At 53.6% G+C, this 137,391-nt stretch overlaps 7 protein-coding genes and 3 long non-coding RNA genes across 22 annotated transcripts; 5 read left to right on the top strand and 5 right to left on the bottom strand.

Moving 5' to 3' along the window:
- Positions 1-321: 321 nt before the first annotated feature.
- On the bottom strand, positions 322-28,530 carry CHRDL2 (chordin like 2). Its single transcript, XM_080376103.1, has 11 exons — positions 28,365-28,530; positions 19,944-20,056; positions 19,422-19,515; positions 18,457-18,599; positions 14,646-14,739; positions 13,510-13,565; positions 11,963-12,131; positions 10,838-11,032; positions 7,982-8,164; positions 3,136-3,228; positions 322-1,389 (listed from the first exon to the last, which is right to left on the bottom strand). Exons 1-11 carry the CDS (start codon positions 28,444-28,446, stop codon positions 1,310-1,312), a joined length of 1,302 nt encoding a protein of 433 aa, XP_080232229.1. The 5' UTR covers positions 28,447-28,530; the 3' UTR covers positions 322-1,309.
- A 14,134-nt stretch (positions 28,531-42,664) lies between these two features.
- RNF169 (ring finger protein 169) lies at positions 42,665-72,030 on the top strand. 3 transcript variants are annotated; one of them, XM_080376093.1, is made up of 6 exons: positions 42,665-43,223; positions 55,206-55,282; positions 62,197-62,343; positions 63,268-63,380; positions 64,082-64,181; positions 66,301-72,030. In XM_080376093.1, the coding sequence occupies exons 1-6, from the start codon at positions 42,821-42,823 to the stop codon at positions 67,510-67,512; spliced, it is 2,052 nt and encodes a 683-aa protein (XP_080232219.1). In that variant the 5' UTR covers positions 42,665-42,820; the 3' UTR covers positions 67,513-72,030. The 3 variants fall into 3 exon arrangements, with proteins under 3 accessions (XP_080232219.1, XP_080232220.1, XP_080232221.1); XM_080376094.1 differs by having other exon boundaries at positions 43,083-55,042; XM_080376095.1 differs by lacking the exon at positions 42,665-43,223 and adding an exon at positions 54,570-54,724.
- Positions 69,357-88,466, bottom strand: XRRA1 (X-ray radiation resistance associated 1). The gene is given in 14 exon segments (XM_080376073.1): positions 69,357-74,483; positions 74,487-74,513; positions 75,036-75,207; positions 75,337-75,527; positions 76,009-76,317; positions 76,770-76,901; positions 80,484-80,659; positions 80,662-80,831; positions 81,829-81,999; positions 82,621-82,754; positions 84,250-84,347; positions 85,027-85,096; positions 85,834-85,905; positions 87,403-88,466. Coding segments are annotated over 14 exon segments (2,271 nt in total). The 5' UTR covers positions 87,694-88,466; the 3' UTR covers positions 69,357-74,225.
- Positions 88,467-92,924: 4,458 nt separating this feature from the next.
- Positions 92,925-101,675, top strand: LOC308058958. Of its 2 annotated transcripts, none has more exons than XR_013926068.1 (3): positions 92,925-93,947; positions 97,767-97,884; positions 100,655-101,675. It is a non-coding gene; the product is annotated as an uncharacterized lncRNA (long non-coding RNA). The 2 variants fall into 2 exon arrangements; XR_013926069.1 differs by lacking the exon at positions 92,925-93,947 and adding an exon at positions 94,040-94,990 and having other exon boundaries at positions 99,194-101,675.
- Positions 98,681-100,235, bottom strand: LOC308058947 (uncharacterized protein; the record flags this gene model as incomplete). Of its 2 annotated transcripts, none has more annotated exons than XM_080375583.1 (3): positions 98,681-99,447; positions 99,578-100,047; positions 100,129-100,235. In XM_080375583.1, 2 exons carry the CDS (start codon positions 100,045-100,047, stop codon positions 98,730-98,732), a joined length of 1,188 nt encoding a protein of 395 aa, XP_080231709.1. In that variant the 3' UTR covers positions 98,681-98,729. The 2 variants fall into 2 exon arrangements, with proteins under 2 accessions (XP_080231709.1, XP_080231710.1); XM_080375584.1 differs by lacking the exon at positions 100,129-100,235 and having other exon boundaries at positions 98,683-99,447; positions 99,578-99,735; positions 99,829-100,047.
- An 8,448-nt stretch (positions 101,676-110,123) lies between the features above and the next one.
- Positions 110,124-111,390, bottom strand: LOC308058961. The gene is made up of 2 exons (XR_013926073.1): positions 111,136-111,390; positions 110,124-110,627 (listed from the first exon to the last, which is right to left on the bottom strand). It is a non-coding gene; the product is annotated as an uncharacterized lncRNA (long non-coding RNA).
- A 509-nt stretch (positions 111,391-111,899) lies between these two features.
- On the top strand, positions 111,900-122,193 carry SPCS2 (signal peptidase complex subunit 2). The gene is made up of 5 exons (XM_080375596.1): positions 111,900-112,112; positions 119,010-119,093; positions 119,438-119,602; positions 121,093-121,223; positions 121,934-122,193. The coding sequence occupies exons 1-5, from the start codon at positions 111,915-111,917 to the stop codon at positions 122,118-122,120; spliced, it is 765 nt and encodes a 254-aa protein (XP_080231722.1). The 5' UTR covers positions 111,900-111,914; the 3' UTR covers positions 122,121-122,193.
- Positions 122,194-123,089: 896 nt separating this feature from the next.
- Positions 123,090-126,073, top strand: NEU3 (neuraminidase 3). 5 transcript variants are annotated; one of them, XM_080375581.1, is made up of 4 exons: positions 123,090-123,122; positions 123,975-124,030; positions 124,131-124,370; positions 124,499-126,073. In XM_080375581.1, exons 2-4 carry the CDS (start codon positions 124,004-124,006, stop codon positions 125,456-125,458), a joined length of 1,227 nt encoding a protein of 408 aa, XP_080231707.1. In that variant the 5' UTR covers positions 123,090-123,122; positions 123,975-124,003; the 3' UTR covers positions 125,459-126,073. The 5 variants fall into 5 exon arrangements, 4 of the variants coding, with proteins under 4 accessions (XP_080231707.1, XP_080231708.1, XP_080231706.1 ...); XM_080375582.1 differs by having other exon boundaries at positions 123,104-123,122; positions 124,134-124,370; XR_013926063.1 differs by lacking the exon at positions 123,090-123,122 and having other exon boundaries at positions 123,800-124,030; positions 124,499-125,817; positions 125,900-126,073.
- Positions 125,579-127,683, bottom strand: LOC308058962. Its single transcript, XR_013926074.1, has 2 exons — positions 126,286-127,683; positions 125,579-126,194 (listed from the first exon to the last, which is right to left on the bottom strand). It is a non-coding gene; the product is annotated as an uncharacterized lncRNA (long non-coding RNA).
- A 355-nt stretch (positions 127,684-128,038) lies between these two features.
- P4HA3 (prolyl 4-hydroxylase subunit alpha 3) lies at positions 128,039-136,583 on the top strand. 5 transcript variants are annotated; one of them, XR_013926061.1, is made up of 13 exons: positions 128,045-128,330; positions 128,821-128,963; positions 129,232-129,452; positions 130,285-130,434; positions 130,528-130,579; positions 130,772-130,929; positions 131,015-131,191; positions 131,630-131,694; positions 131,877-132,036; positions 132,528-132,585; positions 132,871-132,939; positions 133,484-133,580; positions 133,753-133,796. XR_013926061.1 is itself a non-coding variant. In XM_080375570.1 (13 exons), the coding sequence occupies exons 1-13, from the start codon at positions 128,125-128,127 to the stop codon at positions 133,821-133,823; spliced, it is 1,656 nt and encodes a 551-aa protein (XP_080231696.1). In that variant the 5' UTR covers positions 128,046-128,124; the 3' UTR covers positions 133,824-136,583. The 5 variants fall into 5 exon arrangements, 3 of the variants coding, with proteins under 3 accessions (XP_080231695.1, XP_080231696.1, XP_080231694.1); XM_080375570.1 differs by having other exon boundaries at positions 128,046-128,330; positions 131,877-132,065; positions 133,753-136,583; XM_080375568.1 differs by having other exon boundaries at positions 128,047-128,330; positions 132,523-132,585; positions 133,753-136,583.
- Positions 136,584-137,391: the final 808 nt, after the last annotated feature.

The raw sequence follows: 137,391 nt of genomic DNA, 5'->3' as shown, positions 1-137,391 counted from the left end.
TGATCCTTTTATAGCCCCATGTGAGCAGCTGCCTGTCCAAGAGAGAGCACCTGCACCCACTTAGCAGCTTGCTTGGGCACCCATCCAGCTTGCCAGGACCTCTGATTTCCTGGCCTGGGTTTGCCCCCAGCCTTCACCTGAGCCCTGTGCCCACTGCCAGCCCCAAGCTCTGTTTTCAGCCCCAAACCAGCTGCAGACCATAAGCAAGTGGGGAGGGATGATCCCCTGATGATGAGCGAAGCATCCGTGGGATGTTCTCTGCATGCCTTGGTCCCGCATCCCAACCCTGGATTGGTCCCACTGGACCCCCCGGGTTGTAACATGGACCCTATGGGGCAAGGAGAGCCAACACAGGAGGCTGAATCAAGAAGACGCTTTAATCAGATTTATCAGACAGATCTGGATCTCCAAATAAATAGATTTATCAAAACAGAATAAAACAAGAAACCAGGGATAAATACATGTACCAAAACAACCTGAAAATCCCCCAAAGCTGTTTCCAGACAGGGGGAGGGCAATGCTGCTGCACACCCTCCTCCCCACGCTGCAGAAATGGTCCTGTTCGCCCTTTGGGAGATGCCCCTCCTGTGAATACAGCTCAGTAGATATTATGTAGGATATATATAAATATATAGCATAATAACATGCTTAGTAGAGACCTTAGTGCAGCGTTTGAGGTCTCAGGCCTCAACAAGTCAACAAGTGGGTCCCCCCCAAAACTGCATCTTCAAGTGACCTGCAAAGAAGGGAAAAGAATCCTCCCAGCTGACACAGAGGAGAAGAGACCCAAGATTTTCCAAGAAATACCCTTTGGAGGGTATTCGGCCGGAGAAACCCTTGGCAGATCACAGGGGCTCCAAGGAAAGAAATAAGGATGGTTTTTCTTTCTTTGCAGGTCATCTTTATGCCGACGGTTGGTAAAAAGCACGGGCACGTTCTGCTTTATTACTAGCTCCTGATGCTCTTCAGAAACACTGGCGTGTCAGGGATGTATCCCACCTCCTCACACCGCACCAGGTCTCAGGTCTCCGCCATCTCCCCCTCCTCCCTCTGCACACCCGGCGCCTCCCGCAGCAGGAGCTGCCGGCCGCCTCTTGCGCTCTCCGGCTGGAGAGAGGCACCTCCACCGCTGTGGCTTCAACGTGGTGCAGTTTGGTTGGTTTGCTGGAGTTTTTGTAATTTACACTAGTGTATCCTTTTATTGCTGTGCCAGTCTATTTAATAATGCAACTTTGTTTCTCATATATATGTGTATGTGTGTGTGTGTGTGTGTGTGTTTAGATAATAGCTAGGTTAAAGGTTTTTTTCTTTACAAGTTCTTTGTTTCTTTCTCTGGGCTCTCTGTCATCCTCAGCTCTGACGTCTGGGCTCGGAAGATGTTCCAGTGACCTGGATGAGCAGAGATGGACACTCATTAGCAACAACCCCTGGAGCAGGAAAAAACACAATTTACCCCTTGTGTAGCACCCTCCACGCTGGAGTACCCACAAGGACCAGGCTGGGAGAGAGGTGGGGAGAGAGGTCCACCCACAACGCTGGCCGTGGCCAGAGCAGTTCATCAGCAGTCCCACAATCCAGTCCTAGGCTTTTCCATCTTCCCATTAAAATGGTATTTGAGGTCAAGAGGGGCCCTATATACCTCCTGCAACGCAATTAACAGCACAGCCAATGGCACTTCCAATGCTTTCCCTGGAAACCACCTACACGCTCTTAAAAGCCTTTTGCTTGCCCTCTGACTCATAATCAGAAAGCCAAAATCCACGTTTCGTGGGCCATGGGCAGGTATGCTTCTCTCCTCCCTTCTGTCACCCCATTTCTTTGGGGTGGGTTGCTCAAAACCCCCACGTGTACATTTTTTCCTGCTGCTGCCTCAGCCTCGGCTCTTCATGCAGAGCTTTGGAACCACCTGAAGGAAGGGAAGATCCTGCTGCAGAAGGAGAAGAAACCCCCGCCTAGACCCCCTGACAGCCCCACCGGTGAGCTGCAGACTCCCTGCAAAGCAACTGCATCAGTGGGAGCTGGGAAAGACCCCCAGAATTAGCACAAAGTGTCCTAATCCCTCTCCTTGCTCCTCCCAAGCATCAGCAAGCCCCTACGTGCAGGAGGTGGTGGCTGGAGGTGCTTTCCCTCTAGGTGGTCGCTTCCCCTGTAATCCCAGCAAGGATTATGCAACCCTAATGTCGTCATCCCCAGGGGGGGCATATTTTCCAGCTGAATTAACCTCCTGTTGTGAAGAAATCACCGGCCAATGCTTCCCTAGAACTTGCAGCAATGGCAGAGAGATGGTTTCACAACAGGTTTATTTGTCAGGGGAAACTGAGGCAAGAAGAAGGGGGCACGTGCCAGAGACCCCGTTGGGGTGCAAAGCCCAACCTGGCAGCAGGGACTTGAAAATCGCCCAGAGTTTGGTCAAGAGATGTTGTGTCAAACGGACTGGAGGTGAAAACAAATCTCCACCCTTGCTGGGGCACTGGGTGTGCTGGTATGCACTGGGCAGCAGCGCCGCTGCCGGCTGACCCGATGACCTGTGGGTGCTGGACAATATGGGAATGGCTCTGATCCGAACCTAACCCATTAAACTCTAACCCAGCCCAGGCAAAGAGGCAGCCAGCAGGAAATAGCACGGCAGTTTTGCTCCGCACAGGCACTCTCGGCATGTGCACTGGCATTCCTGCATTTTGTAACATTTACGCACATCCAAGAACATTAAAAATGATTTTTAAAAATATTTCAAGAGTTTATTTTTTTCAAATCCCTTGCATCACTGTTTTTTTTCTTCCCCCCGTAACACCAGATGGATTAGATATAAAAATCAAACAGTTTTACAGGCTTTGGAGAGACAAAGCCTTTGGATTTCACAAGCGTGCATCCACTTTTAGAAAGCTGGCTGCCCTTTCTGATACCATAAAGTGAAAATGTGACTGCTAACCAGGAGTGTTGCATATGCGTGTGAAGAGAGGTCAGCCCCAAGCCGGCTCTGTTTGCACAAGCCTTCTCCCAACGGTTCAGCTCCCCACACCATGCCAGGATTTACGCAGCCTTTGCAGAACGGCCAGAGCACAGCAGCAAAACACAGGGGTTGTTTGGGGCAGGGTCTGCTGAAGGAGTGGGGAAACGGGATTTCTCTGTCCCTACCTTCATTCGTCCTGGTGATCAGTCTGAAGTTCTGTGCTTCTTGCTTGAATTCTTGTTTGCTGATCTTCTTGGTCTGTATCAGATGAAATATTCCTGCAGAGGGAAACACAGAGCATCAGGCTCCGCAACACTCAGTTTAAGGCTCAGATAGGTTTGGATGCACACCACTCTGTCCCCTCCTGAGATGCAAAAGGGATGCTGCCTGCACGGGATGCCTAGGGGTCCTGGTTTGGTGCAGGACCTGCTGCCGAAGCCTGCTGGGAGGTTGGGAGTGAAGCCAGGGCTGGCCGAAGACCAGGAGAGTTCTCATTTGAAAACAGTAACTCCTCGTTAAATCAGAACGCAGCAGGGACAACGCTGCAAAGCAGGTGAAAGCAATAAGAATTTGTTGCTCTGAAAAGCATCTCGCACTGGAGGAGGTCTGATCTCCCCTAAAACTGTAAGAGAAATAAAGGTGAGACCAGCGGGAACCTGGGATCCCTGTCCTCTCTGCCCACTCTGGACCACCTATCTTCCCCAACTGCAGAGACCTCTCCATCCTCGGATGTTTTCCTTTCCTGGAAGCAGCTGGGGACCAAAGTTTTCCATCTCTCTGCCCCCAGCCCTGAAACTCCTCCAGGACAGAAAAAAAACCCAAATGACCTCAGCAGAGGTTGATATTTCTGCCTGTGCCAACACCGTCCCGTTAGCGGAGGTGCCTGACTCAGATGTTTGACCCAAGAAAACCAGAACCTGCATTTAGCAATGGAAGTGACCTTTCTGTGGGATTAGGGGTTACGATATTCATATTCGCCTGCGAAGCGTGACAAACCAGGCAGGTATGCCTGGCACATCCTTCCCTACCTCTCGCCCAGGCTCCCCGTGCCTCCAGCCTCTCGCTGCCAGCAGATGTGAGAGGCAACGTGGTCCCCCTTATTTGGTTAAGAGATGTTCCCCAATTCCCAGCAGCAATTACACATAAAAAGAGTATGTAAGGAAAGGGAACCGACTAGCAATCCGTATAAATGAGATGTGATGGACTGTGGAAAATTAATACAGGAAGTCAAAGACATCCGGAGAAATATGTGGATATTTGGACTATTAATAAGTCTTTTAAGTGGGTCAGGAGAAGAAGTCCTACCAGTAACAAAAGAAGATACTGGATGGAGATAATAAAACTGTTAATGACGCAAGAAAGGCACAAGTGTTCAATAAATCCTTCTGGTCTATACTTAGAAAGGAGCAGGAGAGTGTGCTTATAGTCCCCATGGCTGATGAAGCACTTTCCAGTACATTAGTAACCAAGAGGATATTTTAAACAAGGGCTACAAGAGATAAACATCTTTTAATCAACCGACCTAGATAATGCTCACCCAAGAGCCCTCGGAGAGCTGGCTGAGACCTTTGGTCCCGTGGACGGTCATTTCTGACAGATGCCAGGCACGGGGGAGCAGTGGAGGAATGCAGACGATGCTCCAGCACGCACAAGGAGAGCTCGAGGTGGCGTAGATAAGAATAGCCCACTGCGCCTGCCGTCCGCCAAAGAGGCATCGCGGGATAGAGCTGGCGAAGGGTGATGCCATTTCCCGGCGAGCAGATACCGTCCAACAGACAGGATCACTCTTTGCAAAGTTTAGGATGAGATGGAGGGAGGTCATGGAGCCGTTGGGCACTTAACACCTTTCTTTTCAGGGGAGGTTTAGATTAGGTATTAGGAAAAATCTCTCCACTGACAGGGTTGTCCAGCGTGGGAACAGGCTGCCCAGGGATGTGGTGGAGTCACCGTCCCTAGAAGTGTTCAAAAAAACATGCAGATGTGGCACATAGAGGCATGGTTTAGTGGTGGCCTTGGCAGTCCCGGGTTAATGGTTGAACTTGATCTTCAAGGTCTTTTCCAACCTAAATGATTCTGTGATTCTTGGTGCTTTAGAAGCAGCTTATAAGAAAGCTGGGGACAGACTTTTTATATAGTGTCTCTAACTACAGGGCAAGGGGAGGTGGTTTTGAACTAAAAGAGGGGGGATTCGAACTAGATAGAAGGAAGAATTTTTTTACAATGAGGTGGCGAGGCGCTGGCCCAGGCTGCCCAGAGCAGCTGTGGGTGCCCCATCCCTGGCAGGGCTCAAGGCCAGGCTGGACGGGGCTGGGAGCAGCCTGGGCTGGGGGGAGGGGGCCCTGCCCATGGCAGGGGGGTGGGACTGGCTGGTCTTGAAGGTCCCAGGTCCCTTCCAACCCAGACCACTCTGTGATTCTATGATTCTATGCTTTCAGCACTGCCTCAGGACCAAAAAACAAGCAGAGTCCAGTAGAGCACAAGGAAAGAATTAAGGACCAGTCCCACCTCCAAGGGAGAAAATTCATCTTTCCTAATTTTGGGGAGACAAGGGAGAGCCAGGGTCTTCTGCAGTGCCATTCTGCCTATCCTAAAATGGGTGCAGAGGACACAGAACTGCTTCTCTCTGCTGACGATGGGGGGAACCAACATGACACTTTAAAGCAAGTCTGGTTCAAGAGACTGGTCTCAGGACTTGTTAAGTCATCTGCAGAACAAAACCTTGGTGAGTGGATGGGGATGGGACTATGGGTATACGTGGGTGTATGAGACCCACCCCAGCGGGACATCAATTTTAGCTGGAGCCCCACACGCTGTTTTGGGCTCTTCATTTCAAGAAAGACACAGAGAGAGTCCAGAGCAGAGCTATGAGAAGGACCAGAAATGTCTAACACCAAGGAAAGACTGAAAGTAACTGCTTCGGCTGTCTAGGAGAGGACAGAGGTGGGAGCTGATGGCATCTTCAGAGGAAAGGAGTCTGCTCTTCAAACCCACAGTGGAGAGGACACGTAGGCATGAGCTTGAGCTGCTGGGAGGTTGCACGCTGGGACAAGTCTTCCCTTAGGAAGGGGTTTGTGGCTCTGGAAGAGATTAGATGGGCCGTAGAGTCTCTGTGGCAGGAGATCTTCAAGTAAATGCCAGAAGACATGGGGATGGCTGGTCCAGACTGCACAGGTCTTTTCTAGCCCAGGTGTGAGGATGTACAAGCATGATCAAACACTGGCGACCAATGAAGGTCCCAGGACCGTGCCTCCAATACAGCCCAGGCTCCCGGTGAGGCAGGGTGAAGGAGTCAATGACAGAGCCTCCAAACTGTGCCGGTCCCTTTCTGATCCTGCCTGTTCCTTTGGTGCCCTCACTCCCCATGATAATTCCTGCTCTAAAAACATTGGAAAGTCACTTCTCAAAACTCCTGAGGTGTGCAGACCCCTCAAAACACAGGGAAGCCTGCACTGAAACTCATCTGGGGGCTGGTTGTGCACCACGAGCAAGCTGGGTAAAGCTTTCAGCTGGGTGTCGGCGCCGGTTTCTCCTCTCAACTCCTGCCTCGTGGAGGAAACTGTCCCGGCACAGAAATAGATGAGGCCACGTAGGTATCATAAGCCCATACAAAGGCAGATGGACAGGCTCCAGGCGTGACTTGCAGCCTCTTTTCTCCACACATGCTGCTCTGTTGGTAGAGTGATGGACCATGGAGAGGTGGAATCCATATGTGACTGAGCTCATGCTCTTTCCCAATAGTAACACTTTGCTCTGCCAAGCAAAAGAGCTGTGTTGGCCTCGGGGACAAGGGCCTCCCCTGTCCTTGGCTGGCAGGGCTCAGGAGCTCCGTGCAGACGTGAAGCTTTTGGCCTCAGAACATGGCAAGAAGGTTTGGGTGGCGACCTCTGCCAAGGAGCGAGGAAACAGCGGGGCCCAGACAGTGCAGGCTCAGAGCTGTCCTCCAGCTACAAGGTGCCATTGTGAAGGAGGCTTTGCTGAGGCAGGGGGGAGGACGGGGAGAGGGGCACCGCAGAGGATGGAGGATGGCAGGGGGAGGATGGAAACATGGTGGCAGCCAGGGCTCCATCTCTAGAGTTAATTTCTCCAGCTACCATCCACATGTGCCCACCCTTGGCAGCTGGGAAGAGCCGGTCACAGGGGGGGCTGAGGTCTCCTTAGGGAGTGAGGTGAGACATGAATGTACCCAAGAGACCAGAATATCTGCCTACACGTGTCCAGAAGACACGGGCAGAGGGTTGCTGTATCCCTCGGTAGGGTACGACCAACCTCAAGTGCTCAAGGCACAAGTTTTTGCAAGGGATAGAGTATGTCCAACAGAGACTTGGAGTTGGGGCACTGTGATGCTTTCCTGGTCCCAAGAGAAACACAACACGGCTATCTACTGGGTCAAGTGTCCCTAGTAGAGGTAAGCACCTCTGGTCCATAAGAGTGTTGCAAAGCTAAAGGTATGGAGAGAGAGCAAGAGATTGGAGTAATTTTGCCAGTGTCTTTGCCATGCTTCAACCTCTGGAGGACACACCAACAGGAGCATCCAAACCCATCTGTCCAAAAAAATGGGCTGGGGAACAACTCATCCCCTCTGTGTGCACCTTTGCAGCAGCTCTGCAAGCTTTGCTCCCAGTAGCGGGTGGACCACAGTAAAAAAAAGAGCAAAAGCAAAAATATAGAGTGACCAGAACATTTTTGTTTGTTTGTTTTCCGTGTGCATTTGGCATGAAAGCAGGCAGGTTTGGAGGAGCAGCTCCATAGTTCTTGCCTTGTTTGCCCACGTGCTGTGCCTCTGGATGGTGTTGCAGCTTGTGGTGGGGTATGCTGGGGCCAAAAGTGGTTTCCAGCCCCTGGTCTGTGTGCAACTGCAGCAAAAGAGCGTGAAAGGGGGGAGTCACAAAAGCCAGCCTGCTGTCAGCAGGTCTTGACTCACCCAACAAGGTCTGGAGCACTACTAGAAAAGCCTGAAAAATTGAACAAAGCTTGGAAAGCACCAGGTTTCCACACATACCTCCTCCATTGCTGGCTGGTTTTGTTACTCACCTTTAATCAGCTTCCAGTTGTAGATTTCCACCTCTTCGGCGGGCTCCTTCTCGATTGCGATCGTCCTGAGGATCTCCTTGGAGGTCTCTGAGCTCGGCGGCACAAACATGTACACCAGGATGCGGTTGGGGTTCTTGCCACACCGGGTGGTGACTATTTCATCAGTGGGTTTGACTCTTGTTTCTGGGCAAAAACAAGGACAGAGTTCACTAAATAGGAGCAGGAAGGAGCTTGGTGGAGCCATCTCAGCACCCAAGTCAAGGGAAGGGCATCTCACTGGGTTTGATGCCATGTGGCACAGCTGCATCACTGCATGGGTCCTTGGCTCCCAGGGTCCGATCCCCAGTGCCAAGATGAGCTGCAAAGGGCGATGCTGGTAAAGGATCTGTGGGCCTGCTCATCCCTGTATTTTCCATTTCTCTTGACTCTGGCAGCCTCTGTGCCCGCAGGGATGGGGAAGGGGGATTTTCTCTACCTGGATCCCCCCCACCCACTGCAGAGAGCTTGGTGCCATCATCACCACAAAGCTGTGGGTGGACTCCCTGCTTCCCGTCTTGCTCCCGCTGCCGTCGCGGAGGAGCAACGTCAGCGAAGTGAAGGGATGAGCCCGCAGCACAGGAGCCAGCGCTGTGGCTGGGCTGTCTGGGCAGCACGCCCGGCTCAGCCCCACGGGTGGGCTCAGCCCCGGCATCAGCCCCCTCCCCACACGGGGTGCAATGGTGGGGAGACCCACACCAGGGCCACCCACCGGTGGGACGCTATGTGACGTTTTCAACATCCTTGGTAAAGGAGAACCACTAATTTTTACGTTTTTTTAATGTATCTGGAGTAATTAAGAATCCCCCATGGTTTTGGAAGGAGATTTATTGCCTTTGGTTGTGGTCCTTGGAACGCAGAGGAGCCCAGCTCTGCTGAATTTAGCCTTGTTCTCCCAGTCATTTTGGATGCTGAAGCTTTTTACACTACTCGAAAGTTTGGCTATAAATAGACACGTGGGGTTTATTTTAGTAGGACAGTTATTTTAGGCCTGATTCTGCTCTTGCTCGTGCTTTCTGGGCGGTCCTGGGCTACTCTTCTCAGAGTGGGGATGGAAATCCCAATTTAAAAGGATGCAAAGCAGAGCTTTTTCAGGAATGGGAAGACAAGCGTTCAGCTCTGCAGGCTTGGTGTCACGCAAAGGGGGACAACCACAGCCCACCCCCCTCATGCCTGCCATCGCAGGGCCCAGGAAAACCTCTGTCCCAGACCACTAAACTTCACCCACTCCAGGGCTGCTCTTTGCATCGAGTGAGGAAGCCCCACTTTCACGACAGGGGAGGAACCACACTTCCTCGCAGGTACAACAGGTATTTAACAACCTCGGAGCTTCGCGCTGGAGCCACTCAATGGCCAACAGCGTCGGGGAGGAGGAGGAGGGAGCCAGGGGTCCCGGCCACCGGCTCTGCACCCAGCGGCCACCATGGTCTCCCCATCCAACCATTGCATCACAGCGATTCCCCTTCGACTGGGATCCCTTTTGCAAACAGAAATCACTCGGCATTTCTCTCCAAGCTACCGGGTACAAAGAAGAGGAGGACAGTCACGGAGACTGCCTGGGAAAGAAAATGGGCAAAACCTCTGTGCAGTGAAGCAAAGGACAAGCATGGAACTTGGCTGAACGATGTGTGTGTGTGTGTGTGTGTGTGTGATTGCTATCTATGAATACTGGAAAGCCAGAAGAAAATAATTTTGGCTGGGTCAGAGTGTTTAACTGGAAATAAATGAAGACGGAACAGCAGACAAGAGATCCCAGCAGAGAAAGTTGTAGACTTTAAACCAGAAAGACCCACTATAATAGGAAGGCAAGACTGGAAGGGCTGTGCTCAGTCATCACATCCCATTCCCACCAGGCACCACGTCATAAATCCTGCTCATAAACATATCAGAAACCTTATTAAAGCAAGCTGAGCTTCTGCCCTTCACTCCCCCGAGGAGGCCATTCCAGAACTTCACTGCTCGGAGGTGGAAAACCTTAAAAATCCCAGCTGAAATTATTTTGCAGCCTGTTTGCCCCATTCTTAAATGTGGCAATGCCCCTTGCTTGCTCTCCCTGGTAAGACCCCTCCACAAGACCACCTTGAAGATGCACATCAGAGGAGATCACCCAGAAACTGCTGCATCTGCACATCAGGCTCAAAGACACTCAGGCATCTTTAGTCTCTCTAGGGAAGCAGTGCGTGGTCTGTGGTTTAAGGTAAACAGCTTTCCAAAGACCAAGAAGCAGATGAGAGACCCAAACCCCAGTGAGCATGTGAAAAAGAGGTCCTCTCCACTATGTCCCAGCCCTAGCACCAGCCCAGGTCTACCCTGCCCGCCCCAGTAGTTGTGGGCCTAACCCTCCACTTCCAGGGAGAGGGACGTCAACTCAAATTCAAACCATGATCGCCACGGATAACCCTGCACCTGGAAAGTGCCCTGATTTCAAACTTACATTTCAGCTGCCACAATTTAACCCCGTGACTTCTTGTCCCAGCTGGAGGTCTGGAGAACAGACCATGCCCTTTCTCCAGAAAGCATCTTCTGTCTGTCTGAAGACTTTTAGCATGTTCCTCCTTGGGCATCTTTCTCCAGACTCTACACCCACCCACCAGATGCAACTTTTTGGGATCAGTGCATCTTCCTCACTGTTGGGTCATTCCTGCTGCCCTCGGAGACAGGCCCACCCTTACATCAGTGCTTGCCCTGCTGAACTCACCCGGTGTCATTCCATGTCACCAGCAATGCGAACTCCTACACATCTGTCTGCCTGGGGCTTTAAACCAAGGCTAAAGGAAGGAACTGGAAGGCAGCTGCAGGAGCAGGTGGGATCCCACCTACCTGGACATATTTTACAGCATTTCCCATCTACTTTCTCTGGATAGTCACATGGATACTCCTTGGGGCACGTGATCTTCTGGCAGTCCTGGACACCGTCCCTGCAAGTGCAGAGGATGCAGGGCAGGAGGCCGTAGAGCCGGAAGACGGGGTGCCACACTTCCCCGTGGGAGTAGGTCTTCCCGTTGTAAACACAGGCTGGAGGAGAGAGAGAAAAGGGTTGCTGGTGGAAATAAATCCTCCTCCTCTTTGTACACCCAAAGCCTGGTGGAGCTCAACGCATTTCACCACCTTAGAAGCAGGTGGCCCTGCTGTCTTGAGGAGCATGGTCCTCTGGCAGCACATCTGGCAGCAGTGGACGCTGGGATGTTGCAGCCACCCCAGCCAGGAGGTGCCATGGGGCAGGGGGACCAGGCTGCAGAAGATGGTGGCTGCGGGGGGCAACCGCCCTGGTGCGGTGAGTGGTAAGTGTGGGCAGGACCTCACCTGCCTCCAAGCCTCTGCAAGCCCAGGGTCCCTCCGAGGCTGTCGCAGGCATGAAGCACAGTGAAGAGTGCCACCTGCTGACTCCTCCACGAAAATTTTTGGAGGTCCCAAGATTTCCTCCAGGACTTCATCTCCAAGAACTGGGAAAAGCCCTTCTGGAGACACAGCGGTGGTAGAGCCCCCAAGAGGAGAAGGAACCTGTCTTTCCCCCCTTGGCTCCATGGAGTTGCCTCCTCATCTCACTTTCCTACTTCCTCCTGCAGGAGGAAGACCACAGCACTGGGACAGACCCAGCACATGGTAGGTAGATGCAAGGAGGAAAGTCTGGTCCCTCTGTGGCACTGTCCGGGAAGGACCACGTGGAGTCTTCCAGCTGAGGACCTCCCTTCCCAGGTCCCAGCTCTCCAAAACATCCCCAGGACCAATCTTCTTCCAATCCTCTTTGGAAAGTGGTAGATTTATGCACTCCAGAGGCTGTGGGCCACAAGGGCTGAAATAGCTGGATGAGGCTGGCAGTGGAGGAGTGAGAAGTAGGACTTGGTGGTGGAAACCTACTGCTGAAACAGATTCCCTGGAGAATTCAAAGTCCTGGAAAAGTCACCTTAGGCCACATACAGACTACCTGGCCCCTCCATCCCTTACCTTTCTTGTGCTTCTCTTTCAAGACAATCTTCACAGTCGTGCCACCTCCTCCCTTGGGTTTGAAGCTCCTGGGAATGAATTCCAGGGAAGAACTGAGAACAGTGGACACGGTGGCTCCGGGTGACTTCCTGCCCATCGCATCCCCCAAGCACTGGTCTTGCGAGTGCCTCTGTGAGCAGTCAGAAAAAAGAAGGGGACTGAGACCCAGGCGCTTGGATTGTTCTCACTCCAGAGCACACTGGGCAAGGCCCTGCACACTCTCCAACAGAAGCGGAAAACCCAAAGACCACAGGGATGAGTAATGACCCAGGAGCCATCTTGATGCCTGCCGGTGCCTAAAAGGTGCTGAGCAGTTTGTGTCAATGCCCCACACTGGTGTCCTGCCTATGCTGCATGTGGGTCACCCTCGTTGGGGCAGCACCCTTCTCTTCCCACACTCAACCCCATGCCCTCAGAGAAGCACGTGAGGTCCTACATCACTAACACAGGCAGGGAAATGGGCTGGTCTTTGCTAGATGTCCACCAGGAAAGTGAGGTCTGGCATCCGTGTGACCTAAAGAGCATCAGGGGTCCTGATCCTGTCCAAGGATCGAGACCTTGGACGACTTGTCCAAAGATGGGCCACATCCTGCCCTCTCACCTGGCGGGCACCAGGAGGGTTGGTGTAGGGCTGCCATCCAGCAGGACTGAAATCCCAGGAACATCCCGGGCTTCCAAGAGCAAACTGCTGGGACAAGACACGCAGTACAAAGGGTCCCCTTGTGTCTATTTTGGAGGTTTTATAGGTGGTGGAGGTGTGATGCTGGCATTTCACCCAGCAGTATGGAAAAGGGCAGGGCCAGGAGCTGTAAGTGACCTAATCCCACAGACCTGGCATAGGCTGCCCGGCTCTGAAATGTCACCGTGAATGAACCCTCGGCAGCCAGGGAGTCACTTTTTCCTTGCTGGGGCTGCCGATACAAACAGCCTGGGGAAAGCACTCTGGTGGCCAGCTCCAGAGCTGGCTGCTCTGTGGGAGTTACAACTGGAGGCAGGACAATTTTGAGCCCCAGGTGGAGAGGAGACACCATCTCCTGAAGCAAAAGCCCCCCCAGGAGAGATTTGGGCCATGCACTCTACGGCTAAGGGTCATGCCTAGCTGTCGGTCACCTCTGAGTTCCTCAGCTGTTTTAACCTACTGGCCAACCTCAGCCAGGTTGTCCAACCAGGAGGAGAAGCGCCCAAGATTTCCAGTTCCTGCAGGTGTTATGCTCTTCCAAAGACATCAGAGATGCTTCAGAGGAAGAGGATAAGAGTCTTTTCCCTGGTGGTCTGACGTCCCGGCCTATGCTGATAGCCCTCACCTAGAGTCAATTTCAAGACACAATTCATCTGCAAAGCAGGTGACTCTGGTTTTGATGTCCAAGCAACCTACTGCCCTCCTAGAGCTGCTGTGGGTCATTTCTTTGTAGGAGACCGCGGCCGAGGGCAAATAACTATCTTTGAGCTGTTTAATGGGACTGTGCTAGAAGCAATGATCTGAATTCTAAAATGCAAACATCACGTACAACACCTCTGTTTAACTGCAGGGGTTCCTCTTCTGTGGACTTCTCATATGAGCCATCTGCAAGGCAAAAACATGGTCCTGTGAAATGCTGCGGGGTTGGACGAAGATTTGCTCTCTCTGACGGAAAGCAGCTCTCCTCAGGGTGCTGGCCCACCTGCGAGGTCTGGAGGGAGGAGTTTTGGATATGCAGTTCACATCAGCCAGAGCAAAGGGAGCCATACCCCAAACCTCTTTTTATCCCCCCTATTAACAAGCGCTCAGCTCCAAGAAGGGCATGGCCTTGTAGCTTCTGAAGTTAGGTGGCATGAAAACACCCCAGAGGCAGAGTGTTAGGTGATGGGGGGGATGGTTAAAAAGAAATCCAAAGACATTTCTCACTGAGTCAATGACATGCCCCAGCTGCACCAAAGGAAACTAGGAGAGAGGAGCAGGAATTGCAGAAGGGGAGAGCTTGGAGGAGGCACCTGGAGGAGGTCAATCTGTGTCCATGGCCAGGAAACCACTATGGCCTTCCAGCTCCATAAATATTTCTCGTATTAAAGAGTCATTTTATGCTGTGACTTCCTTGGCAGCAGGGTGTGAACTTGGCCATTTGCTCTCGAGTCTGTCTCACCTGAATACAGGGAGCTTGAGTCTCTCCTCACTCTCCCAGGGGTGAGTCAGGCGAAACAGCAGCAAATTCAGGAGTTTCTCCCCCACGGAGAGCTGTGGGAGTGAAACGCAGCCATGCTGTACTGGGGTGGGAGGGGGATTTCCCTGACTGTCCTGGAAACTTCCCTGGAGCAGCAGCAGCATGGACCACCTTTACATGGTCCATACAACCGTTTCCATCCTGGTGGGTGAGTGGTCTGAAAGACTTTGTCCTCCACGCAGGTTACATCTCTTGCACAATGCACCAGTGGCAGGGCAAAGAGCTCAAGCCCTAGCCAGCGCATGGGCTGCAGGGAAGCAGGACACAACCAGGTGTGGGAGGAAAAGCATGTGAGAAAAGAAGTGAGCCCTCATCTTTTGTTTCTTGGTGCAACAAAGACATCCAAAATCCTGCTAAACTGGCTTGAAATGTCTCCTGCCAGGTGGTGGCAACCAGCTGGGGGATCCCAGCCCTCACTCAGGAGCAGCTCCTGGGCCCTTCATTACCTTTGCAGACCTGGCAGCAGGAATCCGGCACGGTTAGGGGAGAGGAACACAACAGCTCTGGGCAGGTCACCAAGCCACAGTAAATCTGGCCTTCCTAGGGGGGAAGGAGAAAAAAAAACAACCAACATTGTCAGCATTACAACGATCTGAACAGAGCTGTGTGTCCCCCGTGTTGGGATTGCAGATCTAGCATAAATCAGAAGCCCCCCCAGTAGCCCATCCTCAAATATCGCCAATCATCTGGCAACTAATGAAAGCTTAAAATCTCCCCCTGTCACACTCTCCATCCTGTGGGATATAGCATGGTGGGTGGTGTCCTCTCCTGGCATGGTTGGTCCATCACTTGCCAGTCTACGTGCTCATGAGTGGAGTGGCCTTCCCCAAAAAGGGGCAGGCAGTGCCTTCCTCTCAGGCATCATTAGTGCTACCAGATCTGAAATAGGCACCACACACCTGTAAACTCTGCATAACGCCCACCAATTTGAAGTGGCATGAGAACCTTTTCTCTGACATTTCCCAGGACAAGGACCTGGAGGAGACAGGTAGCAAGGGGAAGATGATGCTGAACCCAGTCCCAGGTCATCACCACTGCTCTGCCCTCCCTCTGTCTTGGGTTATCTGATAACATCAGAGCCAAGCACACAAAGACTGGGTCAAGAGCTGTGGATGGACGTTCAGGTGTAGACCTCCTTCCCCTAGCTTGGTGGTTAGCTTGGAAAACATCGTCACTGTAATGATTCAAGCTGAAAACCACAGGTCAAGGCCAGTCTTGACGTTAGTGCATCCCAGTCCTACTTCAGTCAATGGATTTGCACTTGTTTGCTGCAGGGCTAAGTTCTTGCTGCTTTGCAGAAGGGAAAGCCAGGATGTTCCACTGCCCAGCAGCAGCCAGAACTCAACAGCAAGGTCTTCTTCTCCATGCAGCAATTTCCTCTGGGGTATCCACAAGCTCCCAGTCAACCAAACCCAAGAGGTTAACCAAGGACACCTCTTTAGAAAACCAAACGACAGCAGCTTCTTCTACCATCAGGAAGCCAAGCCACGGTGCAGGGGACATGAAGAGGAGGAGGAAAGTTTGGTAAGCGAGAGGATCTGGTGGAGGTCACTGCAAACCAAACCCTGCTCTCGGCTTCAGGGACCTCCATGGGGTCCGGACCTGCAGGGAGTGGTGTTTGGCCATGCAGCCTCCTCTTTCTTCTTCTGACCAGCAGCTCATGGCAAAGACCTGCCTCAGGCGGGGAAGAGCAAATGTCAAAAAAAGCAGGATTTATCCTGGAGGCTCTGGTCTCAGGGCAGTTTTCAAAAAGGTTTAGACCAGCTGTTCACGCAGCTGTTCTAGCAGCTGACAACATGAGACACAGCCCGGCGAGACCCCGCCGCTGCAAGGCTCCACAGCCACCCTTTTATTTTCCCCTTTGTATCCAAGGCATTATCCTGCTGGATAAACAGAGCCTGAGCGAGAGCCAGTGCCTCTGGGAGGGACACGGAGCTCCACAGGCTCCTGGGGATGGTGGCCGACGGGGTGGGAAAGCAGGGCCAGGTGGGCACATACAGTTGGATTTGAGGGCTCCTTCCCAGCATTTGTCCCCAGCCTGGTGGGCTGGCCTCCAGTTGGGGTCCATCAGAGAGGAACCACCCTCAAAAGCTGTGTAATTTCTACATCTAAGCTACCTCTCTTGCCACCTAGCTCCAAGCCACCTAGCTCTGAGATGTGTGCAATCATCAAAGGCTCAGATCAGCTCTCCTGGTACCACAGATACTTCACCATCAAGCATCAGCTGATGGTAACCACCGTGTGTGTGCTCTTGGCATGAGGGAGGGAGGTGGTCTGGGCTATCTCACCCCTTTTCCTTTTCTGGCCAGGCTTAGTCCAATTATTTGCTGCAAGCAAAGCACAGGCCAGTGGAGCCTGGCCCCATCGCAGGGCTCAGTACAGTGGGTGGTGAAAGCGATGTCTGCAGCCCTCTTCTTTTATATGGCAGAAGCTGAGCTGGTATAAGCAGTTCCCCACAGTGTCCAAGTCCAGAGTCAGCGCTTTCAATCCCCCTTCCTCACTCCCTGTCAAGGAGGAGGAGCTGCTCCGTTTATCTCCTGACACTCAGCTCCTGGCACACACAGCCCCACGCTTCGTACACCTTCCCCATCACTGCTGGCCAGGCTGCCTCGCGCCTCCTGAGCAAAGAGTCAGGACTTGGGTTTTGATGTTTTTTCACAGGATCCCAGCCTGTGGGAGAGGGCTGGACAGAGAGGAGCCAAGCTCTGTCTCAGTGCATTGCTGGAGGCTCACGGAGAAGGAACATCCCTCCGTTACTGGCAATGCATGGTGAGCGGGCAACCCATCACGATGATGCACACTGAGGACCGCACAGCATCCTGGCCACCATCACAGCCCTCAGGTAGGGCAGTCAGACCCATCAAGGAAGATGGGCTGGCAACGGTCCTGCAAAGGTTCTTGCAACTCAGCGTGAAAGGCAGATGCTTCCCGCAAATGCTTTTTGTAGACAGCCTGGAAAGCACACGCACAGCCCCTCTCCAGGGCACAGCTCCACACGCAGTGTGCAGGAGTTTCCAGTTGAGACCAGCTCCTGGTGCTCAAGCACATCTCAGTGCTGGGTTCAGCTTTGACTTAAATCCAAGCAAGGGGGATGAAGATCGCTAGATGCCTGCCCATAGCCACCTCTGACTGCTAGGCTCCGCTGCCCCTGTCTCTGCTGTCACCTCCTGGCTGCGCTGAGGGGTGAGCCCCAGCCATGCAGGGCAGGAGCTGGCTGCTGGAAGCACCATGAGACCCAGGCGCCCAGCAGCAGTTGGGAGCCACCAAATCCTTTCTGGAGCTCAGGTCAATCTCACCAGCTCAAGACCAGGCTCGACGTCCCAAGAACTCCTAAAGCCCAAAAGCTGGCACCTCGTGCCTGCATTGCCTTGCAGGCACGCTGAGCTCCCCAGGTTCCCTGGCTACAAACCCCACCTGCTCTGCAGCAATCACACACGTGGAAAGGCTCTCGGTTATCCTCTCCACCAGCCATCTGCTGTACGATGCCTCAGTGGGGCAGGTGGGGTAGCTGGGTGCTGCTGGGACAGTCCCAGAGCACTAGTCCTTGCAGCAGGCAAACGCACCAGCTGGTGTGCTCAGTGGGGACAGGGCTGTCCCCCTGCCTACCCCAAGCAGCCTCAGTGAGGTCTACCCAGAGCTGGCTCGTGGCGTCTCCAGTGACTAACCCGCCCCTGGAGCAGCTTGTTTGTGCTGTTCCCACCTTGCAGGAGACGCAGGCGGGTGCTTTGTGCTCTGACCCCAGACCCAGAGGACATTTGCAGCACATCCTGCTTGGGCTCAAGGCCAGATAACATGCCTGGGCAGAGGGGGAAGCACCCAGCTCTGTGGTGGTCCTTAGTCCTTAGATATGAGGAGGAAACCCTTCCCCGTGAGGGCGGCGAGGCGCTGGCCCAGGCTGCCCAGAGCAGCTGTGGGTGCCCCATCCCTGGCAGGGCTCAAGGCCAGGCTGGACGGGGCTGGGAGCAGCCTGGGCTGGGGGAGGGGGCCCTGCCCCTGGCGGGGGGTGGGACTGGATAATTGTTAAGGTCCCTTCCAATCCAAACCCTTTAATCCAAAGCCAAAGCCAAAGCCAAAGCCAGATTAGTCACTGAGTGGTGAGGACCCAGCACCATTTCAGAGGAACCTGATCCTGATGATAAACCATCCCATCGTGGGCTGGTACTACCCAATGGTCCTCATGAGGTTTTTGACACGGTGGGACACTGTTGGGGTGCAGGAGCAGACTCTGAGCCCTCCCTGCCTCCCGTGGTAGCTTACAGAGCAGCTGCACTGCACACACTGATTCGGCTGGCGGCTGGGAAACAGCTCGCTGGTGGTAAACATCTCCCCTTGCTGGTAGGTCGTCCCGTTGTACTGGCAGGACTTGATGGGTGCCCGGAGACCAGAAGGGGAATGCGGCTCTGGAAAAGAAGATGAGAAAGCAATGGGATGAGAACCAGCCCTTGCCTGGCCCCAGTGCGGCATGGATGCTCAGCAGATTCCCCACCAACCCAGCCCAAAAGGACAAGGAGTCCTTTACATACCGCAGTTATCATGAGGAAGTGGTTGGGGCATAGCATGGCCCGTGGAGATTTATGTGCCCAAAAGCTTTTGGAGAATGGGGCTGCCCTGACTGCGCTGAGCTCATCGCAGAGGTAAAACCTGGAAGTCTGACCTCCCGTGATCTTGTCCTCTGCTGTGTCAGAGCAGTGGCAAAGCTAGTCAAAAACCAGTTTTCAAGTGATTTGAGAAATTAAAAAAAAAAAATAGAAAAAATACCCTAATTTTAATTTCTAGCTCATCACCCATGATAGAAGCCCTTTTTATCTGACTCCATCTGATGCTGAAGGTCATCCAGAGGAGGGAAAAATCCAATAATTTTGCTGAAAATCTTCAAGATTTTTTTTTTCTGTATCCAACACATTTTGCTGGCAAATGATCTGAATAAAGTACCAGCTTCTGGTTTGCCCCTGAACTGTGAACTGACATTTTGTCTCTACGAGGCTCTCAGGATGGGGGGAAGTTAGAGGAAGTGGTCTGGTAGAGAGCCCTTTTCCATCAAAATATCATTTTTATGGAAAAAGGCAACATGAGTAGCCCGAGCTGCCATGACTCCATGAGCAGGGCCAGAGCCAGCATCACTGCGCTGCCCTGGGTGAGAACACCCAAGTGACTGCAGTTGAGGTATGCCCTGCAGGGCCATGGCCACCTTATCACCCCCTCCCTGTGGGATGTCTACCTACCGAGACATCGTGGGCAGCATTGCTGGGGGTCCGTGACGGGGCTGGCGCACTGCAGAGCTGGGCACTGGATCCGGTAGCACCTGATGTTGGCATTCTGGGGAGAGACAGAGAAAGAGCGTTCACTCAGCTACACATTCACCTCTGCAAGAGGAATATGTTGATGATGGCCTCATTATCACAACAGATTGTGCTGGTGTAGCTCACCCAGCCAAGGGTGTCTCCATCCCAGTCTCAAACCCAGCCATCTCATGGTCTGATCTCTCGTTATCAGAGTACCCGTGGCACCCCAGCAGCCCTGAGCCACCTCCACCCACAGCCCACCAACGCTACTGAGACAGCTCCCTCGCAAGGTCAAGCCAACACCCCAGGAGGACAGGGGGCTTTTTCAAAAGAGATTAATCCAACATCCCTACGGGACTGGAAAGGATTTCTCTGGTCAAATTAAACACCAGAACCAATCTGCTTGAAAGCTGCCAGAGCAGTGCCCCAACACAGCAGTATCCCCACCACCTCCCGCAGCACCTCAGAGCAGCTGCAGCGGATGCAGTACATCAGTCCCTGCGGCTCCAGGTAGGGATGCCAGCTCTCGCCTGGGCTGTACTTCTTGCCGTTGAAGTCGCAGAACATATCCGGCCCTGAAATTCAACCAGGAGAAGCTACATGAAAGGGACACTCCTTGGGAGACCTCCTCTCCTCCCCCCATGATGAGAAGAGCAATGACAGCTCTTCATGCCATTTCCCATGACTAGCTGATGGCCACATCCCATCCACCTAACCCCAGATGGAATATATTCCCCAAAAGCCTTGGGGTTTTTTTTGGTCCTGATTTGTTTCATTAGGCTCGGGCCTATCTGACCCAAACAGCAACCTTTCCAGGCAAGCTGGACACCCTTTGCAAGCAAGGAACAGCATGGGTGTTTTTGAGGCAAAAGTTAGAGTTGTCACTCTTAAAAAAAGTTGGTAGAGTGCTCATGGGAAGATGGACAGGTGATTTCAGGGCGATGCTACAGGACTGAATTTCCTCCAGACAGACCAGAAGGGCTGGAAGTGGTGGGGGAGACAGGAGAGCCTGAATGTAGGAGGTATTTTCACCGTTATCCAAAAAAAAATAAAAAGGAAACAAAAAGACATTTTGGGGTAGAAACACATCCTGAAGAAAAACCTTTTGATCCCCCTAAGAGCTTCAGCTCATTCTCTCAAGGATCCCTTGACAAGCACTATAAGCACACAGGCAGCTGAGCATCAGCCCTAAGGAACAGGACCGTGCTGGCTTGCCCCATCCCACCAGGCTCAGCACCTTAGCTTTACCGGGCTCGAGGCGGCACTGGTCTGGCTGGGGTGGGTTGAACCATGCTCTTCATTTATGGGGCTGTCCATGGGAACAGCAAGTCCCCCTCATCTACTTTTTGCCCCAAGAAGCATAAAAACATGAACTTTTCTCATCCTCTTTGATCCTATCATCCTAAGAAGAGCCAGTTTCCAGCCATGCTCCTAAACTTGAGGTGTCTGTCCCAGAAACGATCCAGCCCTGCTTACACTGGCATGGGTTTAACCTTGCCACAGCACAGGGAGAGGGATGAGAGAGTGCCCAGCACAACTGGTAAAGGAGATCCCCTTTGGAGATCTTCCCTCTCCCTGGATTTAGCATGTGCCTATCAACCCCCTCCACCTCCAAGCCCTTGGCTACACACCAACCCCTTAGCAGGATGAGGACAGCCTGCAGCAGGACCTGTGGGACCATAGCCATAATCACCACGAAACCCGAGAAAGCCTAGTTCAGTCATCCTTAATGTTCACATCAAAAGGCATTACCTGGTCCTGCAGGACCGAGCTCTGACCCTGGTTGGACCTGCAGGAACCTGGACCCTGTATCTCCCACCGCAGTCCAGCAGCTGCTCCCACTTTCCCATAGCGTGTCCCCAAGCCCCAACCAGCCAGCGGGAGATGCTGGGGCTTGAGCTCTTTCGTGAATAAGTACATGCCTTGCCCACGTGTGTTATTAGTGGTTTAAGTGCTTAGAGCCCCACTAAAAACTGAAGGTGATTTAAAAGGTTATGTCATCGAAGGGATTTGAGGTAGTTTGGGCGATTACGTTGCTCAAAGGCAGCAGAGACATTTATGCTCCCTGAAGCATTTATGAGTCTTTTAAAACCTTGCAGTGCCCTGGGGATGCAGGGAGAGGGGAGAGGGCTGTTTTCCAAGGCATGGTGCCCAGCTCCCACCGCCCACTGCATGAAGTCGGGCAAACTAGCGGGTGCTGACCCTCCTACGCTGCTGGAAGGACTCCGTGATGAACAGCAGAGGGTCCCCAAAATCAGCTCAGTGGTGTTCATCACCCCAATATTGCTAAAAGGCATCCCACACTCTTGCTCTGTCACCTGGGGCAAAGCAATGGTTTAGAGAGCTCGGCTGGCGTTGTCCCACCTTGCCAAAGCTGGAGATGCCACCTGCTTAATGCGTTTCTCCCACCAACCAGGCAAAACTCATACAAATATACTGTTGGTGGGCTGCCGTCCCTCCTCCAGCTCCTGACCATCCTCAGGATGAACTCAAGTGATGCTCCACCATGGCCAGACCCTGTGGCCATCAGGGAGGGCAGCCCTATGGGTCTATGATGATCCTTATGGGTCCCTTCCAACTCAAGTCCTACAGGTCTGCCAGAAGGCCTGAGCTCCTCATTGAACTGACGGCTTCAAGCACATGATTCTCCAAGTTGTACCTTCAAAGGAGGTGACCACCAGCTCTGCACATCACCTGGCCCAAGCACAGCAGTGTGGGGCAAGTGTTGCATCTGCAGAAGAGATTTGCAATAATATTGGGGTGGATGCCATCAGAGAGACAGGCAGGGACATTTCCCTTCCTTTTCCACACAAGGAAAATTTTGACAAGTCAGCAAACCCATATTCGTCGCCATGCAGGACATGAGTTTACAGCAAAACACACAAGAATGGGGAGCACATGGCTGGAAACTGCAGAAACCCAGAAGGGGGGAGGGGAGGGGTGGGGGAAGTCCACAAAACTAAAAAAAAAAAACAAAAAACAAAACACCCAACACATTTTGCAAAAGGGTGAGAAAGTGACTTCATTTTTCCCTGCTTGCAGCATCTTCGTGAATTACGCTGAGGGTGAAGAAATCAAGTTGCCTTCATGTGACGTGGCCCTGCTCAGCTTGCAGACTCCCATGCCAGTTGGCTGCTTCGTTCAAACATTTAATCACAAGTGGAGCCCTGGTTTGGGTCCAGCCCTCGAAAGCAGCCTGATTCATGTCTGCACAGGGCCCGCTGGTAAAATTAAAGCCGACTGGCAGTGCTGGGCAGTAGCAGACACTTGTCCGCATCTCAGTAGCACTATGCCGCGTGTTTGGCAAGAGGCGTCAGCATGTTTGGTTAAAAGCAAGCTGGGGATGGATGGAAGGAGGAGGCTTAAAAGCTGGAGGCTCTGGATCATTTTTTCCCATGCCAGGTTAATAATTTCATTTTCAGAGGTCAAACTTTGGATATCTTCCCAATTCACTCGGAGTGAAAAGCCATTTGTGGCAGTAAATTGCTCCCGTGCCGTTCAGTCTCCTTATTTATTACGTCTTCAGCAACAGCATGCTCACAAAAGTCACGTTGTTTTACTTCTCATTTTCCAGAGAGGGCTCTTGAGCTGTGGAGTCTTTTCAAGGCTGCTATACCAAAATCCAGATGAAGCCATCAGCTTTTTTCCCTTCCCGAGGACTATGCCATCCCTGGGCAGAAGACAGTGGGCCAGCCTGATCCACACCACCTTGGAGACATGACCAGAGCTTGCTGATTGCAAGCCAGAGGCTCCACGCTTGGAGGTGGCCCTATGGGACCTGGAAGTAGGAGCAGAGGTGGAAAGGGGCAAGTTCCCCATAGCAAACACCTCCAAAAACAAGTCCCATCTAACCAGTTTCTTCTCCAGTACAGAAAGCCCGTGATACAAGCCCCTGCTCTTCAGCGTAACTGTTACGGGTTGTATGAACCAGAAAAAACAACTGAAAGCCTTGTAAATGATTCCTTTGCCTCCCAGCAGCAAGTTTTGTGGCCTCATGCCCAGAGGAAGAGTGGGAAATGATGTGGAGACCGACTCTTCCACGTGGGAGCTGCTCTGTCTTGCCCACCCCAAAGGGCTCTTCCGGGGAAATCATGGAGGAGGAAGGTTTCTCCCTCCATCCCCACCCAACAGTCATTTTCTGCTGTGGCCCCAGTGTTCTCTTGAGGACCACCTGGCTACATCCAGATCATTGAATACCCCAGGCCAGGGTCTGGGGCCAGTAGTCTGGCCCTGCTCATGTCCGTACCCACCTGCTGGAACCACCTTGGCCCAGCTGTCCCCAGGGATTTGTCAAAAGTCCAAGTTGGCACCAGCCACACCATGCTGGTGAGTCTACCTGCAGCAAGGGTCAGATCATCCCCAATCAATGCTTGAGGCTATGCCCAGGCCCTGGTTTACTTGATTATTATTAATTGTCATTAATTATGATTAATTGCATTCTGGACAGCAAGGAGGGTATGTAATACAAGATGGAAAATATGACGGAGAGGGCAAGGCAAAAGAGGGCTGTTAGCAAGAAAAGGGTGATCCCTGGCCATGGCAGGGACAAAAAGAAGCAATCAGCCTAGGGCAAAGCCTGGAAGATTTAGGAGAGGTATTGCAGGGAGCTTTCCAGCTATCAGGAGACTGAAACCCCAGAAGAGACCACCATGGAGGTTCTGAGACACTCTATGAACCTGCTGGAGCAGCATCTTCATGAGATGGTCAAGAGACATCAGTCCAGGGTGACAAACTGAACGGCATGGAGAAACCTGCCCTGTGCTGCGTTCGGTGACTGCTGACATCTCTCTCACACCACAAGAATGGCCCCAGCGTCTCTTTAGGATGTGTCTCAACAGCTTCGTACACCACCCACCAATGAGATGCCATCCCATGCCTTCACGACCTGCTCTACATTTAGTGAGAGACCATGAAACGAGGGTAGACAAGCAAGACTCCACAATCTCCTTGTTGACCCATCAAACCGGTCAATGTTGGTCAGACCACCCCCAGACATCTCCTGACCTCGGAGGCATAAAAGTTCCCTCAAGCCAACATGTTCATGAGACCTGTACCTTGAAGCTCCCCCACCTGCTGGCACAGCCCATTTGAGCACCGCTCCACATTCACAGTGGACAAGGATATCCCTATGGGTTTCCCAGCGTGGTGTGACTCGTTCCACTGCCTGGGCACCTTGACCATGGCTGAACCAGGGGCCCGAACAGGTCATATGGTCAACCGCACTGATCCCAAGCATGGCAGCAGGAGCTGAGATGAGCTATTGAAGTTGCACGCCTGATGGTTACCGAAATACCATGTTCTGCTGCCAAATCCTCCTTCGGCTCGGGCTCAGCCATGCTCACTTCACCTCCCTCATAGGGACTGATGCTCAACAAAGTCAAGCCACAAACACACACGCATGTGCAGGACCCTGCCCCCACATCCCCTGCTCCCACGCTGGGATTTTCCAGACCTGAGCAGAGGGTCCTGAACAGTCATGGTTGGTTTTAAATTGCTTTTACATCACTGCACCCACCAGCCTGGGGAACGGCTCCCACCTGCACACCCACTACCCAGCTGGGTCTCTGCCCATGTAAGATCACCGTGCATCAGTCCTGGCTGCCACTGGAGCTCCTCTATGCTACAGGACACTGAGGAGTCCCCAGAGTGTGTCCCTGCTGCAGGTAAAGCCTTGACCCGTGGCTAGAGAGGGGCTCATCCACCTGCATAAGACCCCAAAGCACAAAAAATGAAGGCAACAGCCTCTCCCAATTTGTGTACTGCAGAAAGCCTCCACCAGCCCTGTGCCTCAGTTTCCCTAGCAGCGACTTTCATTCCAGGTACCCAAGTGGCTCCAACAAGGATTCTACTGAAACATCCCACAGGTCTCACCCTGCTTTCATCCCATGGCGCAGGGGGTTTCCTCCATCTCTGCATCCCCAGAGGGTCCCCCCGCAGCTCTCCCCCGAGCAGGGCACATCTGAGCTGCCCTCCCGGCCCCTACAGCTTTTTCAGAGGTCACGCACCTGCCAGACAGCACCGTGCCGGGCATGCGGGCGTGTGTTTATGCAAACCAGTTTGCAAGTTTTAAGAGTGGCCATAAATAAAGCGTAAAAAGCACTGTCTGGTACAGAAAGTCCAGGCGCTCCTATGACAGCCCTGTATTTATGAAGGGCTTAAAATGCAACTTAGCTGAGAAGGCACTAGTTAAAACACACCGGGCCCTTGACATGTGGCATCCTAACGACTCCATTCAACATCCACATCATTTCCCATGCGCTCGCCTCACTCAGTCCTGGGCTGGGAATTTCTTCTTGGGACTTCGAGAACCTGGAAAATTCTGCAGCTCTGCAAATGCAGCCTCATGAAGCATCCCCAGACTCCCCAGGGTGGAGAAGCCAAGCAAAGTCGCACACTCAGAGCACCCCCATGGGCTCTGCAAGCAGAAGATGGGGCCTCGTTTCCCCCCGCTCCTTCCCAAGGGAATGCTTGGTTGTTTAAAGTGGGGCATGCTGCCCTCGCCTCTCCTTCACCGTGGCCGCAAGTAGGATTTGCTTTTCATCCTGATCCTTTCCATGTTGGACCACTCAGTCCCTCATCCCACTGGATCAGAACTCCTAGGACAGATGGATCCCACGAACCCCCTTTTCTCCAGGAACCATGTTAAAAAAAAAAATAAACAGCAATTTCCAAGATTCTAGGGAAAACTACCGCCCCATGCTCTCCAGAAATGCTGGTGTTTAAACGCCTCCAGCCAAAATATTGCGTTCGACTATTGCCGCTGAATTACTCATAACGGCCGGCCTGTAGCACATTCGGCCCAGTAACCTGTGCCTCTGATATTTTTTCAGCTGAGAGTGTAAATCCCCTAAAATAGCCTGTTTCTGTGGGCAAATTCTTCTTTTCTGACTTGCCTTCAAGCCCAAGCATTTCTGCTTCTCACCTATTTTTAGCCATGACACTGTAGGTCTCTTGGCTGATGAGCCTGCTCGTAAGTAATTTATTCCTGTCTTCATTCTCCCCGAGCGCTCGGCCCCAAGAAAAATGTGAGGCAGCGAGCTGCAGAGGTGGACAGTGGAGAAAAGTCCACAATTTGATGAGGATCTTGTCACCAAGACCCCACTGCCCTTGGCCATGGGGCACCTGGAGCCCCAGACAAGCCCCCTGCACTGCAGGATGTGCCCCGCAGCAGAGCCAAGTGATGCAGAGCCAAGTGATGGGTGATCCCAGACCTCCCTGCTCCAATCCTGCCCCTCTTCCACAGTCTCCAGCCCTTTATCACCATTTTAAGCCCTGCAAACAGACCCCAGCGCTTCTTCCCAAAGTAGACAAACCCCTACTGCTCCCATTCATCATGGTTTATCCCCAGTTTATGGGCTCTGCTACCATCAGCAGGTACCTCTGAAGAGAAAACAGCTCCCCTAGCATCTGTTTCACCTTCTGGAGATAAAATCACAGAAGGGTTTGGGCTGGAAGGGACCTTCAAGACCAGCCAGTCCCACCCCCCGCCAGGGGCAGGGCCCCCTCCCCCCAGCCCAGGCTGCTCCCAGCCCCGTCCAGCCTGGCCTTGAGCCCTGCCAGGGATGGGGCACCCACAGCTGCTCTGGGCAGCCTGGGCCAGAGCCTCGCCGCCCTCACGGGGAAGGGTTTCTTCCTCACGTCCAACCTAAATCTCCCCTCTCTCAATTAAAAAGTCTCTGTCCTCCTCCTAATCTGGGTACCATGGCTAACACAGCCCTGGCAGAGGCAGGGAGTCAGACCCACATCCCTCGTGCAAGCAACTGATGCGGTGGTCTGAGCTCAACGACTTTCGGTGAACCCAGGGAAGGGCAAGTAGTTAAACTCACCCAGATTTTGCTCTCCAGGGCTCTGCACAGCCCCATCCATCTGCTTGCCTTCCACCCCCCAGCACACGCCACTGTCAGGACAAGCAATCCAGTGCTCACATTTTGGGTCAGCGCTCCAGGAGAACGATTATACGCCGAGCGCCTAATGCACTGCTGGCAGTGGGCGAGTCATAAATCACCCTAATGCAGCCACCGACAGACTCTGCTGGGATTTTGGGAGATTAAAGGGGAGAATAAATGTAGGAACACAATGGGTCCTGCTCTGGTTTCCTTGGTGCTCAGGTGGCTTTGCGATGTTGTAGGGTGCCCAGCACCCACTAGTGGGGTCCAATACTTTGCCCAAGCCAAACCCACCTCCTGGCCCCAAAGAATTCCTCCAGCACCTTCCAAGCTGCTTACACAGCCCTGGCCAAGTCCTTCAAGCCTTTTTGTACAAGGAGATGCTGAGTCTCCCTTCCCCGTTCCGAATCTTATCTGCCTCGGTCAGTCAGCTGGGAGCAGAAGCAGGAGAGAACAAGGGATGGATGTGGAGATGGACAAGGCACGGACATGGAGAAAGGCCCCCAGCTTTGGTTTTTGGGGGGTCATTTCCCCAAATCATCCATGTCCCTGTCCACCCACCGAGGGGACATGTGCCTATGCAGGGGAAGGGCTGCAATTCGACCCCCTGCCCTGCGTGATTTCTTAGCCCATGGGAGGGGGGTCCCAGCCTTTCAGCCCATCCCTGTCAGCCCACGAAACCCCCCAGCCCCTCACCAGCACGCAGCAATGTGCTCGGCGGTGTGCGCTCCTGCAAAGCAGCAGCTGGGGACAGCAGTGGGTGGAAGGGGACACAGCTGTGTCCCCAGCAGTGCTGGAGGGGGGACTCAACTTGCTGCACGGCCTGGGACATCCCAGCCACGGGAGGACAGGCACCTGCCATGGCGAGGAGCCTCCCCGTGTCGCTAGCCATGCCCGCAAAGCCCTCCCCCGTCAAGTTCTTGGGGACTCCGGCGATGGGGAAACTGAGGCACGGAGGGACCCCAGTGCAGCGGGGAGGGGAGCGGGGAGGACTTACGAGCCCGGACTCGGCTTTGGGAGGCGAAGAGGAGCAGCAGGCACCGCAGGAGGAAGCCGAGGGGACCCGCCGCGGGAAGCATCGCAGCCCGGCGATCGGCGCCCGGGGGTTTCGGTCCCGGTGCCCGGGGGTGCCGCGGTCCCGGTGCCCGGGAGGTGCCGCTGCCCGATGTCCCGGTGCCCGGGAAGTGCCGCTGCCCGATGTCCCGGTGCTGGTCCCGGTGCTGGCTCAGTCCCGGTGCCGCGGGGGGCTTCGCTGGCGCCGCCTGTGCCCGGTGGTGCGGCGCGCTCGGTCCCGCTGCCGGGTGCCTCGGGGCCGGTGCCCGGGGGGTGCCGAGATGCCGGTGCCCGGGGTGCCGGTTCCCAGGGGTGTTGCGGTGCCGGTGCCCGGGGCTGCCGGCGCCCGGGGGTGTCGCGGTGCCGGTGCCCGGGGCTGCCGGTTCCCAGGGGTGTCGCGGTGCCGGTGCCCGGGGGTGCCGGTGCCGCGGTGCCGGTGCCCGGCGGGGCTCGTCTCGCTCCGATCAAAGGCTCCTCCTTTAGGGAGAGCCGAGGAGTTTGTTTGTTGGTATTAAAGGCGGGGGGGGGGGGGAGTGAGATCCGCAGGGTGGGTGTTGTTTTTTTTTTTTAATTATTATTATTTTCCCACTTTTTTTGGGTGTTTTAGGAAATTCCTCGGCGGCTGGAGGGCGGAGGGAGGGCGGGCGGGGAGGGGGTGCGGGAGCCGCAGGTTTAACCCCTGCCTGCCCGCAGCCCGGCCGGGGCTCCGCGGCACAGTCCGGAGGGGGGCTGGAAGGGCTTGCGGGGCTGGACGAGGCGGGCGCTGATCTATCACCCCCAGACAGGGCCCGGCTGCATCCCTTCTCCCTGTTAAACCCCACTGGACACCCGGATCTGAGATGCTCAATCCCCACCCCCACCCCGGGAGAGGTTTAAACCCCCACGCTGGGGCTGAGCCCCCGCAGACGCATCTACCCCATCCCGGGGTGCAGCTGGCCCTGGCACAGCCCCGAGCATCCCACGCTCCCAGCAGGACAAAGCAGAACACCGGGCTGCAGCCTCTGCTCCTAGGGCTCTGCTCCACCACCCAGGTTCCCCGGTGCCCTGACTTCCTTCCCAGTAAAGCCCAGTTCCCTTTCCAGTGCCACCGATGGGCTCCTTCCCACCCGAGGCAGTGGGGTGCAGCTATCCCACCCATACCCACAGCACGCAGGGGCAGAGATTCCAGCGGGACAAAGTGGTCAAGCCCGCTCTCCTCACCAGCTGCTTTATGTTCCTCCAGCTGCATAAAGCCATCCCAAATGACCAGCATAGCCCCTGCCTGCAGGAACTCCCCTTGCCCCAAGCCACCACCCCAAATCTTCCTCCTGCCACCCCAGCAGAGCAGAGAGCAGCACTCACACCTCGGCTTGCCCTTCTTCTCCACGGCACAGAGCTGCCAGGCATGGAATGCCATCGGATGGAAAGCCACCGGTCCTGGAGAAGCCACCTCGCCACCCCACATGTTGCTCCTGTTCCTGCTGCTCCCCAAATCCTGCATGAAGTTGTCCAGCTCTGGCTGCCAGCCCTGCCATGCCTGCCTGGGGGCTCAGCTTTCTGCTCTCCAGGACCTTCGTGGAGAAGCTGGGAAGCGCTGGATCCTCCCTGAGCAGCTGTGTCCACTCAGCAGCACAGCTTCCCACAGCCAAAATAACTCAGGGCCACCAGTTTATTGTGGAGATGATGGGTTTCTGCAGCTTCCTTAGACCCCCGAGGCCCATTTTTCATACTACTTCCAGGGGTGATTAGAGCAAGATGCTTTATTAAGCACAAGAAATACCAGCTTTAGCACAGTGCTGAACACCTTCATGCCCATGTTCCCCCATGGGGCAGGCTTGGACAGAGGTCCCAGATCTTGCAGGAGCCCTGGGCTCCTCCTTTGCAAATGCCTTCATCGCTACACCATGGGAATGCTCTCTTCTCATCTCCTTCAGCTTCCTCGCACCACTGGCAGGGGAGAGACTGGCATCATCTGCGATCCCTCTGGCACCAGGTGACCAGGGATCTCCTCCATCAGCCAAGTTATTTATTTTCCTCCATCAATTCAAGCTTGGGATTGGGCTTTCCAGGGTGTGAGATCTTTGTGCCCGCTGCCAACCCACTTGAGAATGGCACCAAGCCATCAGTCTGCCAACAGCTCCAAGGTGTCCCCAAACCCCTAATCCTGGCCACACCAGCCATGTGCCCCATTTGGCTCAGAAAGGAAAGCAGTCAAGGGGAATTCCTACAGCAAAAACTCTTCTTTCCACCCATTTCTTCTTCCCCTCTGTCTCTAGCCCTGCCCCAGGAGCCAAACACATCCCCCTTTACTAAACTATGTCTGCAGGTGCCTGTTCCTGGAGCTGGATACAAGGGAAATCTCCTTTGTAATAAGAAACCTGATTCAATAGGACTTTAAATCATCAGCTTTATTTTCTCTTTAAGCTGCTGAGCATAAGAAAGAAGTGAAGATGGATTTCTGCACACACATGGGCTGGATGCATCTTTTAGGAAGAAGGTGGCAATCATCTAACCACAGCTAGCAAATGCAGGTTAAGTCCTCATCCCACCTTGGCTCTCCCATACAGGAATGTCTGTGATCCTTGAAGAGCACAGCCCTGCACACAGAGCACGAGACTGTTGCCCCTGGTTGGGTTGTCTGCAGGGATTGTCACAGGTCTACTTATTTACAAGCTCTAAAAATAATTTTACCACTTGGTGCCCTCCCCTGCGAATTGCAGGCATGATTCTGCTGAAGGACCAAGTCACTCCAGGGGAACATAGATAACGCCGGGCTGCTCTGCACATCATCTGGCACCTACTACCTATGAAAAGCACAAGCAGTGCCATTGCTGTTGCATTTCAGGGCTAACTGGAGCAATCCTGACGTGACCACACACCTTCAAGACGAACTACAAAGCTGTTATTTAGAGAAGGCAGCAACATGCCTTGTGCATTACAGCATCTGATGTGTCAGAGCAATTCAAAGCCCGGGCTGGTCCATGCTGCCTACTGCTCCTCTGAGTGATGGGTCGGCAGCCCTGAAGCCTCTGTGTAGGTCTGGAAAGGGGGTGTCCCATGCTGTGGTTGGAGGAACTGTATTTTTTTCCCCATCTTACTGTCCCAGCTGCATTATCTGTGCACTGAGAGCTCCGTGCAGTACAAATTCACACCGACCAGGTTCAACTCACCTGGTGGTCCTGGCTTCTCACCATCTAACCCAGCTTCCCTTGTTTCACTGCTCCACTCATTCCAGCTCCCTGCAAATTTTGCTAGCAATGCCCCTCTATTTTCTTCTCATGCCTCGATAAAGATGTTAAAGGGGTTTGGCTAAACAGCGGGGTCCTTCCAGCTCCCACCAGGAACAGCCGGTCCTTCCTCTCCCAGCTCTTCCCTTGCACAGGACGGACTTGAAAAGCCCATTTGTAGTGTAGGTCTGTGGGGAAGTTATGAAAGTGCTTAGAAAAATGGGGATGTGAAGCCCAAGTCAATGAAGTTATTTTGCGTCTCTGCTGTAACAGCAACAGCTGAATTCAGAACTGTAGATCGTGGCCCCGCATCTGGGCTAAAACTTATGGGAAAGTTCAGCCATGTCCTAAGTGCAGACCCAGGAAATAAAGGCCAGCCTTGTCAGGAGCAAGGTGCTGTGTTACATCTCTCTTGCATCTCATAAAGAATACATTCACTCTTTGGCAAAAATGAGGCTCTTTATCTTCATCTCCAAATTAATCCGTCTGACAGTTTCATACTGCCAACATCAATCCATCTGCAATCATGAATCAGGCTTCAAAAACCATGGGATTGGCTTGCATATAATAAAACTTGGGTCCTTTTTATTTGCCTTCTGGTTCCTGAGCCTCCAGGTCAAACTCGCTCCATGTTTTCTGGGCAATCAAGAAGACGAGATGATTCCTTTTTTTTTTTTTTTTTTTTTTTTTTCCCCCAAATGAAAACTGAGATTCCTCTACAAGCTACTGAATAAACAGCATGGGCTCCAATAACATCCCCCACCACCAAGCCTTGTGGCAGGATCGTGAGCTGGCTGGACCGTGGGCTGGAGGAGCTGGCTGCACACCGTACCTTTCCCTGGAAGTTTGTAGCCCAGCGTCCCAATGTTTGATCTGGTGCATGTCTGCGGGCAAGGAGAAACGCTCATGCAAGGGCTGTCAGATGCAGGCGATGGAGCTGGAAACCTGCAGGACCATGAACCATTGCAAGCTGGACTAAAGAAATCTGGCTGCAGGAGTAAGTCCTGCCCCAGGGATGGAGGAGCTCCTGCCTCACTTGACATATGGCTGCGAAAACATGTAGCCTGATGTGGTTTCTTCTGCCTGGGCATGAAGGCTGCCCATCCTGGGGACTGCAGAAGTAAATCCCAATTATCAGTCATCCCACAGCAAAAACCACAGTCCCTGTTCAAGCCTTGCAGCCAGCCCACCCCACTGACCCTCAGCCAACTAAACAACCCAGGCTGGCACCAACCTCCTTTCATCAAGCGGGGAAAATCACCTCCCATGAGTGTTTTCTGGTGTTTTTTTTTTTAAACACAGGCTGTGGCATGAAACCCTGAGCAAAACCATCACAGCCTTGTGGGAACTGTGGCCCGTGGGAGGGCAGATATGCTGTCACATAAATTTGGGGTTGGCCAAAGCTGAGGCAGGATTCCTGCTGTAGCTCCACAGCCTTCCTCCATACTTGTTGACGACTAGCAACCATGTCTTGGCATGCCTTCAAGGAGTCAATGCATCCCACATCAGCATGCCAGAGGTCCAAGCTAGAGTCAATGGAGACAGCCAAAAATGGGATGAAGCTTCTGCCATATTCTGCAGGGTATGGTAAATTGAGCAAAATCCATATTTTCTTCATGCCACAACTTCACAAAACTCCCATCCTACACCGGGAGCCTTGTGGGTTTCCTCTCCTCACCTGAGGATATGAAAGCTTGTTCATGCCACTTCTGGAGGGACACACAAGCTCACAGTACCTCCTCAAGACCCCAGCTCCAGCCCAGCCTTCCAGGAGAGCAAGAGTCCTATCTTCAGAGACCCCCCCAAGACCAGAAGATATACCACCAACACTGGCAGCCCAGCCTTAGCCTTGCTGCAGATTTCAAACACAGCTGAGGCACAGCCCCGACTGATCCCCTCCATCTGCTTTCCCACACCACCTTGTTTTGGTGGGTTTTATCCCTCCCTCTTGCTGCCTCCTCATGGAGGGGTCTTGTCACTTTTGTCACCTCTACGTTGCACTGCCATTGTACTCTCTCTACAGAAGGATGTTGTCATGCTCGGAGAGCATCAGCTGTGATCTGGATACCCTGGAAAGGCTTCCTATCAGCCTTTTTCCTCTTTGTCCCCTTTTTTGGCCTTTCCAGCAGGCAGCCGCTGTGAATTCTCCTCCATTTCCAAGAGCAGCCACCACAAAGAAGTCTGTCTCCTCCACCTCTCAAAGCCTTGAGCCCGCACACGGGTTGGGCAGGAATATAAGACTCCAAGGAACTCCTGGCCGATCTCAACAGCCCTCCTTCACCTTAGGCACAGAAGCCACCAGGAGGTAAAAAGACACATTTGGATAATTGGGGCTGATGGCTTAGGTGGCTCTGTTCCCCACTGGTCCCTCAAGGCACCATGCAGAGATGGACAGCTGGATGGGGAGGTAAAACATCTCTCTCTGAGCTGTGGAGTCAGTCTTGCCTTCCTGCATGATGTCCAGGAAGCTCCTCTAACTGCTGGCTCCTCAGCTCCGACCGGAATAGGAAGAGGAAAACCGGCAAGGATCCTTCGGGCTGAACCTTGTCCTGTTTTCATGCTGTTCCTTCTCATGCGTTAAACCACCAGTGGAGTAACGCTGTAATTCACAGCAGTGAAACCACGGGAGAGGAGCTACCTCCTTCCCATGACTGATGGTATAACCCTTGAACTCCTTGACAGGCTCATTGCAGCCACCTCTGCAGCCTGACCCACGGCCTGGCTTTGGTTCAGTGATGGCTGGAGGTGTGCCTCCAAGCTAGAAGTCAGCACTGAAGGTCTCCTGGAGCTGCAAGGAGACACCTTGCCTGCAAGCAGTCAGCACCTCCCTGTGACGCAGCAGCTTGGGGAAGCTGCCTCTGGCTGCAGTTCTAATACAGACATCACTTTATCCAGCATCCAGTTTCCAGCTCCCGTCCTGACAAGCAATGAATGCCCATGAGAGCTCCTCCTGAAGGTCTCTTGAAGGCAACTGTGTCTGGGGGACATTCAAGCAGAGCGCTCACTGTGGAGCAGTCCCAAAGCTTGCTGTGCCCAATGGACCACATGTGAAGCAGCCTCGCTCGGGAGCTTTGGTGTGTCTTGTACCACACCTGGAGCTACAAAGGCTGTCTACAGAGGGCATCACCCTACTTGACTCCTGCTCCAGGGAAAAGGAGAAACAGCTTTTACATGTCACACTACAGTGATCTAACAACATGCACAACTGGTGCTGGAGGCACCATAATTTGTTACAGCACCTTAAATGCAAAGGGAGTTCCCAAGGGCTTTGTGGAGTTGCAGCAGGATTCGGTCAAACTCTACAAGAGCACATGCCAGCTCTGGGTGGCCAGCGTCTGAGAATGTCTGCTCCCCACACCAACAGCCGTAACTACCGCAGGCAGTGGTTATTTTTGCATGAATCTGAGTGCTGGAGGACTTCCAAGAGCTCTAAGGCTGCACCTTCGTGGCGTTTAAGGCAGTCAGTCACCGGTGAGGCTTAGAAAGATAATTCACCAGTGGGACCACGTAGCCCAACCTGGAATGGGAAATCTGGTAATTGTTTTAGTGCCTGAGCGTGTTGCCAAGCACAAGACCAGCACACAGCAAATATTCTATAACTAGGGCAAACCAGCGATACAGAGAGGACAGTAAGAGATCCCTTCCAGGGATGGAGATCAGCAACAAAATAAGAGAGAGAGGGGTGACGAGAGGCTCAGCAAAGCAAGCGGGAAGGACAGAGAGGAAGAACGGGGGAGCACAGCGCCATGGGGCTGCCCATTATCTCCTGCGACACATCCCCAGCTGCGCCCCATGACAAGTGTCTGGCCAGGGCCAGCATCATCGCTGGGAGATCCACAAAGAGAAACGATGGTGGTAACACCCTGCCAGCTCCTCAGGAGAGGTGAGAAGCAAAGAAATGTTCCCCGGCAGCCTGGCAAGGCAGAAGTTTTGGCTTGGGGTGGCGGGATGCGTGGCTGGAGCCTTGCATGGGCTTAGGATACCCTCTGCAGGCCAGCGGTGAGCTCCGCACGTCCTGAATTGAGTCACAGAAGGGTTTGGGTCGGAAGGGACCTCACAGACCACCCGGTCCCACCCCCCGCCAGGGGCAGGGCCCCCTCCCCCCAGCCCAGGCTGCTCCCAGCCCCGTCCAGCCTGGCCTTGAGCCCTGCCAGGGATGGGGCACCCACAGCTGCTCTGGGCAGCCTGGGCCAGCGCCTCGCCGCCCTCACGGGGAAGGGTTTCTTCCTCACGTCCAACCTAAATCTCCCCTCTCTCAGTTTAAAACTGTTGCCCCTTGCAGGGGTTGAGTTGGAAGACAAGCTGGAGACAGAAACCAAGTTCTGTCCAGGGTGGGCTGGATGTGCAGAAGTAATTTGGGAGAATATCTGGCAGAGATCTCTTTCCAAATCCACTGTCACTAGGATCTCTGCAGAGAGCTGAAGCTCTGCATGGCAGCTTGTCCCATGAGTGACTTTGCTGGGGAACTGTCTCCTCTTCCCATGTTCTCTGTCCCTCCCCAAGGGCTCCCTAGCTCAGGCTCATCCTGGGGAGCGGACGTCTTATTTGGTGTCCGCAGGAATAACATGCCCCATCTGATTCCATCCAGTAGCAGCATCTACAGGACAAGCACCCGAGTTGCTGGACTAAGTCCAGTCGCAGCACCAAACCGCTGCCTCTTTCACATCATCATTTGTCTTAATAAAGTCACTACAATTTTTTTTTGTTTCCTGTAAATCAACTTTTTTGTCAACCAGCATTTTGTGGATCCCCACAACAGCGAGGATCAATGCACTGATATCCTTTTAGTCATTTGACAGCTAAACTAGAGACCACTAAAGATAGAAGCGTGGGTGACATAGCAAGTAAAGAACCCCTGGCAAGCTCTTGGCACTCATTTAGAGGCTGTTTCTTGGGCATGGATCTTCCCTTCCTCTCTCCAACTGTGGCTCTGTCAAGGAGGCCCAAAAGCATAGGGCTTCACATCTGCCTCTGCAGCCACGTTTTTCTCTGCTGCCAACCCAATGTCTAGGGCAGCTGAGAGGCTTCCTCAGACAGGGATCTGACTCTAAAATATGGTGATAAGACAGACTGTTTTGGTGCCCCAGTAAGTAGATGAGAAGCAAAAGAGAAGCACAAGAAATTTCTGTAGCAACCAGTGCAGAGGCTCTGCCTCCTCTGATCTTCTCTGATCCACCTCCCCTGCACACAGAAAAGCCAGGGGTGCTGGTGAGACCACTGACCTAGCTGGAGAGGGACCACCTTTAAAGGAGGTGCGGCAAACACGCACCATGTAGCTGGGTGGACAGAAATCCCTGCACCAGCTCCTTTGCCAAAGGAAGCACCAAGTTCCTCTGGAGGGGGATTCTAAGGCTTGCTTAAAAATGCCAAAAAACCCACTCCAAAACAAAACGGTTTTTCAAGCCGATTCAGGCTCCCGAATGCAGAAACCTGCAGTGCCAAGGCACACTCTCAGAGCCCGAGTACAAATGCTATCAGGGTGACATCCAGCCCAAGCACTACTAAGTCTGCATTTCAGCCAATACGCAGAAAGGTGAGAGCTCTGTCTGACTTTGTAAAATAAAGCCACACACAGGCTCGATGCACCTTTGGTCTTCCCAGGAAAAACAAAAAACGAAACATAAAGTCACCTTGGCCAAGCTGAGGGCTAAGAAATAGGTTCTTGCACACTCGAAGATGAACCTGGTAGAAAACAGTGTCCTGGGATGAGCTGCTGAAGCAGCCAGGCTGGAGAGCAGAAGGAGTTGGAGGGGTAGCAACCAGGGGCACCAAAGCAGGACCATGGCTGGGGCAGCCCTGTGAGAAGAAGTATGTCTTCTGAGCTGCACTGCAATTTGAGATTTCTTCCTCCACTTGCCATAGAGATATGTAATACAAAGACTCGTCCAGTCAGGATGGCAGGTAGGGGCAGACATCCCAGTGGGACTGGACAAATCCCTGGCTTAAATTTCAATAAGAGAAATTCAGGCAAAAGAGTGAGATACTACAAGATCGGGACTGGTCATTTGGGAATGCTTCAGGGTCCCCACTTCTTTGTGAAGAGGTTGAATGCACCTGTCAGCGACAACATATGTACTGACATTGTTTCCTGTAAATCAACTTTTTTGTCAACCAGCATTTTGTGGATCCCCACAACAGCGAGGATCAATGCACTGATATCCTTTTAGTCATTTGACAGCTAAACTAGAGACCACTAAAGATAGAAGCGTGGGTGACATAGCAAGTAAAGAACCCCTGGCAAGCTCTTGGCACTCATTTAGAGGCTGTTTCTTGGACCGAAGCGTAGCAGCCATCTGGATCGCCATGTCCAGCCCTCTGACTGAAGGCTGCCATGCAGCAGAGGTGTAGTTCTCATGGTCAACTGGGCGTCCACACCACCCACCTCCCAACACCCCACCTAACGAAGACATTAACACACCAGGGGAGCGCCTCTGAGCTCAAAGACCTCCTGCCCCTACAGCACTGAAGCGGGGAGCATGGGTAAAACCAGTCCAGCACCCCTGGTTGTCTGGACAGGGGTGAACTTCCCTTAAACACATTTACTGCTGCTTGTTAAGGGCGTTAGGCTTGGAAAACAGGATGTGCAAACTCAAGGCATGGCTTCTCTGTGCTCTGTCCTGCTCAGCACATGGCTTTGCAAGAAAAAAACCCAAATAACTCACTCCCTAATCAGATGCCCCAAAAACACGCCCATGAGCTGATGGTTTGGTGGCCTTTACTGCTACCTCATGCATGTCCCATCCATACCCTCTGCCCTGCCCCTCCATGATGGCTTCCAGAAGCCTCTGAACATCCTTGCACGAGCAGTTGTCTCTCCTACTATCACTGTCTCAGCAATGTAAGGTCCCTGAAGGCTTCCACTACCCTTGATGCAAAACCTGAGAGCTCTGCTCAGCTATGGATAAATGAACTCCAACTATATGACAGCAATGAGGAAGTGCTGGAGGTATCAGAAGGATGGAGAGGCACCAAAGAGATCTGGTGGCCACAGTGACCTAAAACTAAGAGGGAACAAATCTCCTGAAAAAACTGTTATACCCATCTTCCCCTCATTCCCAGGGTGCATGAGATCGATCAAACTTGTGGCAGGTGACTGACAAAGTCCCGATTGCCCCACATCCCCCCTTCCCTAGTCTGGCAGAAGAAACAACCCCTCCTGCTTTCCGTGTGAGTCCCAATACCCCAACCTCAGCTCCCACAGCTGGTGCAGGAATGAGCAAACTCAGCCCAGGAGAAGTTTCAGAGAAATGTGACCAGGATGGTTCATCCCCCTCTTCCTTCCCTGCTAACTCATCTCCCAGGACGCTGAGATGTTACCAAGTATCCCGTGCGCTTGGTGCTGCCCCAATATTGAAGCAGAGCTCCAGGATCAACATAAAGCAGAGAGACAAGATGCCTTCTTGATGCAGCACACGCGATAACCTGGGAAGCAAGAAGAGCTGGGGAGATGGCCAGGCCTCCTGCCTGCACGGGGACTGTGCATCCCCCACTCCTCACATTTAACACCCTGACAAGCTGTGGCCCAACCTCACAAGCCTGCATGCAGCCTCACTCATGGCAGGCCAGCTCGGAGGCCTGCTGGTGGGCTTTCCAAGCAGATATCCCTCTCAAACTCATCGCGGGGAACCCAGATTTTGCAGCAGTTCAGGTGTCTGAAGATAGGCACCCGGTGGGATTTTGACAGCACGGAGGCGGTGGCAGCAAGGTGCTGCCAAGGTAGTGTGGCCACCCTCACCCACCTGCCCACTCCCACATCTTCCCAAGGTGCCACACCGGTTGTGGTACATGTCACAGCAATTTGTGGCTCCACAGATGGACCCTGTAGCTGCTAACAAATGAAATAGTCCTTATCCAGGCTAAAGCCACACTATTAAGTGCTTTCTTTCTTCCCAAACAGGGCAGCCACATCTGAACTACTTTTGAAGAACAGCCTGTTGCCCCAGTAACCCCAAAACCATGCCTGGCAATGAGCTGGGTTAGGATGGGGCTATAGTTGTTTGAGGCCAAAACTGTGCCAAGGACCTTTCCAACAATTCACTGGGGATGCATCCCGATACTGATTGCTTGTCTAGTACAGATGTGGCCTTAAAGAGCGGGATGGCAGAGGGCAGGCCTGACGGGTTAGAAGGGACAGGGAAGCTGTTCCCCCACCCCCCGCTCCTAGTTTCAGATGTGGGAAAGGAGAAGGAAAACCAAGCTTTGGGATGTAACACAAGCCCCTTTCCTTTTCCGAGATCTGGACTCACCTCCCAACCCCAGCACTTCAATTCAGGGAGCAGCTGCACCAAGGTAGCTCATAGTCTTAAGGCTCCATTACTTCCCTGAGGCAGGAGGAAGGGACGTGGGTTAACAGGGCCAGCAAGGACACCAGGACAAGAATTATGCGAGATCTATGTTTGACAATGGAAAAAAATCCAACTTTTCTTATGACAGGGGTAGGCTCAGCTCATTGCACAGGGGGCAGGCAGGCTGCCAGCAGCGGAGGTCTTTAAGAACAGGATGAATAAGCATTGCTCAGGAGTGACTCGGGCTGAGTTGATCCCACTGCAGGGATAAGGGGTGACTGAACAGCCCCTCAGGGACCTTGAGAGCTCGATTTTCCATGAGTCCTGCACCCCCCTGGGCAATGCTGGGGCGTGACATCACAAAGATCTCAAACTTCACATAGCATTTGTCTTTAATAACCAGCCAGTGAGCTTTGTCCCCCCCTCACCAGCAACATGGCAGGGAGATTTCAATTCCCCCAGTTCCCAAGGAAAGCACATACATTTAGATGCCACAGCTCCTCTCCTCATCCCTTCCCTCCTGGAACAGTATCCCTCTGCAAACCCTGCCTGGAGGGGGAAAGGGAAAAGTGGAGCCACCATGAAACAGATCCCAAGAATCAGCTCCTCAGGCAGCTGATGACACCAGAGGAGGGAGCTGGGGTTTGCTGTATGCACCGAGCTCATCCTGCCGGCAGCTCATGCCTTGCTGTTGCTCCTGAGCAATGCTTATTCATCCTGTTCTTAAAGACCTCCACTGCTGGCAGCCTGCCTGCCCCCTGTGCAATGAGCTGAGCCTTACCCCTGTCATAAGAAAAGTTGGATTTTTTTCCATTGTCAAACATAGATCTTGCATAATTCTTGTCCTGGTGTCCTTGCTGGCCCTGTTAACCCACGTCCCTTCCTCCTGCCTCAGGGAAGTAATGGGGCCTTAAGACTATGAGCTGCCCCTTGCTCATGCCCATGCCTTGCTGTCTTGCTTGTTTTCAAAGCCTGTTTGCTGCCTCTTTTTCCTTGCCTACTCTGCTCTGGATGCACATCCCCTCTATGCCAGCTCTGCTTTGCAACCTCTTTCCCACACTCTTCCTTCCCCCAAAGCAACCCCAGGACGATTACATGTGATTTTGCATCTCTTCCTCTGAGGCTCTCCCATAGGATACAGCACCTCTCAGGAAGAAAATAGTTCAAAGCCTTTCTCTCTCAATAAAAGCTGTTTGTTAAATCATCAGTCTGTTCCACGAATGCTGAAGCTCTCCTCCTCATTTGCTAAATCGTTTAACACTGCAGGCCAAGCGTTGTCAGTCTTCCTTCAGAAATGACTGCTCCTCATATTAAGCCCCTGAGGACTATTTGTTAAATGTTGTTAATGAAAATAATCAACACCGCATCATTAAACCTTCAAACGCTGACAGCAGTGGCTGTACAGCAATGCTGCTCCTGCAGCACCCATAGGTAGGAGCACAGTTTTGTAAGGTTTTTAGCCTAATTTCTTAGCTTGGACTGAGGAGGCCTTACAGGACTAAGCACTGCCTAACCAGCTGGCCCTTTCAACTAGCCTGACGGAAAGACACACACCTCAAAGATATTGCACATCAAAATATCCTGCGCAAACAGGAACCGGGTATAAGAAATGTAAATGAATGTTCTGTACTAAATGGGACGCATTACTAAATACCGCAGAATCCACAAAGAACAGAGTTTCGTGGGCTCTGTCTGCAAGCACATCATTTCAATGAGATGATTTCCTAAACCTCCTGCCCCTTACACCTTAAATTAGGCAAGAGTAGGACCTGTCCCACCACTCCTTTTACCCCTCTGTCATGGGATGGACCACATTCCATCTCCAGGTCTCTGTTAGCAATGCCGAGACAATATCGTGTTCTCTTTAGACCGACTTTTACACCCCTCTCAGAGAGTTATTTAGCAGACGTTGGAGACTCGTGATGGATTTTAAGCCCCTGTTTCAAGGGGCAATAGAAAAACAGGTTAGGAGTGACCAGAAATTTTGGGGATGTGGGCGCAGGGCTGGGAGGAAGGGGTTAGCCTGAGGCTACAGGTTGGGGATTTGGGTTCCTCCACATCAAGTGGAGCTGAGCACTTCGGTCACTGAGTAAAAGCGCCAGCTGGATACCTACAAGCAGGTTCTTACCCAGAAAGGTTAAACCAAAGGGTTGGTGTGGTACTGGCCTCCGTGCTCTGCTGGCTTGTCACCTGCTGACCCCATCCCCGGAGCTGCCCCACTGCTACAGCCAGCCAGGAGAGCCCAAGATGCAAGTAACAGCAAATCAAAAGAGAAAAGCACACGGGGGCTTTGTGGTGTCTTGTTAGAAGATGTCCACACACACACCGATCTTTTTGGAATAGGGCCAGCGGCAGCTGGAGGGCCCTGGCTTGCCCCACAGGCAGGCTGCGGGGCTGCCAAGAGCCCCCATCCAAGAGGATCTGAAGCTCTGAGAAATCACAGCGAGTTGAAGCAGGTCCACAAAAGACAAGCCAGTGGGAACGACCCGAGATCCCATCCTTCACCAAAGCATCCCAGGCTGCAATAAAAGACAGCCCCCCTCCCCCGCCCCCAGCCAAGCGTGGAGGGTCTCCCCTGCAGCAGGCCACGGCCTGGAGAACAGCCATTTGCTGAGGGAACACGCAGCCACCAAGCCCGAGGGCTGGGGGGCACCTGCCTCCCTCAAGGGCCAGGACCAGGACCCCTTCGCGGGGAGCCCCCCGCAGCGGGCCAGGCTACCCCGGGGGACGGACAGCAGCCTACGCCACCCTCGACCGCACAACTACTGAGAAAAGGCGGTGGCGGCCCCTCCTTATATAACCGGGGTACATGAATATTCATCGAAAAGGCGCGGCCAACGAGGAGGCGGGGCCGTGCAGAACTACGCGCCGCCGTGTTCGTGAATATTAAGCGAGGGGCGTGTCCCCTCATGAATTATGTGGGTCGTGGGCGGGGCCGCGCGCCCCAACGTTCTGTCCCTTCAAAGTGTGAGAAGATGGCGGCGGCGGGGCTCGGCGGCCGGGCCGCGGTGCCGGCGCGGCGGGGGCGGCGGCGGCGGGGGCGGGCCGGGGCGGCGGCGGCGGAGGATGAGGTGGTGTTGGCGGTGGCGGAGTGCCCGGTGTGCCGCCAGGCGCTGGTGGAAGCGGTGACGCCGCCCTGCCGCCACTCTTTCTGTCTCGCCTGCTTCCAGCGCTGCCTGCAGGGCCCGGGCCTGTGCTGCCCGCTCTGCCGCAGCCGCCTCTCCACCTGGGCCCGCCGCCAGCAGGCCCGCACCGAGCCCGCCGCGACGACGGCCGCCGGAGGAGGCGGGGAGCAGCGGCCGCCGGACCAAGGTGCGGCGGCGGCGGCGGCGGCGGCGGGCACCTGCCCCCCCCACCCCTCCTCCGGTGGGGGGGGGCGCGGGGGGCGGGAGGGGGGCCCGGCCCGGCCCGGCCTGGCTGCCCGGAGGGTGCGCTGAGTTTGCGGGGGCTCAGCCCCGTCCGAGCTGAGGGGGGGCCTGGGGGGCGCCACCCCCCTTTGCCGTGGTGGGAGATGGGCCTCGGAGGCGCAGCTGGGGGGTGGGGGGCGCTTCCCCGCCGCGCCGTGCCTGGGCCAGCGCTGCGGAGTGCGCTGCACCGAGTGCGCCGGGGCTCAGCCGCCCCCCGCCTGGGGTATCAGCAGGGGGGGCTCCCGCTGCCCCCCGGCGCCGCGCTGGGGTGCGAGGGCTGGGCCGCAGCCGGCATCGCGCCCCTCCGCAGCCCCGCCTGGGGCAGCCCTGGCCCCTGTGCCCAGCGCTTCGCTCGAGGCCCCGAACGGCCGGTTATTTTTAGAATAACGTTGCCCAAAAAGTGAACGGTTGCGGCGGTGCTGCCCGTCAGAAGGGCTGGAAAAAGTCGGGCGGGTTTCTGCCTCGCCGAGAGAGGCAAGCTTTCGCACCGTGGGAAGTCCTGGTCCCTTGTTGACATAAAAAAAAAAAAAAAAGTCCATCGTTTCTGAGTTCATGGCTTTTTGTCACGCGTTTCCTCCCAGTCTCGAAAGCCGGCAGCCTTCCCCAACTCCTAGAAAACAGTTCCCTGCATTTCCTTTAAAATAAATCCTCATTTGAGCCAGCAGCGTTGCTCTTTCCCGGTGAGAGCCGAGGTGCTGCGGAAGATGCCCACCTTGCCACTGTCAAAACTCCCGGTGTGCCAGGATCTTCTGCCGGCACTGCGGTGCTTGTTGGTTGGAGAGGTGATGCGGCAGTGCTGGCAGAGATCGGCCGCCTACGCCGCACCTACATGCGTGCTTCACCGACGTAGCGGTGGTGGGAGACCTGTAGAGCAAACGAGGCTTTAAGCTATGGATAAACGTCCTTTTAGCTGTCCAGCCGTGCCCTAGCCGTTCCTTTTCGAGCGCGTTACTGGTCTCCTGGTTCATGCTTGTGTCAGCACCCTCTAATTTGCTGCAGGGAAAATTGGCAGGATGAATTTAAACAGTTTAAATTGGTGGTTTGAACTAACCCTGCTAACCTTTGCTGGAAGCGAAGTGGGAAGCGTTCACGCAGAAGGATTTGCTGAATCAATGAACAGACGGGCTGTCCGGAGGGAGCTGAGCCAAACGGCTGGGAGCAGTTCCTCCTCCCCGGCCCAGCCCAAGGAGGGACGACAGAAACTCCCTGGGTCAAGTCTTTCCTCTAAGGCAGTGGTGTCAGTCATGCTTAAATAGATTCAGCTTGGTCCAGCCTAGCTTGAATGAGAATATCCAGCCATGCTGCAGGAATGCTTATGCAGTGCCTTGGTTGGTTTGGGGTTTTTATTAAGAAAAATTAATTTAAATTCTCTGTTTGTCTTGTCTGAGATGTTTGTATTTTGCAGCAAGGCATGCGGTTGTCATGTTGGTTGTCATTTTCTGCCCGCCCAAACTTCCTAAAGCTCTGGAAGCGTCTTAGAGAGAATCATGGAGGGTCTTAGCCCTGAGAAACGTGGGGGGTGCACCCCAAAAGTGGAAGGACACGTGCAGCTGAGTGTCACCTTGTACACCGTGAGCATGGCTTTGTCATGGGCGCTCTAAACTGGGCTAGACTAACCCCTACTCGTGCTGTACTCTGACTGCCTTTCATACCGTAGACCTGCCCACCGTAAAATTGTACTTCAGGTTGTAGAGTGGTTGAGTTAACAGCCGATGAGGTGGGCTAAAACGAGCTGTAATCTTGAACGGCATTTCTGCTGCTTTTCTAGCCTAGGCTCAAGCTTGTCTTGAAGCAGCTTTGTCGGGCTAAGAGCTGTGAGGGTAATGGGCCACTTACGTTGTCAGTTGGGCTAATAGTGTGGCAATCAAAGGTAGCTGATCCATTGCAAATGGTGATCTGCTGCATGCGGAAGGAGGGCGGTGGACGTGCTTTATCTTGACGTTAGTGAGGCTTATTGGAGAATCACAGCATGGCTGAGGTTGGCCGGGACCTCTGGAGACCCAACCCCTGCTCATAAGCGGGGTCACCAGGAGCAGGTTGCCCAGGACTGTGTCCAGTTGGGTTTTGACTGTCTCCAAGGTTGCAGACTCTGCCTGTACCAGTGCTTGACCACCCTGACAGTAAAAAAGTTATTTCCTATGTGAAATGGACTTCTTGTATTTCAATTTGTGCCCATTTCCTCTTGCCCTGTCGCTGGTCACCACTGAGAAGAGCCTGGCTCTGTCTTCTCTATTGTCTTCTACCAGGTATTTAAACACATTGGTAGGATCACCCCAAACCACCTCTTCTCGAGGCCAAACAGTATCAGCTGTCTCAGCCACCTCTTGTATGTCAGATACTCTGGCCCCTTAATGATCTTCATGGCCCTTCACTGATCAAGATAAGAAACATCACTGCTCTCCACTCATCCACTGAGCCAGTCAGATGTTTTCTTCAAGACCCCATTCGCTTTCTTCCAGACTTCAAGACCCTCTCCTGATCACCTCTGTACCTGCTCTAGCTGTACAGACTGAGGAAAAGAGGCATTGAACATCTCAGCCTTTTCCATGTCCTTTAGCATCAGGCCCCCTGCCCCACTTGGCAGCAGACCCACATTTTCCTTTTGCTGCTGATTTGAGCCTTTCTTGCTGCCCATCACCTGTTTGCTTTTCACCCTTTTGACTCTTGTCTCCCATAAATCTGCACTGACACAGCGGTGGAGACCTGGAGGGACCTTATCGATGTATCTAGATATCTGAGAGAAGGCAGTAAAGGCAGCAGAGCCAGGCTTTTCTCAGTGGTGCCCAGCGACAGGACAGGAGGCAGCGGGCACAAACTGAAACACAAGAGGTTCCACTCAACATAAGAAAAAAACCCTTTCACTGTGAGGGTGACCAAGCACTGGCACAGGTTGCCCGGGGAGGTTGTGGAGTCTCCATCCTCGGAGAGACTCCAAACCCAAGTGGCATGGACCTGGCCAGCCTGCTCCTGCTGACCCTGCTTGAGCAGAGGGGTCTTTGTCTCTGTGGGTCTTTGCCAACCTCAGATATTATGTGATTCTGTTACCAGACACTGAATAATTTGATTAATTTAATTGAATCACATAAAATCTGCAAAATTTTAAAAACCACGTGGTATGACCTCTTGACATTACTTGATTGTTCCAGCTTAAGTTGGCTAATTAATCACAGTTTCAAGTCTCAGGTTTTGTCATTCACTTTGGGATTCGTACGTAATAGTGGATTTAATGAGCTCTCAGACCTTGGCGGAGTCTGGGGACTCTGCATTAGGTGCTGTACAAATACATATGAAGACAAAGTCCTTGTCATGACACTTGTCAAACAAACCTGGATAGACGTAAGCGGAGACAATGCGTACTCGCTGCCTGTGTTGTGTCTTGGCGTGGGCTGGGTTTGCTTGCTTGCTTGCTCCTGGGCATCTGATGCCGTTTGAGCTGCCCTGCTGCCTTCAGCCTGGCCTCCAGCTGCTGCTCCAGAAGGGTGTGGGTGGCCCATAGGTCCCACGTCCTCTCTGCCTGCTCTGTGGGCATCTCTAAGTACCATACAGCACCTAGAAAGGCACCCTAGATCCTGGTATAAAACTAAATTTTGAGCTAAAGATGCAGTACTGGCTGCAATACTTTGCTGAGGAAGGTTTCTTATATTAAAACAGTTGCCTGGTGAAAGTCTTGGAAGGCAGATAGGTGCAGCAGATGGGAGGCTTGGAGACTGCGGGTATGTGTTTGAGGATTCAGCTAGCCAAGAAGAAGAAAGAACATAACATGTTCACGGCAAGGTGCTCAGCCTGATTTGTGAGAAAATAAGTACATTCACATTTCTCCCAAGGAAGATGGAATACACTGTGAATCAAGACAAAAGAAAAGGATCTTGTGAAAGAGGATGAACAGATGAGATCATGGCTTTATCTTCTCAGAGACACACGGCCCACCTTCAGTATCAGATACTCACCCACATGGATAGATTTTTGCCTGTCAATCCTGACGTTACTGCACCAGATTATAAATTACTTCAGGGAGCTTGGAAAATTGCTGAAGGACGAGTGTTCTCTCCTGAACTGTGAATCAGAAATTCAGTTTTCCAAAGAACGGGCTTGTTAAGCTAATCAAGAGCTTCAAACTCCTAACATAGAATCATAGAATCATTCAGGTTGGAAAAGACCTTTAAGATCATTAAGTCCAACTGCTAACCCAGGACTGCTAAGCCCACCACTAAACCATGTCCCTGAACCCCACATCTATGCGTTTTTTAAACACCTCCAGGGATGGTGACTTCACCACGTCCATGGGCCGCCTATTCCAATGCTTGACCACCCTGTCGGGGAAGAATTTTTTTTCCCAATATCCAATCTAAACCTCCCCTGGTGCAACTTGAGGCCATTTCTTGAGAACAGAGATAGTCTGGGAGGGAAAGAATAAATGACTGATGATACAATAGATTCCCAGATGTTTTGGGAAGGGATAGGGGAAATATGCTCCCCTGTGCCGAGGCGGGATCGAGTGTACCTAAACCATTCCTCGTAGACATCCGCGTTGTCCGTTTGTACACAGGTGGCAAAAGGGGATCCCACGGCCACCTTTGTTTCAGTCTCTGAACACTTGGAAGATTTTGCCTAATATCTAATCAAAATCTCCTTTGTTATAAACACAGCTGAGTTCTTTTGTTTCTCTTCTCCCCAGTAGCTATGCACAACAATTAATAACTGATGCTCTTATAAGAGGGGAGGGGTGGGGTGTTTTTGCCAGACTTCTAACACGACTTCCCCCTCCTTCCTCCAAGTCTTTTTTTGGCTGTGGTTTCCCTCTTTCCCCGCTGGACCAGACCAGTCTAGTTCTTGAGCATTTCCTGGTGATTCCTTAATTTCCCGTTGTTTCTGTTGGTCTGTAGCCTGTCACCGTTTTTTTTGTCTCAAGACCACAGCGCTAAGAGTTCAGAAACGGCAATCCCGATGAAGCCTTTCCCTGCTACATGAAAAGCAGCGATTTGCTCTCCATGTCAAAGTGATTCAAGTTGACAGCACCTCTTTTTTTTTCCCCCCCTCCTTGTCGCAGGGTTAGTGTTGTATGGCTGTTTGATGGGATGGGTTAAATGTAAGATTGCCCAAGGAAAGAAATAAGGCAGGGGTGCCTCTTCAGGGAGAGTAGCAACTGTGGCGTGAGACCTGAGACTGTCAGAGTGCTTGCACCTCTCTCTCATCCCTTGCTGTACTCTCTCCACTCATCAACGATAGTTTAAATTATTTCTAATCTACTATTTATTAATGAAGAGAGTGATTAGGACCAGACCCAGAGCTAGCCCCAGTGGCCAATGTGAGAGGCTGCCCTGGCATGGCAGTGGATCATTAACTCTTGGAAAATGATTTTTCAGTTAGTTGCACATCCCTCAGAACAGTGTTTATACCTAGACTAGGTTGTTGGGTTTTTTCCCTCACTGTGCTTCTAAGAATTTTTTTTATGAGCTTCCAAATCAAAAAGACAAAATATTTTTGACATGGTGTAACTCAGGGTGTGGAGGATGGGATTATCCTGCAAAACAGGGGTATTTCCAGATAATATGGGAACTAGAGGGTGAGCTGGGAATTGGCATGCAAGGAAACCTCATGGAATGAGCCTGCGTCTGCTGGAATTTCAGCTCCATCTTGGGAGCAGCCCTGCTGTACCCAGCCTGGCAGCTCTGCAGGGCTGCATGCGCGCCTCTGGCAGCTCCAGGAGAGCACACAAGGGTTTGTGTTTGTGCAGTGCTGTGCCTGAGCTGAGATGGTCTCCATGAGTCCAAAGGGTGTTGGCATTAAACCATATCTAACCACATTTCTTAACCCGTCTACAGGAGGTTAAGAGCTCTCGCTCCTTGCCCCACTCCCACTCCTTACAGCTTCTCCATCTAGGACTCTGGGCTTCTTCCCTCCGATGCCTTCATACCACACTGCTACCTCCCCAGCCAGCTCTTCTCCTCCTTTCACCCTCAGGGGCCTAAAGGGCAGGATTTTGAGCTCCTTTGCAGTGGTTCCTCCTCTTCTATTTTCATGTTTTATTTCCTTACGCATTTCTGTCCAGAGCAAGTTTTGGACAGTGCAGGAGGCAGTGCCTGCATGGGCTGCTCAACGGTACGTGGGTGACTCCTAACACGGCACATCCTGCTAGTCCTTAACTTTCTCTCTAAAGAAAAATTGTAGGTATTGTGGTCTCTACAGCAGGTAAAATACCTTTTCACCCCGCCAAGAGATGAACTCATATTGCGGCTTGGTTTCCCCTCATCCCCTCAATTACGCCATCAAAGATGGACAGTGGATTGAACTAATGCAAGTCGTTCTTACAGAGTTGCTATTAGTTTGTCGTCTGCCTGTTTCCTTCTAGATACTTGCTAATGAGCAAACAACTGGCTGTAGTACTCATTTGCATATTGAAACTAAGCCTGCTGCTTTACCGTTTTCAAGTAGCTGCTTCCCCTCTTGCTCCCCTACTTCTCCATGGCCTTTAAGAAAACCCCTTTGCTCCAGGAAGCCTTGAAGACAACCATAAACAGTTAGAACTTACCAAGGGGGGATTTCACCAGCTTTCTAAAGCCACCTCTTCTCTCTCTCTCTCTCTGTCGCATCCCCAGACAGCGTCTCTTCTTTTATTCAAAGCTGCTTCCTGGGGTTTGCTACTAGCAGGAGCACATCTTTGGGATTTATACCCAATATGGCTCGAACAACTCCCATCTTCGCTGAGACTGGCTCTCAGCACATCAGGCAGAGGCATCAACCAGTTCTTGGCCACGTCCCTGGAGAGGTCCTTCATTTGCAGGCTATTGTATTCTTGAACGTGGTACATTCCTTTTAGTTTAAAAGGCCTTTCATCTACTTATACCACTAGAGAACACAAATTTTATAAATCCTACCGTAAGACCTATTTACTGTACGTGAATCATGTGAAACCTGCAGGCTGGCATTCGCTGTCAGCTGTCCAGAGAAACCAGGCGAGACAGATCATTCGTATGGATGAGAAACAGTATTCAAGAGAGTTCTTCTGAATACCTTTCCTTTGCACTTTTTGTGCCATCTTTACTTCTTGCTTCTGCGCTCCTGTTTCTTAAAGTACCTGATCACAGTTAATTTTTGGTAAACACCAAAGCATCACTCTTCTGAACACTTAAACTTTCACTGTACAACTATTTTTCTGCCCTCTTCCCATTAACTGATGGACTTTTTTGCTTTCTGTCTTCCTTTTAATGCATGTATTGATCCACTTTTTGGTGGCTTTGTGTGCGTTTTCCTGGCTCCCTGAGCCAAGCTTTTGAGAATGCAGAAACGGAACAAGAGGCAGTAATGCTTTCTGTTCTCCAGCATCAGTGCTTGGGGAGCTGGATTGCTCCATTTGGAACATAAATCCAGCAAAATTAGGAAATTCTCCACTTTTACGGTGCTCTGGTGAGACACCCCTCCAGTGCTGCATCCAGCTCAGGGGTCCTCAGCATCAGAAGGACACGGACCTGTTGGAGCGGGCCCGTCGGAGGCCACGGAGCTGGTCAGAGGGCTGGAGCCCCTCTGCTGTGGGGACAGGCTGGGAGAGCTGGGGCTGTGCAGCCTGGGGAGGAGAAGGCTCCGGGGAGACCTTAGAGCAGCTCCCAGTGCCTGGAGGGGCCGACAGGAAAGCTGGGGAGGGGCTTTGGGCAAGGGCAGGGAGCGGTGGGACAGGGGGCAACAGTTCTAAATTGAAAGAGAGTAGGCTTAGACTGGACATAAGGAAGACATTTTTTAGGGTGACGAGACACTGGCAGAGGTTTCCCAGAGAAGTTGTGGGTCCCCCGTTGCTGGAAGTGTTCAAGATCAGGTTGGATGAGGCTTTGAGCAACCTGGTCTAGTGGAAGATGTCATAGCAGGGGGGCTAAACTCTATGATCTTTGAGGGTCCCTTCCAACCCAAACTATTCTGTGATTCTATGAAAATCTGTTGGAAAGACTTACCTTGGGAAGATTATTGAAATTATTGGAACTAGCCTATTTAGGATGAAGCAAGTGGGGAAGAAATGACAGTATGTTAACAGCCATCCACCACATTAATATTTTTTAGTGTCATCTTTTGCTTCAGCCGAAACTCCAGGCTCAAATCTAGATTAAACCTATTTTTGTCCCATTTGCCTCTGCTTGAGAACTGGTATGGAGCCTGTCACATTATGGGAGCTGCTTTGGGATGAAAAAAACCCCAACTTTTTGGCGAGTTGCATTTTTTTTTTTCAGTAGATCAGTCTTAGCTTGCCCTAGTTCCCATCTCTGGTTTGCTGGACCACAGATGCCCACAGCAGGGCAGGAAAGTGGGGCCAGCGATGCTGCATGTTGTCATACTGGTATGTGAAACCCCAAAGTCTTCCTACAGCTCCTACCTTATTGATTCTTCCACTTAAGAAGAAGTTGCAGATTTGTGGCCAAAATATTCTGAGTTTTAATTTTTTGTTTACAAATATGCCCTAGTGCACCGGTGCTGAAGTGTGTGTGTATGTCTATATACATATATGAAGTATGCCTTCATATCTTCATGTAGTTTAGTTAACATCCTTTCAAAAGAACTGGAGTAACTACTCTTGTTGGAAAACTGTTTCCAAACCTCTCCCTCTTCAGAAAACTTCTACATTCTTGTTTTGTGTTTTGAAAACATTAAGATGTCATCTTCATCTGCAAGTATAAACACTTAACAGCTGGAAATTAAAAGGAAAACCAGTGAAAACCTCAAGGTTTTGGTTAGCCCTGCCTGGAATAAAGGGGAGGAGGAAGCTACGAAGACGTGGAAGCTGGGGCTGAGGGGGATTCGCTGCCACTGGTGGCAGAGCTTTGACTTGCCGGATGGCATCAATTTGGCAAAACCCAGGAGCCTCTGAACGACAGACAGTGGACTGAAACTTTTCTGAATCAAGTTCAACTTATTTTTATTCAACCCTTGTTGCTGAATTCACCAGATGGATCTTTCTGACTCTGTTGCCAGTAAATATAAAATCCGCTGGTCGGGAGTACAGATTAATGGTGACGGTGTGTAATGCACACTTCTGTGCTAACGTCGAAAGGATGGAGTCATTCAAGGGGATTGAGGCTGCAAGTCAAATGCCTCTTACAAAGAGAACCAGCGTTAAATAATTAGAAAATCTTTTGTCCTCTCAAATAGTGCAGAAATCAATTGTTTTTTCCAAGATTGAGCACAATAGGATGAAACTCTTGTCTGCCAGCGTGAAAGAGCAGGATGCCAGTTTTGATCCTGCCACTGCGACTGGTTTGCTGCTATCACCATGCTCGGAAGGAGCATCCCAGTGCCAGTCTTCCCAACAGCCCTTCAGAGTCAGCTCCATTCAGGAACTGTTACTGATCACCCACAGATCACTTGAAAGGAAGAGCAAGAAGGAGTTTTGCTGCCAAATCAAGTAGAAGGCCTTTTCTTCCATCACCCTACCCATTTCATTGTTCTCCTAGGCTGTACCACCCATCAGACCAGCTGAGCAGCCTTGTCCTGGACCTGAACGTCCAGAATTAGTACGGGGAGGTGTGCTGGAGAAACAGATGCGATGCTCTGGTCATCTCGCCTTCCTCCCCGGCTGCATCCCAGTGCAAGGACTGGTCTAGTTCAATTTGCAGTGGTTCTGTGCTGACAGAAGCATCCTTGTCTGCGGGTAGCCACCATGCAGCATCAGTTTACCCCAGAAAATATAATGGAGTGTTGTAATCATAGGTACACAGTTGTGCATACATTTTTGCTTTCATCTTTTACAGAGAATTAGAAATTTAGGGTCTCATCTCTTTTGACCCATCTGTAAAAACACACAAGTTGGGGCATAAAGATACTACAGGTAAAATTGCCTCTGCCTGGTGCTGGACCACTTTAGCTAAACCAGCACAACTTTATAGATAAACGTTGTTCCATTATTTAAAATCTCTTCTGGCTTGCTAAACCCATGTAACCAATGAAACAGTTGATGTGGCTTGTCCTTACTGCTGCCTGTTTCCCGCAGGTTAGCTCATACGCTTTTATTATTTTTATTTTATTCCCCTGGAGGGAAAAAAATATACCTTTTTAGCTATGAAGATAAGGTCTGAGACAAGCCTTAAACATTCAGAAGTAATTGAAGCTTGCTGCGGGCATGTTACAGATTGCTGCTGCTCTTGGGACTGTCTCAGTGGAAATTCAGCTTGATAAAATTCACAAAGAACTGGAACTGCTCAAAGACACAATTGAAAAAAACGTTTTGAGAAGCCGGTGGAAAGTTTCCAGTGCAGCCGGCTGCAGGCGCGGAAGCAGGAGCAAGGAATGCAGCCTGGCCTTCTCAGCATCGCCACCACTCAGGATTTTTATCACACATGTTGGGACATTTTGGATGTTTTCCTTTAAAAACAAGCCTAGCTCGCGCAGGCGTGCAAGTAAGAGGGAATAGCAGCTTGTTGTTTCGGTTTTTTTTTTAAAAAAAACCAAACATATGATCAATATGCTTAATATTTGATGACAAGAGACTTTCTTCCTCAATTTTAAAGCAACTGTTAAAGAAATGCTTTGTGATTTGTTCAGCTCTGGTGTTGGCAGCATTCCCTCTCCAGAGCTACTCGAGCAGGAAACTCCGGAGTTTGCACTCACACTCACCGGTGGGGAGGGACTGATATGGGGCTTTCCTCTGCTTTTAAAAGTAAACCAGTGGAAAGCAGGATAGGTGAAAACAGGATTTAATCGGATTTTAAATTGCATGTTTCGGCACCAGGGCTGTGACTTGTTCCCAGGGAGGAGGCAATGGTGGCTGTGAACCAGAGGATGCCTGCCGGGGCAGTCAGCTGCCAGGCGTTTGATTTACTTACCCCACCATGAACCTTTCATTTTGGGCCAATGTGCTTGAGGAATAAAAATGCTTCCTAAATAAAACATGCGGTGGAGCTGCTGGTTTATATCCCTCGGTTTTAGCAAGCTGGGAAAAGGAAATGCCACTGATGTTTCCTCCTTACTCGTACCCATTTCATCCTGATCATAGCACATCGGGATGGTGAGCTGGGCTGCACCCTGCCTGGAGTACTGATACAGGCTGAGCCAGAGCGGTTGTTTAGGGCTTGTTGTTTTATTCCAGTTGTTCCCTTTCCCATCCAAGTTCCTCTGACTGTAGTGTAACTTGCCCAGACTTGCGCTGCGCAGAAGCGGGAGGGAGCTTTGAAGCCGACATTAAGAAGGGAGTCATTTGGGGAGTAACAAACTCCAGGGATGGATGTTAAACTGTAACCGCGTGCCAGTGTGCTTTTGGTTCCTGAATTCCCAAGGGGGAAGGGAGGAAGCTGGAGCAAGGGGGAATTCCTGCCAGACGGAGCAGCCTGCCCGACCAGCTTCAAAATATTGACCTCAGGGAGTGCACTGCAAGTGGAATAAAAGCTGTGCTTGCTCCGGACCAGCAGGACAGCACTGCAAACGCCTGTGAAGGTGAAGGGGACATGGAGAAGTAAAAACACCATTTATACAGAAAATAGAGAGTATTCCTGATGTGTCCGTGTAAATGGCAGAAGGGCATGAGTGTGAATTGGGGGTGTTGTGCTGCTGCTGTCAACCTGTGTTTCCTGGGTGTCTGGCTGGAGCAGATGTTTAAAGCCTGCTTTTATACCTAGGACTCAGATTCCCCTGTGACATGTCAGGGTTGTTACTTAACCTCTGTGTTTACATCCTCCTAATACTCCCCTGATCGCTTAACCACTTGTCAAGAACTCTTGAGAATCTCAAAAGCAACTATGGAAGTGCAAAATGGTATGTTAAACAGAGCTTTGATAGCAGGGTCATAATATAAACATACGTGGTTGAAAAAATGCTGCAGAACCTCTTGTGCAGTCTGTGCAGAGCTTACCCTTTTTGGGAAATAATGGACATCGTGCACTAAAAAGTGTTTCCTTTTTTTTCCTTCTTTTTCCAGACTTTATATTCAGAGCACCCATTAAGTTAAGCAAACCAGGGGAACTCCGAGAAGAATATGAAAGCCAGCTAAGGAAGGTACAGTATTCTGTGTAATTGCAGTTTTTCTGTTGGAATAACGTGGAATTCCTGCAGGAATGCCATCCTGCCTATAAGGAAACTTGAAGGGCTTTTTATTCGTGCTCTGTAACAAAGGTCATTTATTCCCTTTATGCTGTTCAGCTAGTTCAGGAGAATGTTGGCAGTAGTTGAGCATGGAGAAGCCAGATTTTGCTGTTAGGCTGCCTTCCAGAACATGGAAATGTACCTTCCTTGGTGGACCTGGAGTGACTGTTGGGTTGTACAGGGTTTATTAGAGCATCAGTATTTGTGGATGTAATTCCGTAAAGGTTTTTGCAGGGTAAGGCATCTCCTGCAGTAACATCCTTCTCAGAAACAACCTGTTCCAAACTGGAGCTTTCTCTCTGTTTTTAGGCAAGCATAAAATGTCATTTAAAGACAAAAAGACTGAGAAGGGAAGAAAAACTTTTCAGCTGTGTTAAACTCTGGTAAAATATTTTCTACATTTGAAAAGGGATTTTAGTTTTTTAAATTAAATCATTGAAACATCTCCAGTGGCTAGTCATTTATGGAAATTGGCTGCTTTTTAAGTGAGAAACATTACTGTGAAAGCAGTGAGCGGATAATGATTTCCATTGCAACCCCTCTCCTGAGAGTCGCCTGTAACTTGCTAAAACATTTGCGTTGCCGCTCGTAGCTTCTGCTTCTGTCATCCCTTCCGCTGCCGGGACCTGCCTGCCGTCCTGCCAAAACAATGTGGACTCTGCCCTGCTGCTGCTGTCTCATCTCTGTCAATAGATTTAATCGCTGTTTCGGGGCCTTGATCTCTGTGACGGTGTTTTGCCTTGAGATGGGTCCAGCCTCTGGCTGGTTAGTTTACCTGCTGGGGAAAAGGAATGGCGTTTTTCCTCATGGAAGAATTTTCTTTGGGTTTTCGCTTGAAGATCTCAACAAGGGTTGGGAAGCTGATGTGTAGTCAGAATAACAGCCTGGTCCACTGAGTGATGCTAAGTAGGAAAATACTGTTTAGATATTTAAGGTAAATAACAAGCCTGGGAAATGCATATGTGTGAGGAGACAATTAAAAAATGTGGAAGGGTCTTCTCTCCTTCCTGCTTCTCCATGTGTGGCATTAGCAGTGACACTGATGGGCAGTGTCACTACAGGTTACTAGGATAACTTTGGCTGACCTTTCGTTAACTCATCCTAAGGAATGCAGACTCTTCTTTCATCCAGATAACTTTCGCTAGGTAGGTAAGCATGCTTTGAAAGGAAAGTCTTGTGACTTGCAGCACTTGTAGCAAAGGTAAGACACTGTGCTGAGAAACAGTTGATTTAGTCAGCAGCTTAAGTGCACAGAAATCTTACATTAAAATCTAGTTTATTAACTAACTTAAACACGTATCACTGTATTTGGCAATTTAATTTTTTTTTCACTGTAACCTTTAGGTTGAGTATACTCAGGGTATCTTTGGCTTAAAGGAGAAATAAAGCTTTTTGTATAGGTATTAATTGTAAACCTCGCTAGGATTTTATAAATCTCTCCCTAATAGTGAGTGTGAGACTTTCTGTGATGGTATTGGAGCTAACTCATCACTGATCCTGCCAGACTTGTTGGTTGATGTCTTCTGTCCAGCTGCAAGGCCAGAATTTCCCAGTTGTCCAGAGAAGCAGGAGCCACCTGAGGTCACTGAGGCAGATCTTAGCTCTGCAGTTCTTCCCAGTGCCTCCAGACTAATGCATATCTGGATCTTCTGGAAGGATTAAACCATTCTCTCTCCCATGGTCCATAAAACCCCCATAGGAGCATTGTACCAGTGCAGGACAAAGCAGGTACTTTGTTACCGCTTGTTAATCCCAGTCGACTCCGTTACCGACTTTAAATGTTATCTATAAAGTCCAAGTAATCCCATCTGAACCCTAGGCAGACTGCAGCTGAAGAGGTTTTTGCATCTACTGCTTAACTTCAGCAAAAAGCTACCACGTGCAGTCCAGTGCCAGCACTTCTCACTTTGCCACCAGTCAAAAGGAAATACTTTAACATGTTTTCTGGCGTTTGGGGCATGTTTTTGTCTTGTTCCTGTTCAGCCTGTTGCCTTCCCCTTTTGGTCGCTAGCAGAAGGGGGATAGGTTCCTTTCCTCTGCTGACTTAAACTCGCTTTTTATGAACCTTGTCTGAAAGAGCTGGTGTGGAGGGGGAGATTTTCTGAATCATCATCAAAGAGGAAAGGGCAATGTAATTTTGCTGACAAAATGGCAACTGATGATGCACTCACGCTTTTTCCTTATTCCAGGCAAAATTGTGACTGTTGCCACTTAGCGAGAGTTTCTTGGTGTCTCTGAACTTGTAAGTTAGGCAGTAGGAGATGAGAATTTTGTCCCAGTTTGGGAATTGAAGCCTGTGTATAACTGGCCTTCCCTCTGTGTGTCAGAGCAAGGGGTTTCATCCCGGCTTTCCTGCCCATGAAACCGGGATAACCCGTGCTGGCTTTCCTCCTGAGGAAGGGAGAGGAGTGTTCAAAAGCTTTTACATCTCCCAGATGTGAGTTGTTTTATAAATTCTAGCTCTTGACCTGCTTCCCAGTCTTTTGCAGTTGAAAACAAAGTAGTTAGCATAATTATGTACTGAAGAATTTTTATTAGAAGTGGATAATCTCATAGGGTAATTTTCTCAACTGACTTTCAAAATGAGATTAAATGTTTGCCGTCTGTGCAGTATAGTGAGATTATTTTTTTTTCTCTTTTACACAGCGCACTTGGTGCTCTTGTATTTTATATTTTTCCAAAGGAGGATATTGTTTCTGTGTACTAAAAACCTAACTCATCCTGTTAAACTGTCTATCACAAGCAGTCTATTGCTTGTAATCACACGCCATCAGGAGGGAAACTCCTACCTGAGGCATGTGCTGACATGCAGCTTTCCAGCAGCAGGGGTAGATGGAGCAGGCTCAAGGAGTGAGCAAGCAAACCCGGACAGTTTATGGAGTGAAGAGAAGATGTCAAACGTGAGTTTGCAAAACTTTTGGAAATGAATGTTAGCATTGAGAATGATGGTCCTGAAATTATCATTTCTTGGGCAATTTTTGAGAAAAAAATTATCGATTGCTTATACAGCATGTTTTTTTCCTGCAGTTCCAGTATCCAGAAGGGCTACAGACAGGTTAAAATGTGTTTTTTGATAACCGTACTGCTAATAGCAGCTGATGGTCCTGCATCCAGTACTTCAAAGATGCTACTCAGATAAGATATTCCTCCCAGTATAGGTGTTTCACGCCAGCTTGTTTCAGTTTCTACGCCTCATGTCCTGGCACAGCATTGCCATGTTTGTCAGTAAATTCTCTGGGAGACAATTTACATTAGGTTACTTAAAATTACGTTTTTTAATTAGTACCAATTTTATCATTAGAGTTTTCTTTTGTTTGCAACCTGAATTCTGGACCCAAATTCATTTCTTTATCCCATTAATCAGCATTAGGATCCTGTTGTTGCTGTTCTCACTGTCAGCAGAGCTTGTGCTTGCACCTCACATTAATTGTGCCATGAGTTTGCCCAGAATCCTTAAATATTCCTGTATGTTGTTACATGCATGCTTGTGGCTTTAGATTTTGGAATTGAGTATAATTGTATAAGTGAGACAAAAAAAAGTGAACATTTCCATACAGCTTTCTTCCATGACGGAAGGGACACAACTGTTGGGTAGTATTTCAGCTGGCCAAAAATGTCATCTTCATGATAAATCTTGATCTGAACTTGTTTTTCAGATACTTAAAAAAGGCTCCTGAAAGTGCAGAAATATTGTTCATGAAACATACGGCAGACTATTCATCACGTCTGCATCATGCGGCCGTAATCTGTATTAGTCAGACATTGTGTTGTAGTTATTGCTTGAGATTATTAATAGACCAGGAATTTAAAGATACATCTTAAAAAACTAAATGAGAAGTCAAACCAATCTTTGAAAACATTTGCTAAACACCCACAATCAGCCAGACTTGGGGGGCTGGGGCGGGGGGGGGGAGGGGATGTCCTGGTTTCTGCCTTCTCTCCTCCTGCCTCTCTTCCTTGTCTCTGGGGGTTCGTGGTCAGTAGGGTTTGGGTCCTTCCCAATCTGAAAATCATAACGAGCCTTTTGAGTAATGCATCGTGAACTGTATTTTCTTTGTCATCCACACGTCCATGCTTTTTTTTCCGCTCCCCTTCAGCAGGGAAGAAAAATACTAAGTATTTTTGGAAGAATGAGGAGTTGTTGCAGTGTCGCCCACTGCCTTTATGTGCAGTGCTGGCGCTGCCTGTGGGTGCCTCGAGCTTTACTGGAGGGCATAAGGTCCTGCAGCACGGCTCTCCTGGGAAGCCAGGGGGAAATTGTGGCGGTGTGAGAAGATCAGAGGAAACATAATGGGGCAGCTTCTTAAGATCTGAGATGCCTACACTCATGTGAGGAGTAATCGAGTGTTTGAATTCCTAGCCTTTAGCCATAGCTGTGACTCATTGGGATGATGGAGGCCTGTCAACCAAAGATCGGGCTTCTTGTCCCAAGCGAGGGTAACATGCACAGAGCTTGGTGGAGGAAGGAGGGAGGACCTGGTATATATACATATACATGTAGACTGTTCATGGCCTATGTGTATGTCTGAAGCTGAGGAAGAGGTGAGACACAAGCTGGGTGAATGGCTGGGTAATTAATGAGTGAGAAGGGAGATGGGTCACGTTGTGCTGGGCAGGGACAATGGGATGGTGTTATCCAAAGTGTGCACTGCAGAGCTTTTTTCATCAGGAAAAGGTGGTGGAAAGGAGGGGAAAAGGGGGTCTGTTGGTTTTGAGTAGCAAGTGTGCAGAAAAGAGGTCCTGGCAGAAATGGGGAGTTTGATTCCTTAGGTAAAGGAAGAGCAAAATAATGCGGCAGGACAGGTGGAGTTGTGCTGGGGATAATCCTTTGGTTCAGGAAGAAAGAAATCTCTGCAGGAACAGCCTGGCCGGGAGGAGCTTGTGGACACTGAAGTCAGCCTTGGTTGGTTAAAAGGGATCTCTAAGCGATGGATTGTGCTCGCCAGAGGGAATGAAGGAAAGTGTGTGTGTGTACTTCTCTGCAATCCACTTTTCTTATAACTGAATGTCATGGTTTAACCCCAGCCGGCAACCCAGCCCCATGCAGCCGCTTGCTCTCTCCCCCTCACCCAGAGGGATGGGGAGGAGGATCAGAAAGGAATGTAAAACTCAAGGGTTGAGATAAGAACAATTTAATAGGTAAAGCAAAAGCCGCACACACAAGCAAAGCAAAGCAAGGGATTCATTCACCGCTTCCCATGGGCAGGCAGGCGCTCAGCCATCCCCAGGGCAGCGGGGCTCCATCACACCTAACGAGTACTCGGGAAGACAAGCGCCATGATGCCAAATGTGCCCCCCTTCCTCCTCCTTCCCCCAGTTTATATACTCAGGATGATGCCATACGGTATGGAACATCCCTTTGGCTAGCTTGGGTCCTGGCCGTGTCCCCTCCCAGTCCCTTGTGCCCCTCCAGCCCTCTGGCTGGCAGGGCCCAAGGAACTGAAAAGTCCTTGACTTAGTATAAACATCACCCAGCAGCAACCAAACATATCAGTGCGCTATCAACATTGTTCGCCCATCAGAGCCAAAACACAGCACTGTACTAACTACTAAGAAGAAAATTAACTCCATCCCACTGAAACCAGGACACTGAACTTCCACAAGCTGAAGAACGGGTAGGGGATCTGGGAGTAGATGGGACTGGCAGTTAATGGAAGTTAATGGAAGAGGCAGGCGTTAGAAGGCACAGCAAAGAAGCCTTCAGTGCAGAAAAAGGATGGGAAGTGCAGTAAGGTGCAGTGTAGAGCTGCCCTGGCAGTTCGGTCAGATTCCTTCGGCAGCCTTCAGGTTTGTGAAGTGTAGTCGCACAGCACACGTGGATAAAATAATGTTGTGTCGTAGCCCTTTTGAATTGCCAGGGTGGTAAAAAGTAGCAACATCTGAGAATGCATTAGAATTAGAGAAAACTGCAAGGAAATACAGAGGAAGTACTCCTCAGAGGAGGTGATACCAAAAAGGCTGAAAGTGCTTGGTGCCTTCTTTGGATCAGGCTTCTTAAGCTTCAGGAATGTATTAAAATAGCAAGGAGCTTTCGATAAGCGGTTAACTACGCAGGGCGGAGTAGGAAGCCAGGAGGTAAAAGCCAGTCTGTCCGGCGTGGTGCGCAGGCAGCGGCTGTTCCAACATGCAGCAGGCGGGATCCTGTGGATCCATGTACCTTGTGGACTAGATTCTGGTGTTCACTTGAACTTATCTCCATTTGCACTTCAGCTGATAACCTAAATAATCTTCGGGCCTCCAGCTGGCCATCGGAAGGTTAGGTAATCTTTCTGGATCTTCCCCATCCCAGCACGTCAGTGAAACAATAGGATTTCATCTAGCATGTAGGTTTCAACATGGGAATTGCTGTGCCTAACCAGTTTTAATTTAGGTGATGCTGTCTATACATCTGCTAAATTGTCTGTACTGTGTTGCAGGCCATTTGAAGACTAAAAAAGAAATGTCATAGCTGCCATGAAGCTACTGGTTTGCACATTTTTATTTGCAGTATGCTTAACTACAAGTAGACAAAAGCTTTTGTCTCTCTTATTTTAGAAAATAGTGTGGCAGAGAAGTCTCTGTCAGACCCTGGACCTAACAGTGCCTTTGCCGTTTTGCAAAGATAATAGCTGTGATATTTCCGTAGAGTGCATGAACGTGAAAGCATTGTAGAAACAAACCAGTCTTCACGTTATTGCAAGGGAGAGGCAGTGGCTGTACTCCAGAGCAGGGGAATGAGACACAAAATTAAATGATGTGCCCAGACTCTTGGAAAATCGTTTGTTGGCAATGAGATGTGGGACTTCAAAACATTTTAAATACACCGTCTCTTTTGGCTTTGTTTCCAGCTGAGAGAAGAAAAGCTACAAGAAGATAAAGCTTCTGAGGATCTGATTCACAAGTTCATTCTGGATGACATGGATGTAGGGAAAAAAAAAATGGAAGAACAGCAGAAAAAAGATGAATCTTTAGTGCTTAAAGTGAACGAAGAGTGTGTAAGTAAGCTTGTGCTTCTCTTTCCTATCCACATCACGGACACTGACGGGTAGGTGAAATGCTGCTAAAATTCAGTCCTAGAACAAGAACCATTTTATTTAAGACCTTGACTAGCTGAGTGTCTCCTGTCGCTCCCTGTTGAAACAGGGAGCTTTCATCCTTTGACACGGGGAGCTTTCCAGGATTATTTGATTGACTTCTTTGTAGCCCTTGAAGGCTATGAGCTAACAGATTCTAAACATCCGTGTTTGTGAGAACTGTCTTCTAAGGTTTCTTATGACTACAGATGTTCTTCTAGTGGTTTCAATCCCCACTTTTACCCACTGTACTCATGACTGAAGGTGCAGCTCTTCCAAACAGAGCAGATAAATCTGTAGAGGTAAATGCTCTGCTTTGCGTATCCTTGGTCTTCAAGCATATATGCATTTCCACGAACATTTCTCCGTGCATCGTCTACAGTGTAGGCGTACGATACTGTAGTCCAACAGATTCTTCATGCTGAGTTCTGCCCATTTCTCATTTCAGTTGTGAGATTCCACAGGAAATGCTCTTAAGATTTAAAGACTGATAGGCTGATATGTGGGTACTGAATAACGTCCTGTTAGTACCTTTCTTGCAGGTTTACCTCACTTTTTCTCGATGATTAAATTAACTTTCTTCAATGATTGACAGCTATACTTAGTTGCTGTGTGCTTATTTTGCATTATTTATGCTTTTGGTGGCCAGCCTTGGAGCTGTTACAGCTCCAGTGAAGAGAGCTGCGCAAGCACGTGTATCTGCTGGCAGGTTGCATTCCCCAGGTGTAATCAGAATGGGGGGGGGGGGGGGGGGGGATCTTTACTGTCCTTGCAAGAGCGAGCTTTATTTTCCAAGTGATTCTTTTTGTTGTACATGTCAGCTAACTTTTCCTTGATTGACTTCAGTTTCCTGAACGGCTCTCGGATTCGGAGAACGAAGAACCATTCCAGGGCAAGCAAACACATCGGTCAGCTTTTGTTTCCAAGACCAGTGCCTACTCCTTTGCTTTCCTTTCAGGGTAAGATGCTGAGACTTTATTCAAGCCAATTGATGTCCGTTACAGATGTTCTTTTGACCGTTGTTCTAAACATACCTGAGATGCTTTAGATTCAATTAAAATGATTGTTCCAATCCAAAAGAAGGAATTTTTTTTCTGGAATTTTAGAACAAACTAATTGGTAGAATATAGCGCCTGTCTGATTACCCTCTGCCTGTCATAAAATCCTGGGGGTTAACAAAGTTAGGGTTCATCCCATAAAGCAGAAAAATCATTGCCTGTAGGTTTAAATGACAGAAATCTTTGAAGTACAAAATTCTGTGTGATGAACTCAAGGGTGCTGGATCCTTCTCCAGCACAGATATTAAGAGGTAGCATCACCCCCAGATAGCTTATCAGTGAAAGCTGTTGCATGATGCAGTGGAAGCGGCTGAGAAACTGTTTTCACATGAGAGGCACAGGGGTTTCCGTAGCATCATCATTAGCTCAGACCTCAATGAGTTACAAGCCCTCGGTGGAGGGCTCAGGTGGAGGTGTCAGTGCATTTAGTGTGGAGCCCTTTAGCACAGACCAGGACTCTGCGGCAGATCCCAGATTCCTGGATCCCTTTACCCTGAGGGCAAAGCTGATGCCTCCTCCACAGGTAGCTGCTGCCAGGGCTGTTGGGCTGGTTGTTCTTAAGGTCACGAACAATCTCCTGTTTTCACCCATCTGCTTTTCAGGAACCTAACCGCCAAGGTGGAAAGGAGTCGGAGCTGCAACGACACCTTTCAGGAGAGATCAAAGAGCAGGCAGAGATCAGCCCCAGCCAACAAAACAAAGGTACGGGCTGCGTCTGGAAGCATAGGTTTTCTGTGTGTAAAATGTTTTTACCTGAGGTTACGCAGCATCAGTAGTCTGGAGATAAAAAATCCTGTGTTTGTGGTGCTGCCAGCGCTGTGTTATCACCATGGGGCAAATCACTTCCTCGCAGCTCACAGTGAAAACCTGTTAGGTTAGAAATTAGTTATCAAAAAAGTAGACAGCTTGCAGAGTAGTTTGTTAGTATTGCAGGATAATTGGAATTTGGAAGAGTACTCATCATGCTTTTGATTTGTAATTAATTTTCTTTTCAAGGCTGAATTCCCAGCCAATTAAAGAAAAATCTTTTAGAAGTTTAGAGAAAAGTCCTCTCTTGCTCCTCCTTTCTCTCCTGTTCTTCCCAAAGCTGTTTAAACAGAGCAAAACTCATTGCTCTGCTGATGTGAGGATACTTTCTTTTGCATTTCCAGGCAACGGGAAGAGCTGGCCTAGAGCTGGCCTGGTCTTGCTTCCCCTTGCTTCCAGCAGCCCAAATAAATTAACGGTATCTGTTACCCTGTGCAATAGGGCTGGCTTTTCAGCGCACTGCGGTGCTTCAAAATGAGCAGTGATCGTGAAGCACCAATGAAAATCTGAGCCGGAGGTTTTCCAGGCTCTTCCAGCCGCAGTCAGCGGGTTCCCTTCACTCATTGGAGATGACCTTTGCAAACACCTTTCCTTGCACAGTGCCTGGCAGCACCGCTGACCCCTCTGTTTTGCCAGCAGAAGGAAATTTTGCACACTTGTTCTTGTACTAATCTCTGTCTCTGGGGCCATACTCTGCCTTCTTTCCAATGTGCCTCTGTGGCCCCTGGGATCCTGGTAGCTGCAACAGCAGCTTAAATGATGAAAACTGTGAGTTCTCAGACAGGAACACCTCCAGCGCTGCTCCGCCAGAGCCGCTTGCTAGGATGTTCCACCTCCCCGTGCTGCCACCCCTCCTTCCTGCGCTCAGTTTCTTCCCAGATGGAGATGGAGAAGGTTCAATTCCAGAGTTCCCATAAGGAACAAAAGCCTCTGCAATCCTTTGGAAGGTCAGTTTGGTTAGTGCATATTGCTTGGAAAAGGGTGAAATCTCCATTGGGCACACTAAGCTGACCCCGGTGATCACCTAGCTTGACATCCCTGAGGTTATGGGCGTGCGCCATAGTGAGAGAATCTGTATTTAAAAACCTGGTCCAGTTCCCATGTAGGCCGACAGGAGCTGGACTGAGCTCAAAGCAAGAATCTTTAACTGACCTTTAACATGGACTTGACCAATTCAGAGTTGCACTACAAGAGTGTTCCACAAACTTATTTTGACTTCAGAATAAGCTAGCAGAAACAACTGTCTTTTGGGCTAAGCAGGGAAAGGCTATAGTTGTTCCAGCCCAGCTAGCTGCTGGACAAAATCATTTCATCTTAGAGTTAAGAATAATACCATCTGCAGGTGTGTATGTGCAGTGTTTATTTCTAATTTATTTGAGGCTGCATTCTGCCACATTCCAGATGTAGCGGCATTAGGGGATGGTGTTGGAGATGCCAAGAAGTGTTGCTCTGAAGCTCTGCTAGAGGCTGCCTCAGGCAGAGACCTGTGGTGGCCAAGGTGTGGTCTGGGACCACTCATCAAGGTTATTCCACCGATCTGCCTCAGGCATTTAAACACCTTTTTCTCGTGACGTTTTGCAGCGCAGTGTGTTAAACCTGGGCCGAGTCTTTTATTCTTTCTATCCTACAGCTTAGTAGGGGGCCAAAAATCCTTTGGAGATTATTTCCCTTGAAGAGCATGGCTTCCTTCAGCCAGGGTGGCGCAGTGCTTCTTAGCTTCTCCTTGTCTTGCCTTGCTTCAGCATTTTGCTGTTGGAGTGGTTGCCACTTGTGGCAAGAACAGCTCTCACACTGAAATGAATTTAGGTCGTGCTGGACCCTGGTGTCCCCTGCTGATGTTGATTATCGGCCGTGAAAGGTGCCGTGACCAGCAGGGGCTGCCGGGGCTGTTCCAGAGAGCTCTCCAGCTGTCCTGCTGCAGGAGCTGAGCGCGGTAGCCTCACGTTCTCCTGTTCTCCTCTCACGCGCTTGTTCGTCTTCTTCTCTTGCTGAGCTGTTGTGCCTTGCCTTGCAGGTGCCACCCATCACCAGCACGTCGACACCACTGGTTGGAGTTTTGTCATCCACCCAAAACAACCGCTGCCTCTCTGCCCCAGACCTGACGGCAGAGAAGCGCCTGGTTCTCAACCCCGTTTCGTCCCTCTCTGCCCTGCACAAGCCAGAGCGATCCATCAGCCCCGAGAGCAACGACAGCATTTCAGAAGAGCTCAACCACTTCAAGCCTATCGTCTGCTCCCCGTGTACTCCTCCGAAGAGGCTTCCTGACGGCAGAGTCCTGAGCCCTCTCATTATCAAGTCGACTCCGAGAAACCTGAACCGGAGCCTGCAGAAGCCGACCACCTACGAGGCCAGTCCTAGAATACTGAAAAAATGGGAGCAGATATTTCAGGAGCGCCAGATCAAAAAGACTCTTTCTAAAGCTACCCTTACGTCCTTGGCTTCAGAGCCTGGGGAAGACGTCGTAGTTTCTGACACGACCAACTCCAGCACTTGCACTAAAGAGCAGCCGCAAGTGCAGGATGATCACCTTCCACCTGACACGACAGGAGAGCCTCACCCCGAGCTGGATTTCTTCCCTTCCATCAGTGAAACGAAGCTGGGAAAAGCAAATGAGAAGAACAGAGATTCACAGCCCTTAACAACAGACGACACCGCTGCTGAACCAGATGCACGATCAAATGTAACCTCCCTAAACGCACGGGTGGCCGAAGTCCCTGACCTAAAAGTGAATGCGTTCATGGACAAATCCTGTCTTAGTCTTGGCCCGAAAATGCTAAGCAGAAGACTTATGGGCGTCAGCGCATCCCTGCCTGACAACAGCACACTAGGAATTCCCGTTAAGACATCAGGGAAAAAGCAGCTGAAATGCCTGAACAACAGCGAATTGATCAACGTACAGAACAGCACCTGCAATTCCGTTGAGAACATCATCGGGGAACAGCCCCCGTCGCTGAGACGGGGCCGGAAGAGACGCTGCAAAACGAAGCACTTGGAGCACAATGGCTCTGTCAAAAGACTGAGGCACACGGCGGGGGAGGTGGGCTTGCCTCCGGAGGATTGCTTGGTGCGGGAGATGGAGCAGAAGCTCCAGCAAGAGGAGGAGGACAGGAGGTTGGCCCTGCATCTGCAGCGGATTTTTGACAGCGAGAACAGGACAGTGGATAGGCGGAAAGTCAGAGTCGATCGGTATCTGCTGCGGTCGAAGAGCACTCTGGGTGCTAAGTAGCACTGGTGGACAATGTGGCCTTTCTAGAGGACAATGAGGTTTATCAGATTATCTTAGAGGAAAACTATTTTTTGTCATAGTTCCACCCACACAATTGTTTTTTCATTTTGGTGGTAAGACATTTGTAGGTCCAGTTCAGAGAGAAGCCAGAGTCCTTTCAGATTAGCAAAAGAGAAAGAGAGAATGAGAAAAAAAATCCTCCAGCCTTTCTGGTCCATTGGTCTGAGAGAAGTGTCCATCATCCCTGTGAATACACTGCAATGCCTGTACGTGCAGTCAGTGGCATTTGGGTTCCCCAGCTAGGAGGGCTGTGTGAGCAACACGTGGGGTACGGGATAAGGACTTGATCTGTTCCTTGCCTTGCCACTTCAATATGCCAAGAGAAAGCAGAGCGGTACTCATGGGAAGTAGGCTTTTTCTGTCCTAGAAACAGTCTTCTCCCCTCTACCTACCTTCTTTCCTTCCTTACGCTGCAGCTGGCTGTGGTGGTCAGACTGTCACCGATGTCAGCGTGTTCAAATGACGTGACTCGAGGGCTGCTGGGGAGGGAGGCTGAGCCACGTTTCTGCTAGGAAGTACCAATAGATCCACCCGTAGTACTTAGAAATGAATGTATCTCACTGTCTGCACCAGCAGTACAGGTTGTAGATTATTTTCTCTTAAGCAGAAAGCCAAATGCAGTGAAGAAAAACATAAAATAGGGATTTTACTGAAGAGCCTTATAGGAACTTGTACATTCATGTTAGTGACACAGCAGAGAGCTCAGGTAGAGCAGCTGGGTGCTGTGATGTGGGGAGCAAATGCAGCTTTTCTCCCAGTCCCTGCCTCTTCCAAGGGAAGGGGGTTTCATGTTCTTCCCACGAACATCAGAATCTAGAAAGGGAAATGCTGTCTGGGTGAGTTAGGCAAGGACGTTCTCCCTGCTGACACCGTGCAGGATCTTGCTCAGTTAAGAGATCTCTCAGCACACCTAAGACCTGTCCTTACACGTCCAAGCGCAGCCTGAGGAGGCATCCCGAGGTATCTGACGCATCGCGGTCATCTCCCAGTCATCTCCCAGGCGCCTGATGGGTTGGCAGTAGAGCGGGGACAGGAACCCAGCCCTCCCAGCCTGCAGGCACGCGGATGTGGGCGCTCAGGGCCATGCACGCCTGCCCTGCCCCTGCTCTGAGCTAGCTGTCTTCAGGCTCAAACCACTAAGAAAGCTCAGGTGAGCGATGCACTTAAAAATTTCCACTTAAAGGCATGAAGTTGGGTACAGCAGCCTGGACCAGAGCTATCTCAGAGCCTGTGCTTGGGTGGAGCGTGTGTTGTCTGCCCAGATGTGGCCTTCAGTGGCAGCCCACCCTCTGGGCTCTTCGTGTTTCTAACAATCTTCCCCATCACCCATTAACAGCACAATAATTTCGTTGATTATTTCTCGACATCAGACTCAAACATCAGCTCTAAACGTGCTATTGGAAGCTGCCTTGCAGAGTATTCACTGGGGACCCTCGGTGCCCACGGGGACCTTCGTCCAGGGCAGAGGCTGTGGCATGAATAACCTTGCTGACCCGTGTGCCAGGTGACAAGCGGTATTTTCAGGCTGTAACTGAAGCACAATGCTGGGGCAAGCTTACCGTGACCTGTGGCATGAAGGGAAGGGAGGACAGCTGATGCGTTTAAACAGATGGATTTGACCTAAGAGAATGGTCGTTGCCCAATTTCTTCTGTCTGAAAAATGGTTGAATTTCTCCCTCCATGTTAAATGCTTAAAAAGAAAACGGGAACTGGTTTTCTTTTTCTCTCCCAGCATACCTGCATAACTGCAAGGACCCTGGTGCTTTTTTCCTAATTGAACTGGATTTTTAAAAAAAAAAAAAAAAAAAGAAATCTTATATTTTAATGGATAAAATTTATATATTTTAAATACTATATTTCAACAGATTGACACTTTCATTTTGAGAAATCTTATAGCAATGATTCCGTAATATATATCTATCTATCTATCTTTGTATCTCCTTAACACACAAACTACTGGATGTTTAAAGTCGTACCTAGGGCCGGCTAGAGCTGCCCTGCTCTGCCTGCCCTCTGTGGCTCATGGGCGATGGCTTTCCATGCCCTCTCATGCACCGCAGCCTCGTTAGGTGCTGACTGAAGCAGGCGCTTTGACCCAAACTGAAGCCAGCTCCAGTACCCAGCTGTGAACTGGAAGGAAATTAAGTAATTGGAGCCTTGACCGGACCTGGAAGAGCAGTGCAGAGAGAAGTAGCGATGGCCTGGATCTGCCCTTTAACAGTGAAGTAAGCTCAGGAGGGAAACCCACAGCTTTTACTCAGAATTCACGCCATTTTTTCCCAACATTTTGAGCTAAAGCGTGCACTTCCCAGGTGCACTTAGATTAATAATTATTTTTACAGGCCCCCTTCTCCCTGCCCCTTCCCCGCAGTTAACCCCTTGTGCCCAAATCAGCCTTCCCTGAAGAGTTTCCTTCTTTCTTGCGGCACTTGTGTGGGTTCCATCCAGGCTTGGGCTGCTGGGTGCTCTCTGAGCAAGCCCACTCCACAAACAACTAGATTTACACACTGAATGTATCCTTTCTTCCCCCTCTTAAAATAGATTTTGCAGTCCAGTGCACCAGGCCAGTGTCTTAAATATCTTCCTTTTAAAAGATTACATAAATATTTAGATTTTTGTGTGTTAATTTCCTCTTTCTAAATCCGAGCTGGGCAGAAGCGCGGGAGGCAACGCCTGAGCTGGAGCTTGTCCCCAGCCAAAAATACTTAGTGGGACCCCTCGTGCTCCCAGCTTCCCAGACCTCGCCTTCGCTGGGCAGCTGGCTCCCCCCACAACGGAGAGCCCGTGGCCCAGCAGCGCCGCTCGGCTCCCCGAGCATCCCGCATGGCCCGTTGCATCCGCATTGAAGGAGACCTTTAGATGTGGCGCCGCAGCCGTGGCGCGGAGGGGTTGCAGTCGCAGCAGCTTTCAGGGAAGCATTGAAGTGGGATCGATCTTTTCTTGTGAGGTGGTGTGCCCACAGGTTTTTAGTCTGATGAAGCTGCTGGCTGCATTTCTACACTCGCTTCTCCATCTAGTTGCTTAAGGACTGGGGAAAACACGGGCCGTTTTCCAGCCAGCTCACCCAGACCCTCTCGCCGCCTTCCAGAGCCAGCGAGAGCGCGACTGCCCTCGGCTGAAGTCCGCCCGAGGTGGTGTCAGGTTTGAGACTTGAGGCAATGTGAAGCTAGGATGAATGTTTTATTAATTTAACACTCTTAAGTGTATGTAAGCTTGCACAAAAAAAAAAAATATATAATTACACTTAAAAGAGCAGGAATTCCCAGCCTCTATCCTTTAAAGGTCAGGTGTGATGCTACCTTTGCCACAAATAACGCCAGCTGAGAAGTAAAATACCTCTTGCTGAACGGTGGATGCAGCACAAGATCTGCAGAGGCCCTAAGTTGAAACGAAGTATTTATTTACACTTACATGAAAGTCGTATTTCTAACCCTCCTCCTTTCTGCAGCCACCTTCTCTCCAGGATGAAGGCAATCCTTGCCGGCTGTGGGACAGCGCGGGTGTGTGAGCAGCCTCCCAAAATGTGCAGCTGTCTTCTCTTGCGAGAAAAAAAGCAGGTCAAGAGATTGCACTGCCAGTAACACTGGAGGGGCTGGGGTCGGTTTGACAACAGAAGTGTCTGCCAAAGATGCCACTGACTCTGGAAAGTTGCTTTCTGACCCTCCGGAGCTCTCTACCCAGGAAGAGCCGTATGGAAAGGTCCGTGTATGGAGTCAGATCAGATAAATGAAGGAAAAGTGCCAAAAGAAGGGATCATGCCAGATGATTGTATAATGTTGTTCTATATTGTCAGTATTTTTCTTCAAATGCTATTGTACATGCAGTGCACAGTAATCATGAAGTGTCGCTTGAACAAGTGCTTCTTTGTATTTTCTCAATGAAAGAAAGGGGAAGGTTGAAGCCTTAAAGACTATCACTGATGTTAAAACCAAGCCTTTAGCAGTGCTCCGAGGACAGACCCCAGGGCCCCGTCTGGACACTCCAACAGCCTTGTCCCGTCTCCCAGGCAAAAGGTCGTCAAGGAGCTTATCCCCTGCACAGGGGGAAGTGCTTCATGAAAACCCAGCCCCTCTCACCCGCTGGGGGACAAAAATTAACAACTGTTAATTGTGAGACCCCAACGGTCTCGCATGGCACCGTGATGGAGACCTGTGGGCTGTCCCCACGGATGGCAGCTGGGTGGAACTGGGACATGATGCCGGTTTGAACTACAGCACAGAAGCTGGGATGATCCCCACGTGTCACATGCATCTGACACAAACCTTTCTCTTCCCCGTGTCTGTAAAACACCACGAAGCATCAGCTCTAGGATTAGCTCTTCACTATGCAAACAGGAAAACCTTCAGGTGGTGACAAAGGGGGGTTGTGTATGCCTGGTTTCCTTGGTATTTACTGTCAAACTGTTCAAAACAAATCTAGATGTTGCTACACTTTTTTTCCAATAATGCTTTAAATCGTTGTGCTTTCGTGTTCTTTTCAGCTTGCCAGCAGAGCACTGGGGTAGTAGAAGACTTAACGGTCGTTTTGGGTCTCAGCTGAACCACCGTGGCTTCATCCAAATGTTTTTAAAACCAATGGAAGTTACTGAAGGACTTGCATGTGTAAAAATGTGTGGGTAAAATGACATGCAGGCGTCTGTCATGTTGTGGCTTCTGTTATTTGGAACAGAGTAAATCCTGCTTGCGAAAAAATTGTCACAAACCAGAAATATGCCAACTGTGTACAAATAACATGTACATTTTAACAGCAACGAGGACTTTTAACTGCAGGACAAAGGCCGAGGTTAAAACAGAATAAAACCAGGTTCTGACAGTAAACTACCTGTTTCTGCTCAAGTTGCTGCGCTTGGAAACAAGCAGGATCTTACTTCTGCCTGTCCCCATTGGGTTACAGTTTCCCCTGGCTGAATGAGGTTGTTGAGTAATGCTTGGTTTGGGTTTTGGGGTTGGGTTTGGTTGTTTTTTTTTTTTTTGGGGGGGGGGGAGATAAAAAAAAGAAAAAAAAAAGGTAAGGTGAGTATAATGCTGTGTTTTCCATGTAGGTGAGCAGCCAGTGGGAAGTGAGCATCCTCCATCACTCCCCACCACTCATCCCAACCCTTCTGGTTGCATTGATGCAGCTCTTTTTAGAGGTGCCAGGCTGGGGGATGAATTTGGGGTTTTTAATCACAATTTTGTGCCCAGCTTGGCTCCTGCGCACACTCGTGTCCTGCAGTGGGATGAAGCTCCATGCTCAGAGCTGCCACAGCAGCGCTGCTCCGGCGTGAGATGGATTGTCCCCAGCACTTGGCTGTGGGACAGACCGGCGCTGGACCAGTTAAGGGTCACGGTGTTGCTGCTCACCCACAAGCCCTCCTTGTACAACCGGTGGGTCAGCACAGGCAGAGCCCCGTGGTGAGCTGTGCTCATCGTGGGACAGGCGGTGACGGAGCTCTGCCCTGTTCATTGCTGGTCAAAACCTGCCTGCACTGCCTAGAGGGTGCAGTAGTTTTTCTTACAAGTTAGTTTTTGCACAGGGATGGATGAGGACACACCTTATTTTCTAGGAACTGCAGAGCACAACGAGCAGATACGGTTTTCATGTGCTGTCATTGCAGCGTTGTGCCTGGATCGGTGCTTTCAAGCTGGAATTCACTGCCTGAAAGCCTGAGATGAATCTTCTCACTGCACTGGATTTTCCAACCTCAAAAGGGGGAAAGCGGCTCCAAACAAGTTAAAAACATTTTGTCCAAGAGGACCAAGGTGTGGGATGCTTTATTCAACCCCTGGCTATACTGCCAACTAACCTTTGGGCACCTTCTTGGCCATTCTCTTCCCTGGCAGCTGCAGCTGTCGGGGGCACACCTGCTTGGATGTTGCCTCTACAGGAAGGGCTTTTACCACCTGCACCTCATCTGCTGCTTGGCCATCTCTTCCCCTGCTTCCGGGAGGATCTCAGACACCTCCTGGAATTCCTCCATCGGCCTCCGTTAGGGTATGCCCTGGGGCTGGATTTCCTCTTTTGCAAAACAGAGGCTGGGAAAGGCCAGGGCTGTGAGCAGAGCGATGAGAAAGCTCCTTGGCTGCGATACTTGACCTTCCCCCCCATCCCTCCGCTCACCAGCGGCCCCAGCGCTCTCGATCCCTGCACCGCAGGGACACAAAGGCAGCTGCTGGGATCCAGCTCTAGCCTGACACGCGTACAAAACACGGGAGCCCCAAAAGCAAATGCACTGGCAGTCTTGAGCAACCCAAGAGCAAAGACAGATGTGCTGGGTTTAAGCCTGGCCAGTGGCTCTTACTGTAGCCTGCAAAAAGTGCCTGAATTTCTTGCCTCTCTTTCCTCCTGTCTTGCGTCGCCGGTGCAGGGAAAAGGGACAGCACCGGGGGGTCACCGGGCCCTGCTTGCACTAGCAGTTCAGGATCGTACCACTGTCAGGGCTGGGATGGAGATCAAGCGTGGCCGGTGCTCGGAGACCCGAGTCCTGCTTCATCTTGGGGGGCAAACCCACTTTCACTCCAAGGCGTTCTCCCAGCAGCTGCGTTTGGGGTGGGATTAATCCAGCTGTGGATCCAGGGGACCCCCGCGATGCCTGTGTTGCATCTACCCTGCTGTTAACTGTTAACCAGCAGCCAGAGCTCGGGGTCCAGCCTCGTGGGGTGGGCTGAGGGCGTTCAGCAGACGAAGCCCTCGTCCTCTCTGCAGGGACATGGCGGGAGGCTGCTGCAATGGGGGGGGACCCTCCGTTCCCACCTCAGCCACACCCTGGGGCCCCAGCAGCTCAAGGACACCTTTACGTTCAGATCCTGCCCCTGTGGTACCACCAACCGGAGAGACTGGGATTGTGGGAACATACCCAAGGGGACTTCAGTAATGGTCAAGGTGTTTCTCGTGGCCACAAGGATTTCTTCCCGGACTTCTGCTTTTGCCTTTCAGGCAGGAAGGCTGGGCATCCTCCCACGCTGCAAGGAAGACCAGGAGGCTGCAGTGTGCCTCCCCTCCACCCTCCAGGCTCATAATCCTCCACCTCCTTTTCCTGCCCCCTCTCCCAAACGCAGGCCCACGCTTCTGCAGGAGATAGGTGAGATGGTCTTTTTTTTTTTTTTTTTTTTTTTTTTTTTTTTTACCAAGCTGGTCCAGTTTAGACATCAACTAAAGATTATTGAGCACCATTGGATCAGCTTTCTACAACTCCAGCACAGTGCAGTGATTCACAGAGTAACTACTGCAGCCCGCCCCGCAGACCCAGCTCAGAGGCCGTTTCCTCCATCTCCCTTGGGCTAGGGCTGGCTTTCTCCAGGGCGCTGGTGACAAGCCCATGCTGCCCGGGGGCTAGCGCAGCTCTTTGCCATTTACCAGCCCCAGTGTGCCGAGCTGTCCCATCCCTGCAGGTCAGTTCCCGTGGGGGCTGCATGCACCATGCCATGAGGGAGAGAGAACAGCAAGGCACTGGGACCAGGAGCGGGCCAAGCCCACGCTCAGGCTCTCAGCATCCATCCAAACACGTGGGTTGATCCAGATACAGACGCAACCAGTCTCACTTCAGAGCTTCGGCTCGTTATCTCTTCCTGAGGCATGTAGGGCGCTTGCACACCATCCAGTTGTGGCTTGGCATCCCAGTAAAGCAGGGGGTGTTTCAAGATGTACAGTGTTCTTCTGTATCCCTATGAACCAGAGGGAGAACAGGACAACAAAATTCTTCGCTGCTTCTTTCTTGGTCAGCAGACCATACTGCTCATCAACCTTCCAAGGCTTTTCTAAGCAGGAGCCCTCAGCTATCTTCACTCACCAACTGGCTCTACAAAATCTGCATCTGTGCCTCCACTGAGCAGCTCCTTGTAGGCTTTGTATTGCTCTGGAACCACCTGGGAGCTTCCCTCCCCCCTCTGCTCACTCTTCTCCAGTCTGTCCTCTGCCACAGGTCTCAGCAGGGGTCTGGACACATCCTCCACCTCAGAGCAGCAAAATAAAGGAATTCACAGCAGTCCTTTCTTACCAGTCAAGCTGATGGAGTCAGCCAGAGCCTGTCCCGCTGCGGCCAAGGTCTCTCCCGGTGGCACCAAGCCACACAGCCTCATCCCATCTCTGCTCGGCAGGACTGGGCACAGGAGAGAGAGGCCACCTCCATCCTGGTGCAGACTTTTTTTTCCCCTGATAATCCCAAGATTTTCAGGGAAATCAAGTCAAAATGCTGCCATGGTGAGCTCTAGGAGGGAGCCTTCCAGCAGACACTGCAGGGACAACGCTGGACTGATGAGTCCCTGCAGCTGGGCTACCCACCAAGCCAGTACAACCCCCTGCCACCCTGTAAAATAGGCCACCGTTTTTTGCTCTTGGTGACAATGCCATATGTATGCTTCTTGCTAGTGCTTCCTTCCTTAAATTCCTTGCAATCAGAGGAGGGTTATAACCACTGGTACCCGCAGCACATGCACACAGTTCATTCACTTAGGAAATGAGTGGACTATTTCTAGACAAGCCCTGCAGTCCTGGACACTTAAAGCCCAGCCTCACCTGCATCATGAAGAGGGATGCAACATCTTCCTCGGCTGAGCCAGGAGGAGGCCTGGAGTCGCTTTCCCCTTCCCCCAGCACTAGCTGCTGGCTGCTGGCTGGGGTCACAGAGCTGATGGGGGTCAGTGGCAGGGCCAGACTCGGAGGTGCAGCATCTCTCGCAGCCTCCACCACAGCTGGGAGCAGAAAGGTCTTGGCAGGAGCTTTCAGCATCAGCAGCTGCTTTGTGACTTTGGGAAGATGCGACATGACCTGGGGACACACAACAGACGTCCATGCATGCTGCCATGATTCTTGGCCTTGGGTCAGGTCCAACGGCTGGAGGCTGGTCCTTATGGGGCAGAGAGCATCAGGGCAGCCCTGGCTCTAGGGATACCCTGGCAGCATCTTCAGTCCCATAGGACCCCTCAGCCAAGACCAACGGGCAGAACTGAATCCAAAAACCCAGTGAGAAACCCTGCCTGGGGCAGCTATAAGGGGGTGATTGGACTCCCCAGCCTCATCCTGAGCAAAATACTTCAAATCCTTCCCACCATTTTCTCCATTTCTTCCAACCCCACTGAGATCCATGTGTCCCACCAGCTCTTCCCATGCTCTCCAGCAAGCCAGTTCCTGGGCAATCCTGCCCTGAGCATTGCAGCAAGGGTTTCATCCCTCCCTTAGGCAGGAAAACCCCTGCACTCCCAAGGCACATCCCTCCTTACCTTGTGGCTGGCTTTGAGAGGGATGGAGAAGTGCCACCTCTCTGCCGCTAGGTTCTTCTGTCGGACAAGTTTAATCCCCAGATTGTGCTGGAGGAGCCAGGTCAGCAGAGGTGGCTGTTCTGGAGGAGCAGAGGTTCACCAGCGCTGCAGGCAGCTGGTGGAGAGCCCGTTCCCCGCTCCTTTGCTGGCAGTACACTGCACCAACTAACCCCAGGCCCAGCCCAGGGACCAGACTAGAAGCCACCCTGTTTTGTAGGGAGATGCTTTAGCCCTAAGGACACACACCAGACTGGGCTAGTTGGCACCAAGGCCAGAGGAGCAGTCCTGACCTGTTTTCTTTACTAGCCTACACACAGCTTGTGCAGGGAGCACCACCGTTGCAATGTTCCATCTGCATCCTTCTGGCTACCTTCAAATGTCGCCTATCAAGGACACAGGTACATTTGGGGATTTATCCTCTGCGCTGAGGAAGATGGACCCACTTCAGACAAGTCCTTTGTGGGATAAACACCAGTTGGGGAGCAAAATTTAGCTTGAGACTGCGCTGCCGTAGTCACAGATGGGCTGTTAACAGACTTCTATGGGGCCAGGAGCAGCAGTAGGGCACTGTTTGCAAGAGCAGCGTTCATCTGCGTTGCTCATTAGAGAGCAGAAATGATTAAAGCACCTCCTTGGGGGCCAGTGTGGCAGCAGTGTCCGAACACAAAAAAGCAACGTGATCCCTGTCCCAGAGAACTAACAGCAAAGGAGGGAGAGAGCAGGAGTGCCCCGCAGAGCTGGGCTCAGACTGTACTGCTGGGGTGGTGGTAAGAGGGTTGCTGTGGAGTGTCAGCTCCTTCGGGCACAGGAAGAAAGCCAGGGTAGGAGATCTGTCTCATCCACCATCTGCAAGATAAAATGGTTTACTGTTCGCTCTAAGCACTGAGTCATGCCAGAGGCTGTAGAGTTTCATCACAACCCTCCCACCAAAGCACATCCCGCCAATGCTACGGGACCCTGGCACTGGGCAGGTATGCGCAGTGAGGAGGAGGAGGAGGGACATGGCATCCCTTAACCAGAGACACCCGGCAGCTCCGCTGCCTGTGATTACAAAGGACAGAAACCCCCTCTCCCTGCTGCATACTGCAGCCACAGGACTGGTGCCTCCATCGCTTGGAAGAGCTGCAAGGTAGGGAGGCAGGACTTTTTTCCTGCCTCTCCACCCTGTGGTCCAAACCACAGCCTAGCCAGGGCATTGCAGCCAGAAACCAGCTCACCAGTGATCTAAACTAGGGTGTCGACACATGGGAAGGCAGCAAAGCTCCCTTCGCAGGCAAGCAGACCCGCCCCAGGGGATGCCCCTTGCTGAGCAGCGGTAAGGTAACTGCACTGCCAGCTCACCCAGCTGGGAAGCAGCATGACTTAAGCCCTGGGCAGGAGCCAAAAGCACCAGGAAGAGGAGCTTAAATGTTGTTGCGTGTTACTTGTCTGCTGGGGCACACTGAGAACCTGATGTGGCTCAGCAGATGGGTATAACAGCAAAGTCCTCGAGGAGACATCAGCATCCACCAGGCAGCTCTAGAAAAGGATCAGTCCAAGGGGAGGACAATCTTTCATACATTCTCTGATGAAATCCCCAAATCTTCAGGGGTTTAGACAAGCTGGGTGCAATTCAGCTGCCTAAATAGGTGTCCTCTCCCACCTGAGAGATCCTGGATATCTGACACGTCCCCATGGGCTGGCAGAGGGACACAAGAGCCTGGGAGAGCCTCGCGCCCTTCTGCAGTGGCAGCTAAAGGCCAGGGTGTCTCCCAGGGCACTAACACCAAGCGCAGGCAGACGAACCTTTATATCTATCTGGAGCCACAGGACCTAAATCACCTTGTTGAAGGCCAGGCTGAGATACTTCAGTTCAGGAAAGGGAACACAAGTGTCCCTGTGCATGGAAGGAGCCAGCAGTCTTCAAGACAGATTGACTTCCACCCCTGGGATCAACCTTAAAGAGAGGAGGAAGAGTGTGAGCAGAGACACTGCTTCCAAGGCTTCAGTGGCAGAAGACACCTCCAGTGGCAGGATACCACCTTCCCGAGCCCAAACACAGCTATAATTTGAAGAGCTTTTGGCTCAGACCCCCCTTGGCAGCTTGCTTTGCCCTTTATGTTACTGTGGGAGCCCTCAGGGAGTCATGTCAAATGCACCAAACTCCACCACCCAGCACTGAAAAAGTGCACAGGCCCGGGGGGAAGCAGCTGTGCTCTCGGGGAGTGTGCATGTGCATGCACTGTTTGTTATGCTAGAACACGCTGTGAGTGCTCAGCATCTCTGAAGCTCAGCCTCTTACTCAAGTTCTAATAAAAATCAGGGGGGTTGGCTTCAAACACCAGATTCTGAAAAGCATCACGTAAACAGATGAGGTGGAAAAGATTACAGTGCTAAGAACGAGTGAACTCCCAGCTCCTGAGCTTCAGTCCCCGCCTGAGCTGCAGAACACGCTCCCCCATGCAGGGGGGCACACAGTCACGAGCGAAGTGTGACCCAGCTTTCATTTGGAAGCAATATAAGTTTAAGCTCCAGTGTCCCTTGGTTATGGGAAGATTTGCTTCTGATCTCCCTGGTGAGAGACGATACTCACTGCGAGCCTCGCAGGCCCCCGGCATCCCAGTGGTACCCACAGGCTTATTGAAACTCAGCTGAGAGGCTTGGGGAAGGGGAATTTTAGAGCACACAGCTCCAGCTCAAACTACAGATCAGCCAAGAGTTCTTCGCGGCACCGGGCGTTCCTGAGAGCCAGAATTAAAAGCAACCTCTAAAATGAAACACAAGCAAAGTGAGGGTTTCTACATGTAGCAACTGAAGCTGACTGGTCACTGGGCCAGCCCCAGCCATGGCAAGGCTGGAATTACCCTGGAAAAGCAAGCTAGCATCAGGCAAGAAGAACATGTCCAAGGTGAGGGAGGACCAGTCACACCACCGCAAGCCCCGTCACTCTAGGTGAGGCTCACATCCCCAAACACAGTAGAAACTTTACTACTGGCCTCCGGGCAGCCAGAAACTCTTGGCAGGTAGATTTTGGTTTGCAGTCTCACCTGTGAGCACGAGGTCTTTCCCACATCATGCTGCTCTTGCCAATCCAGCACTAGAAGTTGCACTGTTGCCTGCTCCACAAACACTTAACAGCAGGGACTGCTGCAGCGAGCCAGAGGCCAGAAGTGCTTGGAGGAGCCCCACCAGCAGCCTCCGTCACAGCCCAGTCCACACAAGAGGCATCAGGAAGCTTCTGATCCACCCTATCGTGTGGCCCAGCATGAGGTGTGCATCACACATTGGTAAGGACATCCCGAGTGGTGAGCTGACCTACCCCAGGAATGCAGACCTGAGCACGGGCCACCTGTTCACACAACCTTCCTGCTCTCTGCCTGTCCAGGATGCACATTAATCCACTTAATAACCTGAATTATTTCTCCAGTTTTGCCAGTTTTCCTCCCATTCAGCATGAAACACCTCCTTTGGAGCAAGCTAGCCTGGAGAAGGCCCGGAGAGAGAAAGGCACGCTTCTATCCGGACCATGGCAGGTGTCTGCTTTCGAGTGATTCAAGTCCAGTAAGCACCCATTGCTCCCAGTAAATACAGAGGGACTGTACAGGTTTGCTGAGCTGTCTAAAACGGTCCCATATATCCCCCTCTTACTGTTTTAATTTTGTCAGGCAGCTTCACTTACTGGTGAGCAGATCCTCACCCGGACATAACGGAGCCCTCTGCCATCAAAACACCCCACGGTTTCAGTGCGGGCAGGGAGAGGCAGGCGCTGCTCACCCGTCCTGCCTGGATCCCTGGCATTCCGCAGCACAACTGTCCTTTCGCCACTTCCAGCTCTGCTGGCACCTCCGTGCCCTCCTGCTGCGGTGGCCGGCCGGCTGCCAGAAGCTGCTCAAGGACTTGTACCACTCTGCCCTGAAGCCGTCCAGCTCCAAGTGGAGGAAGAACTGCCTGCTCTCTGCTTGAGGCGGGCAGGGGCCAGCTGAAATCCCGTTCCTGTCCAGATTCAGCTCCCTCAGGCTATGGGAAGAGGAAATGTGTAAGAAACTCCAGGATTGCTATCTGTGCGTGCACCCGGCATCTGTTCACCCCAGTGCCTGCAGGGCAGGGAGCTGGCCCTCGACCTGCCTCCTCCCTGGGCTTCCCAGCAGCAGTGCGGAGGCAGCCGCAACACCTGCATCTCGCTGCCCCGTTCCTCCTCCTCCTCTCCGAATCCCAACCACAGGCTCAGTCCTTGGCACAGCTTCGGCCCACACACCAGCCTGAGGGTCACCTAGCTCTAAGCTCACGTCTTGAGAATTTAACAGACAAGGAGACATCCTGGCAGTTCATTAAATAACCCAGGGCTCTGATGAGCTGCAGTCCTACTGGGATTCCCTAACAATGTTCCACCAGCCCATGGAAGTAAAACATCACCGACGCACTTGCCCAAGGTCAGCTTAGGGAAGAGCAGAAACCCAAACCTCCGCACTCCAGCCCTGCAGTCTTATGCCTAAACCTCACCCACTCGCCCTCCTCTCCCACAAACACTGCAGAAAATGTGCCATTTCCTCTGGGAATGCCTTGGCAGAGCCAGGGCAACAAGCCAGACCAACTCCCACCTCCAGTTCACAGCACTGGCAGCACAAGGAGAACATCAGTAGGCCTCTGCATCTGTCCCCAAACCCAGCACAGCCCAGCTGAGTGGCATGTGAACAGCTCCCCTTCCTAGTCACTTGTCTCTGGCTGAATCACAAAAGCCCACATCAAACAGAAGGAGCAGATCCGCAGCCTTTCCTAGTGCTGCTGCACTGGAATAAAGGGTGGAGCTGGGTTGAAGAAGGGAAAATGAGGAAAGCAACTGCCATTTCTCAAATCAGACCTGGAGATCAGCAAACACCCAGGGCAGGAGCTGAATCACCAGCCACCTGCCAGGTTTGGCCAGCTCGTGCTTTGCAGCAGGCTGTTTGCTTCTGTTCGGTCCCATCTGCAACACCAGAGAGACTAAACAGGGAAGTATCCGAGTGAATCAGAAAGATTTTGGTTTTGATTTTAAGCCTGCTACTGTGCAACAGCTGATGGAGGCAACTGCCAGCCCCCAGGAGCCAGAGCCATCTGCTGCCAGGTCCTTCCGTATCGGCAAAGAGGAGACAGGCTCACAAAGACACTCAGGTCTGACAGACGATTGTCATCCAGTGACAAGATCTCCAGAGGTGGAAACCTTAAATGAGGAGAGCTGCAGATAGAAAGAGGCTCATTAATAATACGCTCATGCAAAGGCAGGTGACAAACACATCATTTGCTCTCACTGTGGGAAGATGTATCTGCTGGGAGACTGGACTGGGGCTGTTTTCATCCTTTTAATAGAAAACCAGTGTTCTACCTCAAAGCAGTTACATTGAATCGGTCCAAATGACCGCCTAGCTCAGCATCTCATTTCCAACAATGGCAAATAGTGGATACCTTGGCATGGCAACTGTGGCTAAGTTGTATGTGAAGGATCTAATTAACAATAAATAAATAGCTTCCTGCTCGCATGGCTCAGCCATCTGACAGGGCTGCTGCATCACTGACCAGAGGTTCCTCTCTAGCTGCTAATGACAGCAGCTACCCAGGAGATCTGAGGCTGAGCTGGGACAACATTCCCTGCCACCCAGCACCAGCCATTAGGTTATTTTATCTTCCAGTTTGCAAGGGAAGAGCTCCGCTGCCCAGACTGACAAACCCCAGGCCACCCACCCCCGCTGCTCACCCCCACCTCGCCAGCCCTGCTGCTCCATCACCCCGCCTGCCTGCGCAGCGCAGCACGCCAGCGGCTCCCCACCAAACGGACGTGTCGCTTGCCATGCGCACTTACTCCCTCGAGCCTGCCAGGTCCGGAGGAAGGGACCGAAGCCTGTTGGCCATCAAGCAAAGGACTCTGAGCTGGGACAAATCTCCCAATGTCCAAATGTCCTGGGAGGACAAGTTATTGTAGGAGAGATCCAGATTCTGAAGAAAACAGAAGAAACAATGACCTGCAGCAAAAACCAGCCTCTGTTGGCTTTCCCCAGGTGGTAAATATTTACAGGAGACTTTCAGTCATGCTACTACCTGCCCTAGGGTAAGCGTCTCTGACTTGCAGGGATTTCGCTTACAGCGGTGGGACTGCGCACATTGGCAGAAGCGCCCAGAGCTGGTCCCCCACTCACACATGTGACTCACAGGACAACAGCCAGGAGAAAGCCAAGGAGCAGGCCCTGCTGGGAGTGAGGACAAGGGTTTCTAAGATACATGAACAGGAATAGCATTGCTGGGGCATTACAATAGGCTGCGTTTTCCCGGGAGGCGCTCAAAGCCCTTTTCAAATCAATTTAATATGAATTTGCAATCAGCCTTCCCAGGGCTGATTTCTCTGGGTTGTCAGCAAATGGGATCCCAGACACTGGTCACGGATGAAGCTGAGGTCCACAGGGGCATGGCAGCAAGGGTAGTTTAGGAAGGTCCCATCCTCACCTTTTGTATCTGATAGCAGCGACAGAGCCGTTCACAGAGAGGCACACAGGGAAGGACAGGGTTAACCCTGGCCTCGTGAGCCTTGGAAATTTGGTTCCCCATCACCTGGGCACTGCCCACTGACTGGGTCAAATCCTTGAGTGAGTAACCAGCAGTGCATGGGACAAATGTGGGAGATGCTCTCCTACATTTCATGGATTTGGGGACCTTCCAAAGCCTGCAGGCAGGCGGGAAGCCAGGACTCGAGCATACAGAGCTGAGAGCTGAGCCATGAACAATTCTTTGAATAAAACAAGAAGAAAGAAACCTGTTAAGGCAAAACTTCATATCCAGCAGCAATCAGAAACCAGAGAAATCCAGACAAGGACACCTCCTCAAAGAGAGCAAACCTAGATAAAGTCAGTACAGCTGAGCTAGAGCCTGAACTCCCTATAGCAGAGACACACTCCAAGCTGGAGGGAGAGGACAACTACAGCCATTGTACCAAGCAGCTGTGCCTGTTCTTAGGATCTACTTTGCCTCTTTTTTAAAGAAAAAACCAAACTGCCCCCTTTGCTGTGTTAGAAAGGCAGCCTATAAGCTGGGGAGACTGCAGACACCTATCTGGGGAGGAGGAGGGTGGGATGCAGAGAGGCAGAGCACAGTGTGGAGGAGGATGGGGATTCATCAGGGGCCACACAGCATCAGGGTGGTGAGGGTTGCCGTGAGTGACTGACACACTGCAGGGATAGGATCCTAAAGCAAAGGGGAGACAAGAAGTCCTGTGGCAAGGGGCTGAGCACTAGGGATCTGCGAGGAGCAAGCAAGATGTGAAGGTCCTTGAGGGGCACAGCAGAAAGGACTTCCTGGAGTCACAAGGAAGCAGGAAGAGAGAAAGACCCTGCAAGTTTCAGAGAACTCACACTGCAGGGACATACATCAATGCTACATGTAGGCTTCAGCATGACGGTTGGGAGGAGATGAATAACGTCTTAGATCCCCCTCATCTTACTTCCAAATGCAGGAAGTCTCCAGCAGTGCTTTTGAGATTTCTTAGTCCATTCAAGGAAAGTTCCAGTTCCCGCAATGCTGGAAACTTCCAAAATGACTCTGCAAGGGTGGAAAAGAAAGCGCTCCAGCGAGTGAGGAACAGCAGTAACAGAACAAATCACATCTTATCCAGGTCTGGAACGGGCTAAAACCAGCAAGAACAAGAGCACTAGTATTATCAGTGGGCATGTTTGAAAGAAAATGCCAGCTCAGTTAGATGACTGTCTGTACAATACACGATGCCCCACCAGCCTACTCTGGTTTGCTTTCATGCATTTGCTCCCACCCTAAATCAGATTAATCCTTGAAGCCAGTGATGGCACATTTAGCTTGTATGTTTTACTAGTTATAAAGGGATTTCCTTTTTTCTTCCTCCAATTAACTGAGCCCATGACACTGGATTTGGAATCACCTCCCAGCTCTACCATTAACCTTCTGAGCTTCTGGGACAAGTCATTTCATTTATTCCACACTTCTATATATTAAATGGGGATTTTCTTTGTAAAGAGCTTTGTTTTCTAATAATGAAAAGGATACCACAGTGGCACACAATTATCATTACAATAAAGACAATTAGCACCAAGATTTCAACACAGTAACAGGAAGGAAGCAATTCTGCAAAGAAGTGCTGCATGTGTACCTTGAACCTTTGTAAAGCTCTAGATCTTTGTTCAGACAAGCATAAGCTTCCCCAAGTTAAAAAGCAGCATCTATATTTTTTGGTAATGCAATCCCTTACCTAGTGTCAGCAGATTCTCAGCAGCATTTATAAAAGCAACACAATCAAATTTCTCAAGATCATCTTTAGCCTGAAAAATACAGAAGAAAATTCTGCTCCATCATGCTGCTCCAGCCCTAAATTGATTTAAAACAACGGGATGTCTGCTTTTTCAGAATGCCTAAATCATAGCATTTCCCATAATTAGTTCTTCATTTGTTTTTCTGACTACAGAGAGCAACCCTCTGAAAATACTTGTTTAACACACAGATGCCTCAGTGATCACATCCACAAGACCTGGACTAGTGGACCCCCAAAACAAAGCCCTCGCTGCTGACCTCGCTCCCCTATGTGTGTTGCAGGGCTCCTAGACCATCTCATTCTACATGTGACCCAGCAAACGCAGCCACCCTGTGATTTAGCACATCTGACCTTCACAGCACCAGGAAGGACCCCTAAAAAGACACTAAAAACCTATCAGCAACCTGTCGCAAGTTAGTCGTGAACCCAAATAGAAGCCACTTCTCAAGCTGAATTCCTACCATAGTTGTGATAAACATCCCAAAATCTAAGGAACAGCATTTTGCAAGGGCAGGTAAGTAGGAAAGGGTCTACAATTAATGAAGACCGAATTAATTTGATTGTGAAGACACAGTCCAAAAGTTTATAGGACAAATCCTCCAAACCTGTTCACAGCTGACTGGGCAGGAAAACACACCTACTTCTACCATGTGTCTTCTCTGATCTCCAGGCGCTCATGTGATAATATGGTAAAGTTTTCAATTTTTAAGGCAATTCCATAATACTTTTTGAGTCTCTGGTACTCACAGAGACCAGATTTTGGCTGCTTATGTTCACAGAGCACAGGTCAGAGAGGTTCTTCAAACAGTGGTGCTTAGTCTAGGAAAAAAAAAAAAAAACAAACAAAAATAAACCAAACCAAAGAAACACAAATGGTTAGTCCTACAGCAATCCTGCATGTTGTACCCCGGGACCTGAGCCCCAAAACCAGACCTCAGCTGCCCTCCCAGGTGATGGGAGGCCCCAGTGCCTTGGATCATGGGAAAGGGGGAGAAGGTGGCATGGAGATGGGGAGGGAGAGGCAGCTACAGAGTCTGTCCACCAGCAGGATCTCCCCAGCTCCACAAAGCGCCTTCAGAACGTTTAGGCAATAACAGAGGAAATCTGCACTCACCAGAAATTATTCACCCAGGACATTGCCTTCATTATTTTCTTCCATGGAGGTAGACTCTGGGGGCTTTCTCCTCTGCTGTGGTGTCTTCCTGGTGGTCCCCTTCTCTGTCCAAGCCCTTGGGGTAGCTCTGCCTGCCAGCATCCAGCGCCCAGACCCTAGCACGATGATGGACTAAGGCAGAGGAGATGGCAAGGTGAGCACACAACCCTCCAAAAGTGCCCTTCTCAAAGTAGCTGCAGGCTGCCTGGTGCTTCAGCCTGGCAAGTGAAATCCGTCATTTTAAAATCCCCTGTAAGGGGAAATACTGAAGTATGACATGTTCAGTGACCATGAATTGAAGATGTGGAACATTAAAGCTACAGCCAGAGTCATAGAAGAGGAGAAACATGCTACTTTATAGATGTTAATGGAGCCACAGGTTGCAGACATGGAAACATGGGCTGGAAGAGCCTTCTGGAGATCACCAGTCCAACCTCCCACCCTAAACAGGACCATCAGCAACGTTCGATCAGTCAGTCATGGATTTGTCTAGCAATCCCACCATCTCCCAGGGTAACCTGGCCCAGAGCTGCACCTCCTCCCAGCGAAATTCCTCCTGATATCCAGCCTAGACCTCCCCAGGTGAAGTTTTTGCTTTAGTTATGCCATCTGCCACTGTTTAAAAGTTTGTAGCTGCCTTTCAGGTAGCTGTAAGCCACAATCTCCCCCTGGACTCCTCTTGGCCAGACAAAAAACAAGCTCAGGAACCCTCAGCCTCCCCTGGAAGGTTCTGTGCTCCAGACCCCTAACCAGCGTAGTAGACCTCTCTAAGCATTTCCCAGATGTGACTCTGAAGGCCCAGAGAAAAAGGAGAAGCTGTAGCTCAGAATAGCTGCTGGAGAACCACACTGTGCTGTCCACATGCCAGCCTGAAGCTTCCCTCCTGCCGGCATGTGGAGATGGCTCCTTGACCCCTCATTTAACATGTGCCTTGGCCACCCCGCCCTCTTCATTTCAGTGCAGCTTTAAACAAATGTAAGGCTTTCTGGGCACTGTGGTAAGTTCTGTTATCAACTGTTACCTGCGTTACCAGCTGTGATGTTGATACAAGAAACCACAGCTGAATGTACCCTCTACGTGGCCCAACAACAAAGCGGATGGTGGACCTGCCCCTATGGACACGACGTTATTCTGGAGGGACACTTCACCAGCAGCACTCAAAGAAGTGTCACCTCCTTTACTTGCGACAAAATGTTCCTGGCAGGGAAGCAGTTAGTGGCATGGCTGCTTCCATCACCCATTTTATACAGTCCTGTCGTAGCCATCTTGACTGCAACATTCCTGGAGAGAGCCAGAAAGAAAAAAAATGGGTTAAAATTTTCACTGTCTCTAACATTACTTTGCTTTAAACAGCTCTTTCCAAGTGTGGCCACAGATGAGGTGTCAGGCTTTAGGCAAAGGAACACTTTCAGGGACATACGAGGAGCATCACCTCCTAAAACGGAGAAGTACATGAGGTGCCTGGAGTATGAACATTCTTTTCCAGCTCAAGATGGCAAAACGCAGACACTGGTGTGTGTGTGTGTGTGTGAGTTGGACTGTGTGGACAATGACTAATGGGATTTTTGCTTCACCCCTAATTCCTTCTTCCCCTGTCACTTGTGGACACTCTGGACCTCAGAAATAAACTTTGAAGGCGCTGCATCACTCTCAACTGTGTCCCTGTAGCAGGAGACAGTCTCCCAGTGCCATCTGATGGTGTCTCCCCACTCGGACGCTGCTCTGACACACTATGGCATAGGTTGACTACAGTGTTTGCACCCAGTGCTGGTATTTGGGGTAAACGACTCCTGCAACAGGTGCATGGTGTGTGTTCATGCAGCACTGTAAGCAGGAGGGCAGCTGTGTGCTACACTGCCAGGGCGCACCACGGCCACTCGGCCGGCAAGACAGCACAGGGTACAGCAGGACACCAGCCAGGGGACACCCGAACCTGCCGGTACACGCAGGAGTACACATCTACCTCTGTCTGTGCAACCCCTCACCCATGCTCCCCATGCACAGCCACTCACATGCACCCCCCTCACTCCTGACACCCCCTCACACCTGTTCCCCTACACTGACACATACAACTACTGCACAGACATGCACAGATGTATGAACACTCACACACACACCCCTCATGCAGCTCCACACATGCTGGTAGCACACCCCAACACGTAAGTCCATACACCCACACCTCTAACACATACCCCTGTAACTACAGCTCCCAACACCCACCTATAGACCCCACAAAACCACCCGTGAACACCCTCACACACCCCACTACACACATACACCTTCCTCACATGCACACAACCACCCACAAAACGCCCTCATGCACCTCCATTCACACACACACACATACCCTGCGCACACCCAACACATAAATACAGTCGCCTCACAACACCTCCTAAACACACCCCAGCATGGCACACAGCCCACGTCCTTCACACCCCAAAACACCCACAGCGTGCACACCCCACGCAAACACCCAAGCTCACCCTCTCAGTCCCCACATACCGCCCCCCCAGCAGACACCCACACCCCACACAAACACCCTCCCACGCCCACCACTCACATAACACCCCACGCAGACACCCGTGGGCACCCTCCCACGCCCTGCTCGCACACCCAGACACCCCCACACCCACCGCACCACAGGCACCCCCAACTCCTCACCCCCCCACCCCATGGCACCACGGGCACCCCCAATTCCTCACCCCCCTACCCCAACCTATAGCACCACAGACAGCCCTACTCCTCACCCCCCCCACCCTTGGCACCACAGACACTCCCACCCCTCACCCCCCCATGGCACCACAGGCACCGCCCACTCCTCAAACACAACCCCCAACACGCCCACCCATGGCACCAAAGACACCCCCACTCCTCACCCCCCACCCCATGGCACCACGGGCACCCCCACCCCCAATGGCACCACAGACACCCCCACCCCCTTACCACCCCTCACCCATGGCACTACAACCACTCCTCATCCCCCTCCACCCGTGGCACCACAGGCACCCCCCTCCTCACACAGCTCCCCCCCACATTCCTCACACCCCCCCACCCCCACCCCCCCACCCCCATAGCACCACAGGCACCCTCATTCCTCACACTGGCGTGTGGAATTAAACTCCATAACTCGGGGTAAGTTATAAAGCGGGTGTGTTTATTGCAGCGCCAGGTGCAAGGGGGGTCGCTCCTCCTAACTTGCACACCTAGTTGTACTCACAATGCATATTTATACAGTGAAGCTGGTTAGTTCTGCCCAGAGTCTACAGCTAACTAAATATTGGTTAGTTGCTTCCTGGCTTCAATTTGAAGGTACAGTTCATTTTAACTTTACTGGGCATGCTCCCCGAGCAGGGGTTCACTCTCTTCGGGGGGGCCACTTGAGTAGGAGGTCGGGATCTCCCCCTACCACAACTATTTTAACCTCGTGTCCTCGAGTCTTACAACTTCAGCAGTTTTTCTTTTAGCACTTAGCAAGTCCTTGTCAGAAGGCTACTGACGGACATGCTTGTGGAGCTCCTCTGCGCCTGTACTGACCGTCCCTTCTGAAGCGCTGCAGGGGCCGAGCTCCAGACCTTCTGGCAGCTAATGAGGCTCCTGCCTGACTGTTGATAGTTCCTGTCATCTGTGCAACTCCTGCCTGTACAGTTTTAGGGTTTTCACTGTATTTTCTTGCATCACCCACCTCCTCTGCCCCCTCTGAGTGGCGCCGGGGACGGGGGCTCTGCTCAGCTCATGGAGGCTCCTCTCTGCCACTCCTTCGCCCACGCTTCGCCCTGGCCCCTCAGGGGGAACGGGCCTCCTCTCCAGGGGCTGCAGGGCAATCCCCCACATGCAGCTCCCTCCTTCCCGGCCCTCCGTGCTCGCAGGGCCCTTCCCCACATTTCTTTCCCTCACAGCTCCTTGTCTCCACGCTGTCTCACCCGACCTGAAGCAAGTTTTCCTCAGGGTTCCCCGGCTGAGGGGCTGGGCCAGGCCCTGTGGCGGGCGGCTGCTGGGCGGGACTCGCCTCACAGGATCCCCTCGCAAGATCCCCTCACAGGATCCCATCACAAGGACTCACCTCACAGGATCCCCTCGCAGGGACACCTCGCAGGCACACCTCACAGGATCCCCTCGCAGGGACACCTCACAGGAAGCCCTCGCAGAATCCCCTCATAGGATCCTCTCACAGGGACTGAAACAGAAAAAGGTCTTAAAAAAAAAAGATTAGTCAGGATGAGTTTGGTACAATGCTCTGGGTGATGCTCTGTTTGTGTAGAGAAAGGAATGTACTCTGAATAATTAGAAAAGGTTCCACTGAATGTACTCTGAATAATTAGAAAAGATAAGGTGGGCACCATAAGGAGACCATCAAGTCAGGAAATCATTGAACAAAGGAAACTGAAAGGTCTACGGAGGGTCCCCCGTGGAGAGTCGGCCAAGTCACAACAACCACACCAATACGGCTACATGCCGTGCTCACCTCATTAAACAAACAGGTCATATTTATAACTTAAACCGACCACTCACCCGACTTTACACAGGTGATTGGATAAGAGTCTCTGGCCACGCGGGCGTCCGTGTCGCTGATCGGTGAGCGTGCTGCAGGCGCCGGATCAGAGTGTGCCGATGCGAGGGTGCTGATTCCGCGGTTCCCAGGACTTGCTCTGCACCTGGCTTCTTGTTCGTGCATAGCTTGTTTTCCTTCTCCCACTGCTTGTTCCCAGGACAATTTAAAGCTGCTCTGCAGCTTCAACCAACAGGCATGGGTTGTCCAACCCAGACAATGGTTACATGTCCTCGGTCCTTTAAAAATCCCTCTACAGGTCTACTCCACCTAGATCCCACCTATTGTGAATGGAATGATTAGGTGTCAAAATCAAATGAGTATGTATGTAAAGATGTTGTGTAACCTCTCACGAAAACTGCATAAGATACCTAATTTTTCACTGAAAACTTTGGAACTAGTTTGTCCGGTGCAAACCGGCTAGCTCCCCAGCATTGCATGAAATAAATACTTCTGCTGCTTAAAGACAAAATTCATCTCTGAGCAGTTACTCTGTGCCATTTTGGCATCAGGACCTCACAGGGACCCCTCACAGGGAGACCACGCAGGATCCCCTCGCAGGGACACCTCACAGGAAGCCCTCGCAGGGTCCCCTCACAGGGATAGCTCACAGGTACACCTTGCAGGATCGCCTCGCAGGATCCCCTAGCAGGATCCTCTCACAGGATCCCCTTACAGGGATAGCTCACAGGTACGCCTTGCAGGATCCCCTTCCAGGAACCCTTTACAGGAAGCCCTTGCGGGATCCTCTTGCAGGATCTACTCACAGGGACCCCTCGCAGGAAGCCCTCACAGGATCCCCTCGTAGGATCCCCTCACAGGATCCCTTCGCAAGATCCCCTTACAGGAAGTCCTCGAAGGATCCCCTCGCAGGATCCCTTTGCAAGATCCCCTCGCAGGGACACTTCACAGGAAGCCCTCGCAGGAAGCCCTCACAGAATCCCCTCGCAGGATCCCCTTGCAGGATCCCTTCACAGGGGCACCTCAAGGGAAGCCCTCACAGGGACCACTCGTAGGATCGCTCGCAGGATCCCCTTGCAGGTACCCCTTGCAAGATCCCCCCGCAGGATCCCCCCTCGGGGCCAGAACTTCCTCACTCGGAGGCTTCTTCCTGCATCACTTCTGTGGCATACGAGGCGCGGACCTTGCAAGGGTTGTGAGGCAAAGACATTTATTGTTACTTAGTTACAGCTTTTATAATTTATACTCTGTACGTGCGCTGCTAAAAGCTTTATTATTTCTGAAGCTCTACTGTCCATGCACCCAGGCCCTGCTCACTACAGGCGACTCTGCTGTTCCCGCTGTTCCCTTATCTTCTAGAGGTGAGATCACGTTCCCCCTTGTTTCTGTCTCATCCAGGTTCTTCTCATACTCCCTCAAAGTTATTTACATCTTTGCTGCAGGATCAGAGCTGCACATCGTCAAAGCAAGACCACAGCTTCATGTTATCAATGTCAAACACCGCACTGTTTTTGTTCCCTACAAATCTGGACAACCGAGATCTTTTCCCCGTCCCTTCCTGGCTCCCCCCTTCCCAAGGCTGCCCCCCGCGATTAGAAGCCCCTTCCTTTGCCGCTTCCAGCAGCTTTAGAGAGTCAGCTCGGCCTCAGCTTTGTGCCCGGTCTCTGTAAGCACAGCTACACACTGCAGCAGAGCGTGGGCATCTGGAGTTGAGAGCCGGCGTGTGCCCTGCCCCGGTCCCTTGTGCGTCCCAGCCCCCTGAGCGTGGCTCCCAGGCCAGAGCTCCCCTGGGTCCCATCCGCGTTGGGAGCCGACGGCCCCCCAGGAGCCCCTGCCCTCAAGAAACCCCCTCCTGGTGGCCTGCCAGCCCTGGGCCCCCTCCAGGCGCCTGTTCCTAGGGTGTCCCTGACCCCGGCGGGAGCCCCGTCCCCTCCGCCTCGCAGGGACCCCTCACAGGATCCCCTCACAGGGACCCCTCACAGGGACACCTCACAGGATCCCCTCGCAGGGACCCCTCACAGGGACACCTCACAGGATCCCCTCGCAGGGAACCCTCACAGGGACACCTCACAGGATCCCCTTGCAGGGTCCCCTCACAGGATCCCCTCGCAAGGACCCCTCACAGGATGCCCTCGCAAGGACCCCTCACAGGATCCCCTCGCAGGGACCCCTCACAGGGACACCTCAGAGGATCCCCTCACAGGGACACCTTGCAGGATCCTCTCACAGCAACACCTCGCAGGATCCCCTCACAAGGACCCCTGACAGGGACACCTCACAGGGACACCTTGCAGGATGCCCTCACAGGATCCCCTCACAGGATCTCCTCACAGGGACCCTCACAGGGACCCCTCACGGTAAGCCCTCGCAGGGACACCTGACAGGGACCTCGCATCAGTGCCCGCCCCGTGCCCGGCCCAGAGGCCATGGGCAGACCCTGGAACACCGGAGGGTCCCTCTGACCATCAGGAAACGCTGCTCCCTGCGCGCGTGCCCGAGCCCTGGCAGCAGCTGCCCACTTTATGCGAAACGGTAAAGTCGGTCACGGAGAAAAGCTAAGACTGGATTTGAAGTTTAGCCCCTCCGCCTCACGCCCGGTCCCGTATCGGCCTGGAGCCCCCCCCTCGTGTCCCCGTACCCTCACTGGGGCTCCCCTTCCCGCGGCTTCACGCCGGCCCCGGTCCTGCTGCAGGGGGCCCCGCGGGTGTCCCCGAACCCGCCGCGGGAGCGCCCCCCCCGCCCCGCGCCGTTGCCATGCAACGTTCTCCCGGCGTTCCAAGCGGCTAAGGCGAGACTCGGGCCGCGCACAGCGGCCGCTGGGATTTGTAGTCCCCCCCGTCACTCTCGCACCCGCCGCGCGCTCCGCCCCGGCAGCAGCCAATGGTGAGGCGGCGGGGGCGGGCCCTGGTATTTCAACCGCAGCGGCGGCAGCTGGGGCTCAGTCCGCGGCTCGCCGGGCGGCTGTTCCCGTCTTGTTCCGGCGTCGGCGGGGTCTTGGCCGCTCTGCCGCTGGGGCTCCGTGGAGGGCCCCCTGGCTGTCGCTGCCGTGTGCCAGCCCCGCACCAAGCACGGCTGCGAGCCATGTGGGCGCTTTGCCGGAAGAAGACCTGAGCCTACAGCCTGCCCGCAGCCGTGTGCCCGGCTGCTGCGGCCCCTTCCCCGCGCCGTCCCCGGCTGACCGCGGCTTCACCTCCCCAGCCGGTAAGAAAAGCTTCGGGGCGAGTCCCGCTCGGTCCGCGTGGCCAGAGCCCTGCGGCGGCTCCGAGCCGGGTCCTGCCGCGCTGCGTTCTCACGTCTCGCCCGCCCGCGGCCGATCCTCCGTCTCCGGCCGAGCTCAGCGGGGTCCCTTTTCCCGGGAGGCGGGGGACCCAGCTGGGGTACGGTGGCTCCTGGGGGTCTTCCTTCAGTTCCCAGCTGTTTGCACACACACACCCTCTGCTTTATCCAGCGGTGTGTGATGGCCGTGGCCCCCCGGGGCTGCTCCTGCTGCCCCTGGAGCCGGTTTAGAAGAACTTTCTCCGCTACCTGCAGGGTACGGGCCCCTCGCCGGCGTGCTTGGGGCAGCGCCATCCTGTGGCCTCAACCAGCCTCGGGCTTCCCAGACGCCCCAGGGGTGGCTCCCGAGGGCCCCCGGCGAGGGCCAGGTGTCCCTCCCTCGGCCGCTCCCTGCCAGCGCTGAGCGGCAGCTGGGTCGCTGGGTGCAGGCAGGGCTGTGGCAGCTGCCGCTCTGGACCGAAGGCAGGGGTCCCGCAGCGCCCCGGGCCGGCTGCTGACTGTGGCATGCGCCGGCGGCGGGTTGCGGCGCTGCTCCGGGGGTGAATCCGCAGCCGCTTGGAGGCGGGGGGGAGTTTCTTGGGAATCAGCCGTGCTGTGGCTGCAGCCAGGTTAGCAGGAGCCGGGGGGGAACGTTGGCAGCGGGGCCCCCAGCACCCTTCCCTGCCGAGCGGCCGGTGCTGCCGCTGCGCTGGGGCCAAGGGCAGGGCTGTGCCAGCCCCGCCAGCCTTCCGTCAGCCGGGGCGCGGGCAGCGAGCGCGGCTGAAGCGCCGCGGCCCTTTCCCCGCGGCTGCCGGGCGGCGTTCCGCGCTGTGCGCCTTTAAGGAGCGCGGCCGTGGCGCGGTGACGTGGGTGACACAGGGCCAGGGAGGGCAGCCGCCGCCTGCCAGCCCCGCCGAGGAGAAGCACAACAACTTCTGTGCGTGGCCGCCGGCTGCCAGCGCTCATGGATTCAACCCGGCACGCCCCTGGTAAGGCGCCGACGAAGACTTTATCCCGCTCCCTCGTTTGCTTGCGGCGGGGCAGAGGCTCACCGTCTCCCGGTGCGGAGCCGCAGCGTGCGGCTCCCGCCCCGGTGCGCCGTGACCCCTGCGCTGTGACTCCCCGACTCGCATCGGGACGCGGGCGCGTCCCTCCGGCGGGAGCCGCGGGGCTGCGCAGCGCCGTGTTCGGGACCGAGCGGGCGCTGGCGGGGGGCGGCGAAGGACGATGCCGCCAGGGCCGCCGCGGCTCCTTCCCGGCTCCCGCCCCCCGCGGCCCCTTCCGCAGGGCCGGGGCTGGGAAGCGCCCGCAGCAGCTGCCGCGCTCGGTGCGGGTGCAGCGGGCTCCCCGCCGCTGCCCCTCTGCTGCGGCCTGGATCCGGGCAGCGCCGGCGGCACGGGCCGCGGTGGTGGCGCTGGCCGAGCGCTCGGGGCGGCTGGTGTCGGCAGCGACGGGCCGGGCTGTGGCGAGGGCAGGAGCGGGCCTCTCGCTGGGCGCCGGCGCTCCCGCAGACTGGCGCGGGTAGCGCCCAGCGCGGCGCTGCCCGGAGCGCTCGGCAGGATGCGGCCGTCCCTGGCGGGAGCTGGCGTTCAGGGCGCGCGTTTCGCCAGGGAGGTTCGGGAGGGCTTTGGGGGAGAGGCCCCGGCCCGGGCGTGCTGCCCCCCTGGCTGTGGGGCCGAAGGGGCGCTGCGTGCCGAGGGGCCGTGTGCCACGGCTGCGGGGGAGAGGAACTGGTTTTCAGCCAGATTGCAGGGAGGACCTGTCCTGCCGAGGATCCTGCGCTCCCCAGCCGAGCTGACAGAGGCAGTGGGAGCTCCGTGTCCCCCAGAGCCGTTGTGGCTGTAATGTGCTGGGTGTTCCCGGGAAAAACTGTGGATCCCAGGCAGGCTCCTGGCCCGTCAGGGTGCAGCACGGGGCAAGGAGCTGAGGAGCACCCTCCCCATCTGGGTGATTTTTGGTGGGGGCCCCGCTTGGCCTCTGCCGCTGTTCAGGTCTGTTCCCACCAGCTCCCTTGCCGGGAGGACTACCTCGGTGACACTGGGGATGGCCAGCATGGAGGTGGAGGTGGCCAGAGAGTGCCTGGCAGCGATCCCCCATCCTGGGAACAGTGGGAGGGCTCATCCCCACCCCCATTCAGTGCAGCAGTGCCTGGGGGCTCCCCCCACCCCTGGCAGGTGGCTCTCCTTAGCACTGGTGTCAGTGGGAAGGGGAGCTGGCAGTGCTCAGATGGCTTGGCTGCTGCCTCACCGGGCTTGTTTTGGGCCTGGTGACCTTTGCAGGCTCCTTCCAGCCCCTGTGGCTGTGTCCTGGCCGGGGGCAGAGTGGGCAGCCAGCCTGCCCCCTGAGGGGTCCCAGCAGCCGGGTGGTGGGGGACGAGGGAGCCCTGGTTCCCACCCTAATGGCATTTTGGGGGCCAGTGGCCACGCAGCTGGGAGGACAGCAGAGCAGCTTTGGGCAGTACCGCGGTGGGAGCTCAGCCCCTTCCTGGGTGGGCAGGGCCAGCTCCAGGCCCCCAGCAGCCTGGGTTCCCTCCTTTTTGCTGTGGTGATGTCCAAGTGCCACCTCTGAGTGGGACAGACAGTCCATAACCTTGCCGAGGGCAGTGCTGTGGCACACTGAGTGCTGAGCGCTGCTTGTATCTTCCTGTATGGCTCCTGTGCCAAAAAAAAGCACCAAACCGGCATGGATGACACTTTTCTAGAGCATAAAAACATTGTGGTTTTTCCCCTGTTTGTGCTGCTGTAGCTGCCAAGTCATAAAAGCAGCAACACCATCCAGATCCCCTCAGCCCAGGACTGAGTGCTGTCCCCTGTAAGCTCTTCTGTAAGAGCAGGGCTGCCTTATGCCTGCCAGGCTCTTCCCACTTGGCAGCATCCCAGCCTTTGTGGCACATGCTGCTTTTGCTGGAGGAGTGAGGCAGGTGGGATGTGTGCAGCTTTGTGGTGGGAGTGGAGTGCCGGGTCAGGGTTGTAAGGCAGGTTTATGGCTCCCTGGCCTGGAATTTGTTGTTCCTGCGCACCTGGGATTTCAGCTGCTAAACCCTCCCTTCTGGTATTAATGTGAAGGTCACAGCCTGCTTTTTGCTTGTGCTTTGCAGCACCGTTGTCTGCATCCAGCAGCAGCTCCGAGGAGCACTTGCCTGGTTTCTCTGACTGTATTATGGCTTTGACCCCACCACAGCTGTGCTTGTGCATGGTCCATCCTGCCAGACCCCAAGTGAGCACAGTTTGTGGCTTTGGGGCTTTTCTGCTTTCCAAAGCAGACAGGGCAGGTTGGTTTGCTGTGCCTGGCCCCGTGGTGGACCAAGGGGACCCTTCCCCGTTAATCTGGAGCCAACCATGATGCTGAAAGCCTTGCTGATGGGAGCCAAGACAGCTCTGATGCTGTTGTTGCAACTCTGAGATGGCTGTTGGTCCCCCTGCCAAATGATTTGGAGCAGGCTGGCAGGTGTAGGAGTCTTGCCATCAGCATCTAAAGCTGTCTCCACCCCGGGGGTTTTCCCCAGATGAACATGGAGCCTCCAGGATCCTTCTTCCCTCTCCTATTCCCTTATATATCCTGGGCAGCAAGAGCCATGACTGAAGCAACACCCATGCTGAGCACCAGTGCTGGCAACCTGGCTCTTCCCTCTCCTGCTGCAAAGGTTTTCTAAGCAGCGGCTCCTCACCAGCTTGGAAGAAGGAAACGCATCCCCCGCTGTGCTGTTGGCGGGGTTCAGGTGACATAAAAAGATGGTAACTGGTCCTTTCTTGCCACCTTCCGCAGAGGCTCAGATCACCGTGATGCAGCAGCGGATTGATCACTTAGTTCTGCTCAACAAGAGGCAAACTGCAGACCAGCTGGAGCCAAAGGAAATGGAGGAGCTGAGGGAGAGGAATGAGAGGTAATCCAGGATGTCTGCTCCCTCCTGCTAGGCAGGTCCTTGTCACTCCCATGTCCCCAGGGTCTGTGTTTGTCTCTTTCCCCAGCAGTGCAGTAAATGGGTGAGGGCAAACCTTCCTCTTGTTCTCTGCCTCCTCTGCAGCTGCACCCTGGAGAGGAGATGGCTTTGGCAGCTGCAGAATCACAGAAGGGTTTGGGCTGGAAGGGACCTTCAAGACCAGCCAGTCCCACCCCCCGCCAGGGGCAGGGCCCCCTCCCCCCAGCCCAGGCTGCTCCCAGCCCCGTCCAGCCTGGCCTTGAGCCCTGCCAGGGATGGGGCACCCACAGCTGCTCTGGGCAGCCTGGGCCAGCGCCTCGCCGCCCTCACGGAAGGGTTTCTTCCTCACGTCCAACCTAAATCTCCCCTCTCTCAGCTTCAAGCCATTCCCCCCTGTCCCACCGCTCCCTGCCCTTGCCCAAAGCCCCTCCCCAGCTTTCCTGTCGGCCCCTCCAGGCACTGGGAGCTGCTCTAAGGTCTCCCCGGAGCCTTCTCCTCCCCAGGCTGCACAGCCCCAGCTCTCCCAGCCTGTCCCCACAGCAGAGGGGCTCCAGCCCTCTGACCAGCTCCGTGGCCTCCGATGGGCCCGCTCCAACAGGTCCGTGTCCTTCTGATGCTGAGGACCCCCGAGCTGGACGCAGCGCTGTGGGGGGTCTCAGCAGAGGGGCAGAGCCCCCTCCCTCGCCCTGCTGGCCACACAGCCCAGGGCACAGGTGGCTTTCTGGGCTGCGAGCACACACTGCAGGGACATGCTGAGTCTCTCATCCCCCAGCACCCCCAAGTCCTTGGCAGGGCTGCTCTCCATCCTTTCATCCCCCAGCCTGCACTGACATGAGGGCTTGCCCCCCCACCCCAACACCCAGGCACCAAAGCCCGTAGCCCATCCCAGAGCCGCCCTTGCCCGGGGCTGGAGCACCCCTGGGGTGCTGTGCCCTGCAGCTGCTTGGCTGCTGCCCCACGGGGTGAGAGGCAGAGGGGAGGAAGCGGATAAAAGGCTGCACCTCCTGGGACCCCCTGTCCTCTCGCACTGCCCACTCAGCTGCCACGCCACGGGTTCTGAAGGGCTGAGCGGTCCTCGGCACAAGGGCACATAGGGGGCACAAAGAGCCCCACAGCAGCTCAGGCTTCCTCGGGGTGGCCCAGTGATGGCTGCAGCCCCAGCCAACTGCAAGAGCATTGGAAGTAAGCTCCCCCAAGCCACCCCCTGTCTTTCCCTCCAGTCCCCAGTGAGCCCTGGGCTGCAGGGCACAGCAAACCATATCTCTTTCTGCAGGGGATCCCCGTCCTGCCCCACACCCAGGGGACCCACCGCTCACTTTCAAGGTCGGTGGGGTCTTGTCCCCGGAGTGAAGCGAGAGGTCACCCAGGGAGTGGGCACTGGTCCCCAGCTGGAGTTGCCTGTGGCTGTGGCGAGGAGCCAAGTGGAGGCTCTCCAGGGATTCTGCCTTGCGGGGCAGCTGCTTGGATGCCAGTGACTCTTCATTGCCTGGTGGCACCGAGGCCTCCAGCTGTGGGCAGCCAGCCTTCCTGCAGATGGGGCATGACAGCAGCATGGACAGGCTTACCAAGCCCTCAGGGAACAGCAAGAACTGGGGACACTGGGGTTTAGCAATGCTGGCAGCAGGACGACCTCTGCTGAGCTGCAGTGTGCTGGTACCTGGTGGCATTAAGTGCCTGTTCTCCACCACCGCTGAGGTCAAGGCTGTCAGTGCTGAGATCAGCAGGGTTCTGGCAGAAAGTCTCCTGGCCCTTCAGCGTGTCTGTTGCCCCCTGGAACTTGCCAAGCTCCTGTAGCTGCTGATTGGCAAGCTCCACCTGGATGGGAAGGAGGAAGGGATGGATCCTCAGAGAGCCAGCAACAAAGGGGAGGAGGAGGAAGGGTGTGGAGTCCTGCTGTGCTGTGCCCACCTGAGCCTCCAGACTGCAGACCTGGCTGGTGAGGTTCTGGCAGCTCAGTTCTGACTCCTTGACCTGCAGGATGCTCTGCTCCAGCTCCTTGGCCAACCTCTCTGACTCCATCCGCAGCTCCACATTCTCTTTCTGCAGTTGCTCCATGGCCTTCAGCTTCTCTGCCAGATCCTGGTTCTGCTGCTTCACTGCATCATAGCACATTTTTGCTTTCTCCATCTAGGATGTCAAGGAGAGAAAACCCATCAAGCTTCCTCAGGGGGCATGGGGGCAGCAGGGCCATGCCAGCCCCTGCCATACCCGCTCTTTGTAGTGCTTGGCTGCCTGTTCCTTCTGGGTGAGCTGTGCCTGAAGCTCTGCCACCTTCTCCTGCTGGCGGGTGGCCTCTGCCTGCAGTTCCCCTTCTAGCACCTGTGGGCAGGGAAGAAATTGCCTTAGAGGCACCCACACCCCTGCCTCACCCAGCTGAAGCCCCTGGAGAGCCACCAACAGCTCCAGGGCTGGCCAAGAGCTCAGCCCTGCAGGATTTTGGTCCCCGTTTACCTTAACTCTCTGCTCCTGGGTTTGGACAGCCTTCTCGTGCTGGGTCAGCTTTTTATTCAGCTCCTCCACCTGAAAGAGTATGGGTCAGTTAGACCAGCTCCAGGCACAAGACTCCCACCTACAATCTTCCAGTGGAGGAGCATGTCCCTCCCCTCCAGCTCCGGGAGCAGGACACTGGAGGTTTCCTGCCCCGGGGGGCTGTTCAGCTGTACCTTCACGGAGCAAACTCCCAGTACTGCAGGTACCACACTTGAGGCAGGCAAACACAGCTGCTCCATGTTAGTCTTTGCAGGGAGGAGGCTTGCGCTACCCAAGCGTAAGGACAGCGAGACTCTTCTCAACATACTGTCAACGATGGCGATTCCGTCCACACCTCCTCTGCCCCCAAAGCTTCTGTCACTGATTGCAGCGACCCTCACAACACAGGAGCAAGCACGGGAACAGGACAACTCGGACAATGATTCCATTGACACTGATAAACCTTTTGATCCAGGTCCTATAGATCTGGAAAAGGAGCTAGACCTTTCCCCCACCCCCTCGTCTCTCCCGATGCATTGATTGTATTTCTGGGGAGGGTGAAAGGGAGTCTGAGGGATTGGTGGCAGGAATGCAAGTGGGAAACACTTAAGTGAGGGGGTTTGGGCCTTGATTGAAAACCTTAATCGGGGAATTGCTGTTAATTCTATTACTTATACCTTGTTTTTTACAGTGCTTATGAAAACTAATGACTTGTTGGGTTTCAAAGGTTCTTTTTGTGCAACAGGAAGGGGGAGACGCTGGTGGGGGGCTGGAAAGTAGGCTGGTGGGGGGCAATCAGTTAGCTGAGGGGAATGTGCTCGAGCTTGTAGGTCGCTAACCCTGGGAGGACAAGGAGTGTGAATAGACACAACAATTAACATGATGAGTCACGCTGAGAGAGCACAGGGGAGTGGGGGGCCAAGGAGAGGTACCACCTTGCTGTTAATTGCTGGTAGTTAACCACCAATCAGGGATTGCCTAGTATGCAAGGCTTGGCTTCAAGAACCAATCTGTTTAAAACGCGCAGCTTCTGAAAGTGTATAAAAAATCGTGCTTCTGTACAATAAATTGACATTTGCTTGCATCAAGCTGCGTCCCGTCTCCATCGCAGCATACAAGGAGTCATGTTGTTTCTGCTAGGTATTGAAAAAGCAAATTTAATGCAAGAGCCCATCTTAGCTTTTGGGGTTTAATTTTGAAGGAAAGCATGATTATCCATGAGTATTTATCAGCTTCATGTAAAGGAATACTGAAAAAAACGATTTTTTTAAATCAATTACCAAAATGTCCCAGTTTCACGGGATCATCGTTGCGGAAGGCATGTCTGACTGCAGGGCTCCCATTCCCTCCATTACATCATTTATTTGTCTTAAATCTTTTAACAAATGCCATTTGCCCGATTTCTTTTTTTAATCACAAACACAGGGGTATTCCAAGGACTGTAGGAAGGTTCTAGGTGTCCTTGTGCTGATTGTTCTTTAATTGTTGAAGGGCTACACATTTTTCCTCGGGAAGGGGCCACTGCTCCACCCAAACAGGGGTATCTGCCAGCCAAGTCAAAGGCAGGGTAGGTCTCTGTATGCCCTCCATCGCAGTGGCCCTATTAAAAATCCTTCTGGGTACCAATAACAACTCCCCACTGTCCCCAAACGTCCCGTCCCCACAAATTCATAGGGACATCAAGCGCATAGGGATGGATTGTTGCTGTCTGGCCTTCAGGGTTTTGAACTTGTACCATATACTGACTTTGGACACTGTCACACCACCCACTCCCACCAATATGGAACCTGCTGAGCAGACAGGCCAAGTGTGAGGCCAGATGTGCACAGATGTAACAGTCGCATCTGCTCCCATGTCAATCATTCTGGTCACCCATGTTGCAGAAGGAGTCCCTTTGGCAAAGGTGATTTTATGGGTTAGAATTGGTTGAGCGTTTTGTACACTCTGAGTCCAGACAATTTGTGGTGTTCCTGTCAAACTGAACCCTTCTTTGCCCCAGACTTTGTCATGGGCATAATTAAGTTGTGCCTGGAAAGGAATTAATTGTGCAGTCCAGTTACCTTCAGGAATTGACATGGGGGGATGGGGGTCCACACCATTGCTTGAATCTGACCCATGTAATCGGCATCAATGACTCCTGGTAAGGCAAACAACCCTTGTAATGTTGCACTAGAACATCCAAGCAACAGCACACTCATTTTATTGCCGATGGGTCCCACAGCATTCGGTACTTTATCATCCTCTATTGTGAGCAGCTGCTGTGGTAACATCAATCCGGCGCTCCCTGAAGTTCGGGCTGTGACTTGGCTGCATAAGCCTGGAATTGTTGTGGAGGATTCATTTGTATCATCACACGGTTCCTCCCCACGTTCCTCCTCCCGTTTCCCTGCTTTCTGTTGCCACCTACAAGTAACTGTCCTTGAGCGTTAAATTTAGATCTACAGTATTTTGTAAAATGCTGGTTTCTTACATCGACTGTTTACCAAACAGTATATCCATTCATTCTATTAAAGTGGGATTACAATGCACCATGCCTGCAATCACCTTTCTACAATCCTCATTCACATTGTCCTTAGCTAATTGAAGTAACAATGCTTCCTTGGCTGACCCATTCTGTATTTGCTCGTCCAGGGTGTCTCTCAACCTATCCAGGAATGACACGTATCCCTCATTTGGGCCTTGTTTTATCGTGGTCCATGACGGTTGTGGAGTGCCATGATCCGGAACTTGCAATGAAGCTTGGAGAGCTAATTCTTTTCCCTGCTGCAGGGGATGTAAGTGAGCTTGTAACTGAGGAGACTTAACTGGAGCCTCCCCCATCAACTGTGGAATCCCCGCCTCAAAACGTGGATTGTCCTGGGGGTATTCTAAATTCATCAGTGATTGCTCATTTGCCAAGCGCCTCCAATTTGACTCAAACATTAACATGTGCATAGGGGTCAATATAATTTGCACAATTGAACAGCAATCATGAGCAGTAAGCTCTGCTGTGAAAATACTATGTAACAATGATTGAACATAAGGTGGGCCTATTCCATGCTGTATATGAGTTGATCTTAACTCTATCACTCCCCAGTTGAAAGGTTCCCACTCGGGGGGAGCTTTACCATCCTTTCGAAGCACTGGGCAGGCTAACACCCTGCCCCCCATCGCGGTTGCAGCATCGATATCCCCTTCCGCAAGTGCTTGCTCCTGCATCTTTTTCCAGAACCACAGAAGAATCTGTGTTCCCAGACAGGGTGGTCCAGATGTGGCCAGAGGTGGGTCGCTTTACAGCAGCATTGATCTCAGACAGAGCATGGGTTAGCACTTGGGGAAACAATGCTGGAAAAGTCCCATTTCTCTGCCCAGCTTAGTTTGCCCCCACAGTCTCAGCCTGAGCTGCCCAGGGACCCTGCAGAGGCCTCGTGGCTGTGACCGGGGTGGGCTGGGGGCTCCCTGAGCATCCCCCAGAGCAGGGAGAGCCTGGCTGGGCGGGAGCTCTCAGCAGCCAGGGTCTGGCAGCCATCTCCCCTTGCCGAGACCCACTGTGGTGGAGCTCCGTGGCGGGGCCCCTGTGGCCGCTGCCGTGTGCCAGCCCCGCAGCGGGCACGGCTGCGAGCCGCGTGGGCGCTTTGCCGGCTGAAGGCCTGAGCCTGCGCGGCCTCAGCTTTGTGCCCCGGTTTCTGTAACTTACAGCCACTCACTGCAGCAGAGCGTGGTCGTCTTGTCCCTTTGCTCAGCCAGCAACCCCCCCTTGACAGAACAGTGTGCCACAAATGTGTATAGAGCCCTATCTATGTGCTGGCGTCATTCAACACCACCCCCACGCCCTTTTATTTTTTTTTTCTCTGGAGGCTTTGAATCTCTTCAAAATCAAAAGCCTCATTTAGATCAGATAACTACAATATTTGCTCGCGTTGCAACATGGATTTCCGGGGAGGTTCCATCTGATACAGCTACATGTTGTCAACAAAACTACGACAGCGATACCTATAACAAGGATAGTTTGTAAGGGATTCGCTAGCCGTCCGGTTATTGACCGCCCGCCTAACTCTTGAGGCAGCCCTTTGCATCTCATCCAGCTGTTTCTGGAGATCCTCGGTAGCATTTGGGACATGTAAGCAACGGTGCCCGGCATCTAGTTTTACGTACCCGCATACTCCATGTGCTTCAGCTGGTAATAAAGCTAACGCCAGCCGATTCTGTAAAACACTTTTTCTATTTGCTTCTACTTGTTCACCCATCAGTTTGAATCCCTTTTCAGTTGCTTTAAATAGTGCAACCGAGGGCAATCAGCTCGGCTTCCCGAGCAGAGACCTTTGCGGGCAAAGCTTGTGGTTCTGTTAACCTCGTCGATGGCAGTTCCAGCGCACCCAGGCAATCGTTATCCCTCTCGGGGGCAGCTGCTGCCGCCAGCATACAGCTGCCAGCCTGCTTCTTGAGATCTGGGGACTGGAGCAGACTTCCTCAATGGTCTGGGGCCAGCCGCTGTGCTCCTTTTTGTTTCAGTACCGTCATGACCAAGTGTGGTGCACAGACGGTAACCTGCCCCTCGTGAATCAGCAGCCCAGTTGCTGCTGCTGCTTGAAGGCATCCAGGCCATCCTGAGCTCAGCTCATCCAGCTGTTGGGAGAAGTCAGTTACAGCGTGCCGCTGAGGCCCTAAAAACTTGTACCAAGTACTCCTAAGGCAGTCCTTTCTCTCTCCTGGGTGAAAAGATCAAAGGTCTTTATTAAAAGCACGGGTAATGCCAGCACGGGGGCCTCCGTCAGAGCTCGCTCCAGGCGCGTGAAAGCAGCGTTACCCCCTTCTGTCCAGGCAATACAGCCACTGCAGGAAGCTTTCAGTAGCTCATACAGCGGCTTCACAACGAATCCGTGAAGCCGACACCATGCCGCCATTCTGCCAGATGCTGGTACGGAAGCTGCACAGAGCTACTTGTGCCCGGGCCCGTGTCCGTGTCCTCATCTTGGTCTTAGTCCCCATCCGCAGCCTTGTCCGTGTCCGCACCTTCCCCCGGCAGCTCGGCTCTAAGGCCCTGGGGCCACACTCTGGTCCCCAGCAGCCCTGGCACCCCCTGGCTGGGGCTGCTCCTCTTCCCTGGTGAGCAGGGGGGAAGGAACCCTGGGGAGGGCCCCAGCACAGGCCGCCCCTCGCCACTTGGCCATCAGCACTTGCAGAAACGTTTGGTACCCCATGGCCATCACGAGGGTGTCCTGGACGATGCGGATGAGCTCCTCAGCGAGGTTATGCGTGACCGTGGCCGAGGGGCTGCAGGGGGTGGCTCCACATCAACGGGGCTCTGCGGCCCGTCCCTGCCATCCGTGGGGAACTCCTTGTGCTTTGGCCCCTCTGGCAGCTCCAGTGGGATGGCCTGGCCAAGGGTGAGCCCCGGCTTCCCCACCAGCACCCAGGTGGCTCTGGGGGACCGGGCAAGTCCCATGCGCGTTACTGCGGCTGGCTCTGCCATCGCACCAGGCCAGGGCACCGGGACACAGCAGAGGGAGCCCAGGGAAGAGGAGCCGCTGCATGACAGGGATGGCAGCGGGGCCTGTGGGGGCTGGTGCTCCCTCCTCAGAGCATCTGCCCTTGCCCGGCACTGGAGGACTGTGGCACACGAGGCGCGGACCTTGCAAGAGTTGTGAGGCAAAGACATTTATTGTTACTTAGTTACAACTTTTATAATTTATACTCTGTACGTGCGCTGCTAAAAGCTTTATTATTTCTGAAGCTCTACTGTCCATGCACCCAGGCCCTGCTCACTACAGGCGACTCTGCTGTTCCCGCTGTTCCCTTATCTTCTAGAGGTGAGATCACGTTCCCCCTTGTTTCTGTCTCATCCAGGTTCTTCTCATACTCCCTCAAAGTTATTTACATCTTTGCTGCAGGATCAGAGCTGCACATCGTCAAAGCAAGGCCACAGCTGCACATTATCAATGTCAAACACCGCACTGTCTCCGTTCTCTAAAGAGGACGGGGAAGAGCGAAGGCTCTTGCCCTGCAGTGCTCATGCACATCAGCAAGCCCACGGGCAAAGTTCCAGCTTCTGCAAGTGAGGATCAGCACGTTCCCTGCACAGCAACTGGGAGGGTAGTTGCATGTCAGGTTGTCCTTCGAGGAGCCTGGCCTCTTCTTCCTCAGCCCAAGTGCCAGGGGTCACAGAACCACACCATGGTCAGGGCTGGAGGGGACCTCTGGAGATCGTCTAGTCCAACCCCCAGCAAAAGCAGGCCCTCCTGGAGCAGGCTGCACAGAATTGTGTCCAGGTGGTGCTGGCACGTCTGCAGAGGAGGAGGCTCCACAGCCTCTGGGCAGCCTGTGCCAGTGACCTTACTGGGAGCGCTGTGCCAGGGTCCCTGCGCCAGGGGGACCAGAGTCTGGTCCGGCTGCAGTGTCGGGCACTGCAAGGGGCAGGGAGATGTTGAGCACAACAAGCCCCTGCCACGCTCCCTCCCTCCACGTGTCACAGCGCCTGTCCCCAAGTCCCCAGTGGCTGTGGAAGCCACCACGCCCTGGGCACCCTGTCCCCCCGCTGCACCACTCACCGCTGTGCGTGCCGCTGCAGTCCCTGCACTCCCAGGACTCGGTGGCATCTTCCAGGGCGGAGCAGCACTGGCGGGTCCCATGGGAGCCACAGGAGCTGCAGACCAGGAGTCTCCACGGCCTGCGGAGAGCAACGGTACCCACTGCCACCAAAGGTCCCCGAGCTGTGGGCTGACAGCCCCGGCACTGTGCCGAGCCCAGCTCTACCCTGCTCCCGTCCTGGCAGCCGGGGCTGAGCTGCCAGAACGCAGCCTGCGCCATGCCTGGCTCAGCATCCCAGGGAACCTCCCCCCCTGCCCGTCAGAGGAGACGAAGGCACCGTGTCCTCACTGGGGCTGCAGGAACCGGGACCACCGGCACTCACCCTGCCTCCTCTTCCTGGTCGCGGCCCAGAGGGCACAGGCACTGGTCGGCGTCGCAGGAGCTCTGCCAGAGCACCAAGTCAAGCAAAGAGCCCTCCTCCTCCCAGGCAGCATCCCTGTGGGAAGAGGGGAGCACTCAGCACCGGGGACATGGGGGACACCCCGTCGGCACCCAGGAGGGCCGGAGGGGATCAGCTGGAGGATTGCGGAGGGCAAGGGAGGCAGCCGGGAGGGTACCGACCTGTCGGGGATTTTGTTGCCCAAGCGGAACATCTCTGCCTGGAAGGCTGTCATGTCCCGGCACAGAGGGCACCGAAAGCGGTGCAGGCGCGAGCGCAGCGCCTGGCCCTAGGGCAGAGGTGGCATCGGCATCAGCAGTGGCGGGAGGGAACCGTTCGCTCCACAGAGCTGGGTGATGGGGTGACCACCGGGCTGACCATGTCAGGGACCGGGGCGATGGCGCCTACCTGGATGCAGCGGCGGTGGAACCAGGCACTGGTGCAGCCGGGGCAGACCATGGTGGTATAACAGGGCCGCCCCGCCACCTCGTCCCGGCAGATTAGGCAGAGGGTCTGGTCCCGCTGCATCGCCCTCACTCGCTGCACCGGCCGGTGCCTCCAGCAGAAGGACCTGCGGGATGGAGGTGGCACTTCATCCGCAGCCCTCATCCTCGTCCTCTTCCTCCTCCACTGCCACACAGCGGGCCCAGCGGGGCAGCCACACTCACCTCTACTCTTCAAAGAACTGGGAGACGCAGCCCCGCTCGCTGCCACAGGGCAAGTGGAACGTCCGGCGGCAGCGCCAGCCGCGGCAGGAGATGGAGGCTCCCAGTAGCTGGCAGATGCAGCACCTCTGGGAACGGCACGGAGGTGGATGGCGTCAGCACCGCATGTCCCTGGGGATCCCGGTTTGCCCTCACCATGAAGACCCGTGCCACGTTTTGGGGGGCCACCAGGCCAAGGACACCGGGCCACTGATAAAGCAACCGCTCCTCTCCAAGTGCCCAACTCCCACAGAAATGGGTCGTTTTGAATCACGGAGGACCTGGCGGTTGCTTGCAGCCGGCTGCCAGAGCATCCCTAGAGGTTGCTGGCCCGTGCAGTGTGGGACGTGAGGCATGGGCACAGCGCTGGGGGCATGTGCCCCCTGGCCTCACCTGCTGTGCCGCCCGCTTCATCGCCCGCCTGCGCCGCGGAGACTTGAGAAAGCCGTAGAAGCCATGTTGATCGGCCCCTCTCTGTCTGAGCCTGCTGGCGTGGTGCTGCAAGAGGGGAACAGAGGGCATGTGCCAGGGGCTGCCGGCGATGCAGGGCTGGGAGCTGGGGGCCGTTGGGGGTGTCGAGCCCCAGGGACTCACCATGCAGTTCTCGTGGACACAGAGTTCATGCTTTTGGTGCAGCTCCCCAACGATGTCCGGGTCGCAGTCTGGTGGAGATGACGCCACTGCTGGCCCCGCCGCGTCCGCTTCTACAAGCCCCCGTGGTGGCAGTGTTAGTGAAGAAGAGCAATGGGTTCCCCTGCCAGTGAGTGGCTGGGGGGGCAGGGCTGGGAGCCTCCCGCAGTGCCCCCCCATCTGGAATGTTAAATATTTCCTCTGCCCCGGTGCTGTGACTTATCCATCCATCTATCTCCGCAGGTGGGAGTGTGACACCCTTGGTGCCCAACCCCAGTGGGGACGGGCTGGCACTGGGCACTGCTGGCACCCACAAAATGGGGGGTGGTCGTGTCTGGCACCCCAGTGGTTGCGCTGCCTTCGGAGGACCAGGCTGGGCTGGAGAAAGGGGATGCCAGGAACCTCATCGGGTGCAACAAGTGCCGAGTCCTGCCCCTGGGGAGGAACAAGCCCCGGCACCAGCACAGGCTGCGGACACTCGGCTGGAAAGCAGCTTGGCAGAGAGGGGCCTGGTGGGCACCTCAACCAGCTGCCCATTGAGCAGGGGGTCTGGACCCCTTGGAAAGGTGGGATCCGGTATGTATCGAGACCCCACGGTGAGCCCATATACCACGAATGTAACGTCCTGTTACCCCTGGGTTGGCCTGTTCAGATTCGTAACGAATGGGGTATGGGCTTGGTCCCTTCCATATTGTTTTGTCCAATGCACGTAACAGAGTTGATACATGGGAAATAAATCCCCGAGCCCATGAGAACACTCCCCTAAGGAATTGTTCACAAATGATGAGCTGTGACACATGGTCGTGGGACCCAAGGGACGGAAACCTGGTGTGCCCCAGAGCTGCAAGCCTTTATTTGGCATATACGTACTTGTTGGGGTTTTCCTGCACCAGGGTTTAAACCTGGAGATCCCACGTGTTATGGAAAAACTACCCATCGAGAAACAGCATTGAAGAGTAGAGTTTTGCCTACCCACGAAGCACAGTGGAATTTTGTGTGGGAAGGAAAAGAAAAAAGCTACGACCCGTCGGCACCCTCCACCATTCAATATCCAGCCCCTCGGGTCCTTTCTGGAGACGTCCTCGCACCTGCGTGTGCACGGAACAGCGTGTTTACGTGGTGCCATCAGTACCCCAACCACGTGCCCCTCTAAGAACATTGGCCTCTGCTGGCCCCAGGGATAGCCGGGGGAAATGGGATGGTCATACCCCTCGGGCCGCACCCGAGTGGGTAAGAGGGGTGCGAGCACGCAATTATTATGCCTGGGGAACACAAGTGGCCCTGGCATCCAGGGCCCGTTTCGGCCCTGGTGAGCTTCTGTGTGGAGAAGCCCACACTGAGCTGGAGATGCGGGGAGGTCAGGGGAGACCCCCAGATCCTGCCCCTGCCCCTCAGCCATGCCCAGGCTCTTCACAGTGGTGCTGACATGTGGAATTAAACTCCATAACTCGGGGTAAGTTATAAAGCGGGTGTGTTTATTGCAGCGCCAGGTGCAAGGGGGGTCGCTCCTCCTGACTGGCACACCTAGTTGTACTCACAATGCATATTTATACAGTGAAGCTGGTTAGTTCTGCCCAAAGTCTACAGCTAACTAAATATTGGTTAGTTGCTTCCTGGCTTCAATTTGAAGGTACAGTTCATTTTAACTTTACTGGGCATGCTCCCCGAGCAGGGGTTCACTCTCTTCGGGGGGGCCACTTGAGTAGGAGGTCGGGATCTCCCCCTACCACAACTATTTTAACCTCGTGTCCTCGAGTCTTACAACTTCAGCAGTTTTTCTTTTAGCACTTAGCAAGTCCTTGTCAGAAGGCTACTGACGGACATGCTTGTGGAGCTCCTCTGCGCCTGTACTGACCGTCCCTTCTGAAGCGCTGCAGGGGCCGAGCTCCAGACCTTCTGGCAGCTAATGAGGCTCCTGCCTGACTGTTGATAGTTCCTGTCATCTGTGCAACTCCTGCCTGTACAGTTTTAGGGTTTTCACTGTATTTTCTCGCATCAACCCAGCCCCACATTCTCCTCACACCCCCCTACCCCCGCCCCATGGCACCACAGACAGCCCCCCTCCTTACACACACCCCTACCCGCCTCACAGGGCCCCACACCCCCCACACCCCCCCACTCACGGCACTGTGGAAAGCATAGGCATGATTCATGTCAAAATAGAATGTGGTGTGATGGGTGTAATTGTTGTGCCCTGTGTGGATCTAGGGTAATTTGTGACCTCTATAACCTGTATCACAATTGTAATGAATGTTCGGAATCAAATGGAGAACATGTAAAAACAAAATATAGGCGATGTGCTTCTCCTTTAAAGCAGTGTAACCACTTCTTAGAAACTCCGCCTAGAGCTGATCCAATCGCTACTTAGAAAAGCGCCCCAAGAAGACAAAGACCCTGAGACTCTCAAAGCGCCAAAGAGGCAAGCACCTTGAGACTCTTGGGAGACCCAATAGGCGAGAAGGCTACCCCAGGAACTCCGGTGACGCGGTGGAGGGAGAGCAGGAGGATTATCCGGCGAGAAGAGATTGGTCACGATGCTGGTGCAAGAATATAAAAGATGCTGTTTTCAGAACTCGGCGTGCGTGTGGTGGAGCTAAGGGAGCTCTCCGCACACCCAGCGCTGTTTTGCTTATTGTTTCTCAGCCTAAATTGATTGAACCCAAATAAATTGTATTCGTTTATAACAGGCACCACCGCCAACCCCCTACCCACCCCCACCCCACCCCCATGGCACCACAGACACCCCCCTCCTCACACAGCGCCCCCCCCCCCCCCCCCGGCACCACAGACACCCCCTCCCCCCCCACCCCCCCCCACCCTCACGGCACCACAGACACACACCACCCCCCCCTCACACACGCCCCCACACTCACGGCACCACAGACAACCCCCTCCTCACACCCCCCCCACCCCCACCCCACACCCATGGCACCACAGACAACCCCCCTCCTCACACAGTGCCCACACACACACACACACTCACGGCACCACAGACACCCCCCTCCTCACACACGCCCCCCCCCCACGCCCGACCATAGAGTTCACAGTCATCCACAGCCCAGAGGAGCCCCGCACGCATCCCCTTCACCCGCCCCAGGCCCCAGCAGCCCCGCCGGGCGGCACCGCCCGCCCCTCACCCCGCGGGCCGGGGGCTGCTCCAGCCTCTCTCCCGGCCCCGCTCCCCGGGAGGGCCCCGCACGGCCGCCGCCGCCGCCGCCCCTCCGCGCCGCCCCGTCGCCATAGCAATGGGGCACGCCAGCGCTACGAACTACGCTTCCCGGCGTGCAACGCGGCGGAGAGGGGGTGTGGCTTTCCTGCCCGCCCTCTCCCGTCGGCCTCCGCGCGGGGCCAATCAGGAGCGAACAGGTCGCGCGGCGAGGGCGGGGGCGGAGGGCGGCGAGAAGATGGCGGCCAAAGGCGGCAGGAACGGGCTGCTCGATAAGGTACCGCGCTGCCGGCCGCCCGGGGGCCGGCCCGCCCGCCGCGCCGCTTCCCGCCGACGGCACCCCCTGCCCCAGCCGTGTCCCTAGAGCCGACACGGCCGCGGCCGCCCCGAGCTCGGCGCTCAGTGGGCCCCCTGCTGTGCTGAGGGGCATCCCCCGCCTCAGGCGCGGCGCCTAGGGGACCACCGCCCGCTGCCGCCGCCTCGCAGGAACCGGGCAGGGGGAGAGGCGCGGGGAGGGAGGGAGGGGGCGTCCTCTGGGCAGGTCGAGTACGCCCGCCTGCCGAGGCAGCAGCAGCCGCCTGCCAGACCGCCACTTCTCTTTTTTCTTTTTTTTTTTTTTTTTCTTTTTTTTCCTTCCCTGTGCCGGCGTAGCTGGTTTTAGCCCAGCCGCCCTGACAGAGCCGGCTGGCGGTGCCGCGCTCGGCCGGGAGAGTGACGCCGGGCAGGAGTCGGGCGGAGCGGAGCGTGCTGAGCCCGGTCTCGCCTCGGCAGTGTGAAGGCGCCGGGTTGTGGGGCCGCTTTGGCCTGGGCCGGGTTTGCAGCGCTCGGGGGTGGGGGCGCAGCCCCTGGGCCCCTCGGCGGGCTTCTGGCTGGAGCCCAGCACCTGCCGGCGTTCGTCTGGTCTCGAGGAGACGGAACAGTTGTGTATCTCTTGAGTGCGAGAGGGTGTATCTTCAGAGCAGTGCATTTGGCGTCGGTCGTTGAACTTCAGAGTGGTTTCAGTTGCAGCCATCCACATTTTGAAGTTCATAGAGATGTGTACACTCGTGATTTCTAAAGAGTATCGTTTTCTTGCGTCTTTTTGAGGTGACGTTACCCTTGCTATCCCTGAAGAACTTGGTGCGTTTTCTTTAGACCAGTAGATTAAGCTGTTGAGGGAGTTATTTTAGGGGAAGACATGCTAATGAAGTATTTCTGTCTATCTTCTGTGAGTGTGCCTAGCTTTCGGTTTTGAAATGGCAGTGTCTTGTGATTAAACTTAAAGAACTTTGGAAAGTATCCTGCTCTCCAGGCAGTCGTGTGCCTCCTGTGTGTTCTGTGGATGCTGAGGGCTTTCAGAATGAAAAGGAGTTGTTGGCAAAGGAAACATGTTGGTGCAGGAGCCGAATCCTTTAGTGAGAAACCATTGAATAGTTTCAGCAGGGCTTCTACCTGAAGTACATATACACACTTGATAATGTTCTGTCTTCTTTTCCATTTGTCTCCATGCTGATTTGTGGGCCTTCATTTCCTCCCCCCGGATGACTTAAATGAAATCTGGTAATTTCTGTGAACCGGTGTATATATTGCTGAGGTATTATCTGGGGAATTGTGGCCTTAGGTCACTAATTTGCTCAGGCTTTTCTCAAACAGCAAAATAACAGGTTATCGACAAGGCTTGACAGTATCAGGATGGGTTACTTGTTTAGTGTATTTTTTTTGTACGTCACTGGTAAGCTAAGTTAGGGCGAATTTAGGGAGTTCTGTGTTTTAACTATGCCATTTTTGGTCCTTCTCGTGTTCTTTAACTGTTTGTGATAATCAGGAGCTTCTCCTGATCTCTGCCCGCTTAATCAGGACCGCCCCGCCTTAAGAGCTGCACACCAACTGAACTTGATGTGGTGTGCAGCAGTGGCTACAGTCCTCTCAAGCACGTTTGAGATGTCACGCATTTAGTGCAACGCTAAGTAACCGATCACAATCTGCTACTGTTAGAGCAAAACCTTCAAAAGTTTTGCGAGTTCCGAGACTAAAGCCAGTCGTGAATACCAACTATTGTGACCGTCTGCTGCTCCTGTGCCCCAAAAGTTGCTCTCTGGTACCAGGGGATGTTAACTGTGGGTATGGGCAGGCAGCACTGGTATTCTGGGGAGAGTGTGATCCAGAATTTCTTCCTCCAAGGCAGAGGCTGAGGTAGTCGGAGCTGAGAATGGCCACGCTGACTCGCTGGAGTTTGCTCCAACTCTTCCTTGAAGAGGAGGGAACTGATGTTTAGCGAGGTGTCCCTGGACTCTGCCACTTGCAAATCCTGCCAGCTCATGGTGTGCAATGTCACTGTTATTTTAGAATTTATGTGGGGAGGGGTGGAGATGTGCGGTTTGGGACTGGCTGCTCTGTTGGCTGCAGCCCCAACTACAGGAAAAGGCGGTCAGCTGCCGTGTCAGCTGTGTGCATTGAAGGAGTCAACGTGTTTCATCTGCTGAGGCCCTTCCAACCTCCCTTGGCTGCACTGTTGCGTGTTCCAATTTGAATTCTAGGTTTTAGGAAGGGGAGGTCCCTTTCTTTTCATGCTTGAAACAGAAAACACAGATTATGAGCAGAAACGTTATTCCCCTTGAGTTTATATAGTCTACGCTGGTGCTCCTCTTGCAGTAGCAACAAATCTTTTTTTACTGTATGACGTGGGCATTTATGTTTGTAATACCCAAAGTGTGCCATAAACTTCAGAGCAATATTTGAAGAGACAAGCTAGCTACCAAGAAGATGTTTCAGGCTAAAATTGAACGTGATGTGAATGAGGCTGACAGTAGCAGCAGAAGGAATAAGGCAGGGGAAGAAAAAAGTTGAGTTTGTGCCATGTCTTTCCTCTGAGATGTGAACATCTTGAAATTTCTCCCATAGGATTTTCGTGTGCCTCCTGCCAATGAGGGAGCTTTGTGAAGGGATTTAAATGAAGGTGTTAGCTTGACAAAGAGCCTTGCAAGTGCTCAGGTCCTGTGGTGTCTGCTGTGAAAGCAAGCACTTTTTTTTGGAGCTCACAGCGGAATGCTCTCCTGTTGCAGTGAAGCTGCAGGCAGTGTCTTTGCTCAACTGTGAACACCTGAGGTCCTTGTGTGCTTCTAGTGTCAGATTGGTTTTGCAGCTTTCTGAAATTGCATTTCTGATTTTATTCTTTCATTCTTTAGTCAGGTAACCACAGGCTATAGTTCAGCCTTTGCTCTGAAGCCTTTTTCTTACATGGGTACACTTTCAGGTACCAAATCCACTTCCTAGCTGTGCCTGGTTGTAGAACATCATAGTTGCAGTATAGGATGTGTTCAGGACAAGTGTGATAACCTGCCACTTGGTTGTTAAAACAAAGGAGTCAAAAACCACCCAAACTAAAAAACTGCTTTGAACTGGTGGTTGGGTGAGTTTTTTTCCCTCCGTCAGGCTGGAACTAAAATCTGAGTTTTTCTTTTGAAACCTTTGGAGCTCACACCTGAAGTGCTCAAAATAAATAAATAGCTGAAAAATACCATCCACGAGCCAGAGGAGCAGATGTGTTTGCATCTGCCAGGCTCCACAGGACATCGGTGCAGCTTCACCTTCCTTCCCTGTGTCTGCAGGCAAGGCAGGGCTATTCTGCAGACCCAAGAGTGGGGTGGAGGCTTTTCCCCTGCAGTGGAGGGTGACCACTTGGTGGTAGCAGCCAAATCTCTGGCGCTTTCCCAAGCTGAAAGTGGGGATGGCCATCAGTCAAAGGTTTTGCTCACAGTTGCACTGTTGTGTAGATGTCAACATCCAGATGTGCACACATTTCTGTTGTGTTGTCCATGTGGATGAACTTGTCCGTGACACATGGACACATGTCCAACATGTGGACACATGGATGTTGATGGCTTTGTTTGAGCACCTCCTTCTGCTCCTCTTCCACAGCACTGGTGCTTCAGGGACCAGCGCAGCGTCCCAGCCTCTCCCTAGGTCTGATGCTGCAGATCAGCCTGGAAGAATTAGGGAAGCAGCAGCAGCGCTGCAGTGCTGTACTGTGTTAGGAGAAGTAACCTCAGGGGAACATCGCAATGCAGGTAAAGGGAGGGCTAAAGCTTCTCCCTGGCTGAAGTCCCAAACTGCAGATGTGTCCCCGTTGCAAGGTCCTCCTGACATGAACCGCCCTGAGATTATCAAGCTGTTACTGTCTTGAACCAGAACTTGTTCAGGCTTCCTTGTGACTGAGGCTGAACTGAAGAACTGCTGGTACAGCTCATTGTTTTAGGCAGTCTAAGATCAGATTATTCCCCGCCCCCCCCCCCCAGTAACAGCTTTATTTCAAAAAATACATCATTTGGGCTTTATATCTACCCTTGAAAGTGGTGGTTCTCTGTTGGAGATCACTGTCAGTTAAATACTGCTGATGTTATCTGGCGATTCCTGCATTGGGTGGTTTGGGACAGAGAGCGAGAAGCAAGAATCTAGTTCTCCCTCTGTCCCAGGCTTCCTGGATACCCATTATTCTGACAGTTCCTTGACTCATTTTACATATGGATATTCCCCTCTCTGCAAATCCCTTTTGCAGGTGAAGTGTTAGCAGTCCTGTGACTGCAGGGCTGCTTTCCAGTGTGCCTGTAAAATAGTTGTAAAATCTTGAGGGTGTGTGTTTGTTTGTTTTAAAATCCTGGCACTTTCATTTATTTCTTGGTTCTTGAGCTTTTCTCATTAGTGTTTTCCAACTGTTCTATCTTCAAATAAGCTGTTGGCTTTATCTGGGAGGAGAAGAAATTTTTGCATAAGTCTTGATTCCATCCACACAGACTCTAGGAAGAAAAACCAAACATAGTAAGATTGACTGAAAACTTGAGCATTGATGATGAGATAAACATACTGTACTTTAATACCAGGTAAACTGCTGTTGCTGAAAGCAGAGATTGCAATATTAAATATTTAATCCTAACACATATCACAAAAATAACACTGGAGTGATATCTTCTCAAATGTCTCTGGATTCTTCCTCTGACTTAGGAGTAAGCTGGAGAATGCTGTCATATTTTATACTAAGGATTGTCTTGTTTTAGCCCCATAAATGCAGAAAACATTCAAAATATTTGCTCAGATGTATTTTTTATTTCTACAAAATTATTCCTTTAGTGCCCTTTGGGCGTGGGGGGGAAAAAACCCCACACAGGCTAGTAAAACTGTACTTAAGGGGAGATCTGCTCTGGAGAAAGCCTTCAAACGGCCTGTGAAGGTTCCTTGCGGTGTTAAGAACTTCTCATTCATTTTGTTCTTTATTATTTGTAAAAAGCAGCAGGGGGTAGAGTTGACCAGCTATAAAGACTGAGCCTTTTCACAGAGTTTTATCGATAACAAAAATAAAATCTGCAGGCTGAGTGATGCCTTCCCTCCTCGGTAAGGCTTGCCTTCACCTGAGCTGTATGAGTACAATGAAGGACAGAATATTTCCCCACAGTCACGTCTGAGTGTGGGGTTCAGTTATCGATGTATCCAGTAGCGAATCCAGATGTGCTGTGTCTTGCATGTGTCCTGCTAGACAATATTTTTGTCCTTAAAATAACAGGACTTTTCTGCACCCTACAAGAATGATTCTGTAGCAGAAGTAGCTGGTGCTGTTTCAGGGAAGTACTCTGTTTTAGGGGTTTGCTAGAGAACATTTCTGTGTCGACAGGCTTGTTTTACCTTCCACTCCCTTGCAAGAAATGGAGCCTGCACCTGGCAACTGTGAGGTCACATCTGGATGGGCTTCTTGAAAGTGGTTTGTTTTTTTTTTAATTTATCTGTGGGATAATGAAAGAGGGATTGGTTGTTGGTGTTATTACTTAGAGACTTCAGACTTGCGGTTCACTAATGAGGAAAAGGGTGGGTTTTTTGGTTTGTTTTGTTTTCCTTTCTCCCTAGTCTAGCTCTTGATACTGTAATCTTTGGCAATTCCAGAGGGCAAGAAATAAAACTGGTGTAGATCCTTTTATAAGGAAGAATAGTTAAAAGAATTTTTCTGTATTCTTTCATAGCAAAGGGTTTGTCTTTCAATTGTCATGTGTGCTAATTAACCCTAGAAAAAAATGCTATAAAGAAGTAGCCACCTAAAATACTGTGTAACTTACACTGATGTGAGACCTCTTCACCAGTTGTCCGTGAATTTTAAATTCTTCTGGCTGTTGCTTTTGTCTCTCGTAAACCAGCTACTGCCTGTGCACACGTAGTGACATTTACTGTGCACCTAATAATTCATACCTGCAGAGCCTGAAGGATGATCAGGCTTTTCCCTGTGCAAGTATAGGGGAAGTAGATCAGGTTTTACAGCTTTCTTTAAAACGGTTTCATTCCTGCCAGAGAAGGGAAATGAGCTCTTCTGACAGGTAGTTAATAAATCCAGCTTGTGAGCTTCAGGAGTAAGAAATAACGTGAGTGAAGTTGAGAATCGCTTCTAATGGCAGCTAAAATTTGAGCTCCAGTCGCTCAACTGTTTGAAATATTTGATGACTTAAATACACAGGGCTCAAAGTCATGTGTCTTGACTGCGGCTAAAAGGAGTAGTGTCGCCAAAAAATAATGTCGTTCAGGAAAGAGGAAAACTAATGTCTTTGAAAAGCTGCAGTGTTGTGGCTGAGCTTAATTACTGATGGAAGACCCGCTTCTGAGGAAGATCTGAATGTAGAAGGGTGACAAGAGTCTTTTGCTTTCCTTCTGGAGGATGGTCTGAGTGAAACTTCATTTGTTTGTGCCTTTATATTCTCCCCTTGTACCCAGATTGTTAAGAGTGCCTGGAAATCTTTCTTCTGACACTAAAACCAAAAAAGTCTGTTGGTGATAGCATGGCTGAAAAGCGTGAACATGTTCAAAGGCAAGAATTAAGTCATAACCAACACCTTCTGTGGATGGCAGCAGGAGCAGCGAATGCAGAATCAAAATTAGAGTAAAACTGATGTAAAAAGTCACTCCGCCAAATACGTTCAGTACCCGTGACAAGATTTACAGGCTTCATTCTGCGAGGGTAACGGGTACGTCTGCGCTGAGGTGACTGTTGGAGCGGTACAGCTGTGTAACAGGCACCGGATTCCCTCCACCTCTGGTCAGGTTTTCCTAGGTAGCTGTTTTGTGGGTTGCCTCCTATCTTTGTGCTCACGACAGGAACAAGCATATTAAAATGAAAGGTTAACCCATGCCACGTTCTCATATAAGTGTTCGGTTTCCGTTGCAGTGGAAGATTGACGACAAGCCAGTAAAAATTGACAAATGGGACGGTTCAGCTGTGAAAAATTCTTTGGATGATTCTGCCAAAAAGGTGCGTTCTGTGACTGCTGGTTGCTCCCTCTTGGGAAATGCTGTCTTTTCTTAGGTTTCCACATTTAGTTTAAAAACTCTGTAAACTTTTTGTGGTTTCGTTGTGAAGTGCCCGTATCTGTGCTGGCACTGTAGCATCTCTTGAGATTTCCATGGATAAAGCAGTGTTTGTGCTTAAGAGTATCAGCAATTATTATGATATCTGATGCAGACATTAATTCTGCATAAAGTTTCTGCTCTGTTTACCTGTATAATTGGGATTGTTTTATCTAAATCTTTTCCAGAAACAGTTTGGCAAATTTATGAAAAGCACAAAATAAACTGGACTGTGCATTTCTCCCACAGGTTCTCCTGGAGAAGTACAAGTATGTTGAAAATTTCCGTTTGATTGATGGCCGCCTCATCATCTGCACAATCTCTTGTCTCTTTGCGATTGTAGCTTTGATTTGGGATTACCTGCACCCTTTTCCTGAATCCAAACCTGTTCTTGCCTTTTGTGTTGCATCATATCCTTTGCAGATGTTGTCTTGTTTGTACCCAAAGGGGTTTTATTTTCCCTGTGAAGCACAAGAAAACCCTTCTTTGTATGCCCTTTTTCAGGCCTGTGGGAATTTTACTTCCCGTGGTGGGGAGATCAGCCGATAATCAAATCATTTTCATGTGATGGCAAAATTCCTGCCTGTCTGGGTGTAACGCACCCAAATTTGGGTGATCTCTGGGATGCCCTGCAGCCACGGGGAAGCCTGGACAGCAATTCCAGTCACGTCAGAGTAGTCAGCAGCTGCCTGGGCAGCGGATCCACTCCAGGCTCCCGACCGCGTTGGGCAATTTCTTGGATCTCAGACAGTGACTGCACAGAGGCGGCTCCACTTAGGTGTGTTAATGTCAAACTGAAGATCAGCTCTTGAAAGCTTCCAGGGATTCTTTGGTGTTTTGATTTGGGTTTTTATTCTGCCTGGTTACAGAGACTTCTGCCCTAATACGATAGATTCAGGTACTGAGAGTGCATAGTACAGAGGGGGTTCTTGCCTCTGCCTCTGCCAAAGAGGAGCAGATGCTGCATTTAGGAGGGTAGCGCCACAAATTGAGGTTTAAATATTTAGATGTCGACTCCGTTGTAAGAGTCAACCACTCTGTTTCCAGTATTCCAGCAAAGCCGAGGTGGGTTTTTTTCCTGTTTGGGCTCAGAAGGTTGCCGTGGCACTGATTTCCCTGCAGCTCCTGTAGCAAGGCAGACACCTGTAGGGGTTTTAAAAGAGAAGTGTGCGTGACAGATGAGCGGCGCTTTCCTGGAGCGGCTGACAAGTCCGCTTTCCAGGGTGGGCTTGATGGTACCAGCGAGGCAGTGTGAACTGGTAGCCTGGAAGCTTATGGCTGGCCCAGAAGTCGCTGTACCACAAACAGCTGCCTGGTGGTGGGCAGGTCACTTCCTTGTTCCAGGTGACAGTTGTTCCGGTTGGCTTTCAGCACAAATGGTGGGTAATTAGTCTTGCAACACTTAAAATTATTTAATTCCAAAAATGAGAAAGATTAATTGCTTGATAGGTGCTTAGGAGGAATGCACAGCAATTAATTCTGTGGCTTGTTTGGTGTCACAGTTTCCCACTGTCTCCCAACAGATGTTGCTCCAAAACTTTAGCAGATTAATTAAAAATGGTATTTCCTCATCATGATTTCCGCTTTTACTTCATGGTTTCACGAACAAAGCATTTTATGTGGCTGGAGAAATCCCTTTCAGGAAGGCATGTTAGGGAGTTGTTGCTTTCCTCACCACTTCCAGGTGTGGATTAATGCTAGTAGTGCAACGGCAAAGATTTAAGTATCTTAATTGTTATTTAATTTCTCATGCTAATGAGGCATCAGCCAAGCATCCTGTTTGGAATGATAATGTCATGCGAGGTAGTTAAATGATGGTGTCGGAGGGAATCCAGGCGACTTCTCTACCTAATTTCTTCTCCTAATTGCAACTTCTTAGTTTCCTTAACTTTCTTTGCACATATTTTGTGATGATGGGAATCCTGACCATCTATACCTCATACAAAGAAAAGAGCATTTTCCTCGTAGCTCACAGAAAAGACCCCGCGGGGATGGACCCTGACGATGTTTGGCAGCTCTCCTCCAGTCTCAAACGGTACCTATCGTATGCTCCGGCAGCCCTGGCTTCGCAGGCGGCGGCGCGGTACTGACACCGCTTCCGTTTGCCTGTGCCGCGTGCGCCTCTAGTTACCACACGCTCCGTGGCGGGGCAAAAAAGCTGCATTTTGGTTAACTCCTAATCAAAGTGGGGGGAAATATTGGTGTCTGTGCTGGGGGTGTGAGCTTTCTGCAAAGAGCTGGCTACTGGTCATGATCTTTGCAGCTTCCCAGGCAAGTCATGATTTAATATTCACCACGGAATATTATTACTCAGAAGTAATCGGCGATCTGCAGCGGGCTGGCTGAGCATTCGCCGGTCTCGTGTGTGCTGTTTCCATCCATACCTCTCTGTAGGATCTCCCTAAATATTTTTCTTTATTTTTATACCTACAAATCTGTTTCACTCCATCAAAATTGATGTCCCAGCCTAGAAATGGGAGCGGTGCCAAGCGCTTCTGTGCCGCAAATGTTCACGTTTTGCTTCTCTTTCAATGGGGGGGTGGGGGAATTAACCACAAAAAGTACAAAAATCTTTAATCGTGTTGTAATTAATGCCTGCGCGTTGTAGCTGTTAGTGTCTGTGGGGAGAGCTCTGCTCCTGTGGGCTTGACCCTTGACCATGATGAGGATTCCTCTCAGCTTTTCGTTGGTGTCTCAGCTAAGCCAGGCTTAAATTTTGCTCTGCGCTCCGTGCCCTGCCCGCAGGTTTGATGACAAGTACACCCTGAAGCTGACTTTCACCAGCGGGAAAACCAAACAGCAGAGGGAAGCCGAGTTCACCAAATCCATCGCGAAATTCTTTGATAACAACGGGACGTTAGTCATGGAGGCCTACGAGCCGGAGGTGTCCAAGCTGCACGATAGCCTGGCCCTGGAGAGGAAAATAAAATGATTTCTGACGCCGCCTGCCTGTTTGGGAACGTGCTAAATTAACACCAATAAAGTGAGACAGCAAAGAAAGTGAATCATTGCCTCTGTTTTTTGTCCTGAAATCCTGTTCCTTTTTGGATGAGTGGGATTTTTCATCTTGGATCCATGATGGTTTTGTGAAGCTCATGCCCAAGCCTTCGTCCGTGTGCCTGCGCTTCGGGCGCACCGCGATGGGAGGATTTGCCGTGGGGTCCCTCATCGCCAGCGCTGCCCCGGCTTCCTCCGCTCTGACCCGGCAGCGCCGGGGGGGTCCGGGGGGGGGTTGCCATTCACGTTTTCCTAACGTCACCTTTCCCTTCGGTGTTGGGAATTCTGGACAAAATCCTTCCGTAAAACAGACGAGTGGGTTTTATTATTTTTTTTTTTTCAGTTGGGGGTAAGGGAGCGTGTTCTATAAAAGCCTCTTGGGTGTTGGGGTAGGGGATCGGACACCCTGCTTCGATCTCTGTGCAGGGGGAAGGAAAGGGAAGCGGGAAGGTGGGGAAAAGGAAGCGGAGAGGGGAAGGAAAGGGGGACCAGGATGGGGAAAGGGGGCAGGGAAAAGGGGGCAAGGATGGGCGGGAAGGAAGGGGAAGGGAGGAGGGGTAAGGGGTGGGGGAAAGAGAAGGAAAGCAAAAAAGTGGAAAAGCACGGCGGGAGGGGAAGGCGAGGGGCCTTCCCGAGCTGCCACCGACCGCGCCTGTCACCGCCCGGTGGCCCCTCCTGTCCCAGGCGCCCCCTCCCCTGGAATGGCGGTTTCTGGGTGACGCGGCGGCGGTGACGGCGCCGATGGGCAGTGAAAGGGACGCGCAGACGCTGGCGGCGCTGCGGAGCCCCCCTGGGGCGCTGGGCGGTGCAGGATGGGGGGCAGCCCCTCCCCCTCCCCCTCCCCCCCCCCAGCCGGGCCCGGGCGGGCCGGGCGCTGCCGGGAAGGGGCGGGTGGGGGCGGGGCGGGGCGGCCCCGACGCGGCGGAGGCGGTGGCCGGTGGGGCGGGGAGGGGGGATCGGGGCTGGGGGGGGCCGTGCCGGGCTGCAGGGGACGCGGGGGGGCTGGGGGTGGGGCTGGGGGGGTTCCCGAGGGGCTGCAGGGGATGTTATGGGGGTTGGTGCATGCAGGGCCTAGGGGAGTGGGGCTGGGGGGGGATAGTGGAGGCGGGGTGGGGGGATAGGGGAGTCGGGTTATGGGGGAGACCGGAGGGATGCAGGGGATGTACGGGGGGGTCATGGCCCGGGGGGGCTTGAGGGGCTGGTGCATGCAGGGGCTAGGGGAGCCGGGCTGGGGTGGGGGAGGGGGGCGGCATAGGGGAGCCGGGCTGGGGTGGGGGAGGGGGGCGGCCTAGGGGAGCCGGGCTGGGGTGGGGGGGGTGCGAGGTCAGCATAGGGAGTGTGGGGCTGTGGGGTTGGGGGGGGCATGGGGGTGCCGGTATGGGGGTACATGGGGGGGCCTGGGCATTGGGGGTGGATGGGGGGATGGCACATGTAGGCTGGGGGGGACGGATGGGACATGAGGGGTGCAGAGGGGTACATGGGGGGGGTCCGGGCACTGGGGGTAGAGAGGGGGGTTGGGCTATGGGAACGCAGGAAGGTTGCAGGGAGAAGAGGGGTGGGGGGGTGGGATCAGGGCATGGGGGGGGGGGGTGGCTACGGGGACCCTGGGCTGGGGACACTGGGTGTGCTAAAGGGGTTGGGGGTCCTGGGGGGTACCAAGCCCTTGGGGACAGCCTGGGGAGAGGAGGGGAGTCCCTGTGGGACCCAGAGATGTGGGGCCGGGACAGCGGGGTGTGCCCCCAGCCCCAGCGAGGGGCTCCACTCTCACCCCCCCTTCCACCCGGCTCAGGCCCCTGTGGGGACCTCGGGGAGGCCACCATGTCCCAGGCCGTCACCTGCCTCAAGGTAAGTCCTCATCCCTGTCCCACCACCTCGAGGGGCATGAGTCCCCCCCCCCCTCCCCAGCATTTAACCCTTACCATCTGTCCTTCCCACCCTGCCACAGCAGGGGGGTGGCGGGGAGAGCCCCCCGCCGCCACCGCCATCACCGGGATCCCTGCTGGTCTTCCCGCCCGAGCCGCTGTTTCGGCAGGCGAGCGGGGTCACCTACCGCATCCCAGCTCTGCTCTACATCCCCCCGGCCGCCACCTTTCTGGCCTTCTCCGAGAAGCGCTCCTCCACCAGAGACGAGGACACCAAGTACCTGGTGCTGCGGCGGGGCCACCGGCACGGCTCCTCGGTCACGGTAAAAACCAGCTGGGGCTGTTGGCATCAGCCGCAACCTCCATCCCCAGGAGCAGCGCCGGGCAGTTTCGGGGTGCGGTGGCACCGGTGCATCCCATGGCTGAGCCCTGTTTCTCTCCTCGCCGGCAGTGGGGTCCGGTGGAGGAGCTGTCAGCGCTGGTGCTGCCCGGCCGCCGCACCATGAATCCTTGTCCCCTCTACGATGCGAGGAGTGGCACCATCTTCCTCTTCTGCATCTGTGTCGAGTGGGGAAAGACGGAGCGATGCCAGATCTGGAGGGGCTGCAGCGCCGCTCGCCTCTGCTTCGCCGCCAGCACCGATGGCGGCTGCGGCTGGACCCCGCTGCGGGACGTGACGGATGAAGCCATCGGTGCCGACCTGGCCCATTGGGCCACCTTCGCCGTGGGACCGGGCCATGGGGTACAGCTGGGTTCGGGGCGCTTGGTCGTGCCAGCGTACGCCTACTACGTGCACAGGTGCTTGTGCGGGCTTGTGCCGCTGCCTTGCTACACCCGGCAGCACGCCCTCATCTTCTACAGCGACGACGGCGGGCGCAGCTGGCACAAGGGTGCCCTGGTCGGCGGTGCGCAGACGGGCGAGTGCCAGGTGGCTGAAATCAGTGGGAGCGATGCCCACCAGCCCTTGCTCTACTGCAACGCCCGAGCGCTGCAGGGTTGCCGTGCCGTTGCGTTCAGCACCGACCGCGGGCTGCAGTTCGAGCGCCCGGTGCGCTGCAAGGCGCTGGGCGAGCCGCCGCGGGGGTGCCAGGGCAGCGTGGTGAGCTTCGCCGCGCCGGCCGGCACCGGGGATGCACCCACTTGGTTGCTTTACTCCCACCCGACTGACCAGCACCGCCGGCGCAATTTGGGTATCTACCTCAACCCCGCGCCGCTGGATGGGGCAGGTTGGTGGCACCCATGGGTGCTGCACCCAGGGCCGGCTGGTTACTCTGACCTGGCCGTCTGCCCCGGCGGCATGTTCGGCTGCTTGTTTGAGTGCGGCACTACCAGTGCCTGTGAGGAAATCACCTTCTGCCTCTTCGCCCTGGAAACCTCTGACTGCCACGAGCAGAACCTCAAGACTCCCTAAAACAGACCCATTTTGGGGCGGGGACCGGCGGGGGGGGGTCACTCCCAACCACCAGCAGCCAGAGCTGGTGAGCCTGGCAATGCTGGGACCTCACTGGGACATTCTCGATTCACCGGAGGCTCAGCATCACATAGCTTTTGTTTAATTAACGCTTGGCTTTTAGGTTACTGATCGGGTGGGTGTCGGTGGTGACGGGCGGTGTGCTGGCGGGTGCCAGCACAGCCCCTGAGCTGCCGCAGCTTCACCCAAGAGCAGCGTTTGTCACCTGGTAGCAGCAACAAAGCAGCAGGTGCCACTGAGAGCAGCTGGTCCCCTGGTGACAAACAGACCAGCAAGCAGTGGTTTAGTGACAAATACTGGTAATTCCAGTGTCCCCCCCCCCCATGTAGCAGGGAGCAAGTTCCCCTTTTTTACCTTTTCTTTTAATCCTGTTTTCTTCAGTTTCCTAGTACAAGCTGAGTTTCGCCCTGTATTCCCATGGAAAAAAGCACTCAGATCTCCGGGGCGTAGGAGGAGAAAGGGATTCTGCTCCGTAGAGGACAGGTTGTGGCATCCCGACGGTGAGGGCAACCTCACATCCCTGTGCTGGTGCCAAATAAAATCCTCCCAAAATAAGTGAAATCCAGCCAATTCTGGGAAAATCCCGAGGGGGGAGACCCTGCTGAGGAGGGATGCGGGCTGGCTCCAAGCATCACCATCTCCTCCATCCCGCCGCTACATTTTGGGCACGCAGCACCTGGAAGAGAAGATTACACACACCCCCCAGGGTTACGGGGTTACTGTTTTTTTTATTGGGGAGGGGGTCGGTCCCAGCATCCCCGTATTACCGGTAGCGCCGGGGACAACCAAAATGTCCCCGGTGGGTCTCATGGGCGAAGCAGAAGTGGCGGCAGCGGCCGGTGTGCTGGGCACAAGCGCGGGCGCTGGTGGGGATGGCATCGGCGGGGGGTCCCGGGGGAACGTCGGCCGTGAGGTGCGGGGGGGCGGTGGCCAGGAGCAGGGCCAGGAGCAGGGCCAGGTGTGGGAAAGGCATGGTGCGGGGGTGCTGGTGGCACCTGGGCTTGGATTTATGGGGTTTGGTGCTGGGGAGGTGGAGTCTGGCTGCGGAGGGTGCTGCTGGATGGGGTTTAGCGACGGGCGACAGTGGGGACCCAGGGGACCGCCGGGATGGGGAGGGGACCTGTGTGAGGGTGGGCAGGGGGGACAAGGCGAGTGCTGGAGTTTGTCTGGCTTCTTGGGGTGGGGAAGGAGGTGGCAGGGGAGTGATGCAGGGTCGTGGGACATGGCTGGGTTACAGGGATATGGGACGTGGTGGAGTGATGGAGACATGGGACGCGGCTGAGTGATGGGGACATGGGACATGGAGTGTGATGGGGAGGGGACATGGGACACAGCTGAGTGATGCGGACATAGGACATGGAGTCATGGGGACATTGGGACAGAGTGATGGGGACATGGATTCATGGGGACATGGGACATGGCTGAGTGATGGGGACGTGGCTGGGTGATGGAGACATGGAGTGTAGAGTATGATGGGGACACAGGACACAGCTGAGTGATGGGGACCTATGACAGTCAGTGAGGGGGACATGGGACACGGCTGAGCAATGGGACATGGAACGATGCGGGAAAAAGACATGGGTGAGTGACAGGGGCATGGGACATGGTTGAGCGATGGAAGATGGGACCCAGACCCTGGAGCAGAGGATCTCAGCTCAGTGCCCACCCCGAGCTCTGCAGCCGTCACGCCCTTCCCCCGTTGTGCCCGTACACCCACCACCCCATGGTGCAGGACAGGGCTGTCCCCAGCACAGGTGCCCTGGGACAAGCCCACAGTTCCCAACTTCTCCTGGCTTCTCCTTTGGGAATTTGGCCAGTTCTGGCCCATTGTCCTGGGAAGCTCAGGGGTGGGGGTGCAGGGGCCGGGGGCACTTGGCTGGGGGGGGCCTATTTTGGGGTGCCATTGCAGTGTTGTCCCCACAGAAGGGGCACCTGAGCACCCGCTCTGACATGATTTACTCCAAAAAAGGGTTTTTTTCTAGTTGTTGGTGGGAACCCAGCAGGACATCCCTGACTCCCCCACCCTCACCCCATGGGGCCAGGCAGGATGGGGCCAGGAGGGGATGGGGGTGCTCAGGATGGGGTGGGGACAGCATGGAATTACTGCAAGACAGCGTGGGGACAGGCAGCAGGGGACACACAGGATGGGGACATGGAGGGGACAGGATGGAATGGGGCCAGGGAAGATGGAGCCAGGAAGGATGGGGACAGGGCAGGATGGGAACAGGCAGGATAGAATGGGGACCAACAAGAGGGGGACAGGGAGGATGGGATGGGGACGGAGCTGGGCAGGATGGGGACAGGGACAGGTAGAATGGGGGCAGGACGGGATGGGGACAGGCGGGATGGGATGGGGACAGGCGGGATGGGATGGGGAGAGGGCCAGGCAGGATGGGGGCAGGGCCAGGCAGGACTGAGCCCAGCAGCACCACGCCCCCCCCCAGCCAGCGTGGCGGCTCCGGGGCACCCCCCACCCCCTCCCCTCCCCTCCCCTCCCCTCCCCTCCCCTCCCCCCCAAGGCGGAGCCTCTCGCCCCCCGCTCCCCCTCCCCCCCTCCCCCGGCCGCTCCCCGGGCTGGATGCCGGGCGCCGGGCGCTGGGTGCCGGATGCGGGCGCTGGGGGCGCCGGGGCTGGGGGCGCTGGGGGCGCTGGGGCTGGGGGCGCTGCTGGCGCTGCTGCCGCCCCCTGCCCCGGCCGAGACCTACTCGGCCATGCTGAGCGTGCGCGGGGCGCTGCGGTGCGAGGGCCGCCTGCTGCGGGGGCTGCGGGGCTACCTGCGGGGGGAGGGCGCCCGCCTGCGCCGCCTCGCCAGGTACCGCCGCGGGGGGGGCGGGGGGGGGCGCACCCCCGGCGCGTCGCGGTCCCGCGTGGGGGCTCCCACGGGCGCAGGGAGCAGCCGCTCCCCCCTGGCACCCGTACCCCCGCGGGGTGCCGCGCTGGCGGGGAGGGGGGGTTAGCCCGGCCCCCAGCTTTTGGGGGTGCCCCTAAATAAGAGCTTGAGGCATCGTGGGTGGAGGGGGTAGCGCAGCCCGGACCCTGCCCAGCCCCCCCAGCCCGTGTCCCGGGAGGGGACGTGGGTCCCCCAGCCCCAGGCCGGGCTGCAGGGCCATGGCTCAGCACCCCAGGGGAGCCTCCCGCCCCCCCCAGCGATGGGGGCTGCCAGCCCCGGTGGCGTTTCCCCATCTCTGGCTTGGCCAGAAAGTGGACGCCGCTATGGGGGGGCTCAGAGCCCAGCCCCCGCCCCGGAGGGTGTCACCGCCGGGGAGCATCACCGAAAGTGTCACCCAGTGGGTGCCTCGTAGGTTTTATGAGAAGGTCCAGGCGCTGCACCAGGACCCCAAGGCCTCGGTGGACAATCCCTTGCTGGCCTTCAGCCTCATCAAGCGTCTCCACTCCGACTGGCCCAATGTCATCTACAGCGACGAGGCTGCTGAGAACACCCAGGGTATGGGGCGGGGGGGGGGCGTTTGGCTGCGTGTCCCCCCTGTCACCCAGGGAGAGCCGGGCGGTGACGGGGAGTGGATGGAGGAGCTGGGGAATGGATCAAGGAGCAGGAAAACGGGTGAAAGAGCGAGGGAATGGACGGAGGAGCAGGAGAACAGGTGGAGGAGCAGGATGTGGGCTCCCCAGGGATGGAAAAGGGCTGATAAGGTTGATTGCACCCCAAAATCTCATTAATCCCCCTCCTGGCCCCCCATCCCTGCCGCCCGCAGCGCTCCATTCTGGCTTCAAGGAGGTGGAGCGGGAGCTGCCTGGAGCCGAGGACCTGGATGGGGCAGCCCGGGCGCTGATGCGGCTGCAGGACGTCTACGCGCTCAGTGTCAAGGGCATGGCCAACGGCGTCTTCCAGCGAGCCGGCGCCAGCTGCCCACCGCTCTACAGCCCCGGCCGGCGCGTCTCCCTCTCGGCTGACGACTGCTTCCACGTGGGCAAGGTGAGGGCGAGCCCCCTAAGCCCTCCACAAAGTTTTTCCAGCCTGGGATGTTGCTCCTGTGGGGATAGATGTTGGGTTTCCTTCCCACCTGGATACGGAGGGGCCCCCTGACTCAACCCGCCTGCCATCGCCTCTCGGCTCTCCCCCAAGTAACGGGGCTCCTGGGCGCGTTGTGCCTTGGGGAAAGGAAGCGCTGAGCTGGTGGCCTGGGGGAGATCTCCAGTGCCCGCATCCTGGCTGTGGGGTTGACCCCCACCTGGGGGTAAAGGTGGATCCATAAATCCCTGGGGTGGGATCTGGGCGCTTTGATAGCGGTTTTTGTTCAGGGCAGAGTCCTCCGAGTGTCGCTGCAGAGCTGGGACGGAGTGTCCGAGTGTGGGATAGCATGGGACAGGGTGGGGTGGGATGGGATGACATGGCATGGCATGAGATGGAGCTGGAGGTGGGGATGGAGATGGAGCTGGAGCAGGATGGACGGGGATGGGGGTGGGGATGGGGATGGGGACAGGAAAGGAAGCGATGGGACAGGATGGGGATGGCTTAGTGGGTAATGGGGATGGGGATGGGACTAGGAAAGCAACGGGATGTGGTGGGACAGGGTGGGTAGGAATTGCAATGGGTTGTGCTGACATGGCGTGGGAATGGGATGGGATGGGACAGGGTAGGGACAGGATGGAGGGGATAGGGGTGGGACTGGGATGAAGATGGTGGTGGGAATAGGGTAGGACGACGTTGAGGATGGGATGGGATGGGATAGGATGAGACAGGGTGGGGGTGGGATGCAGGCCAGGCTGTTGCAGTCAGTGGGCCTGGACAATGTGCCGCCTCACAGGTCGCTTACGACACGGGTGACTATTACCACTCCATTGCATGGCTGGAGGAGGCCGTCGGCCTCTTCCGCCTCTCCTATGGCAGCTGGAACCCAGAGGACCGGAGCAGCTTGGAGGATGCTCTGGACCATCTCGCCTTTTCCTATTTCATGGTACGGCCACGAGTCCTGTCCCCACCCCCTGCTGTGTCTGGTAGGGCTGAACCATGGGCAGGGGGATGTTCATGGGCTCTCTGCTCCATCCAGGCTGGAAACATCTCCCATGCCTTGAGCCTCTCCAGGGAGTTTCTCCACTATGGTATGTGGGGCAACCTCGGATACAGCAGGAGGAAAGGAGAGGTTTTGGGGTGTCTCCATCACCACCTCTGCATGGCACCAGCCTCCTTCACCCTGTTTCCTGCCCCCATGTGGGGTAATTCTCCAGGGACCGATGCCAGGGCAGGGGGGTGATGGGGACACGGCGTTTCGGGTGACACTACCTCTCCGGCAGACCCCAGTAACCAAAGGGTGGTGAGGAACGTGGCCAAGTATGAGAAGCTGCTGGAGATGGGAACAGCAGCAAGTGCCAGACCCCTGCAACGCCCCAACAGCACTCGCCTGCAGAGCCGCGACGCCTATGAGGAGCTGTGCCAGCGCCCAGGGGGGCAGGTGGGGCAGGCAGGGTGATGCCGTGGTTCCCCACCCCACCACTGTCCCCCTCTCTCACACCCTCCTTGGTCCTCTCTCTCCCCAGCTGGCCCCAGAGCATCTCCTGCGCCTCAGCTGCTCCTACGAGACCAATGGCAGCCCCTACCTCTTTCTTCAGCCTGCCAAGAAGGAGGTGGTCTGGATCCAACCCTACGTGGCTTTGTACCATGATTTCATCAGTGACGCCGAGGCTGAGACCATCAAGGGGTTGGCAGGGCCCCGGGTGAGCTGTCCCCATCCCCAGGGATGTCCATCTCCCGGAGGAGAGTGCCCCAAGAGCTGGTGGTCCAGGGTGGACTATCCTGAGCATGCAGAGATAGGCGGGGTTTTAAGCCAGGGCTTAGCTAAAGCCTTCTGCAGCGAAACCCTGGGGGGATGAGCCCAGTTTAGCTCCATCTGAGCCCCCCCCCAAGATTTTGGGGAGAAGCCAGGTCCATGCATGCACTTAAACTGCTTCCCAGCCAGGCTTGGCTTGGTACCACCCAGCTGCATTGGATCCAACTGCTGTCACTGCCTCCATCAGCCTGGTGGGACATCTTGGGGTGGGGGATGTTTGGCAACCGGTTGGTATAAACCCACCAGTTTCAACCCCAACCGGGGTCCCTGCTTGGCGTGGGGGTCCGCATCTGCAGCAACGTTCCCCCCTCACCGTGTCCTCCAGCTGCAGAGGTCCGTGGTCGCCTCTGGGGAGAAGCAGCAGAAAGCTGAGTACCGGATAAGCAAGAGGTAGTAGCCACCCCTCCCTTACCCTCTAGCCAGTGGGACCACCATGACCCCATTGCCACCACCAAGGCGGCAGTGAAGCCATGCTGGGGTCCCTGGGTTCTCCACACCCAGCAGTGCTTAACAAGGGTTAAGCTCAGCCACGCGTGAATTTGGGGGGCTGAAGGTGTGGGGTGCTCCTGCAGTGCCTGGCTGAAGGACACCGCTGACCCGGTGGTGCGGGTGTTGGAGCAGCGCATCGCTGCTGTCACCGGCCTGGACCTGCGGCCACCCTACGCTGAGTACCTGCAGGTGGTCAACTATGGGCTGGGGGGCCACTACGAGCCACACTTCGACCATGCCACGGTCAGGAAGCTGCCTGGGTGGTCCATGGGGTGGTTCCTGTGGGATGGTCCTTGGGGTGTTCCTGGGATGGTCCCTCAGATGTTCCTGGGGGTGGTCTTTGGGGTGGTCCCTCAGATGTTCCTGGAGGTGGACCCTGGAGTGGTCCCTGGGATGTTCCTGGCGATGGGTCCTGGGGTGCTCGCCGTGGTTCTCCTGAGATGGTGCCAAGGGGAGGTCCCTGGATGGTCCCTGGGGGTATCCCCGTGGTGATCCCTGAGATATTCCTGGAGGTGGACCCTGGGATAGTCCCTGGGGCAGGCCTGGGATGGTGATCCCTGGGTTGGTGTCTGAGATATTCCTGGGAAGGGAGGGTGGGTGAAAGGGGGTGAGGGAAGAGGGAAGGAAGGAGGGAGGGAGAGAAAAGAATGGGGAGGGAGGGAGGGATTTCCCTGGAGGAAACGTCCCCACGGGACTGACCATCCCCCCCCCCCCTTGCTCTTGGGGCAGTCCAGGAAGAGCCCCCTTTACAGAATGAAGTCAGGCAACAGGATCGCCACGGTCATGATCTACGTGAGTCCTCCCTCATTTCCGAGCTTAGAGAGGGACGGCGCTTGCTTGGTCATCAGTAGGGTTCGGAGTGACCAAGAGCTTGAGATGGGTGAGAGCAGCCCTAAACCAGCCTGTGCTGGGCTCTGACGTGGCAACATCTGCAGCGGACCGAAGAGCCTGTGCCGTGCCGTAGCGATGGCAGCGTGGCGGGGGAGCCAGGGGGGGGTTTGTGCCTCAGTTTCCCCACGCACGGCGGCCGTACCACGGCAGGGAGGGCCACGGCTCATATTGTTGCTCCTTTTCCAGCTGAGCGCGGTGGAGGCTGGCGGCTCCACCGCCTTCGTCTACGCCAACTTCAGCGTGCCCGTGGTTAAGGTGAGGGGCGCCTGCACGGCCCCCCGGCAGTGGGGAAGGGGAGGGACGCCGCTCTCTTGTCTCTTGTCTCTCCTAGGGTGTTGTGGCTGAGCCAGCCCTGACGCCAGACCCCAACCCTGGGGCTCCCAGCTCTGTTTCGGGGTGCCAGACCCCAGCTCTGGGGATGCTGGCTCCCTTCGAGGGGTGCCAAACCCTGATCCCGCAGCTCCCAGCTCTGTTTCGGGGTGCCAGACCCCAGCTCTGGGGCTCCCATCTGTTTTGGAATGCCAAAATCCAACCTCGGGAATCCCAACTCTGTTTTGGGGTGCCAAGACCTCAACCCCAAGGCTCCCAGCTCTGTTTTAGGGGTTTCACACCCCGTCCATTTGGCTCCTGGCTCTAGTTTTGGGTGTCAATCCCAATTTGGGGGATCCTGGCTGTTTTGGAACGTCAAACCCCACCCCAGGGCTCCCAGGCTCCCAGCTCTCTTTCGGGGTGCCAAATGGCAATTCCGGGGCTCCCAGCTCTGTTTTTTGGGGTTCCAACCCCCCTGTCTGCTCTGCAGAACGCAGCTCTCTTCTGGTGGAACCTGCGGAGGAACGGGGACGGGGACGGGGACACCCTGCACGCCGGCTGCCCCGTCCTGGCTGGGGACAAGTGGGGTGAGAGGCAGCTGGGGTGACACAGGGTTGGAGGGGCAGCTCTGCTGGCGGGGCTGGGAACTCAGAAAAATCCTGGATAATCGGGAAAAGACATCGCCGATACGGGAGCAGGGTTAGTGACGGGGGCAGGGGGAGGGAGGCGAATGGGGACCCTTGTCCTTGTCCCTTCCAGTGGCGAACAAGTGGATCCACGAGCACGGGCAGGAATTTCGGCGGCCGTGTGGTGCTGACCCACAAGACTGAGCTGCCGTGGGCTCAAGGATGTGGCACCCATGGGTGGCAGAGCCGCCCTGGCGCAGCGCGTCCCCAAGGCTGCGGCAAGGGGAGAGAGGGAAGGGGGTGGCAGGGGCGCGGGGGGCTACCGGGGGCAGCGGCACCTGCTCAACCACGGCCGAATCCGGTCAAAATAAAGTCGGAAGACACTAAACTGGAGTCTGGCGGCACTAAACTGGGCGCGGTACCCGACGGGATGATGGGGGTGTGTGTATGTGTCTGCGCCCCACCCCAATTCCAGCGCAGACCCTAAACGTACTCTCGAGCCCCCTCCTCCAGCCCTAGATAAAGTCTCTCTGTTAAAAGGCCCGGCAGTTAGCCATGCGGCGTTTCTGCAGTCATCAGTAGGCTTCAGAGTGAACACCATGACCGCAGAGGACCAGAGCAAAGACAGTTACACTCACCTTCCTCAAACCAACCCGCTGCAGCGTCTGGCTGCACCATGGAGCTGACTGTGCAGCCCCACACCCCGCGCACATCCCGCCCGCAGCGTGGGGTCCCCCCGCACCCCCGAGAGTGTCAGCTATGGCAGGGCAGCCGCTCCAGGAGGGATGCTGGGGAAGGAGAGGGTGGCCACTGCCCCCCTGCCCTGGCCCCCAGCCTGCCCGGGCTTGGACCACGCTCACACCAGCGTGCTCTCCCGGGACCCCGTGGACAAGGTCCCTTTCTCCAGCCCGGTGTCATGGACCCCCCCCCCAACTCCGCACCCATCCAGCCTCACCCACACGATGCTTGGATGGGATTAAAATCCTCCTGGCTGGAAGCAGAGACCCGACCCCCGGGGGTGTCCAGGCCACCCCCCTGACACCTCTTGGCTGGCTGGAAGGAGAAGGCCAGGAATTGGGGAAGGGGATGGAGACCCCAGGCAGAGCTCTGCCAGGGCTCTCCTGCTCGTCTGGGGTTCAAACCCACACCCCGATCACCCCGCGGCGGCATTTATCCAGCCCCGGACCGGCAGCAGGGCAGGGGACGAGCTGCCAGCAGCACGTGGGCAGGGGAGCAGGAGCTGGAGGAGCGAGGAGATGCCACAGGGAAAATTTCAGAGCAGATTGCCCTCAAATTCCTGCTCTTCAGCTATATATATATATAAAATATATACGGGTCCAGCCCAGCGCAGGTTACCCAGCAGCCGGAGCACCCCGGTTTATGACTTTCAGGTGTTTCTGCACAGGTGGGCGCCGCTGGTTACAGCAGGGAGGGGGGGGAAAGCAAAAGCTGTGGCTGAAGCACCCCCCTACCCCTCCTCCCCCCAGCCGAGCACAGGGATGGGGGAATATTTCGGATGACAAGAGGCTTCTGTGAGTCACCAGCAAAACCCAGGACTTGGGTCTGGCCCCAGGAACGCTCAGGACGCCCACCCCTCCTCCAGGGGGACCCCAGGGGAAGGGAAAGGAGCAGCTCCTGCACCAGGCTTTGCACAAATGCTTTATTGGTGGGCGAGAGAAACAGACACCGAATGAGACACGAGGAGGAGGAGGCTGACACGGGACACAGAGCGCGTGCTCCGGAGAACCAACAGACACACATTTTCCTTTTGGAAACAGCAGCACGTGGTAAGAGGTCACCGCACCGGACTGGGACTGGAAACCAGCAAAGCACCCAACAGCAGAGCTGGGAGCAAACCCCCAGGCACTGCATCCCGCAGGTTTCCGATGCTTACGGACAAGGTGCTGAGGGCACGGCGGTACCGGATGGATCGGGGCAGCCCATACAGCCCAGGGAAGCGGGTTTGGGGAACACAAACAGCGGTTTCAGGTTGGGAGCAGAACGCCAGGCTCAGAGACGGGTGTTAGGAAGCACCCAGACCGAGTTTTCTTGGAAATGGCAACCCATCAACTACTTTTTTGACCTTACCTGAAGATCTAGGTCTAGCCTTTCGGGAGTGTCAAGCACCAGTTCGAAGCAGCGAAGGGCTGATGGCCAGACACCTCCCAACATCTCTTTTCCCAGTCCCTTCCCCACCCAGGATAAAAGACGGAGGCGGGGAGAACCATCCGAGCTGGAGTCGAGGAGGCAGAGGATATCAGCACGAAGCTGTTTGCTCTCTCCTACCCAGTGCCCCCCTGCTCACCGAAGAGCCTGCTGAACGCGGCAGCACACCGGTAAAGTTCTCAGTGTCCCGGGATGGTCTCACCGAAGCGAGCGAGAAGCCGGGGAGCAGCTTCGCCCTCCGGCCATGGCTCAGCCCTGAGCGAGGAGGCTCCCTCTGAACCGCCCCAGCATGGCGTTACTGGGCTGCTGGTGTCACCCATGGGATCCATCACACCACCACTCCCTCTGCGAGCTCCCCAACCGTGAGCTCGGTTCAGAAGTCACTCTGTCATCAGGCAGGAGCAATTTCACCACCACCAGAGCAGATTTGGGGGGTGGGGGTGGGAATTTGCGCTGCCAAGCGATGCAGCGCTCTGCCTTTCAAATCACGAAGGGGTGGAAAGCAGGGCTGGAATGGGCTTTCTCCGGCTGACCAGCTGCTTCCCTCGCCAAAAGGGGGGGAAACAAAAAAGAAAAAAACAAACCCTATAGCTGCATCATCTCTGAAAACCCACTATCATGGCCTGAGGGAAGAAACGCAGCTGGACAACCCCAGGTTCCCCCGTATCACTGCGGGGATTTTTAACTCTTTACTATTTTTTTCTTTTTTAGAGGGTGTCTCAGCTGCACAGAAAGCGACCTCCAGTCACAATAAGCATCAGTGTTTTTAATTGGCTTTGGTATCATCTCCCACCCACTTCACATCTGGGCCAGGGCAGACCGAAGACACAAAAAGACAAGGCTCGAACGAAAAGCGAGCTCAGTCCAGCCACATCGACGGGCTGCGTCTGCGGGCAGCAATCGCCCCGGCCACCAACAGTGTTTCCAAAACACCAGCACAGAGGAACTGTGCGGGCTCAAACACGCGCAGCCGAGCTTTGCATTTGCAAGAGCTGTGTTCAAACCAAGCTGACTCGCTTCGGCAATACAGGGAATACCTTTGTTCCAACACTCTCGGTGCTCCTGTCATCTACAGGTCACCGATGGGTTTGCCTGGTGCGTGTAATCTGGCAGCTGGCAAAACCCTCCCTGGGGCTGATTTGAAAAACTTAAGCGAATCCTGCAACACACCGGCCTCCCAAACTGCATCTTCCGCTTCCTGCCAAGCCTTAGGATTTTCCGTTGTGAAAGTTTCCACCGATCCTCAATCCAACAACTGGAACAAAAGCAAGAGAGATTTCTAAATAATCCAAAGCGCCAGCATAAAGCCAGCATCCTTTCAATTTAGACAGCCTCCCCCTGTTTATCTGCTTTTACAGAGACAGGACAATGCTGCAGGCTGTGGAAAAACGCAGTGAAAAGTTGGGAGTTACGGGGGGATTTTCTAGACGTCCCCGTTTTTCATGAGTCAAAGAGAACATTTCTTCTCTCCACAGTTACTATTACCATGGTCTGTGCTACCCTTCACCGAAATACCATTTATATCTGCCAGCAGCTCCCTGAAAAGGGAGAAGAAACTGCAACAGGAGCATGAATATTTGTCCTACAAAAGCACAGCCTCAAAAAT

Source organism: Falco punctatus (genome assembly GCF_963210335.1).
Source record: "Falco punctatus genome assembly, chromosome: 2".
In the NCBI taxonomy this organism is placed as follows: domain Eukaryota; kingdom Metazoa; phylum Chordata; class Aves; order Falconiformes; family Falconidae; genus Falco; species Falco punctatus.
This window is presented reverse-complemented; position numbering and strand designations above follow the sequence as displayed.

Excerpts from the sequence above, each read along its gene's own strand:
- CHRDL2 (XM_080376103.1), bottom strand. The coding sequence starts at position 28,446 with ATGCTTCCCGCGGCGGGTCCCCTCGGCTTCCTCCTGCGGTGCCTGCTG. Across the intron at positions 20,057-28,364 it reads CCAAAGCCGAGTCCGGGCTC|GGCCGGATATGTTCTGCGAC; the intron begins GTAAGTCCTCCC and ends GTTGAATTTCAG. Across the intron at positions 12,132-13,509 it reads TGCAGTTAAACAGAGGTGTT|AGGCACTCGCAAGACCAGTG; the intron begins GTACGTGATGTT and ends GACTGCTCACAG.
- RNF169 (XM_080376093.1), top strand. The coding sequence starts at position 42,821 with ATGAATTATGTGGGTCGTGGGCGGGGCCGCGCGCCCCAACGTTCTGTC. Across the intron at positions 43,224-55,205 it reads GCAGCGGCCGCCGGACCAAG|ACTTTATATTCAGAGCACCC; the intron begins GTGCGGCGGCGG and ends TTCTTTTTCCAG. Across the intron at positions 62,344-63,267 it reads TTAAAGTGAACGAAGAGTGT|TTTCCTGAACGGCTCTCGGA; the intron begins GTAAGTAAGCTT and ends GATTGACTTCAG.
- SPCS2 (XM_080375596.1), top strand. The coding sequence starts at position 111,915 with ATGGGGCACGCCAGCGCTACGAACTACGCTTCCCGGCGTGCAACGCGG. Across the intron at positions 119,094-119,437 it reads TGGATGATTCTGCCAAAAAG|GTTCTCCTGGAGAAGTACAA; the intron begins GTGCGTTCTGTG and ends TTTCTCCCACAG. Across the intron at positions 119,603-121,092 it reads CCTTTTGTGTTGCATCATAT|TTTGTGATGATGGGAATCCT; the intron begins CCTTTGCAGATG and ends CTTTGCACATAT.
- NEU3 (XM_080375579.1), top strand. The coding sequence starts at position 123,896 with ATGTGGGGCCGGGACAGCGGGGTGTGCCCCCAGCCCCAGCGAGGGGCT. Across the intron at positions 124,031-124,130 it reads AGGCCGTCACCTGCCTCAAG|CAGGGGGGTGGCGGGGAGAG; the intron begins GTAAGTCCTCAT and ends ACCCTGCCACAG. Across the intron at positions 124,371-124,498 it reads GGCACGGCTCCTCGGTCACG|TGGGGTCCGGTGGAGGAGCT; the intron begins GTAAAAACCAGC and ends CCTCGCCGGCAG.
- P4HA3 (XM_080375570.1), top strand. The coding sequence starts at position 128,125 with ATGCGGGCGCTGGGGGCGCCGGGGCTGGGGGCGCTGGGGGCGCTGGGG. Across the intron at positions 128,331-128,820 it reads CGCCTGCGCCGCCTCGCCAG|GTTTTATGAGAAGGTCCAGG; the intron begins GTACCGCCGCGG and ends GGTGCCTCGTAG. Across the intron at positions 130,930-131,014 it reads GCCAGCGCCCAGGGGGGCAG|CTGGCCCCAGAGCATCTCCT; the intron begins GTGGGGCAGGCA and ends CTCTCTCCCCAG.